This window comes from Ovis aries, chromosome 21 (genome assembly GCF_016772045.2).
Source record: "Ovis aries strain OAR_USU_Benz2616 breed Rambouillet chromosome 21, ARS-UI_Ramb_v3.0, whole genome shotgun sequence".
In the NCBI taxonomy this organism is placed as follows: domain Eukaryota; kingdom Metazoa; phylum Chordata; class Mammalia; order Artiodactyla; family Bovidae; genus Ovis; species Ovis aries.
The window spans coordinates 41589280-41713066 of record NC_056074.1 but is presented as its reverse complement, the minus strand read 5'-3'; the positions used below and the strand labels follow the sequence as shown (position 1 = coordinate 41713066).

The 123787-nt window shown below is 57.4% G+C and overlaps 8 protein-coding genes and 3 long non-coding RNA genes across 34 annotated transcripts; 5 read left to right on the top strand and 6 right to left on the bottom strand.

The window, feature by feature from the left end:
* Positions 1-3615: 3615 nt before the first annotated feature.
* Positions 3616-9452, bottom strand: TBC1D10C (TBC1 domain family member 10C). 6 transcript variants are annotated; one of them, XM_042238181.2, is made up of 10 exons: positions 9389-9452; positions 8937-9115; positions 8122-8221; positions 7803-7910; positions 7610-7716; positions 7296-7410; positions 6526-6591; positions 6251-6440; positions 4586-4740; positions 3616-4305 (listed from the first exon to the last, which is right to left on the bottom strand). In XM_042238181.2, the coding sequence occupies exons 2-10, from the start codon at positions 9086-9088 to the stop codon at positions 3958-3960; spliced, it is 1341 nt and encodes a 446-aa protein (XP_042094115.1). In that variant the 5' UTR covers positions 9089-9115; positions 9389-9452; the 3' UTR covers positions 3616-3957. The 6 variants fall into 6 exon arrangements, with proteins under 6 accessions (XP_042094115.1, XP_042094114.1, XP_027815528.1 ...); XM_042238180.1 differs by having other exon boundaries at positions 9371-9402; XM_027959727.2 differs by having other exon boundaries at positions 8937-9402.
* A 960-nt stretch (positions 9453-10412) lies between these two features.
* Positions 10413-13846, top strand: PPP1CA (protein phosphatase 1 catalytic subunit alpha). The gene is made up of 7 exons (XM_012102181.5): positions 10413-10517; positions 11048-11179; positions 11325-11555; positions 12188-12292; positions 12880-13103; positions 13185-13319; positions 13399-13846. Exons 1-7 carry the CDS (start codon positions 10463-10465, stop codon positions 13507-13509), a joined length of 993 nt encoding a protein of 330 aa, XP_011957571.1. The 5' UTR covers positions 10413-10462; the 3' UTR covers positions 13510-13846.
* On the bottom strand, positions 13626-20109 carry RAD9A (RAD9 checkpoint clamp component A). 4 transcript variants are annotated; one of them, XM_042238182.2, is made up of 11 exons: positions 20067-20109; positions 19302-19372; positions 18693-18821; positions 18131-18245; positions 17944-18043; positions 16458-16567; positions 16232-16341; positions 16086-16150; positions 15854-15994; positions 14869-15082; positions 13626-14567 (listed from the first exon to the last, which is right to left on the bottom strand). In XM_042238182.2, exons 3-11 carry the CDS (start codon positions 18696-18698, stop codon positions 14472-14474), a joined length of 957 nt encoding a protein of 318 aa, XP_042094116.1. In that variant the 5' UTR covers positions 18699-18821; positions 19302-19372; positions 20067-20109; the 3' UTR covers positions 13626-14471. The 4 variants fall into 4 exon arrangements, with proteins under 4 accessions (XP_042094116.1, XP_027815103.1, XP_042094117.1 ...); XM_027959302.3 differs by lacking the exon at positions 20067-20109 and adding an exon at positions 19455-19606; XM_042238183.2 differs by lacking the exon at positions 20067-20109 and adding an exon at positions 19455-19585 and having other exon boundaries at positions 19289-19372.
* On the top strand, positions 19739-24501 carry LOC132658376 (uncharacterized). The gene is made up of 2 exons (XR_009597949.1): positions 19739-20579; positions 22047-24501. It is a non-coding gene; the product is annotated as an uncharacterized LOC132658376 (long non-coding RNA).
* A 7786-nt stretch (positions 24502-32287) lies between these two features.
* Positions 32288-41850, top strand: CLCF1 (cardiotrophin like cytokine factor 1). 6 transcript variants are annotated; one of them, XM_042238271.2, is made up of 4 exons: positions 32288-32399; positions 33582-33680; positions 38420-38586; positions 40410-41850. In XM_042238271.2, the coding sequence occupies exons 1-4, from the start codon at positions 32384-32386 to the stop codon at positions 40902-40904; spliced, it is 777 nt and encodes a 258-aa protein (XP_042094205.1). In that variant the 5' UTR covers positions 32288-32383; the 3' UTR covers positions 40905-41850. The 6 variants fall into 6 exon arrangements, with proteins under 6 accessions (XP_042094205.1, XP_014958697.3, XP_042094207.1 ...); XM_042238273.2 differs by lacking the exon at positions 32288-32399 and adding an exon at positions 32970-33079; XM_015103211.4 differs by lacking the exon at positions 33582-33680.
* LOC132658375 (uncharacterized) lies at positions 41748-72069 on the bottom strand. 2 transcript variants are annotated; one of them, XR_009597948.1, is made up of 3 exons: positions 71724-72069; positions 64366-64536; positions 41748-42692 (listed from the first exon to the last, which is right to left on the bottom strand). It is a non-coding gene; the product is annotated as an uncharacterized LOC132658375 (long non-coding RNA). The 2 variants fall into 2 exon arrangements; XR_009597947.1 differs by lacking the exon at positions 41748-42692 and having other exon boundaries at positions 59380-64536.
* On the top strand, positions 50328-52049 carry POLD4 (DNA polymerase delta 4, accessory subunit). Of its 2 annotated transcripts, XM_004019714.5 has the most exons (4): positions 50328-50585; positions 50799-50888; positions 51105-51216; positions 51578-52049. In XM_004019714.5, the coding sequence occupies exons 1-4, from the start codon at positions 50489-50491 to the stop codon at positions 51600-51602; spliced, it is 324 nt and encodes a 107-aa protein (XP_004019763.1). In that variant the 5' UTR covers positions 50328-50488; the 3' UTR covers positions 51603-52049. The 2 variants fall into 2 exon arrangements, with proteins under 2 accessions (XP_004019763.1, XP_042094204.1); XM_042238270.2 differs by having other exon boundaries at positions 50527-51012.
* Positions 72070-74842: 2773 nt separating the features above from the next.
* On the bottom strand, positions 74843-82622 carry SSH3 (slingshot protein phosphatase 3). Of its 4 annotated transcripts, none has more exons than XM_042238222.1 (14): positions 82456-82622; positions 81897-81937; positions 81147-81378; positions 80081-80199; positions 79928-79999; positions 79525-79590; positions 79251-79439; positions 79076-79169; positions 78701-78829; positions 78575-78621; positions 77641-77865; positions 77233-77433; positions 76851-77142; positions 74843-75785 (listed from the first exon to the last, which is right to left on the bottom strand). In XM_042238222.1, the coding sequence occupies exons 1-14, from the start codon at positions 82519-82521 to the stop codon at positions 75513-75515; spliced, it is 2046 nt and encodes a 681-aa protein (XP_042094156.1). In that variant the 5' UTR covers positions 82522-82622; the 3' UTR covers positions 74843-75512. The 4 variants fall into 4 exon arrangements, with proteins under 4 accessions (XP_042094156.1, XP_027815100.1, XP_042094157.1 ...); XM_027959299.2 differs by having other exon boundaries at positions 77641-77787; XM_042238223.1 differs by having other exon boundaries at positions 81897-81934.
* A 242-nt stretch (positions 82623-82864) lies between these two features.
* On the top strand, positions 82865-91575 carry LOC121817557 (uncharacterized). Its single transcript, XR_006057523.2, has 2 exons — positions 82865-83005; positions 86911-91575. It is a non-coding gene; the product is annotated as an uncharacterized LOC121817557 (long non-coding RNA).
* ANKRD13D (ankyrin repeat domain 13D) lies at positions 83583-94816 on the bottom strand. 4 transcript variants are annotated; one of them, XM_027959298.2, is made up of 16 exons: positions 94568-94816; positions 94194-94291; positions 93891-94026; positions 93648-93772; positions 92671-92716; positions 92439-92582; positions 92016-92205; positions 86873-86939; positions 86425-86506; positions 86144-86205; positions 85905-86035; positions 84961-85118; positions 84725-84841; positions 84470-84633; positions 84303-84391; positions 83583-83952 (listed from the first exon to the last, which is right to left on the bottom strand). In XM_027959298.2, exons 4-16 carry the CDS (start codon positions 93735-93737, stop codon positions 83739-83741), a joined length of 1554 nt encoding a protein of 517 aa, XP_027815099.1. In that variant the 5' UTR covers positions 93738-93772; positions 93891-94026; positions 94194-94291; positions 94568-94816; the 3' UTR covers positions 83583-83738. The 4 variants fall into 4 exon arrangements, with proteins under 4 accessions (XP_027815099.1, XP_042094160.1, XP_027815098.1 ...); XM_042238226.2 differs by lacking the exon at positions 94194-94291 and having other exon boundaries at positions 93891-94149; XM_027959297.2 differs by lacking the exon at positions 94194-94291.
* A 3252-nt stretch (positions 94817-98068) lies between these two features.
* GRK2 (G protein-coupled receptor kinase 2) lies at positions 98069-117191 on the bottom strand. 3 transcript variants are annotated; one of them, XM_060404322.1, is made up of 22 exons: positions 111089-112867; positions 107389-110289; positions 106982-107058; positions 105166-105239; positions 104936-105037; positions 104770-104844; positions 104583-104644; positions 103759-103810; positions 103398-103489; positions 103139-103238; positions 102977-103055; positions 102757-102887; positions 102358-102452; positions 102138-102245; positions 101589-101655; positions 101196-101296; positions 100535-100601; positions 100358-100453; positions 99968-100130; positions 99676-99812; positions 99468-99581; positions 98069-99371 (listed from the first exon to the last, which is right to left on the bottom strand). In XM_060404322.1, the coding sequence occupies exons 3-22, from the start codon at positions 107043-107045 to the stop codon at positions 99207-99209; spliced, it is 1944 nt and encodes a 647-aa protein (XP_060260305.1). In that variant the 5' UTR covers positions 107046-107058; positions 107389-110289; positions 111089-112867; the 3' UTR covers positions 98069-99206. The 3 variants fall into 3 exon arrangements, with proteins under 3 accessions (XP_060260305.1, XP_027815153.1, XP_027815154.1); XM_027959352.3 differs by lacking the exons at positions 107389-110289; positions 111089-112867 and adding an exon at positions 116767-117191; XM_027959353.3 differs by lacking the exons at positions 107389-110289; positions 111089-112867 and adding an exon at positions 116767-117191 and having other exon boundaries at positions 99468-99578.
* Positions 117192-123787: the final 6596 nt, after the last annotated feature.

Genomic DNA, 123787 nt, shown 5'->3' with positions numbered 1-123787 from the left:
CCTGGGACTCGGCGGGGGTGGGGGCAAGCAGGCTGGCAGGGCAGTCTTGCTCTGTCTACGCCAGGAGAGCCTGGAGGTCACCCGAGGCGGAGCAGAGCCAGGTAGGGGCGAGGTGAGGAGAGGCCATGCCTGAGCTACTGCCCAGCTCCACTAGGCAGTAATCCCCGTAAAGATGACCCTGGCGGAGCGCTCTCGGGGCTGGGGTGGGAGCTGCTGTTATCCCACTATTTGTAGGAGCAAACGGAGGCTCAGAGAGAGTGAGGCTTTCCTATGTGTTGAGGCAGCCCGAACACGGGCTGGAAAAGAATTTCCAGACACAGAGCGTTTCAGAAGGGAGTGAGTCTATTAAGAACAAAGAGCAGAGAGAAAGTGGGCACTGTGAGCGCAGTGGGCCGACCTCCTGACAGAGCAGAGAACGCCGACAGGTTTTGTGGGTTAATAGCCAATTTTTATAGCCTCAAGACAAAGAAAATTCCTGCCAGAAGGTGGGTGTTAGGTTGGGGCATCATAGGGTGTGTACTGGAGTGGGCATCTTTGCCAAATTAGGAGACAGGAAGCTTCTTAGCGATGATCAGGGGCGCTTTTGGCAATGGCTACAAAGGGGCCCAGTCAGCTTCAGAGGTGACCTTTGTTCTGGGCTCCGCTTCTGTGGCCTGGGGACAGGACTCCACACTGAGCAGGACTTTACAGGAAGCGCAAGCTTGGCCTCTGGACAGTGTGGGGATAGGGGGACGTTTGGGGTGGGTGGCGGTCGAGATGAGACCATGTCCCCCCAACCACGAGGGGTCCGTCTGCCTCTCCACTTCTTTGCTTGCCCCTACATTCCTGTCCCTGTCCCCTGGGCTGATGCCAGCCCAGCTTTGCTTCCCACAGGCTGAGTGCTCTCGGGTGGGTCCCGAGAAGGCAGGGGACCTTCTTGGAGCCCCTTTCCGGGCAGGGGTGTAGGGAACTGGGGCTGCATGCGGTGGTGCAGGTTGCTCACTGCACAAAGTTGCTCTGCTGAGTGGTCACTTCCCTGCGGTCCTGAAGGGCTGCATGTACCTGGAGGGGGACATCTTTTCCTAACTGGCACCCAGGGGCCATAAGGGCAACGCAGCCCTGTGGGAATAGCGTGTGTAAAGTGTTCACGCAAGGAGGGAGTGGTCCTCTTCTGGCCTGACCCCTTGGCCCAGGCTTCCCAGGTTGATAACAAGACCTGCAGGAGGACTGCCCAGAAAACGCTTCTCCGAGTAGATAAGGCCGTGGCTCAGCCCCGGCTCGAGGGGCCCTGCTGGAGGCCGCCTTGCCAGGGCCTGGATCTGTGGGAATGCCTCGTGGCCTCCCCTCCAGCCTCAGGGTGGGTTCTCAGCCCAGGACCAAGGCTGTTATTCCTGCTCCCCTAACCTCTCGGCAGAAGAGCTGAGTGGCGGGAGGCAGGGAGTTCAGGGCGGACCCCATAAACTCCCTGCAGGCCCCCACCTGCCTGCTTCCCTGCCTGAGAGTCCATCAGACTCTGGCTCTAAGCCTAAGGCACGGTCTAGCCGGCCCTGCCTCTCTCTGTGATCCTGGGCTGGACACTCAACCTCGCCGGGTCCCCCTTTCTCTACAGAGGCTCTCAGTGCCACCTGCAGAGACAGGGTGTGTGGGTGGATGGTGGGGCTGAGAAAGTGGTCTGTGAACTGCAGGGGAGGATGTTATTAAGCTTCAAGTACCCTGGTAGGGTGCTTCCCAGGTGGCGCTAGTGGTAAAGAACCCGCCTGCCACTGCAGGAGACATCAGAGATGCAGGTTCGATCCCTGGGTCAGGAAGACCCCCTGGAGGAGGGCATGGCAACCCACTCCAGGACCGCTGCCTGGAGAATCCCATGGACGGAGGAGTCTGGTGGGCCACAGTCCATGAAGTCAGAAAGGGTCCAAAGAGTCGGACACGACTGGAGGGACTGAGCACCCTGGTGGGGGCTTGGGAGAGAAGAGGGGCTCAGAAATTTTTCTTTAACTCACAGGGGCCCAGCTGCCGCCCCACACTCAGAACCAGGGCTGGAGTGAAACTGGGGGAGTGGGCGGGAACAGGAGGGGAGAGAGCACCCCCGGAGGGCGGCCAGGTTCATGGTGGCTGACTGCGGGAGCGGGGTGAGCCTAGGGTCTGCCATAGGCAGCAAAAGAAAGAAAGTTAGTTGCTCAGTTGTATCTGACTCTTTGTGACCCCTGGACTGTAACCCACCAGGCATCTCTGTCCATGGGATTTTCCAGGCAAGAATACTGGAGTGGGTTGCCATAGGCAGCAAAGCTCGGGCCCAACTGCCTCTCCTCCTGGCAAACTCAGTTTCCACAGGCAAACTTTAGCTCTGTGTCTGGACCTCCACGTGAGTCCCTCCTCCAGACCAAAGGCTCCTTGAAAGTAGAATGGTCAGCCCCTGGACCCGGGACTGGGCCAGTCACATAGTAAGCGCTGTAAGAGTATATACTCAGAGACTTCCCTGTGGGCCCAGCGGCTAAGGCCCTGCGCTCCCAATGCTGAGGGCCCAGGCTTGATCCCCGGTCAGGAAACTAGATCCCACATGTTGCAACTAGAGATCCCTTGTACTGCAAGTAAGACCTGATCCCGCCAAATAAATAAATATTAAAAGCAGGAAAGTATATATAGATCCTGACGCTGGGACGACAAAGGATGAGATGGTTGGATGGCATCACTGACTCAATGGACATGAGCTTGAGCAAACTCCGGGAGATGGTGAAGGACAGGGAGGCCTGGCGTGCTGCAGTCACGGGGTTGGGTTGCAGAGTCCGACACGACTTAGCAACTGAACAACAATAACAACACAGAGTGAGTGTCTTCCTGCGGCCGTGTACTTGTCACCAGCCCATTTGGAATCAGGGGTCTGAGGGTGCCAATGTGTTCCAGCACAGCCATTGAGAAAGGCGGATGGAACACTCCACCATTTAAACAAGACTACAGTCACTTTCTCCGGGAACTCCGACCATGCCCCCACCCTCCACCCTCCACCCTCAGGGGAGGGCACCCAAGGAGGCGGAGCACTGAGACGGCCCTGCAGGGACATGAGCCTGCCTCGGAAACAGCCCTGTTGTCCTGGCAATGGCTCATGTCCCAGGCACCTCGGGCACCCACGGGGGCAATTAGCAAGTGTGGGAGGGGGTTTCCATGGTGGCAGTCCCCAGGGGTTGCGGCTGGGGTTTCAGGAGGGGGCAAGGGCCGGCGGGGCCTTTCTCCTTTGTCCGGGCACACTAGGCCTTTGTTCTCAGCCGGCTCTCTCTGAGGACGGGACTAGGACCCGGGGTGGGGTGGGGGGGCAGACTTGGGATAGAGTGCTCCCACTGCTGGGTGTGCTCCTGAAATCAGCAAGGGGAGGGAGCAGAAGAGGAGACAGAGTCCCACATGTGGGCCCAGCGTCCACTGGGGGAGCCCTCCTCCCCCAGGCACAGGAGCCTCACCTGGCCCCAAGAGGCTGAGTGCTGCAGCTTGCCATTGGTCCCTGTAGCTGGTAAACACCTTCCAGCACCCAACGGGCAGCCTCCATGTGCCCTGGGGAGCTGGGGCGGGACTAGGAGGGGCGGGGCCGTAACAGGAGGGGGCAGCTGGTGGAAGGTTTCGGGTAGAGGGCATTGATCTGACCCCATGCAGGCTTCTGTTCAGACTTTATTCCAGGGCCCTCATGAGCCTTTTGGGGTCCCTGTGGCCCAGCCCATGCCCTTTCTTGCATACTCCTCCAGTGCAAGCTTGATGTGTGCAAGGGCCCAGGCACTGGGGCAGCCCTGTGGGTGGGGGATGGCCTGGGTCCCCCAAACCCCACTCTGCACCCTTCCGTCCTCCTCAGGCCTGAGGCAGTCCATGGGAAAGGAATGAGGCATCCAACCCCAGCTGTAAAGTGCGGTGCCCACTTCAAGGCTGGCATCCACTGTTCAGGCAGTTGGGATCAGGGGGACCCTGAGTCCGTGGTACCCTCAGAAGTGGGACCTACCCTCAGAATCGGGTGTCCAGGAAGGAGGTGGAGCTTCTGTGGGACCTGGCGGGGCTCTCGATAGGGGGGCCCCTGGACCGGGTCAGCAGCCCGTGGAAAGTCTTGCCTCGGGTCTGGGGCTTGCGCCGGGGCGGCCGGGGCTCCTCTGGGGGCTGTACCACGATGCGAGGCACCTCGGGCCGGGGGTTCCCCTGGGTTCCTGCCAGCTGCTGGGCCTCAAAGATGGCTGGGGCCCCCGGCAGGCGGGCCTGTGGCCTCGGGGGTGGCTCGGATGCTGATGCGGGCAGCTGGGCCAGCTGGGCCTTGATCTCCCGCTGCAGGTCCTGTTCGGACAGGGCCACGCCATGCACCTGCGGGGAGCAGTTGATACTGAGCCTGGGGGAGGGCAGGAAATGATGAGATCCCCGCAGGGCAGGCAGCACACAGCCCCAGGAAGTGGCTGAGGGCTGAGGGCCTGACAGACAAAGAGGCAGACTAAAAGGCACTTGAGGCCTGGGGTTTCCACCTTCTCTGCTGCTCAGAGGACAAGAATGGAGCCCCGTGCTTACTGTGACTACTCCTCCAGGCCTGTTTCCCCAGCTGTGCAGGGGGCTGCTGGGCCACTGCAGGGGGCGCGCAAGGGGCACCCACCTGGGGCATGAAGACCTCTTCTTGCAACTGGGCAGGGGGGATGGATCGAAGGGCGCCGAGCGTCTCCAGGAGCCCCGGGCAGGCCAGGCGCTGTTCAGTGGTGCCCAGCGCCAGGCGTACCAGGGTCAGCCCCACGCGGAACAGCACCTTCACACCTGCAGGCCAGTGGGGCTCGCTCAGTGCGGGGCCGGCTCTCAGCCCGGGCCCGAACCTGTCCTCGGCCAGACTCCTTCCACCCTCCTGCAGCTCTGCTGCCTGGACTGAGCAGGTCGGCCATCCAGGGACACCAGCCAGCGGGTCCCAGCAGCCACTGATGCTCATGGGCAGCACAGCCTGCCAGGAGCCAAGGGCTACTGACAGCCTCACACGGGCTTTCTCATTCTGGGCCTCAGCTCCGTGCCCCATCCAGTGAAGGGCTGGGTGGTAACAAGACAGCCTTTCTAGCTCAGATCTGTGAGCTTCTGATTCTAGAAAGATTCAAGCCAGAACTCCTCACCCCTAAGCTAAGAGCACATGCAGGCACGCACACGCACGTGACTTTGGCCTGCTCCTGGAGCCTCAGGGCCCCTCCCTGGCAGCCTCGGGTCTGCTGAGAAAGGCAGTCGGGGGACCAGTGAGGCCTGGTGACCACTGTGCCGTGTGAAGAGACAACAGGACTACTAAGGTCGTCACCGTTATCAACGGGCAAGGGCACCTCCACGGGGCCCTGCCTGTGCCACCCTCGAGGCCCGAGTGCAGGGGAGGACAAGCAGACAGTGACTTGGACGTCCGTGGTTAGAATGCTAACCCACTCTGAAGCCAACTGGGCATACAGCGGGTGCTCAGTAGATGTACTGGTGGATTTCTACCACGCAACCGCTGGACAACCCGCATAGAACAGAAAGCAGCTGTGCCACTGATGGGGGTACCAGGCAGGGCCCCAGAGATCCAGAGTCCAGCTCAGCTTTGCCCCGACTGCCCCCCGCTCTTGGCCTGGCACCTCTCCCCATGCCCGCACCCCTCAAGTCATCCGTGGCTGGGACCCTGCGGATAGGGCCCTGCCTGCCTCTCCTTCTCCACCCGGCTCCACGTATCTGCCTCTTTCAAGGAGTGGCCGCCAGCGTATTTAAACAGCCCTCTCCTGCCATTCCCCTACACTCTGGTATGTCCTTTGTTTTATTTTCTTCATGGAACTTAAGACAATCTATAAATATCTTGTTAATTTGGTACCACCGCCTCCCATCCCCACCCCCACCAGAATGTAGGTCTCACTTACTCAAGTGGCCTTGGCTCCCAGAGGCGTGCCTGGCCTCTGAGGGCTCGCAATGAGGGCCCAGGGGCTCCATCTGCTGTGCCCCCACAGTGCCCAGTCCCCGAGCTGTGCCACTGCTGTGGTCTCTCCAGCTCCTGCCCCATCGACCTTGGGGAAGCCTCCCTGACTCCAGCCCTCCCCCCACGTGGATGCTGTGCCCTCCCTGTGGTGATCTCACTGATTGTGGCAGGGGCTGCTGTTCCTCCCACTGGTGATACATGGCTAACAGCGACTACCCTCAGCACACCCCAGCACCCAGGCCCCAGATCAGGGTCGGCAGTGGCGGTGGGGCAGAGCGAAGCTGGCACCTCCACCTTCCGTGCCCACCAGGCACCCCCTCCTGCCCCCGCCCACCTGGTCGGCCCCTCACTCACCCTCGCTAAGAAAAGCGTCCCAGACACGCAGCACCGTTGGGAAGGGCAGGGAGCGGGCGAAGAGGCACAGGAACCACTCGGGCAGGTAGAGCAGGGGCCCGACGCCCACCTTCTGCAGATGCTTGTGCACGCGAGGGAGCAGCCGTCGCAGCAGGGCCGTGAACACCTCAGCGTCCAGCCGCACAGCCTCCTGCGGCCACGCCCATCAGCACCGGCGGCTGGCGTCCCCAGGCGCCCACTCCCCCCCAGCCCTCCCCCCCGTCCCTGCCTCTCACCATGTGGGGCCCGTAGTAGCCAGGAAGGTAAACCTCGCAGATCTGGACCAGGCACCAGAAGGCCTCCTGGGGGTGGGCACAGGCCTTGAGTGCCTGCCGCAGAGGGGACCGCAGGGTGGGGGAAGGGGGGCAACAGGGGAGGGCCTAGACAACATCTGGGGTGACTCTAGAGCCAGGAGCCTGGTCTCAGTGCTGCCAGTGGGGTTGGGGCAGGGGGTGGGTCTTACCTAAAAGCTTCCCGTTGCCTAGAAAGAGGCCTACCAAGGGGTGTAGGGGTCGGCAATCACAGGGCTCAGAGGGCTGAATTTGAGGGTCGCAGGGTGGGGGCTCACTGGTCAAGGCAGTGGAGGTCCAAAAGTTCAAGTCTTGGGTTCTTGGGGTCATTGGGGTCAGGGATCATGGTCACAGGGTTCAGAATCAGGGGTCATAAGGACAAGGTGATACCATCCAGACTTTTAGATCATTGGGCCAAAGGTCAGGGGTCAGGGTTCGATGTTCCTGGAATCAAGGTCATTGGGCTTGACGGTTACTGAGATTGGCAGGCATGAGGCCCTGGCTCACTAGGACAGGTTTGCGCGGGACTTGAGGATCCTAGGTCCCGGAGGCCAGGGCTCCAGAGGATGGGAGGGCGGTCACGGTCCAGGGCACAGGATGCCTTGGTCCTTAGGTCCCTAGCGTTGGGGGTCCAGGATCTCAGGTAACTGAAGTCAGAGTTCCTGGGGGTGGGCGTCCGGGTCTGGGGCCCCTGCAGCAGGGCTGTGGGCACTCACCTCCGGGGGCAGGTGCATGAGCAGCACGGCGGCCACAGGGCCCTGGGCCTGGCAGTAGCCCTGCTCCGGCCGGTACAGGGTGTAGGCCTTCAGGACCTGCAGGAGGCCCTGCTGCCTGTGCCAGAAGACCCCATCAGGGCCAGTCCTCCGGGCATCCCTCCCGCACCCTCTGGCAAGCCCTGCCCAGGCCTTGGCCCCTCAGGGGCCTTGCTGGGTCCTCTGAGATGCAAAGACATAAACCCAGGGTCGGGGACTCGGCCAAAGCACCTGGGGGTTTGGGGGTTAGGGGTCCCTGGGCATCCCCACCCTCGTACCCGTGACCCTGGGGCGACACAAACATCTCATGCAGAGGGAACTGGCGGTGCAGGTCCCTGCCGATGGTTTCCATCCACTGTGGGTCTCCCGGGGCCTCAGCCAGTTTCTGCATGTGGGCAAGAAGGTGGAGGTGAAGGCCCAGAGGGGTGAAGGGCTAGGGGAGGGGGCTGGGACCCCTGAGGTTCCCCTCACCTGGTAAGTGCCGGGGCTGTTCTTCTGACACACGTGAGCCCCGCACAGAAGGGGCCAGCACCGGGCCCGCAGGGCCGAGGGGATGCCTTTCCGGCACTGCATCTTCACCTGCGGGTGAGGCCAGGGCACCCTGTTAGGCCAGTTGTGCCAGATACCCCTGCCGCTCTCAGCTGGCCTCAGGCACAATCTGCCATCGGGCAAGAGTCTCGGCGAGGAGCAGGGAGTGAAGCCAGGAGGTGCTGGGACACAGGAGGCTGAATTTTGCCAGGTAAAGGGGGGGCAAGCCAAGGGGGCCCGTGTGGGGCCACTCTCCCCGCACCTTCTTGTACCGCCGAGACATGGTTTTCTCCCAGTGTGAAGTCATCTCCACCCACTTCATCTCCCGCTGGCGGATGAGGTCTGCAGGAGGGTGACCCGGCCTGGGGGCACACGGCACAAATGTCCAGACATAGGATGGCCACATCCTCGGCCTTTCCCACCACCTGGGTGAGCCCAACCCTTGGCCCTGGAGATCTCTGGGAATCTCTGGGGTGGGGAGTGACCTGTCACCCAGGAGTTGCCAGTGGTTGTCATGGGGACAGGAAAGGATGTGGCTCTGATGTGGGCGGAAGCAGGAGATACTGAAGAGGGTGTGTAGGTGTGTGTTGGGGGAGGGGCTGGTAGACTGTCCCCCGGGACGGGGACACAGACAACTCTTCGGGGAAGTTGAGTAGACAGAGCCCAAGAGCTAGAAACCAGGAGTCTTCTCTGAGCCTGATTCTGCCTCTGATGGCGGTATGACCTCCCTATCTATCTCGGATCTCGTCTTCCTGTCAGCACCTGGGGAAGGGGGGGACTGGTAGGGGAAGAAGTGTGGGTTCTATGATCTTGGGATTCCTGGGCCAGATTGAACGGAGAAGCAGGTTCAGCCCCTCTGGGAACCCTCAGAGACTGGGAGGAAGAGACACACAGGTACTCACTCCCCATAGCCCTGCTAATCTTAAGATTCCATCTAGAACCTGAGAACAGGTGATGCTAGCTGAGTCCCCAGACCCTTCCAGGACCTTCGAGGTTGGGCCTCACTCTAGAATTCAGCTCTCAGCCTCCAGCATTAGGCCCAGCACCCCGTACCCCCCTCATCCCTTCTCCACTTACCCTGGCTCTGCTGCGCTGCCCCCAATGAAGCCGTAGCGGTCAGCCTGGCGATACGGGCCGGGCCCGCTCAGCTCTGAGTCGGACCCCAAGGAGCTGGAGTCATCCTGCAGCTCACTGGGCTGCGCCAGGTCCTCGCCCAGGGCCTGGGCCATGGCGCCACCGACCCCCCGTGCGGCAGGCTGCAAGATGTGGGCACAGCCAGTGTGAGCAGGGGCTCCCGGCCAGCCGGGGCCGGGGCGCCTCTGCAGCCAGGCCTCAGCCCCAGGACCTGCCCGCCTGGTCAAAGAGGACAGGTTGCAGGGCATCGCACCATACCCCTCTGGTACCCTCTCCTCTTGTGGGGTGGGGGTGGGGCACAGGCCCAGAGGGGCAGAAAGGCCAGGCCCCCTACCGGAGACCCAGGCCCAGCCCCTGTCCCAAGGGGCCCAGCTTACCTCCCTGCTGCACCTCACCTCCTCCTCTCACTTCCTCCTCAGCCACAGCTTCAGCAACCCGCTGAGGGCCCCTCCCAAGTGCGTGGTGGGGGGGGTTACCCCTTCCTCTCCAGGGCTCTTCCGGCCTGCCCCAGTAGCCCTGGGCCATGGGCTCCTCCCACCACCCCGGTGGGCTAGGTGGGTGCAGGCCTGGGTTCTTGTGCTGGGTGTGATGCAGCCAGGGCCTGCCAGAGGTAGAGAGGCCACGCTGCCTCCAGATGTGAGGTCACAGGCAAATAAAACACTCAATTCAGGGTTCCAGTGAGTATTACACTTTATTTAACGTGACTTCTTTTGTTAACGCTTTCGACAAGTCAAACAGTAAGTCATTACTGCGCTACTCAAAACACAACGACGAGACATTAAAAAATAGTAGTAATGGTGTAGCATGCGCCACGGGCAGGGGGACCAAAATGAGCTCGGCGTTCAGCGACAGGTGTCTGGGTATGGTCAGCCGCCCGCAGGCCACAGGGACCCTAGAGGTGAGAGCTCCTCCGTCAGTCTGAAGCCAACCCTTGCTATCTTTGAACCTGTTTCCTTTCCTGCACTTCGTGGATTTAATCTGCACTCTCTGGGGAGACCCAATGAGATATCAATGAGGTCACACCACCTTCTAGCCCGGGACAGAAATGGGAAGGACTATTGGGCCCTTGAAAGAGAAAAACAACTCCACACTACTTCCGGCCGCACATCCTCGGTGCAAGGGTGGGTAACTCCTCAAGGGCGGAACTAGAGTCGACCTCGCCCCGTGAAGCCCCGCCCCCAGTGTAGGCTCCGCCCCCGCAACCAGGTCAGCCCGAGCCCCGCCTCCCGAGCCGCCGCGGGCCCCGGGCCTGGCGTCCAGTGGAGGCGCTAGAGCGCAGGGGCGGCGGGCGACCGGGCGGGCCGGGGCGGGGCCGGGTGCGGCGGGGCGGGGCTGCCGGCAGAGGAGGCGGGGCGGCGGGCCGGGGCGGGCCCGGGCGGGCGGAAGGAGCACCAGGCCGGAAGGAGGCCGCGGGAGGGCGGGAGGCAGGATAGGGCCCGGAGGTGCTGGGCCAGAGCGGCGGCGCCGCCATGTCCGACAGCGAGAAGCTCAACCTGGACTCTATAATCGGACGCCTGCTGGAAGGTTGGCCGGGGAGGCGAGGGAGGTGGGCGCCCGCCGCGCCCTGGTCCCCTGCCCGGCCCGGAAGTGGCGCGCGGGTGGACCTGCCCCTCCCAGGGCCAGCTTTGACTGGGCGGGGACGGGCCGCGAGGTCCCGTGGCCACATCGTGCCCCCACCCCACCCCAGTCGTGGCGCGCTGGGAGGTCTGGGGTTGCTCCCCTTGCCAGAGCAGAACCGGGGTTGGCGGTGGCGGGGGTGGGCGCGCAAGGATTGGCCTGGGCTCTTGGCTGAGGGAGAAACCTGAGAAGCCTAGTCCCCCAGGAAGGGGTCCTGTGCTGAGGTTTTGGATGGCCTCTGCGCACAGCAGTCCCCTCGCGAGCGCCTTGAGGGCAGTTGGGGGTCCCAGGAGGCTCAGCAGCAACAGCTGCCCCTGGGCAAGGCGGGGCCGGGAGGCCCAGGAGCCCCTACCCAGAAGTGCCTTTGGGGCCACCAGTGACATTCACCCTCTTCTTGCCTGAGGAACCAGGGTCCTGACGCCTCTTTCCGCCCCCAGTGCAGGGCTCCAGGCCTGGAAAGAATGTACAGCTGACGGAGAACGAGATCCGTGGTCTGTGCCTCAAATCCCGGGAGATTTTCCTGAGCCAGCCCATTCTTCTGGAGCTGGAGGCACCCCTCAAGATCTGCGGTGAGCCCCCAGCCCAGGTCCCCGTGGCCTCCTGAAAGCGGCCTTGCCCCCCACCCCTCCCAAGTTTCTCCTCCCTTGGGCCCAACCCTGACCCTGGGTTCACGTTTAGGCTGCCCTAGTGCTGACCTGGTTCCCTGGGTCACAGGTGACATTCACGGCCAGTACTATGACCTTCTGCGGCTGTTTGAGTACGGCGGCTTCCCTCCAGAAAGTAACTACCTGTTCCTGGGGGACTACGTGGACAGGGGCAAGCAGTCTTTGGAGACCATCTGCCTGCTGCTGGCCTATAAGATCAAGTACCCGGAGAACTTCTTCCTGCTCCGTGGGAACCACGAGTGTGCCAGTATCAACCGCATCTACGGCTTCTATGATGAGTGTGAGTGGGCAGAGCATCTGGGCTGCCCTGGTCCTAAAGGGCTCTCCTTGCCATTCAGTGCGACCCTCGTGTTGACCTGGTGGCTGGGGTGTCAGCGTCTGACAAACACCTGCTAAGCTGAGTGCCGTGAAGGTAGCACCAGCCCATGCCACCCTCCCCGACCCTCCTAGAGCAGATCCTGGCACTCAGGAGGGACCTAGCCAGTGGCTGCTGGCTGAAGGGCTGCCAGGATTCTAAGGCAGGGCCTCACCTGCTGACACTCCCCTCCAGCGCATCCGATACTTAAGCACTTAGGATGCCTGTTGGGACTGGACTCTGTTAGACAGAAGCCAAGATGAACCAGACCCTGTCTCGACCTGGCCCTGCTCTTGTGCTGGGGGTGGATGCCAACCTTGAGGTCGTGCCAGAAGTGGAACTCTGGGGTTCCCGTGGACTTGGCTGCTTTAGAATTCTGTCTGGGAGGCAGTGGGGTAGTAGGGGTAGGGGGCGGGGGTTCGGTTTCCTTTTTTGCCTTCCATTCTCTCCTCCTAGCTGTGTCTGAACAACACACAATGTGTCCTGGAAGGCCTGGAGACCTGGGCTGAGGGTGGAGCAGAGGCCCTCTGGTGAGCTGTCTCCTTCCCCCTGGGCAGGCAAGAGACGCTACAACATCAAACTGTGGAAGACCTTCACTGATTGCTTCAACTGCCTGCCCATCGCTGCCATCGTGGACGAGAAGATCTTCTGTTGCCATGGAGGTGAGCACAGCTCTGGGCATGTGAATTCTTGAGCAGGATGAGCCTCCCAGGGTGAGCACCCCTGGGGACCTTGGGACAGAAGCGTCGGCTGGAAGATGTGTTCCCAGTCGCCAGGAACAGCTCTCCCTGGAGTCCTGGTATGGGTAGTACTTCTTCCATGACGTGCCCCCGCACTGCAGCATTAGGCTGCACCCACTGTTGTGTCATGGCCTCGCCTTCTTGCATGGAGTTTGCTTGTCCCCTTTCTCCAGGGCTTCCCTAGTGGCTCAGATGGTAAAGAATCTGCCTGCAATGCGGGAGACCCAGGTTTGATCCCTGGGTTGGGACGATCCCCTGAAGAAAGGAATGGCTACTCGCTCCAGCTTTCTTGCCTGGACAGTCCATGGGGTTGCAAAGAGTCGGACACGACTGAGCGAAAACACTTTCTCCAGGGAGCTCTGTGCTCCTTGAAGGGACAGGGACTTGGAAGAGGCAGAAGGTGATGAGTTCTGCCTTTGTAGGCTCCCAGGAATCCTGGAGAGGTGGGGGGCAGAGGCTGATTGGCAAAGGCTGCCTGGAGGAGGTGACCTGCCCCCTGTGCCCTCCAGGCCTGTCCCCAGACCTACAGTCCATGGAGCAGATCCGGCGCATCATGCGGCCCACAGATGTGCCTGACCAGGGCCTGCTCTGTGACCTGCTGTGGTCTGACCCTGACAAGGACGTGCAGGGCTGGGGCGAGAATGACCGCGGCGTCTCCTTTACCTTTGGAGCTGAGGTGGTGGCCAAGTTCCTGCACAAGCATGACCTGGACCTCATCTGCCGGGCACACCAGGTGGGCTGGCAGCCCCCATCTGGGTTAGAGCAGGGCTGGCAGCCAGCTCCTGCTGAACTAACCGCCTCCACCCTCGTCCAGGTAGTAGAAGACGGCTACGAGTTCTTTGCCAAGCGGCAGCTGGTGACACTCTTCTCAGCCCCCAACTACTGCGGCGAGTTTGACAATGCAGGTGCCATGATGAGCGTGGACGAGACGCTCATGTGCTCCTTCCAGGTGGGGGTCGGGCCGGGGGCAGGCAGGCCCAGGGACTTACGGCTTGACCCCTTAAGCCTGACCAGTTTTTCTCTTCTAGATCCTCAAGCCCGCCGACAAGAACAAGGGGAAATATGGGCAGTTCAGTGGCCTGAACCCTGGAGGCCGGCCCATCACCCCACCCCGCAACTCCGCCAAAGCCAAGAAATAGCCTCCGTGTGCCCGCCCTCTGCCCCAGATGGTGGATTGTACAGAAATCATGTGGCTACAGGGGGCTCGTGCTGGCCCCCCAGGCCCACCCATCACGGGGAACATGGAGGCTTGGTGTATTTTTCTCTTTTTTTTTTATGAATCAATAGCAGCATCCAGTCCCCCAGGGGTCTTCCCGCTTGTACCTACAGCGGCTGCAGGCAGGATCCTGGGGCTAAGGCTGCAGCTCAGGGCAAAGCAGGGCCAGATTGGGGATCTCCAGCCTTGCTTGGCCTCAGGGCTGGCAGCCGGATCCTGGGGCAACCCATCTGGTCTCTTGAATAAAGGTCAAAGCTGGATTCTTGCCATAGCCTGTCTCCCTTGTCCCAAACACTGGGCCTGGCAACTCTTCCGCCCAGAGCCACTTGGGAGGCTTGCTGGGCTTCGGGCCCCAGCCAGGAAAACCCCAGCCACGTGCCCAGGTCCGCAGGGGCTCTTGGAATTTCCAAGCCAGGGCCAGAGAGTTCAGGGAAAGCAAGCAGTGTGTGCCAGTCACAGGGGATCCCAGTGGTGTGCTCAGGATTTGAGGGAGGGACAGGTCATGATTGGCAGAAGGTGGATCAGCAGGGGCAGAAGCCCTACAATGATTTCTTTGTTTCTTAGGGAGGTGGGCTTAGAGAAGGCAGTCCTCCAGTTCTGGCCACAGAACTGGATTAAGAGGTGAGGGAACTCCCTGCAGAGGGCAGCTCAGCACCGAGACTGGGAACAGACATGATAGATTGAGGGTTGAATGAAAGATTTGAGGGTTGAAGGGAAACAACAAGACCCAGGCCAGTCAAGGCCCTGGGGGAGGTGGTGGGACCAGTCAGCTAAGCTCCAGCAGGGCGCATCTCTACCACCCACCAAGGAGGAGAGCGGACCTGCCGTGGCTGGCCTTGGGAGAGGGGTGGGGTGGGGCTTCATCGGGCCCCTTCTTGGCTCGGCTTAGCCTTCGCCCTCACTGTCCTCAGCCAGCACAGGGCTGGGGCCCTGGGGAGAGTGTGCAGGGGCCAGGATGGAGCCAAAGAACAGCGAGCGGAACTGGCGAGAGAACAGAGGAAGCCTGGTGAGTTTGGAGGCTGCTCCCGCCCTCCGCCTCTCATCCCAGCCTCTGCCTCCTGCTTAGTCGCTTGTGGTGTCTGACTTTGCAACCGCATGGACTGTAGCCCACCAGGCTTCTCTTTGTCCATGGGGATTCTCCAGGCCAGAATCCTGGAGTGGGTTGCCATGCCCTCCTCCAGGGGATCTTCCCCACCCAGGGAGTGAACCCAGGTCTCCCACGTGGCTGACAGAGTCTTTCCATCGGAGCCACCAGGGAAGCCCTTCCGCCTCTCGCCCCTACCTTCTTAGGTGGGGGAGTCCCAGGCACTGTGCTGGGCTCCATGTCGTCATCTTCCTCTGAGTGGGGGCTGGAGCTACAGGGGCGCTGGAGGCCAGGTGAAAGGGAGATGGAGGGCAGTGCCCGAGAGCCCTCACTGCCCATGGTGGTTTCCATGGCGATCATGTAAGAGTCCATGTCATCGACAGCAAAGTCATCCAGGTCTACGTGGGGCGTGCTACAGGCAGACACGGTATCAGCGGTGGGGACACAGTTAGGGCCCCCACCTGGAGGGCTCAGCCAGGGCCTGCAGGAGCCTAGTAACCATTAGTGACCTCTTGGTTTTATTACTTCCTGATTTGGTGGGAGGGGAAAGGATGGGGGGCGGTGTTTTAAGTGGCCCCTTCCGGGAGGGGGTCGACCCGAGAATTCTTTTATCAGAGTTCAGGTAGAGGCCTGAGGGAGGCATACTGGGGGCCGCTTCAGCTCGGCTGGGGGAGGGGAGCGGCAAGTCCAGTGAGCTGGGCCACCTGGGGCCCAAGCCCCCACATTCCCAGAGGACAGGAACTGGAGAGCGCTGGGGCCCAGGGACATGCTGGGCAGAGGGCCAGGCCAAACTTCCTCCACTTAAACTACGCTGGGCCCATCCTCCCCAACCCACCTGCCCTTTCAGCCACCTGCTTTCCCCATCCCAGGCAGCCCCCTGCCTCTCGGCAGCCCTTTTCCCTCCTTGGCTTGGGAGGAGGCCTCAGCCAGAGAAGGAAGCCAGCCCGACCTTGGGGACACTTCCCTGGGTTGGGGGATCTCTGAATACAGCTGACTGGTTAGGCTCAGCCTGCAGGGCTGGAAGCAGTGAGCACTGTAGGGGCTGGGGCTCAATAGGAAGTGGAGATGGGAGGCGCATGGGGTGGGGGCTGCAGACTAGAAGCGGGGGGCTGCAGACTAGAAGCGGCAGGCTGCAGCCTGGGTGCACAGGGTGAGAAGGGGGGTGGGCGGGCGGAGCTCTCACCTGTGAGCCTGAAGCTGGGGCTCTGGCCGCTGGAGCTCCTCTTGGGCATGCAGGGTCTGGGGGTGCGAGTCCAGCTCTGAGAGTGTGGCCAGGACAAAGTGGCCGTCCAGCAGAGAGTCCTCGATGGCAAAGATGGCTGGCCTGGGCAGGTGACAGGTCCAGGCGTGGTCAAGGCCCTTTGGCTTTTGGCACCCCAGAGCCCTCCCCTCCCTATCCCAAGGCTGGACCTTACCTGCCTGGGGCATCAAAGTGAATGCTGAGGGACAAGTTGGCTGACTCTGCAAAGCTCAGGAGCCCCTGGGAAGGGAGAAGCAGAGCATGGAGGCTGGGCAGGGAGGAGAGGTGGACGGGGCGGTGAGCGCACGGCAGGAACCTCACCCGGAATTCCTTGAGGCAGAAAGTGATGGCCACCCCTTCCTGGGCCTGCAACTGCTGGAAATCCTCCTCTCCGATGCTCATCTCTGTCACCATGGCTTTGATGGCGCTGTCTTGGGGGGCAGTGACAGGAGGAAGCTGGGCTCTGCCCCAGCCAGCCTGTCTCTGCTCTCTGCACCCTCCCCACCCAGTCTCTGCTCTCTGCCCCAAGCCCCATCGGTCCCCTCACCTGCCTCCTCCTCTTGGTAGCTACGCAGGATGACCCTGCGGCCACGGCCGATGCCCAGCGTCACTTCAGCCAGTGCAGGGGGGAAAGGCAGAACAGCCTCCACCAGGACCCTGTGAGGGGGCATAGTATCTCACCCGAGGCTCAGTCCTGCCCAGTGGCTTGCTCTCAGAGAACTGGAGGCGGGACAGCGAGGCACACCAACGTCCAAAGAGAACCAGGCCAGGCCTAGCATGGCCCCAGGGTGGAGCACGGGGGCAGCAGGACACAGTCTCTGCCTCACCCAAGGTTCCCAGGATGTTGTAGGAGAGCAGTCCTCTTGCAAGAGATGGAGGCAGACAAGAACAGGCCCACAGAAGGCAGCAGGAAGTTCAGGCGGTTTGTGCTGAACCGAACCAGGCAGGTGGCACCTGCCCATCCAGGATTGGGAGACCAGACCCACATTGTCCGCATGAACACCGCCTTACAAAGAGTCCTCAGGTCCCTGTCTAGTAGAGACAGGCTAGTAAATAGTTTCAGGTGAAATAATACCTGGAATTTGCCTCAAGACAACTGGGACAAAGCTGGTTATCATCTGCTTTTATATGAATTTGAAATTGTCCATAAGATAAAGAGAAACAATCACTCGTTTTAAAAAAAAGAAAAATTCTCAAAACCCAGACCATGGATTGATTCTTTCTCTACCCAAAGGGATCCTAGGTAGTGCTATTTCAACAAAACTCAGAAAAACAAAGTCAGGGCTCAAAGGGACCTTCAGGTTACCAGGTCCTGCGGCTACCAAAAGCAAAGAAACGTGAGACCTTGGGTTACTTGAGTGCAAGGTGCACCCTGCACGTGGGCAGGTGGGAGGGGACCCAAGCCTCTGGTCTTCTCTAGGGACCTTGGCGTCTGCTGGGCTCCCCATCTCCCAGGTCTTGTACGGCCCCTGTGACTGCCCAGAATGGCTCCTCTCCTATAGCTGATTATTCAGGCAGCCCTCCAGGACCGTGACCTCCCTGTCCAGCCGTGGCCTGAGAACCCCTCAGGGATAGAACCCAGCCAGGTAGGAAGAGAGGCTGCCCTTGAATGGGACTCATCCCAGAAGGATGACCAGGTCAGAGAAAGGTCACAAGTCCCGGAGCCACAAAAATTAACGGACCTTCAAAGGCCAGAGGAGATGTGAGGGCAAGCCGGAGACCTGTTCTTTGAAAGAGGAGTCAGAGTGGGGCTGAGTGGTCAGAAAGCCAAGTCAGACTTTGAGGTGGAGAATACAGACTCAGGAGACAGAGAGGAACATGGGATAAGGGAGCATCTGGCCCCTCCTCACTCCAGCCTCTGCCCTTAAAGGGCCAGGCAAGGCCCTGAAAGCAAACTGGGTTGGATGAACGCTTTGAGGTTCACAGATACCCTGCAGGAAAAACGGAGGAGGTGCCTCCTTAAACTGACTCCTGAGGCTGAAAGAAGGAAGAGAAAAGCCTAGGGCTCAGCGTGCAACCAGGGGCGTGCTCACCTGGCTGGGGCACGGAGCACATGGGGACACAAGGCTGGGTCGAAGATGGCCTGCAGGGACTCGCAGTCCTGGAAGGACAGGTTGTGAGTCTTCCTCACCCCTGGATGGGCAGACAGGGTCTCAGCGGGCTCACCAACCTCTAATCCCACACCGCAAGGACCCCTGGATCAGCCAGCTGCTCACTCACCATATTTGCAGTGCAGCTGAACTACCAGGCGGCTGCTCCTGTCATTCAGGGAAATGCAGCATTTCTCCACAGTCTTTTCCAGCATTGCCAGCGAGCGGAAGACAGACAGGAAGGACTAGGCGAGGGAAACACATCCGCTCAGCACTGCGCCTCCGCCAACTGGCTCTCATGTCCAGTCGCCTTGGGCTCTGGCCCATCATGGGCTCAACACTGTCACACCAGGAAAGGACCCCTCACACATGCAGATATCTGCACCCTTCCAGGCCTTCATTTGTGCTCTTATCCTGGTCTGGAATGCCTTCAAAAGACCTGCGTATCTTTCAAGGACCAACCTGAGAGTCATTTACTCCCTGCAGGTTCCTGGCAGATTCAGCTACCCTCTCCATATGGCCCGTTACCCCCATGGATGTCTCTACTTGGCCAGGCTCTGCGTTCTGCACCGGACTGCTCCAGTATACATCTCTCCTCCTGCAGGCACCTGCTCTGTGCTCCAGAGCAAACTGCACTGCCAAGAGGGGTTCCTGGGGGGAGTGCCCTGCCACTGCTGAGGGACCCACCTCACCTTCATCAGGATCTTACAGCGCAGCTGGTCCTGCCCAGGGGTGGCAGCCTGGTACTGCTGGAAGAAGAGGGGGGCAAAGAGGAAGCAGGCGTAGGCCGAGCGGGAGGAGTTCACGGTCCGGAGGGAGAGCTGGGGCCAGGAAAAGTGGGGAGAAAGATGTGGTCACCAGCAGTGCTGGGCCCAGCCCTCAAGCCAGCTTTGCCCAGGCACTTGCCCCAAAGGCTTCTGTTCCACCATCACCTGCAGAAGCCCGCCCTTTCCTTTCAGTCATTAGGGGTGTCCTCCATGAAGCCTTCCCCGAGTCCCGAGTGGGCGTCAGCCCCGCCGTTTCCACAGCAAGGGCGCGACCCAGCCTTCAGCACCCACGCCTTTTACCTAATCACCCCCATCCACCACTGGGCATTTGAGGGAGGGCAAGGGCTCTCGATTCAGACACCGGCCTAGGAAGATGACAGGGCCCAAAGGGACACCCCAGCAACAGGGGAGGCCCCTGTTAAACTCAGCAAACGTGCCCACCGGGCACCCTGCCTGATGGGGGCGAGACTCGAGCCCCGATCAGGGCTCCCTGTTGGGACTTTCACGCCATTCCCCCATACCCGGTCTCCTCACCCCGTCTTCCAGGGGCTCCAGGTAGAGTTCGTCCCCGATGCGGGACAGGGAGTGGACGGCCTTGCCGAGCACTGCGGGGAGGAGAGAGACAGCGGTTTGCGGGCGCCTCGGGCCATCCCACGTGGTTCCAGCCCCCGGCCGGCCCCGACTCACCCTTCACGTTGCTGCCCGTGACAAGACACTTCATGCTGCCCGCAGTGACCGGGATGGGGCGGGCGGGGGGCTTTGGGCCGGACCCCAGCTCAACGATCCGCTCCGGGTCTCTCCCGCGGCTCCGGGCGGTTGGGGTTCCCTTCCCGCGCACCGCCCCCGGCAGCCCCGCCCCCGCCCTCTGATTGGGCCGCAAGCCGGCAGCTCCGTCACGTGAGAAAGACGCTCGCCGGCTGCGCCGTCACGTGACGGAGGCTGCGCCCTGGGCGGGCCCTGTCACGTGACCCGGGAGCGCCGGGTTCCTCCGTGCGGTCTAGGCCCACTCTCGGCCCTCGAGCGCCCCTGTGAAGCACGGCGGGCAGCCGGCCCCACCGCGGCCCCTCACCCGAACGCGAGACGCCCAGAGGGTGTCGGGGAGCGAACAGTGAGCTCGGAATCCGGAGATGTGCGGGCGGGCCCGGCCCGGGTCACTAATTTAGTACGGATTTCCTGGACGTTTGTCGGGCGCCGGCGGGGTGCGTACGGGGTCGATGCAAGACCGTCTCACCCCGTCCGGGCGGGCCGGGGACGCGGACAGAAGCAGCAACTGCCAGCTCCGAAAAGATAGTAACGCACCTTGCTACAGGATCCCGGGGTGGGAAGTGGCTGCTCGCCGTGGCTTCTACGATCCTTCTTTGATCCCAAAGAACAGAAGCTTCCCCGGACGAAAAGGGGTAGAAAGATTTGGCCAGCAGGAGAAGGCGAGAGTCAAGACTCAGCAGCACGTGGGGGCTCTTCCCTCCGTTGGGAGGGAAGTGGGTTTGTGAGAGGAGGGCTGCTGAATGATGAAGGTCACTGATGGAAAGCACTGGAAACATTTTATGAGGATAGACTCCTGCGTCTCTGGCCGTTGGAAAATGACCAAGAGAGGGTGCCAAAAGAGGGGCTTAGTTAATCCCTGGGTCGGGAAGATCCCCTGGAAGAGGAAATGGCAACGCACCCCAGTGTTCTTGCCCAGAAAATCCCATGGACCGAGGAGTCTGGCGGGCTACAGTCCATGGGGTCACAAAGGGTGCGACACGACTGGCGCCGGTGGGACACAGCAGTCAGCCTGGCAGGTCTTCCCTCGTCCGCAGCCTCGGTCCGCAGGTGTGCGAAGAGGAGGGCAAGTCACGGAGGGGCTCCTGGCCTCTGGTTTCTTGCAGCACCTGGTGTGCTTTGAGGGACCCTTGGGCACCCCTGCGTTCCTTTAGGGCCTTGCTCCTCTGGCAGTGTTGCCAGTGAGGAAGCCACGTTTGTGGGACCGTTACCCTCCTGCTCCTGGTCTGCAATTCTGGACTCCACTTCCTCTCCTTACGTCAGGTTTCCTCCCTTATCAGGTTTCCCTGGATTACTGGGGGAGATTATTCTTGCCTTTTAAGGGGGTCAGTGTAAATGGTACCACTTCTACGCAGGCATTTAGGTCAGTAAACTGGGACTCATCCTTGACTCCATCCTGACCCACCTCTTACATACTGCAATCCTTCAGCAAGCCTGAGCGCTCTGCCTCCTAAACAGATGGCAACTTGGTCCTCCTCTCCCATGCCCACAGCCATCATTCTGGCTCAGGCCACCATCATCTCTCACTTGAGTGTTGATGGGAGCACTCTGAGTGGTCCCCTGCCCCTCCACTGCACTCTCCATACAGCACCAAAGTGACCTTCTTAAGATGTCAATCATGTCACACCTTTCCCCGGTTTAGATCCTGCAGTGGTTTCCAACTACTGCACTTGGCAGCAGATCTAAACCCCTTGGGAATTCCCTGAGGATCCACTGGTAAGGAGTCTGAGCTTTCACTGCCTAGGGTGCAAGTTCAACCCCTGGTTAGGGAACGAACCATGGCCAAAATAAATAAGCCACCAAAAACTAAACCCCTTACCCCAAACCTGCAGGAAGGACCTGGCCCTGCCCATCTCTTCACCTGTCTCTGCCCTCTCTCTGCAGCTGCGCTGGCCCTATCCATTTCCTGAATCAACCACATCCTTCTCCACCTTGGGCTCTCCACATAAGCTGTTCCCACCACTTGGAATGCTCTTCCCCCCCTTCTCACACGGAGGCACCTTCTCTTCCTAGGGCTCAGCTTCAGGTGCCCATCCTCAAATAGGCCTTCTCTGCCTCCCCGCTCCAGGCCCCCTCCCCGCAGCTAATCCCTTGCTCTCTGAGTCATCTACAGCGCTTAACACAAGTCAGCGTTATTTCGCACGTGTCTACTGTGCTGCCTCTAGTATGTCAGCCCTGTGAGGCCAGGACTGAGTCCGTTTGCGCCACCCTACCTCCCCGGGTGGGTGCCTGCACCCAGGGGAGGGCCCAGCCCTCAGCAGGTGATTAGTAAGTACGCCTTCAGTGAATAGGTGTGTGATCCAAGTGAAACTGAATTGACTCCGGTTGCCTCTTAGCACAGTGCTGTGATTAAATAAAGAAAATTTCCAAGCCCTGCCCACAGTCCTACCCTTCTGTGGATGATAGCTGTCACCCCACATTCTGTCCAGTCCACACCTTGCCCACAAAGAACCTAGCAGTCGTTATTCCCCTCCTTTGCTCCTCCTCCCTGGATCTCACCCTCTCTTTTTATTCCAGCGAGAATCAGCCAAGCCTTCATGGCTTCTCCACTGTTCCCCCAGCCATTGCCTGAGCAGCCCAGTTGGAACAGGAGATATATCCAACACTCCCTGGAAGGCAGGGAGGGGAGCTGTGACTCATCGAACAGCCGGGTCTCTGCGCCTGACTCTTACGGGACTGTAGGGACCTGCAGCCTCCAGGCTTTGGAACAAGGCTCTGCGGGGAGGAAGTTGTCTAGTTGCTCAGTCGTTTCTGACTCTTTGTGGCTCCATGGACTGCAGCACGCCAGGCTTCCCTGTCCTTCACCATCTCCTGGAGTTTGCTCAAACTCATGTGCATTGAGTCAGTGATGCCATCCAGCTATCTCATCCTCTGTTGCCCCCTTCTCCTTTTGCCTTCAATCTTTCCCAGCATCAGAATCTTTTCAAATGAGTTGACTCTTCACTTCAGATGGCCAAAGTTTTGGAGCTTCAGCTTTAGCATCAGTCCTTCCAATGAATATTCAGGGTTGATTTCCTTTAGGATTAACTGGTTTGATCTCCTTGCTGCCCAAGGGACTCTCAAGAGTCTTCTTCAACACCATAGTTCGAAAGCATCAGTTCTTCAGTGCTCAGTCTTCTTTATGGTCCAACTCTCACATCCGTACATGATGACTGGAAAAACCATAGCTTTTACTGTACAGAGGGAGGAGACAGAAATGCTTTTGGGCTTCTGATGCGTCTTTCCTAAGCTATGTGTGTGTATGTGTGTGTGCGTGCAGCCACACACACCTGCCAAAGCCAGGAAACTTGACCCTTCTGAAGGGCTCAGAGCTGGGAATCTGAAGTCCTGGGTCTCTGGTCTGTCCTCAGCACGGACTCTGCTGTGACTGGGTGAGTCCCTCCCGTGTCTGCAACTGTGCAATGTGGTTGATGGCATGAGATGCCTCTTCCCAGCTTGATGTGCTGAGATCGCAAGGGGCCCTCCGACTGCCCTGAGCCCCTCTTCTAGCCACCCCTGCTCTGGGGAAGAGCTGGAACTGGCAGGCCTGCTGCCCCAGGCTGTGGGGCTGGAAGGGAGCTCTCCCATTGGAGGTCAGGCAGCCTCTCCAGGATGGCAGTTGGTGCAGCCAAGAAGGCCTTCCAGGTCCAAAAGAGAGGAGGCACAGGAGACTCCAGCCCTGCTCACAGATGGCCTCAGGCAAGTCAAGGCCCTTTGGGTATGTTTCCTCCTTGATAAAGTGAGTGGGTTGAATGAGATGCTGTCTCAAGAGTTTTAAAACCCCACATTCTTACAGTCTTCGCCATACCCCACGTTAGAGATGGCCTCCTGCAAGTACACAGTATGTGATTATGTGGGAGTGTGTGTGTGTGCGCGTGTGTGTGTGTGTGAGTGTCTCAGGGGCAGATATGAAATGGAGGAAGGTGGTTACCATTTCAAACTTAAAATAATAATCTGTCTGGAAATTTCAACCGCCGCTTCTCCCCCAGTGTGTTAGGTTTGAAATCACAGAATCCTCAGAGCTCAGTAATTCATTCATCTAACACACATTAGGACTTCCCCTAGTGGTACGGTGGATGAGAATCCACCTGCCAGTGCAGGGGACACAGGTTCGATCCCTGGTCCAGGAAGATCCCACACTGTCGGGGGGCAGCTAAGCCCTTGCACCACGACTCCTGGAGCCTGCCGGCCCTGGAGCCCACGCTCCACAAGGGAAGCCACCAGGATGAGAAGCCCGCACACAACCAAGAGTAGCCAGCGTGCATCGAAACTAGAGAAAGCCCTGGAACAGCAAGAAGACCCAGCGCCACTGTCAATAAGTAATTTTTAAAACGTACATTTCTAATAGGGTCAATCTGATTACACACTAAGAAACAAACAAACTAACGTGTTAGACACACTTTTCTAGCTGCGGGAAAGAGAGCCCAGGACAAAAATCCCTTCCAGAGGGCCTGATGCTGCCAAAGCTGGGCTGTGCACACACGGGGAATGGGCTGTGCGTGGTGACGCTGGGGTTTCCCAGCGTGTGAGGGAGTTCTGAGCTGACGGCACTGAGCTGGTGGGGCTCTACTTGCCCACATGCAATGGGTTTGTGGCACACCGGGTGCCTCCAGCCCTCGGAGGCAAGCCCGGCCTGGGCCTTTTTTGTTCCCTGGCATTTCTCCCAGCAACCAGAACAAGCTTGGCACATAGCAGTGGTTTAATGAACGTGGGTCGGATGACCGAAGAGTATCGGATTCTGAAAGTTCCCAAGACTTGAAGCCACGTTGTCTGTTGGGATGGACCATGGGGTTCTAGGCCCTTGTGTGCCTAAGTCTGAATCCTGGCTTCATCACTTTCAGGTTCTGTGCAAATGAACACTTTGCTTTTATATTCTCTGAACCTCAGTTTTCTCTTCTGTAAATTGGGGGAGGAACAGCTAACAGTCCTTATCTTAGAGGGCCACGAAGATGAACTTTCTCAGTGTTTATAAAGCCCTTCATTTGCGCGGTCAGTATTGCTGTTACTCTGGTCACGGTGTCCTGGCTTCTCTGCCTTTCAAGTGGCCCCTCATGGTATTCTGGGGTCAGGACCAGGGACAGAATAAATCATCGACACAGATGAGGCCAGGGTGAATCCACCCTAGGAACGGGGAGGGACCGCCCCCACAGTAACTTTACAGAGGAAAGGTCTGGAAGCCAGGAACCAGAGAGTGCTCAGGAAGAGCTCGAGGAGGGGCAGGAGTTGGCCAGCCTGGGAAAAGGCACAGGGCTGCAGCCGGCTGTGTGCCCACTGGATCCTGGGCCCCTGGCACGCCCTCTGCCCCCCACCCCCCCACCCCATAGGGAGAAGATGAGCCCTCGCCATCTTGGCCAGCTGCTAGGGGCTGGCACTGCCAGGCTCCGAGCACAGCTGACATACCAGGTCCCTTCCGTCTTCAGGGCTAGAGGTGAACGGGAGATGAGACGGAAATTTTTAAGGCCGCAAGTGGGAAGGGGAAGCTCAGGCTTGTTCACCAGAACCTGGCATGCTGGAGTTACAGGGCCCCCTTGGAGCGCAAGTGAGGTAAGTTCAGGACAAATCAAAGGCAGAGTGCTTCCCCCAGCAGGGGAGGACTCGATGGAACTCATTACCCCAAGATGTGGTCTCGGCTGGAAATAGAAATAGCTTCACAAAAGGTTTAGAAAAATCTGCGGATGACAGCTCCATTCATGGCTTAGAAGGGAAGGAAGCTGTTTGGGGCCTGCTGGCCCGTGAAGACATCAGGGAGACAACCTGGCCTCCCTAAGACCCCCCCCGGGCCCCTGTTGGAGGCAGGCTTCGGGCACCAGGGACCCGGGAGGCAGCGTCCGTATTCCTATAGCCTGGGGCCCAGTCTGACTCCCAGGCCCTTGCCTCAGTGTCCCCAACGCTTGCCGTCGGCTGTCTGGGGTGCCGTGGGCACTGCCAGCTCTGGGAAAGCGGCCCCGCCTGGCTGTGCCCTCAGGGACCAGCAGAGGGAGACAGACACCGTGTCCAGTTCCTGCTTCCAGCTCAGAGACCAGGCAGCCCTGGGGAGGACAAGTGGGCGCCCAAGGGTCCCAGATGGGTGTCCAACACTACGCTAAGCACCCAAGGGAGAGGGCCCCAAGAGCCATCTTCCTTGGCTGACGTGGGCTTACTACAGTGCAACGGGGAGGAGAGACTTCAGAGAGCTTAGGGCAGGGCAGGGAGGAGACCACTCATTAAGAGCAGGGTGGCTCTGCAGCCATCTTCCCTCTGTCCCCACAGACCCCAGCCCCTGGCGGGAAGGGTGCGGGTCTCCATAGGACCACGCTGCCTGCAGGCACATATAGGAGGTGCTTCAGACAGCCTTGGGGGTGACTGGGCCCCAAAGACCTGAGCACCAGCTCCTCCCGGCCTGGGAGCCTGTTCTAGGCCAAGTGTGGTTCTCCAACTGCTTGGCTTTCCCCAGCCATCCTCAGTTTCCCTTGACATCTTCCTGACCTCCCTGCCTTCTGGGCACCACAGCCCTTCTCGCACCTGTCCGAGCTCTTGAGCCCCGGTTTCACTGAACAAGTTTCAAAGCAGTCAGCAGCTGAAGTGGACATGTTCTGGGGGCTCTGCTGGGGACCATGAGGTGGGCCCCGGAAAGGTGTCTGTTGGGGCCAGGGAGAGGGGAGCCCCTCACAGACAGAAGGGGGCTGGCACCCGGGATGGCTTGTGGAGGGGCGGGTGGCTCCTTTCCTCACCTCCGAGCTCACTATGCCTGTGTCCATCTTCCAGCACGCTGACTGCCTACGAGGAGGCTGTGCGGGAGGCCGAGGCCGATGCTCAGGACCTGCTGGAGGAAAGTTGAGCAGCGGCCCAGCTCTATAACTTTACAGGGTTCCGTGTCTGTGCCTGGTGTGGGGTGTCAGAGTGGGGGTGCTGGGGACGGGGCTCAGGAAGAAGGCCAAAGGGAAAGAACAGAAGGTGCAGGCAGATTAACATGGGGCTTGCAGGGGTCAGGGGTCAGAGCAGCACCATAACCAGAGACAGGAGGACAGAGCGAGAAAATAATAATGTGTAACATTGTCGCACATTAAGTGCCAGAGGTTTGACTTGTATGAAGTACTGCATGGGTGCTAAGTCACTTCCGACGTGCGACCCCATGGACTGTAGCCTGCCCGGTTCCATGGGATTCTCCAGGAAAGAATACTGGAGTGGGTTGCCGTGCCCAGTCAATTATCCCTTATTCTGAGGAGGATACCATTATCCTCACCCTGTTTTATGCAAGAGAAGACAGAGTGTGGAGGGGTCAAGTGACTCGCCCAAGGTCATGCAGCTGGTGAAGGCAGCTCCCAGCCGTGCTGGGATGGCCCCAAGGAGGTGGCAGCTTCTGGCTGTCCTCTGACCCCCCCCCCCCCCAGGGGCCCCTGTGCAACCCAGACAGTCTGGAGAAAGACTGAAGGAAGAAGGCTGGTGGGAGGGAGGGGACCGGCAGTGACTCAGCAGGGCAGGATAAGGATCTTCCAGCCCAGGAAGAGGTAACCCCACTCCTCTGCCAGGGGAGACGGAGTCACAGAGCCCGCGGCATGGGCTGGCCAGGGCAGCGGAACACCCCGGAGAATGGTGGGGAAAGCTCCTGGCGGACAGACGGAGGGGAGCCGCTGGGGATGTCCCTTCTGCCCTGTCCTCCTCACACATCCATCACCCTGACATCCTTGCAGATGGGGTTGGGGGAGAGCGAGCCACCCCCACCCCGAACCCGCCCCCGCCCCCCCCCCCCCGCCCTGGCCCCATAGGGCAGGGTAGAGGCAGGAAGCAGCAGGGTTCCTCTCCTAGTAGGGGGCAAGGGGCTGGGGGTGAGGCTGGTCCAGGCGCGGGTGGGGGATACGGGGCAGGGCAGGGCCATTGCTAAGGTAGGAGCAGGCCTTGGTCCTGGGGTTTCCGCTGGCATCACAGCCAGCTCAGGGTGAGGCAGGGCCCCTCTGGGCTCCTGCCCTTGGAGGAAAAGGGGAAGTGCACGCTGCCTTTCCTCCCCTTCCGCCCTCTGAGGCCCCTGTGCCTCCTGGGATGTTGCAGACGCAGAGTCGCAGAGTCAGGGCCCTCGGGAGAGAGGCAGGCGGAAGCCCTTGTCCTGGTTCTGTTGGCAGGCCACCATCTGACTCCCAGCTCAATGCTCATTCCATGGTTCTAACTCCATGCTCTGCTCATGGAATCTACTGAAGGGACGCAAGTGCTCCCGGCTGGTGGGGCGCCTGGCCCATCAGTCGTGGGTGGGGGCTGTGGGCAGGAGAGCCCGGGCCTGCTGCTCCAGGCACACAAGACTCTCTGTCCCAGAGGGGTTGCTAGCGTCGGATGCCTCCGAGCCACTGACTTCGATGGACGTGAGTTTGTGCAAGCTCCGGGGGTCGATGATGGACAGGGAGGCCTGGGGTACTGCAGTCCATGGGGTCTCAAAGAGTTGGACACGACGGAGAGACTGGACTGAACTGAACTGACTGAGCCAGGCGGTGCTCAGCACATGCTGTTGTCTCTGCATCCAACCTCTTCTCTTCTCAAGGGTCCCTGCACGGTGGGTGTGGTGAAGAGGGAGCCGTGCTCAAGGCCAACGGCCCTCAGATCCAGCCCTGGTTCTACCTCCTGGCATGACCTCAGCCAAGTGGCTTCATCTTACCAAGCCTCAGTCCCCTCGTGTATCACATGGGCAAACACCAGTTCTTATTATCTAGGGTTATTGTAAGAATGGAATGAAATCATTCACGTAAGCCTTAGCACAGGACCTGACTCGTGGTGAGAGCTCAGTGTGTCTTAACACTTGTCGTGAGTTAAGCCCGAGAGGTGCGAAAGAGTAGCGCATCACTGAGGAACGCAGGGCATCGCAGCAGCCTCGGGAGCGGGATCTCCACCCCCTGACCCCAGGGCCTCTTAGGGTTCCTGTCCTCTTCGGGCTCTGTGTCCCTGGTGCCTAGCATGGAGCAGGAACTCGTGAAGGTTTGGTGAACAAATAGATGAATGGATGGATGTCCTCACTCACTTCCGTGTCTTCTCAGTATTGCACCCCTGTTCACCCACCCAGAGGGCACTGACCAGAGCCTTCCCCGGACACCCCAGTGGCCACGCTGCCTTCAGTGCCAATTCTGCAGCTGTGTGGGACATGGTGTCTTTCAGGCATATAGACAGCCTTCCCTGGGGGTGCCAGTTATGGGGGGAGGTGGGGAAGCAAGAGGGAGGGGTGGAACCCTAGCCCATCCCTGAGTCAACACTGACTCACCCTCACCCCCTTGGAGGGCAGCTCAGTCATCTCTGGGTGCCAGCCCTGCCCCCTACCCAGACACACCCTTTGAGGTCTGACTGGCTAACCCCTGCGGATGGTAAGGAGTGAAGTCTGGAAGAAGGCCAGAGAGGGCATCAGAACAACATCCTCTCATCGGCTCACGGATACTCCCACCATGCCCTGGGGAGGTGGTCATATCCCATTCCACGGAGAGGTGACAGGCTTGCTTGTCCCAAGGCCACGCCAGCCAGCTGGAAGCCCAGCATCCTGACTCCCCGTCTTGCCCTCCACCTGCCTGCATCAGGCAGCCCTTGGGACCTCAGGGCTTCAGCCAGCGGTTGTAGCCACCCCTCCTACCATCCAGCCACACGTCCACCCAAAAGCTCCGCCTCCTCCCAGAGCTGGCCTTCCCTCTGATCTCAGTTTAATGAGTGTCCTTTGTCACCAGACTCTGAAATTCTTGAAAGCAAAGGTGGGTTTTCCTCTGTCCTTTACAAGACCTGGCACCCAGCTGGGGCTCAGGAAATGCCTGTAGGAGCCATCTGGGACAGATGTACCTGCCCCCGCCCCTCTGCATCCCCTCATCTCCCCTCTGCCCTGCCCCCACCAGGAATCTCTGGAAGGGCCCCTGGCAAACCTCCCTGTCTGAGAACCACGGGGGAACAGGAACTTCCCCCAAGGTCTCCACCTGGAAATCAGAGGGCAGCCACCTGTGCCTAGGCCACCCCACAGAAACCCTGCAGGGGCTTCCATTTTCCACCCCTCCCTCTTTCTTCCCCACCCCCACCCCCACCAGCCCACCCCCTTGGGGATTTGGCAGAATAAAGGCACTGTCTTTATTCCAGCCCCCACCCCGGCCCAACTGGCAGCTCGTCGCCGGCATGCTGCCTTTGCCCAGACATGGCAGAGGGGCACTGGCAGCTTGGAGATGGAGACGATTTTCCCTTGGGCAGTGGGGAAGATGGGGAGGGGAGCGGCTTGCTCCCCCGCCCCCACCCCCCAGGTGAGGGGAGAGGGCAGGGCTGCAAGTCCAGACCCAGGCAGAGGGAGAACAGGGCTTCCCCAGCTCATGGGGTGGGGGGCCTGGGGCGGGAGGCGGGGGAGGGGTGGCTGTGTGGAAAGCCACTTGTCCCTGCACCAGCTGGCCTGGGTCCCCATTCCAGAGCTGCAACCCTCAGTTCCTGCAAACCAATGATTTCTAGACTCCCGAGGTGAATATTTGCCGGGGTGGGGGTGGGGGGCGTGGACGCGTCCCTCCCCTTCCACTAAACCAGACCAGGTTCCTCTTCCTCCTTCAGGTCACCTCCCCTCCTTCCCGCTCCCACTCCCACCTACCGATTTGCCTCTTTGTGCCTCCTCTTTCCTGCCCTGTCCCTTCTCTCTTCTCCCTCCTCTTCCCTCAGCGGCCCCCTCCTTAGCTCCCCTCTCCCTCCTTCCCCTTTCTCTCCTGGCCCCCTCCTTCTCTCCAGTGTTGGGGCTGCTTTCTCCCTGACTCAGCAAGGTGCTTTATAAGGTGCTGAGGGGCTCAGCCAAATCCAAACCACATTGTCTGTGCAGACACTCTCTGCAAGGAGCAGGCTGCAAACCGGGGGAGAAGGGCTCGAGCAGCTCCCCTCTCCCCCTCCCCGCCCCTTCCCTCCAAAAGGGTAGCTGCTAGGAGACCTCCTGGCCTGTCTCAGTGCCTGTCACCCACTGGGCATCTGCCTCCTTGACCTTGGCATGGGCATCAAAAGATGCTCGGGCTAGCCTGCCAAGAATGTCATTGAAACTCCAGCATTCTGGCTGGGGGAGGGGCGGGAGGAGGCCCCCCCCCAAGCACTTCTCCAAGGGCCCCCCCAAGGCAGGTTTCATCGGAGCTGCTCCTGACTCCCAAGAAAAGCCCCTGCCCCCCACCGCAGGCCAGCTCCCCTTTCCCAGCTCTTTTTCTCCTCGTTTAGGGAAAAAAAGAAAGAGGGAGAAAAAAAAAAAAACCAACAACAAAGTCTGTCCCACTCCAGTGAGGTAATTGAAAACAAACTTCTCCCCCCCGACCCCCCCACCTCAGTTCTGGAAGTGCAGAAAAGGGAAGAGCTGCCCTGGGAACCCGGCTCTGGGCAGGACTGTGCCTCCTTCTCTGACCCGCAGCCTCGAGGGGCGAGAGCAGGGCCAGCAGGGCACCCTTCTTTCTCTGGGGGCACCAGGGCGGGCGTGGTGGGCACAGGCTCTGATGCCGTTCTCCAGAGGAGTCACTGTGCAGGTCTGGCCCACCACCACCTTTCCCTCCTTGGGGCGGCAAACAGACTACAACAAAAGCAACTTATTACCAAGTGATTTAATTGGTGGTCTGGCCCTCCAGAGCATTCAAGCCTTGGAGACCAAATGACCGAAGAAAAGTCGTGGAGTGGGGATGTCTGCACGCCCCAGAGGAGAGCGTTTCCTCTGTGCTCTCCTTGGCAGTCCTCTGCGCAGGGAGAGAGGGAGACCCTCCAGGGAGGGTCTGGGCTTATGGGTTCCCTAGGGATCCCGCCTGGCGAGTCCCTGTCCAGTCCCAAGGGAAGGATGGACAGAGGGCACTTCACAGCCCAGGCACCCCTACCCCACCACCTGGAAAGCCCACAGCCCCAATTCCAAAGGCAAGAGAAAGCAGAGTCTTCATGGGAAAGCATTTCACAAGTGGGGACTCTGGGTCTCTCCATCGCCTTGCACCCAAGCGGTCTCGCTGAGTCACCCCTGAAACCTCTGGTGTTGAAACTGGTCTGGTGCCTCGTGCTGATTAATGAATTACGAGTCCCCCACCCATAAGCACTCTCCTGGCCAGGGGCAGGAAGAATGCAGAACCCTATGAACTGGAGGGAAGAACCATCTGCCAAGTGCCCTCTTCCCTCCGCACTGGGCAGTGGGCCTGTGGTGCCCTCTGCCCGCCACCCCCCCACCGGGGAGGGGCATTGTGAGCCGGTTAGTCACCTGCCCCAGCCCGGGCGCCTCGCTTAGCCTCGGCGTTTGGAAATGGGACAGGCGGCGGGACAATAGGCAAGGGGGGCGGTCAGCCCAGACAAAGGGCAGCAGGAAAAACACCATCACTTGCTTCGAAGCCAGCTCGCTGGCATTTGGGAGAATGTGTCATTGCGTTTACTCGGGGTGGGGGGTGGGGAGGGAGGGGTGGGGAGGTTAGAGATGCTGAGGCAGAGGTAGGGTGAGAGCGGGACCCCGCCGGGGCGGGGGGCCGGCGCCCCAGGCCGACACCCAGGGAGAAGAAAAGGGGCGGCCAGCTCACTCCCCTGCCTCTGGGGAGTTTGCCGACGGACGGATGCCCTCCTGCCCCCTCCCCCAGGAGGCCCGGGGTGGTACCGCCGCAGCCTCGCCTCACCTCACCCCCCCTCGGTGTTGTGGGAGGGAGAGGAGCCCCAGAAGCCCTCCCTTCCCTCCTCCCCCCTCCTCCCCCCACCCCGGGGAGGGCCGCTACAATTTGTGGTTACAGCTTTACACGTCAGAAAAAAAAAGTTTGCAGAATGTCCCACACCGAAAAAAAAAAAAAAATCCGAAACCGAGCGAAAAAAACCTGCGAGTGGGCCTGGCGGATGGGATTATTAAAGCTTCGCCGGAGCCGCGGCTCGCCCTCCCACTCCGCCAGCCTCCGGGAGAGGAGCCGCGCCCGGCCCGCCCGGCCCCCAGCCCCATGGACCTCCGAGCAGGTAGGAGCCAGGCGTCCGAGGCCCCGGCCCCCGCCCCCGCCCGGGAGCCGCCAGATCCGGTTCCCGTCCTTCCCCCAGGGAGTCTCGAGCCGGGGCCAGGCCGGGGAGCCTGGCGCTGCCCCCGCCTGCGGGGCTCGGGCCGGGGCGGGGGGGCACGGGCCGGGCGCCCTCGAGAGGGGCCGAGCGGGGACGCGGCATTCCTGGAGTCCGCTCGGCGGGGCCAGGAGGTGGCCGGAGCGCGGCGGGCAGCCCGGGCGACCCGCAGACCTGGGAGGCGGCCACCTGGAGCGCGGCGAGGCGGGGTCCCGGGACCCCGGAGGACCGAGCCCCGCGCCAAAGTCGGGAGAGCAAGTCCGAGGAGGGAGCGGGTCTGCGGGAGGAGACGGCGCGCGCGGAGAAGGAGGGGGCCGGGAGAGGAAGCGGGCGGGAGGGAGGGGGGCTCGGGGGAGCCCGAGGCCGGGCCGGCGGGAGGCGAGGGGAGGCCGACACCTCGGGCCGCGCCGCTCTCCCTCCCCGGCCCGCCGGGAGGGGAGGGCGGGAAGGAGGGCGGGCGAGAGGAGGGAGGAGGGCAGAGCCGCGCCGGGCTGGTCCGGGCCGGGCCGCGGGAGTCGCGGCTTCCTCGCTGCGCGCCGCGCGGCCGGAGCCCACCATGCTGCCCGTGGCGGGCGAGCCGGCGGCAGGTAGGGGCCGGGCGGCGGCCGCGAGCCCCCCGGGCCGGCCCGCAGTGGCCTGGGAGTGATTAGTGCGGGCGGGCTTGGCGGGGGGGCGCGGTGGCGGGCGCAGCCCGTCCGGACCGGGCAGCAAAGTCTGTCACCGGCAGGGGAGCGGCGGCGCCGGCCGCTCGGCCCCGGCGGCCCGCGGGAGGGCGGGCAGGGAGTGGACGGCGCGGAAAAGGGCAGCGGCCCGGCCGAGCCCGGAGCCCCGGCGTCCCCGGACCCCGCCCCCGCCCCCGCCGCCGGGAAGGGAGCGACCGGGCGGGAGCGGGCCGGGGGCGGGGCCGGGGGCGCCGGGGCCACACAGGGGGAAGGCGCCGCCGCCGCCGCCGCAGGGAGGGGGCCGGGGGCCAGAGGTCACCGCCGAGGGGGCAGGGCGGGCGAGCGGGCCGAGCCCCTCGGGGGAACCCCCAGGCCCCGGGCCTCGCCAGAGTCCCCTCATCCCGGTTCTCCCCACCTTCCTTCCCAGCGACTCCGCTCTGCGCTCCAGATGCCCTCCCCAGACTCCCACCTCCCAGAGGACGCGTCCCCGCTTCCTCCTGCGCCCGGCCCGGCCCGCCCCTCTGGGGTAGGAGGGGGCTGCCGGGAGGGGAGGGGCGGCTGGAGGTCCGGCTTGGCCGGGGCAGTCCGAGCCTCGGAGAGCGGCTGTGGGGCGCGGGGGGGGGCGGGGGGGCCGGGGTGCACTGGACGCGCTCCTCGGTCGGGCGCTCTCTGACTCCTCCAGGCTGACACCTCTGTGCTTTCCCTGTCCCCACGGAGCCCTCCCCGGATGCGGGAGCACATGTCTGCCCTTCCCGCGGGACAGGGGGATACACCACCACCGCCCCCCCCCCACCCACCCAACAGAGCAGACCCGGTGCCCTCACTGGCTCAGACACCCTCGCTGCCCTGGAGCCAACCGGGGGGAAGAAACAGGCGCCAGGCAGAGGTGGCAGCGACTGTCCCGCAGCAGCCCTGAGAGGCCTCGCCTCCCAGCTGGTGTGATGTCTCCCCCTCCGCCGGCAGAGCCCTGCGCGGGCCGCTCACGCTTTTGCACACTCCCTCGGCACTAGCTACTCTGTTAGTGACACTTCACATTCCTCCCCACAATCCCACCTGTCTATTCACACTCGGCTCTTGTGTGCTCCCTGAGCCCCTCCCACACTCTCTGGATAAAAACACCCTTTCAAGCACACCCGCACAATTGCTGGACTATTTCCTTCATTTTGCGCTCCCTGCGCCCCCCGCCCCATGCCTGCTTTCTGCCCGGCTCCACCCAGGGTCCTCTTGTGGCACAACCCCGACCGACCCTGGACTCCAAGGAAAGCCTGACTCCTGGTTGGGAATGGACTCCTCAAGGCTGGAAGGCGGGCTGCCCATCTGCTTCTTTCCCTGGGCCTCAGTTTCCTCTTGTATCATTTAGGCTGGAAGAGAAGGGCAGGGGGGCCGCTGCTGAAGAGGTCGGCAGAGCAGGAGTGCCACGTGGTTTGAAATTTAGCTGCACAGTGCAGCCCCATCACACAAGCCCAGCCACTGGATGGACTGGTGACAGAGAGGTCTCTTGACTTCTGGGCCCACCCGTTACCCACTCCTAAGCCTCTTCTCAGTTGCCTGGGGGATAGGGAACCAAGGAGAGAATGATGGAAGGGAGAGAAGGAAGACAAGGGAGGTGCAACCAGCCCAGAAGACCAGGAAAGCTGGGCTGTTCCTTTGGGCTCCCTGAAAAGAGGGTCTGAGGGGTGGCCCCTGGGGCCGTTCCCTGGCTCTCCTGCCACCGTGGACCCAGCACGCCTTCAGTGGCTGCGTTCCTGTGGTGCTCCCCCGCTAAGCCCTCCGAGGTCACCAGGGTGCTGGGCCTGGCCTGGCCTCCAGGCAGGGCCTTCACTCTTCCTTGCACCCTCAGCCCAGCACCTCTGGGCAGTGCCTCCCAGCTCCTACCTGTCGGGCTGATGGCTCTGAGCCACCAGTCCAAGGTGCAGAGTCTCCTGGCTGACCGGTCCTCCCCACTGTGACTACCCTGGCTCATGTGCACTGCTGAGCCCCCTATCTTTCCTGACTGAGGTCAGACTGGGGGAGACGGGCTGAGGGGGGCAGCTGCCTAGAGACACGCATCCATGGGGTCTGCCTGCCTACGCAGCCGTGTCAGGGTGGCCATGCGCGTGCGTGGGCTGAGAGTGTGTTGTGTGTGTGTGTGTGTGTGTGTGTGTGTTCATGAGGGGGGCCTTGGTTCCCAGGGCCCAGGGATCTGGATGGAATTAGGGGCTGGCCGGGGCGGGGGCCAGGATGGGGGGTGGCGGGGGGCCCCCACAGCAGGAAATGTGAGCTGCTCTCATTAGCTCCTCACGTGCTCAGCCGGATTTATAAACACAGGGGAAGACGGGATGTAAACAATCAGTGGGCAGCAGCCAGAGGCAGAGTTGGGGCGGGGGCCGGGCTGGGGGCCAGGGCTGGGGGAGGGGGCCCAGGACACAGCCCCCAGTGGCCGGCCCACCTGCACACCCTGCGCCTGCAGAGGAGGGGGAGTGTGAGGACTCCAGGGTGCCCCCAGCACTTGCCCTCCGCAGGCTCAGGCAGGCTGCGCCGAGTCCAGGGCCCGCGGCTGACCCACAGGTGTGCTCTGCTCGGACAGCTCTCAGTTTTGCTGCCTGAGAGGTGGGACATCTTGCCCATCCCGTCAGAGGAGAGCCCTTTGGCCTTCTACTCCCCTGCTGCCTCTTCTCCCTCTGGATTTCTGAGGCTCCTTCCCTCTTGATCCCTCAGATCCTTCAGCTCTCTCCCCCCACCCTCCACCCCCCCAGCCTTCAATGACACAGTTACCTCAGAACTGAAATATTCCTGGAAACACCGGCCTTGTCTGGTTAATTTCATGAGCCGTTTTTCTGCCCAGATGACTTCGCTCTTGTTTTTCCAGAGGCTTCTCCCCATGCTGTCCCTGTGTAGGGAGCCAGTCCTCCCCAGGGATGTCCCACAGGACCCAGAGGGGGAGGGAAGAACAAGGCCCAGAACTGGGTTCCTGACCTCCTGCCCCCACCCTCTGTGCGCCAGGCAGCACCCAGTCCTAGAACTCTGGCTGGCAGGGCTGCCCAGAGCAGGGTGGGGTAAAGAGCCGAGCCTAGCTCCCAACTGCCAATTCTGCTGGGACCCTCGGCGTCATCACTAACTTCGAGAAGAGACCGGACTCAGTCCCAGAAGGGCTGCTCCCTGCTCAGCAGGTCTGCAACCCCTGAAACTAACCCCTCACTGTGCCCATGGGATCCTGGGCACTCAGCCAGACAGCCAGGCTGAGGGCAGCAGAGAAGGGCCTGGAGTTGTCTGGGATGTGAAGAACAGGGAATAGAAAGGGGGGCTTCCTTGGTGGTCCAGTGGTTAAGACTCAACGTGTGTACTTCAGGGGGCACGGGTTTGATCCCTGCCTGGGGAACTAAGATGCCCCCACATGCTGCTCACCGCAGCCAAAAAAAAGAGAGGGGTGGGGAGGAAAAAGAAGGGAACTCAGAGTCAGCAAGAGTTAGGGGTGGAAAGGAATGGATGAAGAGAGGACCATTTGGGAGGGAAGCCCCAGGCTACAGATGGAGAAGAGGAAAAGGGGAGCCTGTCTCCCCAGGCAGCAGCTATGGGTCTGGCCCTGCCTTCTGTCCTGAAACACACATGGGTGGGGCACGCACGCACGCACACACACATCCTCAAACAAGAGCCCTTCACTCAAGACAGCAGAATCCCTGAGACTAGAGGCACCCTGTTACCCTACCCCATCAGTGCAGCCAGCCAGTAAAGCATCTGAAACAGTCAGACCGACCAGCGGGCCACTGCAGAAGGTCGCACCTGAGCCCTGCCCTCCACAGAGACCTTCCAGACCGCGTGAATCCTAAACCCTCCGAGGCTGCAACCCTCTCTAAACCCCTGACCCAGCATATGACTAAGTCTAAACATACCTGATCTTAATTCTAACTCCACACTTACCATAACTCTAAGTACAATCAACTTGTTAAACTCATATCCAACTTATTTTTATCAAAGCAACATATGTCATTGTAGAAAATTTGACAGGATATAATTTATAAAATAAGGAAACCACTCTTGACCTCACACCTCTCCAAGCTTAAAACCCAAACTAGCCCTACTCCGAGTGACACACCATGTATCGCCCCATCAGACAGCGACATCAACAGATGCACAAACTTCAGCCCCAGCCAACCCTCTGCCTGCCCAGACCTAACCACATCCCCCAGCTGGACTCAAACCTCAACCACACTCAGTCAGCCAGATCCCAATATACTAACCTGAAACTTTGAAAGGAACCCAGTCCTTAAACCTAATCTAGCCCAGTGCCAATTACAGCCTTAGTCTCTCCTAACCCTCATTGCCACTGCCAATCCCAAGGCCCACTGAATCCTGGTCTAGTGCTCTTGACCTTGAACCTCACCTAAAAGCTGGGAACATCATGTTTCCCAATGGTCGAGTCTTTCCTCACAGCTCTGACCCCTGGCCTCTGGTATCCTGCGGGGCCCAAACTCTCCAGCACCACCAGCGGACAAGCTGTCCCCGGCCTGTCTTCATGGCAGACCAATCCACCAGTCTCATTCAGGTCTAACTTTCCCGATCCAATACCCTAGAGGAGCATGGGGCAGATCTCACTGCAGCCAGCCTCTCAGAGCGAACACATTTCCTTCAGTCTAACTCGATCCTACACTTTTCACGCACCGGAATCAAATCCCAGAATGTAGCCCCCGCCACCCACCCGAGCCAGCCCCATGTCCTTCAGCCCGCCCGGCCCTGGTGTCCACAGCTACACCTTGCCTCTGACCCTGGTGGTCTGACCCTGTGTCCTGCCTCTGGCTCAATTCCCACTCGTGGCTGCCTCTCGCGCGTCCCTCTCAGGGCTGACTTCTCTCAACTTGAATCTCTGACACGTGCTGTTTCCCAACCCCTGGGCTCCCCCTAAGCTGCAGAGGGTGGGAGAGAAAGCCGAGGTACAGCTGGAACCTGGGAATACTGATTCTGATTCGCAGTCTCTCTGCCTGTCCCCCCACATACACACACACACACACACACACACACACACGGCGACTCTTAGCTGACACACAAATGCTCTCCAGTACCTCCTGGTAGACACACAGGCCAAGCCCTCGTCCTCAAACACAAATATGCCTCCAGGAACACACTCTCTCAGGCCAGCGCCTCTCAGGGAGCGCCCCTCCTCCACTCCGCCTGCTCCCATCTGGTGTCCCACCCTGGCCACGCTCCCGCCCAAGGTGGGGACAGACACCTGCCAGCTGCCTCCTGGGCCAGGCCTGGCCACCCTCACGCTCCTTGCTGCCCTGTCCACAGGGGATTCGTGGGGGATGCTCGCGTGCCTGTGCACCGTGCTCTGGCAGCTCCCTGCAGTGCCAGCCCTCAACCGCACGGGAGACCCGGGGCCCGGCCCCTCCATCCAGAAAACCTATGACCTCACCCGCTACCTGGAGCACCAGCTCCGCAGCTTGGCTGGGACCTATGTGAGTATCTGGGGCTGCTCAGGGGCTGGGAGCCGGGTGGAGAACGGGGGTGAGGGAAGAGAGAACACCAAGAGAGTGGGGGTCCTGGTGAATGACCGGGTGATGGGGAGGGGCTTGGGCTCTCAGGAGTCCTCCTGGCTGGCCCATCTCCTGCCCTCCCTCTTGGGGAAGGTGCCCCCTCCTCCCCATCCCTGGCCCCAGGTCTAGGCATGTGGGCAGGCCTCGCACCCGCCTTGGCCCATTGCCGCACTGGCTGCCGGCCCAGCCGCCCGCCTCCCCCTGAGGGCCAGGGAAGTCTCCTCTGTTTACACCGTGTTGTGGTGTCTCTCGCCCGCCCGGGTGGGGCTGGGTGGGGCTGGAGGGCCCCACCCCCCATGCCTGTGTTCCAGCTCGTCTCTGCCCCAGACCTGGGGCCCTGCTGCTCTGGACCCATGGGCCTCCCTTCTGTCTGCCTCTCCCATCCTAGCTGGGCCTCCTAAGGGGGACTTGGGGAGAAAAGGGGACTGTAGGGAACCCCGGCCAGGAGGGGCAGGGGGTTCAGGGTGCGGATGGAAGCTATGCCATAAGGATCTGGGTGCGGTCTGGAGGTGCTCAGAGAGCCCAGGAGAGAATGGAGGAGGGTCAGGGTTGCCGAGGACCATGGGGAACTGGCCCCTCTTCCCGTGTTCCTCCTCCACATCCCAGACCCTACTCTGGAGCCAGGGAAAGAAGGGGGAGGAGGGTGGCGGGGGAGCTGGCTCCAGCCCCAGGATACACCGAGGAAATTAGTTTGTCTCTGAGCTTGTCAGCGTGTGAACCTCCCCCTGGGCTTGCCTATCCCAGGCCTCGCCTCTTGCTTCTCCCTCTCTCTCCCAGCTGAGCGGGCTCCCTCGCCCTCTCCCTGGGCCCCAGGCCTCTCCCCTGAGGGTTGGCAAGGCTCTGTCCTGTCCCTAGACTGTCTTCACACCCTTCCTCCTGCCCAGCGCTTGAGATGGCCTGTTTCTGCCTCCAGCAGCCCTGCGCCTCTGAGCCCTTCTCTAGGGGCCTCAGTGAGGACTGTGTCCCCTGCCCTCCAGCGAGTGGCCCAGGCTCATCAGGGGCAGGCGTAGCTTGGGTGCCCCCGGGCCCTCTGCCTTCCCACCCGCTCTCCTCTTTGCCTTCCCGTCCAGGAAACCTCTGCTTGACTCTGCTACCCGCTCCAGCTCCCGACCCTTTTGCTTCCCCGGGCTTTCCCTGCCAAATTTCTTGAAGGAGTGGTCTACACCCTCTGCCTCCACTTCCTCTCCACCCACTCACTCCTTAACCCCTGCAATCTGGCTTCCAGGCCACGGGAACCGTTCTTTCCGAGGTCGTCAGGCACCTCGTTCTTGCCAAGCCCAACGGTGTTCCTGAGACTCACTCTCCTCGCTCTCTGTTTTACAGCCCCGCTGCTGAGCCCTGCTGCCTTCTCGAGCTCCTCTTCTTGGCTCTGCACTCTCCTGGTCCACCTTCACCTCTGTGGCCTGGCCTCCTGGGTCCTCAGGGCTCCTCTCCTGCTCTGCCCTGCCCCCGCGGGGTGCTCTCCCAAGGCTGGTGCTCTCAGCCGGTCAGCACGTCCTTCCTGAGTTTCTCCTGCGTGTTTTTCTCTTTCTGCACTTCTCCATAGGGGAGCTCATCGCCCTCGTTGCTTCAACTGTCACCTCCATGCCAATGACATCCCCGGAGAAACTTAGGGGAGGCCTAGCATGGAGATGGGGCCAGTGTCAGGGGACGCAGGAAATAGAAGCTTTGGGGGCGAGCATCTCCCAGCAGGCCAGCCGGCTCCTCCGCCCCCCTCCTTCCCCATCGTCCTCTCCTTTTCACAGCTGAACTACCTGGGCCCCCCTTTCAACGAGCCTGACTTCAACCCCCCTCGGCTGGGGGTGGAGACTCTGCCCAAGGCCACTGTCAACCTGGAGGTGTGGCGAAGCCTCAACGACAAACTGCGGCTGACCCAGAACTACGAGGCCTACAGCCACCTCTTGTGCTACCTGCGGGGTCTCAACCGCCAGGCCGCCACGGCCGAGCTGCGCCGCAGCCTGGCCCACTTCTGCACCAGCCTCCAGGGCCTGCTGGGCAGCATCGCGGGCGTCATGGCAGCTCTGGGCTACCCGCTGCCCCAGCCTCTGCCCGGGACTGAGCCCACCTGGGCCCCTGGCCCTGCCCACAGTGACTTCCTCCAGAAGATGGACGACTTCTGGCTGCTGAAGGAGCTGCAGACCTGGCTGTGGCGCTCAGCCAAGGACTTCAACCGACTCAAGAAGAAGATGCAGCCTCCGGCCACCGCGGTCACCCTGCACCTGGAGGCCCGTGGCTTCTGATCTCCGACCACCCTCTCCTTCCCCTGCTCCTTCCAGCCCTGCTCCCACTCTAGGAGGGAGAAACGTGTACACCAACACTTGTTGAGCCAGGAGACTGAAGCCGTGAGCCTCTAGCCTCCCTGTGCTTGGAGGAGGGTGTGATGCAATGAGGCCCATCCCCTCCTGGCCTCCCTAAGTCCTACGGGTCTGAGGAAGAGGTGCAATAGGCCCCATCCCATTTCCACAGGACGTCATGGTCAAGGGCACCCAGAGTGGCTGCAGTCGGTGTGAGGCTCTTGCAGCTTCCTGCTTCCTGCCCACCACTTGCCAGCGCCCACCCAGCCCCTCGAGTGGCACTTCCAGGAAGCGTGCCTGTGGGGCAGGGAGAGGGGGCACCATCACATGTGCCTTTCTGGGGTGAAACCCTTTGGCTGCCCTGCTCTCCTTAGATGGGTGTTGCTCCCCCACCCCTCAAACAACTCAATACATCCAGTTCAGGAAGCACACAGTAGCCAAGTCCAGACGGAAGAGATGGGATGAAAAACGGAAGAGGTGGGGTCTGCAGTGGAGGTAATACTGAAAGCAGAGGGGCAGGGACAGACTGGACCCAGGGGTCACCAAGGTGATCCGTGGCACAGGGTGTCATCCAGAAGGACATGGCCTTGAATTTTCTTGCCAGCTACAGGGTGCCTCCCTTCTGCCCCCTTTCCCAGGGTATCTGTGGGTTGCCCGGGCTGGGGAGGGCAACCATAGCCACAGCCACAGAATTTCCTGAAAGTTTACATTGCGGTAGCATTTCGGGGTACGGGGGCAGCTCCCCTAGGCCCTGCCCCCCAGCCCCACCCAACTCATGACTCTTTTAAGTTTGTTGTATTAATATTTATTTATTTGGAGATGTTATTTATTAGATGATATTTATTGCAGAATTTCTATTCTTGTATTAACAAATAAAATGCTTGCCCCAGAATGTCATCTCTTTGCTTGACCTTGCCCCACCCCTGGCTCTCATCCGTGTTCTCCTGGCCTTTCTTCTGCCCACCCCCAGCCCTAGGCTCCCACACCTGCTGGTGGAGGGCCAGAAGCGCAAGAGTTAGCCAAGAGCCGGGGAAGAGGCTCTCTCCTATGTGTCCACCGGGAAGACGCTCTTGCCCCTCACCCACCCTCTCCGCTTATTGTTCAGTCCCTCAGTCGACTGATTCTGTGACCCCGGGGATTGCAGCACGCCAGGCTTCTCTGTCCTTCACTATCTCCCAGAGTTTGCTCAAGACTCATGCCCATTGAGTCAGTGGACTCAACCATCTCATCCTCTTTTGCCCCTTCTCCTTTTGCTTGCAGTCTTTCCCAGCATCAGGGTCTTTTCCAGTGAGTTGGTCCTTCGAATCAGGTGGCCAAAATACTGGAGCTTCAGCATCTGTCCTTCCAATGAGTTTTCAGGGTTGATTTCCTTTAGGATTGACTGGTTTGATCTCCTTGCTGTCCAAGAAGTCCTCTCAAATGTCTTCCCGTCTGTCGCTTCCCTTCCTTCTCCCAGCCTTTGCTAATCCACCTTACTCCTCTGGCTCACTTTAGTGGTCCCATAGGTCTGTCCCTGTGCAAAGCTGCCTGTCTGCCCTCTGGCTCTCTTTTCAAGCCCCTCAGCTTCCCCAGGACCCCCACCTGAGGCTGCCTGTCTGAGCCCCCAGCAGTAACCCTCACCTTCTAGACACTTTCCATCTCCCAGGGAGCACGACAGACTGAGGCCAAGTCACAAGCTTCAGCTGTGATTCTTTGCTCTTCCACATAAAATTAATAGAGGAGAGAGAACTCACACTGCAATGCAAGCAAATAAGACAGATGCTGTTCAGGGATGTTGTTGTTTAGTCGCTCAGTCATGTCTGGTTCTTTGCAACTCCATGGACTGTAGCCCACCATGCTCCTCTCTCCATGGGATTTTTCAGGCAAGAATACGGGAGAGGGTTGCCACTACCTTCTCCAGGGATCTTCCTGACTCAGGGATCGAAGCCTCGTCATCTGCTTGGCAGCCAGATTCTTTACCGCTGAGCCACCTGGGAAACCCCAATCAAGGATGACCTAAGCTCAAATTCCAGGTCCATAACCTACCTGCTGTGTGACATTGGACAAATGATTTACAGCTCCCTATTGTCCAGTTTCCCCATATGTAAAATGGGTAAAATTAACACCCTTAGAAGAATGTTGGAAGGGATAAGAGACACAGTGATAGTAAGATGCTTGGCTGAGGCACCAAGGATCCATAATCACAGATGACTGATATCAGCATATCAGGATGCTCTGGTGAAGAGCTGCTGGGGGGATCAATGCGCTAATTGTTCCCAGGTAATATGGGGATATTTTACCAGGGCCTCTTGCAGACAGTGCCCTAAGTGAAGGGAGTAACAAATGAGGGTGATGTCAACCAGTTGACAGATATTTTAAAGGCCTAATTACCTGCCCATCACTGTGCTCACTGGTGTAGGAGAGCCAAAAGAAGGCCAGGACCTGACCTGGGTGCTGCCCTTACAGAGCCTGAAGTCTCTCTGGGAAGAAACTGGGCTCCTGAACTGATAAGAAACAAAAGCACAAAAGCCTGCTCTTGCCGACAGACCCTGGGAGGCGGTGACAAGTGCAGCGTCACCGGAAGTGGGAGATCTGGGCGTATAGGTGCAGGAGCCCTGAACCTGCTTGCGGGTGGGGCAAGCCGGGCTCTGTCAAAGGCCCCTGAGTCACCTGACCCAAGTGGGGAGAACACACCCACCCTGAGGGGTCCAGGCGTGGCCAGGGACATCTGCAGGTCCCACCACCCGCCAGCCTAAGGAAACAGAAAAGGGCATCTGGGCTGCCTCCATGTAGTGGTTGTTCTGTGAGGCACCAGGCAAGGGGCTAAACAGGATGCAGGCTGAAGGAAGGTACTTCCCGCCTACTGTGTGCTTCCTGGGGGCAGATTCTGAGTCTTCCCCATTTTCCTCTCCAGCACACAGCTCAGGCTCAAGCTCAAGCCCAAAGAAGGTGTTCAATTGGCGTGTGGAATGAAACGATCCAGGAAAAAGCGACCAGCCCCCGCCCCATCCCCACCCCCTGCCAAATGCTAGAATCCAAGGCAGAATTTGATTAAGTGCAGAAAGACGCAGGCGAAATACTATCTGAAGGAAGGAGTGATGGCGTCCAGGCGGGTGAGGGCCCTGCTGGTCTGCAAGCTCCACTGGGGAGCAAGTGGCGTCTGCAATCCCCGCTGCTGTATTTCCAGCACCCAGGACACAGTGGGCGCTCCTGAGGGGGATTTGACACCGTTCCTGGAGGGTGGGCAGGACCAGGGCTGGTTGTGTCCACCTCTTTTTTAACCAGGTAGCATCCTGAGGGCAGGCTCCACCGTGTGCTCATTGTTGCATCCTTGAAGCATTTCCCCACAATAATAAAGTACTCAATGATCTGATTTGAAGAGCGTAGAGACAACAGTATGTGAAAAGCCAAGGGAAGAGCATTTCAAAGAGGCAGCCCCAGGAGACTGGAGAGGAGAAGGGGGGAGAAACTGCATTGGCTTTGGTCACCAGGGAGTCATAGGCCACCTTTGCAAGAGCGGTTGAGAGACACTGAATTGTGAGATTAAAAGAGGAGGTGGTAAGAAGGAAGGTAGAAGAATAGACCTATTCCCTCCGGAGTTTACTGGCAAAGGGAATCTCTAGAGCGAGCAGCAGGATCACGGGAGGGGTTTTGCTTGGGTGGTTTGCTGTGGGTGTTTTTACCTGCAGGAGGTCAGAACACGTTGTTGCCGTGTGAGGGGTGGCAGGGGAGAAGGACTGAGAGGTTTGGGGGTGGAATCAGGGACAGGCAGAGGAGAATCAAAGGGACTGCTGGGGCACCAGTGACATCAGCAGACACTTCTCTGCTGTGGACTCATCAGCAGGATTGTGACATTCTCTGACATTTCCTAGCGAGCCAGGGTGGACAGAGTGAAGAGAGGCTATTTCCCAAGGTTGAGAACTGGCAAGGCAGGGATGGCAGAGAATCAAGGGGTGAGAGGCTCTAGAGGGCTAGAGAGTGCATATTGAGTGGCTATGAGCTGTTGTGTGCAGGGGTGCTGGGCGGGGAGCAGAGGGAAATGGCGGGGGGCGGGGCCAGGCAGTGGACACAGAGGAGAACCCAGCCGGAAAGGTCATTTTCCCCCAAACAGTTCCTTACCATGACATCAGTGCTGAGTCCTTCTTTGGGGTTTGGCCCTGTGGACCATGGGGCAAGCAGCTCCTGACAAACCACAGCTCATCAGGCTTTTCTGTGAATGGGTTTGTCATGGGTTCTCCATCCATAGATGCTTCAGGAGAGATGACGAGTTTTTCACTGGTTATCTTCATTAGTTAGTGTCTTTGGTTATCTCATGTTCCACCTCTTAAGTATGATCTTATAGCCAGAGAGGGAAACAGTGGAAACAGTGACAGACTTTATTTTTGTGGGCTCCAAAATCACTGCAGATGGTGACTGCAGCCATGAAATTAAAAGACACTTGCTCCTTGGAAGAAAAGTTATGACCAACCTAAACAGCATATTAAAAAGCAGAGATATTACTTTGCCAACAAAGGTCCATCTAGTCAAAGCTATGGTTTTTCCGGTAATCAGGTATGGATGCGAGAGTTGGACTGTGAAGAAATCTGAGAGCTGAAGAATTGATGCTTTTGAACTGTGGTGTTGGAGAAGACTCTTGAGAGTCACTTGGACTGCAAGGAGATCCAACCAGTCCATCCTAAAGGAAATCAGTCCTGAATATTCATTGGAAGGACTGATGCTGAAGCTGAAACTCCAACACTTTGGCCACCTGATGCAAAGAACTAACTCACTGGAGAAGACCCTGATGCTGGGAAAGATTGAAGGCAGGAGGAGAAGGGGAAGACAGAGGATGAGATGGGTGGATGGCATCACCGACTCGATGGACGTGAGTTTGAGTAAACTCCAAGAGTTGGTGATGGACAGGGAGGCCTGGTGTGCTGCAGTCCAGGGGGTCGCAAAAAGTCGGACATGACTAAGCAACTGAGCTGAACTGATAGCCAGAGGCCCAGGGAGGCAGAGGTCAATTTAAGAACCTGAAACACAGAGCCCTGCAGTCACCACAGCTGGGGGGTTGGGGGGGAAGGGCATTACCTCTGGACCTCCTTCTGTCCCCAGGAAGGCTAGGGAGGGTGGGAGGGAAGGAGAGAAGGCCCTCCTCCCTGTCGCTCCCCACCCCACCCCCCACCCCGCCAACAGCGCATGAAGAAGAAATCTCACCCCCATGTTGCGATGCCTACCAGATGGAGAACTGTGAGTTGGGTGAGGCAACGTTCGGGGTGGGGGGGCGGGTACAGTAGACTCTCCTGGGAGGCGGCAGGACAGCAGTCATGCTTTGCCAGCTTCCTGCTTTTGCAAAGACTGACCCATATCTAGGACTTCGGTCCCCCCTTGGTGTGTGGGGAGATTCATTCAAGCACTCGCTCTCACACAAACACATATTCTTCACCCACTTGCCACAGTGGAGAGGGCCAAGGGAGGCCCTTGTTCCTCTTAACCTAGAGGGCAAGGGTGATGATCCAGGCCTGGTTGAGCACTCTGACGGGTGGCTCCCTCTCAGCTCCCCCTTATTCTCTGGAGCCACAACTGTCCCTGCCTTTGTCCCTTCAAGTCTTGAGCTCCCTGACTCAGCCTGTTTCCCCAGTTTCCCAGCAGTGGACAAAGCCCTCATCAGTGGGGTGGGGGTGAGGGTGGGGGCAGTGAGGGAGTCACTGTGAGCTTTAGAACCAGAGCTGCAGCCCTCTCCCCAGCCTTCAGTGTGTCTCAGCCTTCCTAGTTCAGAGGCCACCTCTAGGCCCCTCCCCACCTGGCCCTCATCTCCACAAGGCCAGGCCGATGGGGTGGACGTGAAGGAGGACCCTCCTCCCAGCTGGACAAAGTCTGACACCTGGTGGCCAAGGTGAGGAATGGCCAGAAGGGCCCCTTTTCAAAGTTCCCTAGGACTTCTTTAAAGCCGGCAAGGCCAAGGTGAAATGGGAGGTGATGGGAGGGAGGTTTGAATGGGGTAGTGGAGACAGGGCAGAAGAGACATCCAGTGGCAGAAACCCAGACCCAGGGGAACTTCTGCCTACTCCCAGGCTCCTGAAAGCCCACGAGGCCCGGGAAGCTGGAGGAGGAGGAAGGAGGATGTCTGAGGGGGTCAGCAGGGACCAGGAGGAGCTGCCTGAAAGAATTCTGGCCCCACAGGGTGGGAAACGGGGCTCAGGGTTGTGAGTCTGGTGCCGAGAATCTCCAGCTCAGGGTGGGTGGCAGGGCCTGAGGGCCTGAGGAAGGGGGATGTTGGGGAGGGAAGGAGAGTGGCTGCGCCCCACCGCCTGCTGGGCCCCAGGCAGCTGCTCCCCTCTCTCCACCTGCCCCCTCCTCTGAGCTCTGACAGGCCCTCCCCGCAGGCCCCACTGTTGGGGGGGAGGGAAGGGGCTCTTAGGGTGCATGTGCAGTGCTGAAGCACCGCCCCCCCCCCATCCTGCCGCATTGTCTGAGCTAAGCCAGGCCTAATCCCCCTTCCCCTCGGAGCAGTCAATGGCAGGCCTCAGCCCTCAGGAAGGTGGTGGGATCCTATTCCAAGTCTTTTCTCTCCTTTTCTCTTGGGTTCCCCCAAGATTTTGGACTTGGCTGTGAGGCAAGGGCCTTGAGTGTTCCAAGGTCATTCCTGCTAGTGTCATCACCAGCCTCTGGGGATCAGGGCTGACAAGGAACCTACATCTGGGTCTCAGGAAAATCCCTGAAAGAGAGAAAGTTTAGCCCCCAAGCCAGACCTCTGGCCTGGCCTTCCAGCCTGAAGCCTGAACCACGACAGGCCCCAGGACAGCGGTTTTGGGGCTAGGCCAGGAGGTTGCCTGAGTAGGGATAGGGGTTCCAGGAAGGAAGAGCAAAAGAGGCAGACAGGGTTGGAGAGCAAAGAAGGAAAACACCTGAGGATGGACAGGCGGATGTCTAGCCTAGTTGCCAGCACAGCTTAGGAATCCAGATGCCAAGTTGGGCAAAGATCCCCAGCTGGACAGGGATGGCCCCAAAACCCCTGAGTGCCAACTCCTTCAGGCCCTGGGGCTTGAGCCGACCTCTGTGTGACTAGGAGAGGGGGCCATGCTGCCTGCGGAGACTTTGCTCAACTCCAGGCCAGAAAACCCATGCTAGGGTGCTGGCACTTGAACTGAGAACCTGGACTAGGAGAAGCCAAAGGCCGAGGGAGACATCTTCCAGGCTGAGCAGGGCAGGCTAGCAGGGCCTGGACCAGGCAGGGCTGGGGGCAGCTGGCAGGGATTGCCCAGACAGTGCCCATAGAGCCAGCCAGGGTGCCAGAGGGGAGAGGGACTAGCTCAGGCAGCGGTGGGTAGGAGCCACGGTGGCCGCCCAGCCGCATACCCCATTTCACGCTCCCTGGGCGGTGGCAGGGCCCCACGGCTATCAGCTTTCAGGGGTGGGAGGGACCAGGAATGAGGAGGGGTCTGCCCCACCCATGGCTCCCTACTCCCTTAGGGCTTTGTGGGCTCAGAAGCTGGGTGCCACACACCTCCAGACACACCCTCTGGGGAGGGGTGGTCAGACTCACAGAGCCTGAGCACCATCCCTCCCTGGAGTACTCCCTGCCTGACTGGACCCAGCACCGAAGCCCTTCACAGCCTGGTGGAGAGGGCCTCCCTGTCTCCCTCCCTGTCACAGCAGGGCCCCTGTCTCCCTCCCTGTGGGCCCCACTTAGTCCAGGAGGCAGATGGGGGGATTAGACTTGGCCCAGCCCAAACAATAAAGCAGGGAAGGGCCCTCCAGCTCTGTGCAGTGCACCCAGGAGCTCTCACTCCTCCACTCTGCTCTCCTCCAGGAAGGGATGGGGAGAGCCAGGTGGGAGGAGGCCCCTGCAGACACGGCCTGTTCCTGCTCCTGCGCCTCCTCTTTGGTGGTCTTTCTCCAGAGCATTCTCCTCCCTTTTGCCCACACTCCTCCTGAAACAGGGAGCCCAGACCCCAGAGCAGTGGGAGAGGGGGAAGCAGAAGCCCCTGAGCAGGCCCTTGTGCCCTGGGAGGAAGAACCGGATGGGATCTGTAGAGGGCGATTAGCACTGGGCTGGGCCCTGCAATGATTCCCAGACTCCCACTGGCCAGCACTTTTGCCTGCTGCCAGGAAGTTGGTGAGGAGGAGGCGGGTACAGGGGTGAGTCAGCGATGACAGGAGCCCAAGGGACAAAGGTCATGGGTGGAGAATTGAGAGACACTGTTTACAGCAGCCCACCTCCTCCAGGAGGACTTCCAGTGCTAAGCCAGCCTCACAGTACAACTCATTTCTGACCCTGTCGTCCTCTTCTAGTTTGTTAGGAATTTTATCCTTGCACTGCCATTTGTGTGTCTGTCTGCTTGCCTATTGGCCTGTGAGCTCCTGGGGGACACAGAGGGACGATGGTTTCACCAGGGCCCCACCGTGCCTGACTTCCTACTTCCTGTTATTTTATTTTGGCTGCGCTGGTATGCTTGTGGGATCTTAATTCCCAGAACAGGGACCGAATCCGTTCACCCTACAGTGTAAGCACTGGGTCCTAATCACTGGACTGCCCAAGGAAGTCAGTACTTCCTACTTTCAAGAACCATTTCTGTCTATTTTAGTTGAGAGAGTATGTGGGAAAGTGCTCAGGACAGAACTTGGCACACCGTGTAAGTGTCAGGTTTACTGTCGGTATTTTCTACTCATACTCTCACATTGGGACAGATTTTACTGATGAAGGACTAGGGGTCCAACACACTCTGGCCTCCTGCACCGTGTGGAAGTGTGGAATCTTCCTGAACAGAGGGCAGTGCCAGGCTGTGGGACCCCGGGGCAGTGGAAGAGGCAAGCGCTCGCCTGGACTAAGAGTGGGCAATATCTCTGGGCGCAGACTGTGAGAAAGGAGCTTTCAGAACCCCTGGGCTTCTCCAGCCAGCCAGGTCTCCTGGGGCCGGTGGGGGCGGGGTGGGAGCAGGGAAGGGGTATGGATTAGCCCAAACTCTCTCCGGACCTCCAGACCTGCCCCCACAACGCTCTTTGGGCCAAGGGGCGGGAGTGGAAGTCTCCGGCTGGGCTCTGGGGAGTTACAGACCGGCTACGGGGATTAGTGAGGCTGAAAAGAACATTTGCCTAGGAAGGGAAAACGGGAAGTGAGAGGCCAAGGATAACGCTCTGTAAGTCCCCCGAGACCCACTGCAGACCAGTGTGGGGTGGCCGGAGGAGGTGGTGCCGTCTGGGGCATCTTGACAGGTCCCCCACTCAGCCTCACCCCCCTCCCCCAGAGCACAGCTGCATCAACTGCCCCGCCCCTGCCTGCACCACCTGCCATTGGCTGGGACCAGGCCCCGCCCCACACAGGCAGCCTCTCATTGGCTTAGGTCTGCTGTTTGCATGCTTGCGGGGGTGGGGGAGACGCGTCATTCCCTGGAACCCTCCGACTTCCTTGCTGTTTGTCTGGGTCGTCCGTCTGCCCATCGCTGGCCCCAGGCTCGCTCTCTGGCCCCAGCCCTCTCTCGCTCTCTCTCAGCAGCTGTCTCTCTCGTGCCCGCTGGCCTGCTTCTCCTTCCCGGCAGTGGCCTCCTCCTCTGCCTGCCTGGGTGGCCGCCATGGGCCGGAAACGGCTCATCACTGACTCCTACCCTGTAGTGAAGAGGAGGGAGGGCTCCGCTGGGCACAGCAAGGGGGAGCTGGCACCAGAGCTAGGTCTCTGAGATGTGGGAGGGCGGGAGGAGTGGACGTGAGGGACATGAAAGGACATGGGCTGTGGAAGGGGAAGTGGAGTATGTCCTCTACTTCCGATAGCAGTGGATAACAGAGGCAGAGGGGTGGTGAGAGCTGGGGAACAGTGGGGTCAGTTGTGAGGCAAGGGGCAGGGCACAGGCCTGGGCAGGCCTGAGGAACAGCATATCATTGCAGGGGAAGAGCCCCTAACCCTGAGCGTGGATGAAGCGGAGCTGGAGCTGCTGAGGCAGTTTGACCTGGCCTGGCAGTATGGGCCCTGCACAGGTGAGAGCCCCTCAGGCCCGAGAGCACATCCAGGAGCCAGTCTTGCCACCCACACGTCTCTCAAGCAACCCCAGCCCCTGCCTGACCCTCTGGACACCGTCTCCTGAGACGGGGACTCATGCAGGTCCTGACACACCCCTCCAAACATACTCTCTAGCCTGGACTTTCCCCTGCCCCCTTGAGGCCTCCCTCACTGTCTCCTTTCCACTCCTGCAGGGATCACACGGTTGCAGCGCTGGCATCGGGCAGAGCAGATGGGCTTGAAGCCTCCCCCAGAAGTGCGTCAGGTGCTGCAGAGCCACCCCGGGGATCCCCGCTTCCAGTGCAGGTCAGAGACAAGCCAGGGAGAGCTCTGGGGGGTGGGGCAGGGACTTCAGGTACCACCAGCCTGCTGGCCCAGGATGGGGGCTGTCCTGACCTTCGGGATAAGTAGGTGCAGCCTTGGGGATTGTCACTGGGCAGGCAAGAAGGTTCTACAAGGTGCTGAGCTCAGGAGGCAGAAGCTTGCCTTCGTAATTCTTATCTCTGAGCTAACGGTGGAGAAAGAGTACACCTGGGGCCCAAGGGACTATTTCATGCTCAAAGGTTGGCCAAGGGCTTTAGGCCATGGCCGAGAGCTGGGGCTGGTGAGAGCAAGTGGAGAGACTTCACTGATTCAGGTTTCCCTCCATCCCGACCCCCCTGCACAGCCTCTGGCATTTCTATCCCCTCTGACGCTCCGCCGAAGACCTCCTGCCTGCTACTTGAGAACCGGACACAAGTGAGAGCCAGTTGCTGCCCCGCGGCTCAGCCCTGCTGTGGAGAACATTTGGCAGGAAAGAGGCAGGCAGGGAAGGAAAGAGGCTGAATCTGGAGGTCTAACCAGCCGGGTTCTAGCGCCTCCTCTGAGAACCGACACAGAGGAAGCCAGGTGACCCCTACAGGGAGAGTGATCTCTGGAGGGCCTGGCCGTGACCCTTCTGAAGCCTGCCACACCCCTGTCCTGGACCCCGTGGTCCCTGGCAGCAGCTTTGGGCAGAACCAGACTCCGGCAGAAGGCAGATGACCTCAGAGGCCAAGATGCACCCGCTCCTCAGGCTGGGAACCCGAGGGCAGAACGGCTGAGCTCACAGGGCAAGGGGTTCACTAGTGCTTATCAATAAAGAACTCTGAGCCTGGAAACCTGACCAGTCTCTTTATGTGGGCCTGCCTGGGCTGTTGATAGGTGGCTGAGAACCAGCACCATGCTTTCCTGCAAGGTGTTTGTGTCTCTTCCTCTCCTAACCCTAGACCGGGGAGGAAGGAGAGACACCTTCAAAAAAAAACAACGGTCAGTACTCACAAGCGCTGGGCAACCTCTGGCGCCCCCTGGTGGTTCACAGGAAAACGACTCTAGCCACCTTCCCCGACCAGCCAGGAAAAAACCACTGAACCCATCACCTAGCCTGCCCAGTGCTGCCCAACTCACAAAAATGGGTCCTTTGTCAGAGAAGGACCCATGGGCGCACTTATAAGGTCCAGACAGACATCACATTCCCAGAAAGCACCTCCATTTGCCACTGGGGGCCACCTGGCTCCAAAGCACGGTTGGGGGAGAGTTTCAACCCACAGGACCTGCTCAGAGATGGCCATCATCTGAGGAGCTTCGGTAGGGAACTGACAGGTCCTAGAGATGGAGAAGAACTGGCTGTAATCGACAAACAATGCTTAGGGGACCCTGGGACACGGAGAATGGAATCAGTACTTACGATGCCTCAGCTCTCTGTCCTGCGACAGCTAGAGACAGAACTACTAATTCTCTGGAAGCAGGCCCAGAGGGCAGCAAAGTAGTCTTTTTATTGAGCGCTGACCATGCCTCAAGTACTTTGAATGTATTATCTCTAAGTTTCTGAAAACATCTTCACAGTAGGTTTTACGTAGAAGGACATTGAAGCCTAGACTGCTGTACAGAGTCGTCCAGAAGCACCAGCAGGCACGTGGTGGCGCAGAGACTAGGGGCCAGGTGCACTAGGCTCTTCCGTCTCCCCCTGCCCCGCCTGGCTGCTGAGCACCTGCTGCATGCCGGACTCGGAGGTCCTCTGGGGGTATCAGTGGGAGGAGATGGACAAAAACGAACACATAAAAGTATTATGTCAGGCAGTGGTCAGTGCTGGGCAAAATGAGGGTGAGAGGACAGAGTGCCAAGGGTGCTAGAGAGGCTGTGAGGGGAGACTCTCTGGCATCCACCCTCCCCAGGCAGGCGTGCTCCCAGCTCGGTCAAGAAGCAGCACAGAGACCAGGGTGGGGCAGAGGGAGCCAGGGGAGGGTGAGGGGAAATGGGGACAGAGGGGTAACCAGGTTGGTCCCAGGGCTCCTTGCAGACCAGGGTGAGGAATCTGGATTTCATTCTGAGTAAGAGAGGAAGTTGTCAATGGGTTTTAAGCCAACAAATGACAAACTGATGGCTGTTGGTAGAAAACACAATGGGGGGCTGGGGGCAGGAGGCTGCTGGAGGTGATGGTGATGCCTCACCATGAGGTGAGGGGTAGGAGATAGAGGTAGGAGGTGGCCAGACTCTTTCTGTATTTTGAAGGAAGAACTAACTGACAAGACTTGCTGATGGGTTGGCTGTGGGGTTTAAGAAAGAGGAGCCAAGGATAACTCCAAAGGGTTTGGCTTGCACAACTGGAAGAACAGAGTTCCCATTACTAAGATGGGAAAGATTGCGGGAAGGGGAGGGTGGGGCGGGGAATGAAGAGTTCAGTTTGAGGTCTGTGACACAGCCAAGCTGGGGAGTCGGCAGTGGTGGATACGTAAGTCTGGAATTCCAGGAAAAGCTCTCGAATTGAGATAGAAATTTGGGCATCCTTTAGGTGGCAATGAAAGCCATGTGTGGGCATGAGATTACCTGAGTGAGTATAGACAGAGGCAAGGGCCTGAGCAAGGAGACTGAGGAGGGGCACGACTGGAGGAAGTCAGGAGAGAGGAGGGCCTGGGAGGCCTGGGCAGAGGGTGTTTCAAAGTCTCAGATGCTTCTGACAGGCTGGTAAAATAAACCTGAGACGTGCACGCTGGACTTGGCCACGTGGAGGTCACTGGCGACAGGCAGTTCCCCTGGACTGGTGGTATAGGACTGGGCCTAGAGTGGGCGCAGAGGGAGCGGCGGTGGAAGTGGAGACAAGGATCAGGCCAGGCCTTCCAGGGACCTTTTATTGTGAAAGAAGCAGAGAAGTGAGTGGCAACTAGAGAGGATATGGGGTCAAGGAATGGCGCTTACTCTGTGCTGCCCCGTTCCATCTTTCGTGTTAGAGTGACACACAGCGTAATGGCCCGGCGCAGGGAGAGACCAGGGGGTGGGGCACTGAGGGCCGGGAGACAGTGGAGGCAGGTGATGAGTGGGGTCTCTGTGAAGGTGAGGAGGGCCAGGACTAGAGCACAGGGAAGAGTGTGGCCTTAGACCAGAGCATCCAGTGGCCTGAAGGGAGCCACAGGGAGTGGGGCAGATGCAGGGGAGGGGACATTCAAGAATCAGACGTTTGCTGACAGCTTGGTGCGCTGGGAGGGAGCAGATGTTTACCAAGCACTGACCCGTGCCATCTGCTGCGCTTCACGCCACCTAGCTGGCTGCTCAGAACAATCTCGTCAGGTGAGTATCAGCCACTGTCACAGATGAGGACACCGAGGCTGAGAGGAAAAGTGCCCTGCTTCATCAGTGGACACCAGGGCCCAACTCCCACCCAGGTCTGCCTTCCCACTCTGAGGCCCCACACCCGCATTCCCACCCACACCTGCTCCAGGTGTCTAGTGTAGCATCGGAAAGACCTGCCCATGTGGAAAGTGTGCTACCCTGGGGCGGGCAGGAAGGCATCGACAGAGTGCTCAGGGAGGACCGAGCACAGCGTGTTCCGGGGAACCTCACTGCAAGGGCCCTGAGCCCAAGCCTGCCACATCCTGCTGCCTGACCCCGGCGCATCTTACCACACATGGCCCCTCATCCGGCCCCTGCTTCTCAGACCTTTCCACTGCAGAATGAGTGCACGCTCGCCCCTGGGACCACTCTGAATATTCTTAGTAATTGTGTGTTTTATCTTTGGCAAATTTTGTATTCTATTCCACGGTATGTCTGAAGTAGCTGCTGTAACATAAAAATGGCTGAACCTGGGGCATCTCTGGTGGTCCAGCAGTTAAGACTCCCAGCTTCCACTGCAGGGGATGTGGGTTCAATCCTGGTTGGGGAATGAAAATCCCCCATCATGCATTGCACAGCCAAAAGCAAAACAAAAACGGCTGAACTTACTTATCAAGTAAAATGAACCCCAGGAAGACGCATTCATGTGTGGCCTATGGCTGGTTTCAAATACCACGACACACCCACTACCACCAGCGGAGGCTGAGCAGCGCAGCAAAAAGCACCCAGCGAGTGTGTATTGGGAGGAAATGGGAGGTCAGTGGCCCTTGACGGGTGAGTAAGAGTCAGCAGACAGAGGAAAACATTCTAGACTGAGGGAGTGGGCTAAGCAAAGGCCGTGAGGAGGGGTGGCTGTGTGCACCCAGGGGAAACGTGTGGGACAGCAGCACGCGCATCAGCACAGCCCGAAGCTAGCGTTTCAGTGCTTGCTACGGACCCAGCGCTGTCCTAAGCGACCTTTATCCTCACAGAAACCCTAGAAACGATTATAAACATTTTGTAAGGCAATCTAAAGAGGACACTCAGGCACAGAAAGGTTAAGTGCTTGCCCAGGATCACACAGCACGTGACTGTGAGGGACAGGATTTGATCCCAGAGTCCAGCTGCACAGCCTGCATTCATATCACGTGGGATGACACTAGTGAGGTGGCTGGGACTGACCGATACAGGGGCTTGAGCCTGGGGCCTTTGCAGGTGGACTCCTCGATGGTGATGACAGTGCCTAAGGGTTCTGAGCAGGAAAGGACGGGATAAAAGTAATCATTCTGGAGAATCTGTCTGCCCAGGTATGAGAGACTAGATGGGGGGCAAACTGCAGGCAGGAGGGCCAAGCAGGAAGCTCTAAAATATTCAAAACATGGGTGCTGAGACCCAGATGAGCAGACAAGGCAGAGGACAAAGTAAGAGAAGTCACAAAGGAAGCTGGCAAGACTTGCCTTTGGGAAGGCAAGGATGGGGAGGAGAGGTCAAACATGACTCAGGTTTTGAGCGTGGATGGATGAGAGAATGCTGGTGCCATGGGCAGAAAAGAAGTGGAAACTGGGAGGGGAGGACAGGCTTGATTTCATGCATGTTTAGTTTGAGATGACAACAGGACGCCTGAATGGAAACATCTATTAGGCAATGGGAAGCCAGAGGTCAAGTGCCGAAGCAAGGACAGAGAGCGTGTGGAATCCAGGGGACTGAGGGGAACCGCATGCCTGGAACCAACCTTCGAGCCCATGAGCACGGATGAGTTCTCAGAGAGAGGAAAGGGAGACAGGACCAAAGATCACACTTGGGAAAAGTCTCTCTAGAAAGTAGAAGAAGACTAGCAAAGAGGAGGGGACAGTGTCAGAGTGGCAGGAGAGGTCATGTCGTGTCCGGGAGGTTCCCGAGAACTCCACACGCGGTAGCACCTGTGTGATGATGCCGGGGTATCAGGGAAGATCTCGTTAGGAGGAGATGGAGCAGGATGGCTCACCGTAATTTGGCCCCCACATTCCCTGCTTCCTTCTGTCCCAGATTTGCAGTTCTCACTGGCAGCTCAGCTGTCATAGTAACCACCATGCCACACCCATCAATGAGGGGCACACTGATTCATTCTGTATTGACTCAGGTGTGGCAGCATTTATCCACCTTCAAACTCAGACAAACTCGCTGGTAGCGTGAGGGCTTAGGGAGCTAATTTACCGAGAAACTTGAGTAAACAGGGAAAGGAAGATGTTTCTGAATTAGTCCAGGAGTAGATGGAAGCCACACCAGTGCCAGCTTGAGTGGGGCTGACACCACCTCGAGGACTTAGGGGATCTGGAACACGACTGCCAGTTTCCTCAGCAGGTAGGCCGGCCTCCAGTCCATCCACCTGAGCCCTAAGTTAGCAAACAGCTTTGTGCTGGCCTCGTGCTGGTTGTGGCAGATCAGAACCCTAGCCCCTAAGCTCCAAGAGCTTACTGCAGTGGGAGACAGAGAAGAGCTGTGCCAAAGAACTGTAGCCACTGCCGCAAGATGGGTGTAAACTGAACTCGGGGAACTTAGACTTCCAAAAAACGGCCCTTTAGCTCAGCATTCAAGGATGAGTAGGGGCTTCCACATGGTGGACAAATCCCGGGTAATTCTTGAGCCCTACTTCGGTCCTTTCTCTTCTGAAGGGACAGGCATTTCCTAGAGACCTCCTATGAGGAGGAAGCCTCTCACCGCAGCAGGAGGTTCCCTTGGCTCCTCCTCCTGTGAGCCCCACCTTGACTGCATGCTCTTCTCTCCAGGCACTTTCCCTGAGAAGAATTAAGGGTTCCACTTCCTCCCATGAAAGTATTAGTCACTCAGTCGTGTCCTACTCTTCGTGACCCCATGGACTATAGCCCGCCAAGCTCCTCTGTCCATGGGATTCTCCAGGCAAGAATACTGGAGTGGGTTGCCATTTCCTTCTCCAGGGGATCTTCTTGACCAAGGGATAGAACCCAGGTCTCCTGCATTACAGGTGGATTCTTTACCATCTGAGCCACCAGGGAAGCTCATATTTTATTGTGACATTTCAGCATTTCCACTGCTGGAGAGTATTTTATCCTTGTCACCAGAGTAATCAGCACAGGCACTGCTGCATAGTAACCAGTCAATCTTAAGGGAGAGCAACCCTGAATATTCACTGGAAGGACTGATCCTGAAGCTGAAGCTCCAGTATTTTGGTCAGAGGATGAGATGGCTGGATGGCATCAGTGATGCAATGAACGTGAACTGCATCAACAACAAAGCACTCAGAGGATGCTTCAGACCTGCCTTCAGAACTGGGACCTAAATGATTCTCACAGGCTGGATAGGACCAGCAGATCAAATAGAAGGTGTGAGTGAAGTGGGAGGGTTCTTTCAGCTGAGTGCTTTGTTGTTGATGTTGTTCAGGCTCCCACTCGTGTCTGACTCTTTGCAACCCCCTGGACTGCAGCACACCAGGCCTCCCTGTCCCTCACCATCTCCCAGAGTTTGCCCAAGTTCACGTTCATTGCATCACTGATGCCATCCAGCCATCTCATCCTCTGACCAAAATACTGGAGCTTCAGCTTCAGGATCAGTCCTTTCAGTGAATATTCAGGGTTGCTCTCCCTTAAGATTGACTGGTTACTATGCAGCAGTGCCTGTGCTGATTACTCTGGTGACAAGGATAAAATACTCTCCAGCAGTGGAAATGCTGAAATGTCATAATAAAATATGAGCTTCCCTGGTGGCTCAGATGGTAAAGAATCCACCTGTAATGCAGGAGACCTGGGTTCTATCCCTTGGTCAAGCAGATCCCCTGGAGAAGGAAATGGCAACCCACTCTAGTATTCTTGCCTGGAGAGTCCCATGGGCAGAGGAGCCTGGCAGGCTACAGTCCATGGGGTCACAAGAGTCGGACACGACTTAGTGACTAAATCACCACCACCACCTCTCCATGGAGTGGAGACAACATCCAGCCAACGTCTCTACATGCTCTCAAGAGCACAGCTGCCCAGGATCCTTTTCACCCCCACAGTGCTGGTGTGTAAACTGGGACAACCCCAAAGACACCAATTTGGCCTTGTTTATCACAATTACCGGTATACAGATCCCTTTCAGTTCATATGTAGAAATGTATCTTACAGATACTCTTGTATGTATAAAATAACATTATAGCACTGTTTGTAATAGCAAAGACTATGCTGCTGCTGCTGCTCGGTCGCTTCAGTCGTGTCCGACTCTGTGTGACCCCAGAGACGGCAGCCCACCAGGCTCCCCCATCCCTGGGATTCTCCAGGCAAGAACACTGGAGTAGGTTGCCATTTCCTTCTCCAATGCATGAAAGTGAAAAGTGAAAGTGAAGTCGCTCAGTGGTATCCGACTCGTAGCGACCCCATGAACTGTAGCCTGCCAGGCTCCTCCATCCATGGGATTTTCCAGGCAAGAGTACTGGAGTGGGATGCCATTCATTGCCTTCTCCATTTTATTGCAAAGACTATAAACAGCCTAAACACCTATCAATAAGGCAACCAGAAAGTAAGTAGTAGTATATGATGGATACCGTACTGTGAAAAAGTTTGAGGAAACTCCTTATGTATTGGTACAGGATAGGATAATCTCTGAAATAAACAGTTAAATGGGAAAAAAGGATTTACAGAACAGTGCACACAGTATGCTACAGTTTGGGTTAGAATGTGTGTATTTGCTTCTTTCATGCATATAATATCTCTGAAAGGATAACCATGAACTTGATACCATCAGTTGTCTTTGAAAGGAAGGTAACTTGGTGACTTGGAAATAGGAATGAAGGGAAATTTTTCATTAAATGAGACTTTTGAACCTTGAATTTATATTATTACCTATTTGATCAATCAGTAAGAAAAAAGTCTCACCACATCCATGTTGATGTATTTATTTAACAAGCACTTCAGGGAACGAAGATCCCACATGCTACTGAGCATGGACAAATAATAATAATAATAATAATAGCAACAATCCCACTAGGATACAGGGTTTTGTGTCACGTACTGCAATGGTTTTGTGCATATTCTGCACTCGTGGTGCCACACTCTTTTAAGTATATTCCACTGGGGGAATATAGGGAGAAAAGGGGCTTCTACCGGTCCACATGGTGAGGGCTTGGCAGTGGGAAGGTCCAGGACTCACTCCTTCTGGCTGGCCCATCTCCTTGTTCACTAGACCTCTGCCAAGCACTTGGCACTGCCCTATGCTGGACAAGAGGCAACCTGTCATGGGAACAGGTTCCACAAGAGTGCACACATGATGAGTTGTGTGGAGTATGTGGCTTGGGTCCCAAGCCTGAAAGAGTTTCCCGTCTACTCTTAAATACATCAAAAGGTGTGCCGCTTCGTTCCAAATGAGACTAGCCAAAGGGCTTCCCTACTGGCTCAGTGGTAAATCGGCCCGCCTGGCCAATACAGGAGACACGGGTTCCATCTCTGGTTTGGGAGGATCCGACACGCCTTGGAGCTGCTAAGCCCGTGCATCACAGTACTGAGCTCACGTGCCATACTGCTGAAGCCCACACACCCTAGAGCCCGTGCCCCATGACGTGAGAGGCCACCACAGTGAGAAGCCCGAGCACCGCAACAAGAGTCGCCCCCACCTGACCCGAGCAGAGCAAAGCCTGCACAGCGATGAAGACATGGCCCAGCCAAAAATATACAAATAAACAAAAAAGAAAAAGACTGGTAAAAGCTGGAACATTTGGCCAGTGTACTCTGTTGACAAGGCTTGGGGGAAACACACAGGAGCAGAAAACATCACAGCCTCCATGGAGGGGAATCTGGGAGCACTGACAAGATGACACGGCATTTACCTTTGACCCAGCAACCCCACTTCTAGGAACTGACCCTCAAGAGTCACTTCGACAAACACGAAACAACATACGCAAAAGCGTATTTGCTGGCATTACTCGTGAAAGCAGAATATTGGAAACCCCCTAAATTCTGGTCCAGGGATTAAACAAACCCTCCTGATGGAATACTGTGTATCCATTTTGAAAAATGAGGAAGATTTCCATTAGCTGATATGGAGTGATTACCAGGACAAACTGTCAAATATATAGTATACTACCTTTGGGTAAGAAAGAATGGGAAATGAGATATATATCTGAAAAAAGAAACACTCGAACAGTAAACTAGAAACAAACAAAATGGTTAGTGTTTGGGGTAGGTAAGAAGAGAGTGGATGAGACAGGATGGGAATGAGATTTCTCTAAATATACTTTCTTATATGATTTCAGCTCTTGAACCACATAAACATTTTGCATATTTAAAAATGTATCAAAAGAGATTGTCAAAAATCCTAAAGTTGAATATAAATGGTAGCAAATGAATCCAACTATATGTTAAATTAATAATATAACCTCACAGAAAAAGAATATAAGAATTGTAAATTTTGAACACAATTCATGGACTTTGTAAGAACAAAAGAACCACACACAAAAGAAATATGGAGCTTTACTTAGTAGATTTGTTGCTGATAAATGGTATTGGTATATAAATTCTAAAACTGTTTCTGTTTTTGTATTAAAAATAGAAACAAATGAATAACTATATAGATGTTGGGAACCAGAGACTTGACTGTGAAAAAAGGGAGATAAAATATGGAATTGAGGGATACTTCCCCGACAGTATAGTGGTTAGGACTCTGTACTTCCACTGCGGGGGGCGTGGGTTTGATCCCTGGTCAGGGAACGAAGATCCCACAAGCCATGTAGAGGGGGAAAAAATTGGAATGGGGGAAGGTGGGGAAGAGTCCTGAAGTGTTGGAGTTGAATTGGAGGTATCAGTATGTTCATTTTTTAAAAATTAACTTTACTGAGGTATCATTTATCTACAACAAAACTACATAGATTTTTTTTTTTTTTAATTTTGGCTGCATCACCAAGATAACAGTTATGCACCAGTGTAACTGCCAATCCAACCCAATTAAGATCTAGGACATTTTCATCAGCCCAGAAAATTCCCCCACTCTCCTTTGCACCTAGTCTCTCTCTCTTCTCCTATCTTAGACAATTTGATTCCTATAATCTAAGATTTGTTTTGCTGTTTCTGGAACTCATATAAATGCCACCATTCAGCATAGCTGGCTACATCAATTCAATATAGTATCTGTGAGATCCACTCCCATTATTGTATACCAGTACTTCACTCATCTTTGCTGCTGAGTAATGTTCCATTGTACAAATATATTAAAATGTAGTTATCCATTCATCAGTTGATGAACATTTGGGTTATTTCTAGTTTGGGACTCTAAGAATCAAGCTGTTATAATATTTAGGTACAAGTCTTTGTATAGGCACATATTTTCATTTCTCTCAGGTAGATGTCAGTCAGTCAAATTGCTGGGAGGTGTAACATAATATACGCTCAATTCTATAAGAAGCTGCCCATCTGTTTTCCAAAGTGGTTCTACTTTTTATATTATTTTTTAATTAATTAAATATTTTTTTGCTGCACTAACTTTCTCTGTTCTTTGGATATTTCCTATTTCATTAGTTTCTGCCCTTCACTGTTCTTCCCTTTGGGTTTAACTTGTTCATTTTTAAACTTTTATTCCTTTTTTGAGATAGTATTCATACAACTGCCATTATAAAAGTGTATAATCTGGGCTTCCTGGTGGCTCGGTGGTAAAGAAGCCACCTGCCAGTGTGGGAGACACACGTTTAATCCCTGGTCCAGCAAGAGCCCTCATGCCGCAGAGCAGCTAAGCCTGTCTGCCGCAACTATTGAGCCCGTGCTCTGCAGCCTGCCCACCACGACCACTGAAGCCTGTGCACCTAGAACTAGCGCTCTGCAATGAGAAGCCACCGCAGTGAGAAGCCCACGCACTGCAGCTGAAGAGTAGCGCCCGCTGACCGCGACTAGAGGAAGCCCGCACAGCAGTGAAGACCCAGCACAGCTGAAAATAAACAATTACTAAAAAAAATTGTGTACAAGTCAATGGTTTTTAGTCTATTTGCTACGTTGTGCAATAATCACCATCATCTAATTCCAGAACACTTTCATTACTCTACTAGCAGGCAGTCCTAGTTCTCCCCTGCCAACCACTAGTCCGCTATCTCTATGGACCTGCCTGTTCTGAGTATTTCATGTAAGTGGACTCACACAATATGCAGCCTTTTGTGTCTGACTTCTTTCACTTAGCATAAGGTACTCAAGACTCATACATGTTCTAACATGTAACTACTTTATTTATTTTTATGGCTGAATAGTATTCCATAGGGCCGATACATCATATTTTGTTTATCCATTCAATAGCTGATGGACATTTGAGTTGTTCCTACCTTTCCGCTAAATGACTAATGTGGCTATGAACACCTATGTACAAGTTTTTATATGAATGTATGTTGGGTATATTTTTAGAAGTAGAACTGCTGGATCCTATGGTAATTCTGTTAAACTTTTTGAGAAACCACCAAACTTTTTCTGGCTTCTGAAGGTAGAAACATAGAATACTGACTTTAAAATTTTCTCTTTTTTTTCTGATATAGGCATTTAAAGTTAAATATTTTCCTCTAAGACCTTCTTTAGCTGCACTGTACAAATTTTGATACGTTGTGCTTTCATTATGATTCAGCTTTAAATATTTTCTAATTTCATTTGTTTTCTTGACTCATTAGTTATAAAGAAACACAGTCTTTAATTTCTAAACATCTATGGATTTTCTAGCTATATTATGTATTCATATCTAACTTAATTCCACCATGATTAGAGAGCATATTCTATGAGATTTTAATCTTCTGAAATTTATTGAGATTTATTTTATGGCCAAGGATATAATCTAGCTTAGTGAATACTCCATATGTACTTGAAAAAAAAAAGTGCATTCTGCATTTATGGGGTGGAGTTTCTTTAATGCCAATTATATCAGGTTGGTTGATTGTATTGTTTAGATTTTCTAAATCCCACTGCTCTCTTGCCCATCAGTCATCAGCAGAGGGCTTTTCCAATCTCTGACTGTAGTTATCCTTCTGTCTGGTTCTCCCTTTAGTTCTCTCAATTCTTGTTTCATTTTTTGTAGCTCTGCTATTAGGTGTATGTATTTAGGGTTCAGGTTGCGCTAGCGGTGAAGACTCTGCCTGCCAATGTGGGAGACATGAGACGCAGGTTTGATCCCTGGGTCTGGAAGATCCCCTGGTGCAGGGGCAAGGTAACCCACTCCAGTATTCTTCCCTGGAGAATCCCCATGGACAGAGGAGCCTGGTGGGCTAGAATTCATGGGATCGCAGAGAGTCGGGCAGGACTGAAGCGACCACGCATGCACACACGTTTAGGATTATATCCTCCTGTCCAACTGACCCTTTTTTGATTATGAAATGCCTTTTTCTCTGCTAATTCTCCTTGTCTCGACATTTACTTTATCTGATACTAATGCAGTCATACCAGCTTTTTATGTACATAGTATATCTTTTTTTCATCTTTTATGGTCTGTATCTGTATATTAAAATTATATCTTAGATATATGTAGTCAACCCTTGAACAACACATATTTGAACTGCAGGGCCCACTTATATATAGATTTCTTTTCAATAAATACGTACAACAGTACTAAACTGTCAGCGGTTGGCTGAATCTGTGAATGAAGAACTGCAGGTAGGGAGGGCCGACTGCAAAGTTATTCTCAAATTTTCCACTGCTGGGTGGGTTGGTGCCCCTCACCTCTGCACTGTTCAAGGCTCAACTATAGCTGGGTCTTCATTTTTCAATCTGACCAGCTCTGTTTTTTTCACCAAAGCATTTATATTTAGTGGAATTATTAATACAGTTGGGTTTAAGTCTGTGTTAGTTTGCAAGGGCTGTCATAACAAAGTGCCATGGACTGGGGGCCTCAAACAATAGAAATTTATTTACTCACAGCTCTGAAGCAAGAAGTCTGAGATCATGGTGTTGGCAGGGTTGGTTCTTTCCGAGGTGGGTGGGAAAGGATCTGTTCCAGGCTCCAGTCTTCGGCTTGTAGACAACCATTGTCCCCCGTGTCTCCACGTTGTCTTCTCTCTGAACATGTCTGTGTCCAGATTCCCTCTTCCTATAAGGAAACCCGTCATATTGGATTAGGGTCTACCCTAATGACCTCATTTTAACGTAATACCTCTATAAAGATTCCACCTCCAAAATATTTAAAAAATTTTAAGAGACAAAAAAAGAAGATACTACCAAGAAATTATAATATGCATCACTAATTTATCACAGTGTAACTGAACATATTTCATGAAAGAAGCTTTAATTTCATTTATTATCCCATCCTTTGTATTATTATCATATATTTTATTCTTACATATATCATAAACTGCATATCAAATTGCCAACATCTGCTGGATCATGGAAAAAGCAAGAGAGTTCCAGAAAAACATCTATTTCTGCTTTATTGACTATGCCAAAGCCTTTGACTGTGTGGATCACAATGAACTGTGGAAAATTCTGAAAGGGATGGGAATACCAGACCACCTGACCTGCCTCTTGAGAAACCTATATGCAGGTCAAGAAGCAACAGTTAGAACTGGACATGGAACAACAACAGACTGGTTCCAAATAGGAAAAGGAGTACGTAAGGCTGTATATTGTCACCCTGCTTATTTAACTTATATGCAGAGTACATCATGAGAAACACTGGGCTGGAAGAAGCACAAGCTGGAATCAAGATTGCCAGGAGAAATATCAATAACCTCAGATATGCAGATGACACCACCCTTATGGCAGAAAACGAAGAGGCAAAAAGCCTCTTGATGAAAGTGAAAGTGGAAGTGGAGAGTGAAAAAGTTGGCTTAAAGCTCAACATTCAGAAAACGAAGATCATGGTATCTGGTCTCATCACTTCATGGGAAATAGATGGGAAACAGTGGAAACAGTGTCAGACTTTATTTGGGGGGGGCTCCAAAATCACTGCAGATGGTGACTGCAGCCATGAAATTAAAAGACGCTTACTCCTTGGAAGGAAAGTTATGACCAACCTAGATAGCATATTCAAAAGCAGAGACCTTGCTTTGCCAACTAAGGTCCAACTAGTCAAGGCTATGGTTTTCCAGTGGTCATGTATGGATGTGAGAGTTGGACTGTGAAGAAAGCTAAGCACCAAAGAATTGATGCTTTTGAACTGTGGTGTTGTAGAAGACTCTTGAGAGTCCCTTGGACTGCAAGGAGATCAGCCCTGGGATTTCTTTGGAGGGAATGATGCTGAAGCTGAAACTCCAGTACTTTGGCCAACTGACGCGAAGAGTTGACTCTTTGGAAAGACTCAGATGCTGGGAGGGATTGGGAGCAGGAGGAGAAGGGGACTTCAGAGGATGAGATGGCTGGATGGCCTCACTGACTCGACGGACGTGAGTCTGAGTGAACTCTGGGAGTTGATGATGGACAACGAGGCCTGGCGTGCTGCGATTCATGGGGTCGCAAAGAGTCAGACACGACTGAGTGACTGAACTGAACTGAACACTTATATTGCTTTTGCTGTAAACAATTATTTGTCTTTTATGGCAATTAAGAGAAGAAAAAAATTTTATAATTACCCAGAATTATCAATTCTGTGGCTCTTCATTCCTTCCTATAGATCCAAGTTCCCAAATTTTTCCTTTCAACCTGAATAATTTCATAGTATTTCTCATAGTGTAGGTCTGCAGACAATAAATTTTCTTATCTCTCATTTTTCTGCAAATGTTTTTATTTCTCTTTCATTTTAAAGGATATTTTCAATGGATATAGAACTCTAGACTGAAATTCTCCCTTTGTCAGCAATTTAAAAGTGTGATTCATTGACTCCGCTCTGTCTTTTCTTCCTTCCATAGTACCTCTGTATGTAATGAGTCTTGGTTCAGCATCAACATTAATGAGATAAACCAACATTAAATGACCAAAACAATGCAACAGAGAGAATATGTCCCTCATGTGGTATTCTTGCAAAACGCTTTAACTTGAATTTAGTTGTGAAGAAACAGTCAAAGAAAATTTAAATCAAGAGATATTTTACCAGAAAACTAGCTTAGATCCTTCAAAAATATCAATGTCGTGAAAAACAAGAAGGCAGGAGAACTAGATTTTAGGGATATCTGGAGAAAGCTTTTATGGCCTAATTAGCCTAGATAATAATACTGCATGGTGAAATTTCTTGGTCGCTATGGTAAACAGTTCCACAGATCCTCATAAAGTTGAACATAGACTTACCATATGACCCAGGAATTCCACTTCTAGATATATACCTGAAAGAACTGAAAGCAGGGACTCAAACAGATGCTTGTACACCTGTGTTCATAGCAGCATTATTCACAGCAGCCAAAAAGTGGAACAAGCCAGCTGTCCCTCAACAGATGAGTAGCTAAACAGCATGTGATCTATACAGACAATAGAATATTGCTTAGGAATGAAATTCTGATAATGCTTCATGGGTGAACCTCGAAGACATTATGCTAAGTGAAATAAGCCAGACACAAAAGGACAAATATTGCATGGTTCCACTTACTGAGAACAGACAAATTCATAGAGACATAAAGTAGGATAGAGGTTGCCAGGGGAGAATGGAATATTTACTGGGTACAGTTTCCTTTCAGGATGATGGAAAAGTTCAGGAAGTGGATAATGATGATGGTTGCACAGCATTGTGAAGAAACTTAATGCCACAATTATATACTTAAAATGGTTAAAATAGTAAATTTCATGTTATGTATATTTTACCACAATTTTTAAAAAGGATATTGTGATTATGTGAGAAAATATCCTATTTTTAGGAGATATGGGCCAAAATGTTTAGGGGTGAAGTCTCTTAATGCCTGAAACTTATTTTTAGTGAATCTAGGGGGAAAAAAAAGAAAGAAATATGGCAGAAGATTAACAACTGGTGAAGTTAGACATGTGTTCATTGTACTACCTCTTTCAACTAAATCTGAAAAATAAATAAAAAGGTGTTCAATATATATATAAACTCTTACTTATGTGGCTGCACTGGGTCTTGGTTGTGGCATGTGGGATCTAGTTCCCTGACTAGGGATCAAACCCAAGCCCTCTGCATTGGGAGCGCAGTCTTAGCCACTGGACCACCAGGGAAGGCCCTTAATAAATATTTTAAAATGAATAAATGAATGTGACAGAGGACACTTCTAGATAGAAAGAACAGCAGGAACAAGGGTTAACGGGAGGAAAAGTTGTTTTCAAAAAACAGTGAGTAATCTAGTTTGATTTGAGTCAAAGGTGCATACTAGGACGTTCTGGGAGATAAGTCAGAAAGGTAGGTAGGCTGTGTGCCAAACTGGGAAAAGCCTTGAACAAAAGAACAGAGAGTGTGTACTGTACTTGGCAAGCAACAGCAGCACCATAGAAGGCAATAAACATGGGAGTAACATGTGAAGTGATGTAATTCTCCTGAAAGATTAATCTAGTCAGGACACTGGACAGACCAAAGGGCATCACAGTTAGGAGGCTATTACAGTCGTCTAGGAGTGGGAGCAGGAGCTTGGGTTAGGTAGAGGAAGTGGGAATAAAAGGCAACTGTTTTGTGGAGGACCCACAGAATTTGATAACTGATTAAATGTGAAAAGTAAGGGTTATCACCCTGAGATTTACACCTGGGTGTAAATAGAGGAGGTGGGAAAGTCGACAGGAGAGAAAAGTTTGAAGCTCAAGGCTTGAAGAAAAGAATTATAAGAAAAAGGAATAGGGTTTAGTTTTATGCCTGTCTTCCTGTCAAATGAATCCTTCACAGACCCCCAGGCTGTCAAGCGGTCCAACTTGAAACAGAGTTCTCCATTAGACCAGCCTCACCTGGCCCCACAACCCATCCCCGAGTCCAGCAGGCCCTTAGAACTGACTGGTACCCCGAGTTCTTCTCAGGTAGTTCTGTCCGCTTGCTCTAACTTCCTTTCTTTTCGGAGTCCTTTTTCCTTTGTAAGAGGAGAGGAATCAAGTATCTGCCTGAGAGCACCTGTCCTCCAGCATGCAGGCCAAGCTCAGCCCTCCTAAGCAGCTCAGGCATGAGTGGGCCAGGGGTGGAGGGAGGAGAGGGAAGAGAGACCATAGTAGGGCTGAGGTGAGGGGGAGGCTGCAGCAGGATGGTGGGTGGGGCATCAGGGACCACCCGAAGCATATCTGGCTGCAGGGAGAGCCTGTAGGCCTTGCTCCAGCCAGCCACACCTGCCACACAGGGCACCTAGCAGTACTGGGGTTTGGGGGGATCTCTGCTGACAAGATCAGTCATCCCACTGACCCTCAAATAATTATATTTGTTGCCTCAAAACCATTTACTCTATCCCCATGGCACTCAGCCTCCCAGTTTCCCCAACGTCCCATTTCTGTTTAGGAAATAAGAGCCTGGGGTCGGCAGGAGAGCGGACATTCTCACGAGGCAGAGTTCAGTCTAGTGCAGGAACATTTGGGACACAGAGACAATCAGACTGTGCCCAGAACTGGACAAGGCATTGAGCTGAGCCACCAGTGAGAGTGGAAGCCATGGAGAAAGTCAGAGGTCTCAGAGCCAGTTCTCCAAACCAAGAGATGAGCTGTACAGCAGAGTGCGGCCTGTGGAGACAGCTGGCGTGAAGACAGGCCCAGCTTCACGCTGTCTCAGGCTGTGTGAAGATCAATAATGTAGGGTGCATACAATCAGCTCTTTTTCCCCATGCCAGCTTCCAGGGCAGCCTTCTTCACCCAAACTGTTTCCCAACCTCCACAATTATGTCTGGCCTGAGTTAGGCCAGCATGTGGGGCCTTGCTTTAGCCAGGGTTTGCTCTGTATGCCCCATCCCTGCCACTCTTGCCTCCCCAACTTTACCTCCAAGGCTCACTGAGGGGTGCCAGTGGGGTGGGGAGTGACATCACTGCCCAGACTAGGGAATCCCACTGGGCAGATGTTACCAACGTGCCTCCCTACCCATTGGGAAGACAGCTTTCGTATTCTTGGTCTTCAAGCCCAGATACAGAATTCCCTAAAATGTCCTAACCCTCCAAGGCCACTGCTTGGGAACCAGCAAGCCTGGCAGAGAAAGGAGAGGAATTGCCAGCACTGGTACGACCTGCTGCCATGGAAACACGTCAGCAACTTGCAAGGATGTGAGAGTGAGAGGCTCTGGTCAAATATGCTCAATGACAGAGAAGCTGGGCTGGAAAACTGGGGAAAATGGATTGGGAATTCTGGCTGAAATGGGAGGAAGGAGAGCTCTGGTTTAACTGCAGGTTAACCTCGGACTGTGGCCTTATCAAGAGGCAGATGGCACGCCTTCAGAGACAGCCAAGGCTGTAGAAAGAGCCCTGGTCTTGGTGCTACCACTGGCTCTGTGACCTAAACCTGCTGCTGCTGCTGCTAAGTCGCTTCAGTCGTGTCCGACTCTGTGTGACCCCAGAGACGGCAGCCCACCAGGCTCCCCCGTCCCTGGGATTCTCCAGGCAAGAACACTGGAGTGGGTTGCCATTTCCTTCTCCAATGCATGAAAGTGAAAAGTGAAAGTGAAGTCGTTCAGTCGTGTCTGACTCTTCGAGATCCCATGGACTGCAGCCTACCAGGCTCCTCCATCCATGGGATTTTCCAGGCAAGAGTACTGGAGTGGGGTGCCATTGCCTTCTCCGGACCTAAACCTAAAAACTCAATATCCCTCAGATGGGAAAGTGAAAGTCCTAAGACTTTTCAGCTGTTGTAAATTGCAATAGATCACCATGACCCTGCAGTAGGTTGACGTAGGCCGGCCCTGAGCTGCACCAGGTCTGGAGTAATTAAGGCTTCCTGGAGCTTCACTACACGGGAATCCTAACACACCCAGAAGGCGCTTAGCTGCAGCCAGGGCAGTACAGCAAACTGCAGAAGCAGGAAGGAGGGGACATGCAGGATCCCAGGGTGGGCGCACACGTTACCAGGAAGATGGCGTGACAGCTCACTTTGGGTCACATCTCCAGGAAAAGGAGCACTTGTGGCCCCCAGACGTCCTGCACCACCTCACATCTAGTGAGAAAACGGAGTCTCAGCTGTGGTCCATCCTTTCCTAGGTTGTACCCACTTAACCTCTCCCCAGCTTCCTTGTTCAGAGGATGACCACATCCTCTGTGAGCAACAGAAGATCCTAGGGGACCTCTAAATAAGACTTGGAAGGGTTTGCCCTGTTCTCAAGCCATTCTCCCTTCAATCTTCTCTGTTCTGCCTTCCTCAAGTAACAGCTCCATCTCAGATCCTTAAGAAGTTCTCCACTCCCCAGGTCACTGGACATCTGTTCTGAGTGGTCCGCTTCAGCATCAGCGCAGCATCAGCTCCTGGCACATGTTCAGCCCTAGGCAGGCCTGTGGAAGGGCAGGGCCTAGAAGCCAGCCTGAAGATGGTGCTGCTGAGCCAGCCTCATTCCTTTGCAGCAGCTGTTGGTCTCAACAGTCTGTTGGTGTGGTACGCAGTTTCCCACTCCCAGGTGGGTCAGAGCTGGGAGAGAAATATCTCTGGGGAAGAGTGGGCCATTGAAAAAAAACAGCCAAGAATGACACAAAAGCCCCAAGAGCCAAAGGAGTGTCCATCACTGGTCCTCAAGATTGCTTCCTAATCCTGTGCTGTACTGAGGCTAAAGGGAAGAAATACACCAGCCCTGAGTAACACCCAGCCTTGACTAAGAAGGCCTAGGTTTTCCCATCTGGATCAGCCTGGGAGGAAGTGACTCCTAAAATTAAGTTTTCACAATGGCTAAGGAATATTTTTGAAAATATCAGAACTGATGGCTGGGATGGGGTACAGCAATTATTACAGGTAGGCTAAAAACTCACTTCCATTTAACCATCAAAAATCTGAGATGGTTCTATCATTACCCCTAGTTTTGCAAATCAGGAAACTGAGCCTCAAGAGATGTAGCCACTTTGCCCAAAGTCACATACCCAAGTGTCTCTGGCTCTTCTTGGCCACACCATACAGGTTCCTTTTTTTTTTTTTTTTCCTTTTTGCATTTGGTCTGCAATGAGGGACAATGACCCCATACATGCTTGACGAGACCTTAGGGATCATCTGCTTCATTCTCCTTACTTTAGAGAGAGGAAACGGGCCCAGAGAGAGAAAGGGACATGTTCCTTGGGTCTCACAGAGCCAGGAACTGCTTTGCAACGGAATGGCAATGTGCACAAGAGTACCAGTCGAAACTCCATTTTACAGAGGGGGACATGAGCGCAGGTCCCTGATCCATCACAGGCAGAGCGGGATCCAACTCCCGGCGCGTCAGTTATCCTGCCGGATGCTACCGGCACCTTCACCTGGAGCGCCAATCATCAACTCACCTGCCCGCGCCCCGGGAATACCTGTCGGCGGCTCGCAGGCTCTTGGCAGGGGATGTCAAAGTGCTGAGTGGGACCAGCAGGGCCGCGCAGACCAGTGCTCGACTTGGTCTCGCCAACCCAGGCTCCTTCGCCTCAGAACGCCGAGGCCCCAGGACGCCTGGACGCTGAGGAGAATTGGAAAGCGCTGGCCCCAGCCCGGAGGCAGGGCCACCCGGTCTCCTTTCCTCGGGCTCTTACTTTGCCCCTCAACAGTCTATAGACCCGGTCCTGGCGTCGGGGCACCACAGAGAGACCGACAACTGACTTTCAGAGTCTAGCCACCGGGACCCGGGAGGGTGAGGTTCCTATGGAAACGGGGGCAGGCCTTTGCGCCTGCGCGAAGGCGCTAGGCACACTGGGAAGTGTGGTTTCCAGACTGTCACCCGGCGGCCAGAAGGACAGACGCAAGATGGCGCCCCAGCGTCGCAGTGCGTTCTGAGCCGCCAGGTTCCCCGGCCGGCCTGGGCCCTTTCTGGGTGCTGCCGGCGTAGGAGAGGCCGTGGAGGTCGAAAGGTAGTTTCTCTTGGGTGAAGAGGTGAAGAGGTGGGCTCGCGGTCTTCGGAGCGTTTCGTCTTATCCAATTGAAAACTTGCCCTGAGGAGGGGATGCCCTGCCTGGTGACTCGTCTCAGGCCGGGCCGAGCCGCGCCCGCCGGAGGAAGAACGATGTGGAGGTGGGAGCTGGCCCAGGAGCTACCTGAGCTACCTCGGTTTCCTTATTTCTAAAATCGGTGATAATTGTAATGGTTCCCATTTCTCCTCTGAGAGTGTTGCAAGGTTTATATGAGATGATTGCTGTGCAGATAACAGGCATTCCCATTCTCTGTAAATTAGTGCAATTTCTGGTAAGGAAATTAGGTAGCGCTTTTTAGAATTAAAAATGCACGTAGTGGGACTTCCCTAGCAGTCCAGCGGTTAGGACTCTGCGCTTCGGACTCTGCGCTTCCAGTGCAGGGGGCGTGGGTTCCATCCTTGCTCGGTAAATTAGGATCCCACATGCCAGGCGGAGCAGCCAAAAATAAATAAAAATTTTTAAAAAGAAAAATAAAATTTTATAAATGGAAGCAATTAAAACAAATGCAGATAGCCTCTGCTTCAGCGATTCTAGAAATACTTACTATGAAATTAGTGGTCATGTGTGCACAAGAAAGTATATACAAGGGTAATTAAGCATTACTTGAAATGGAAACGAAACAACAAATCACCATTGATAGATGACCATTTAAATAATGATGGATACCATTAAAGAGGATATGTGTGGCTATTTTTAAAATTAGAGCTTACTGCATTGATGTGCAACTCTGTGATATGAAAAAAATTGTCAAAATGCAGGATGTTAATAATTATTTAATTTATATTTTAAAAAGAATATACAAATATATTTGATGACTTAGGCGTGGAATGTTTTTGGAGGGATTCAAGCTGGTAACAGTGGTTGCCTGTGAAGGACTGGAGGGCAAGATCAGATGGAGACACTATTTTCATTTTATATCTTTTTTTTAAGATACTGTATTTTTTGCCCCTTTAGCAATTTGTGTGATCTTTATGTATACATATAGTGCTTTTTTTTGGCGCAGGTGGTGCGGGTGCCACCTGGCTTGAGGCATCTCAGCTCCCCAACCAGGGATTGAACCCAGGCCCCAGCAATGAAAGCCTGGAATCCTAACCACTTGGCCACCAGGAAGCTCCCAGTATACATATAGTTCTTAATCATTTATCTGCATTTTTGATGCAGATAATTGCCCTTCCAATTTTTGTTTCTCCACGTGGTGAATTCTTACTTCTCAGAGTCCTCAGTAGATTATGGTGGGCCCCGTAGCTCTGAGTTCCTGATTGGATCTTGCCTTCCCAGCTGCAGACTTCAGGAGGGCAGGGAGTTGTCACCCCCACTTCCCCCCAGCCTAGGCCTTAGACTGCTGAAAGGGAAGCCTGGGTGGGAACCATGGTTGCCTGTAGACGGCAGGCCACCCTCTCTTGGCTCAGCTCAGTAGGGTGGATCAGCCTAGTGGCTCAAGAGTCAGATCTAGCTTTTCTGAACCTCACTTTGTGATCCTGAACCTGCTACCCACAGAAAAATGATTCCTCTTCTAGAGGGCACGTTGAGGCTGAATTCTGTCAATGTACAGGTGACGTGTATTGTTAAAATATCAAGGCAGGAAGGGGAGACCTAGGGATTTCCTGGTTTAATCCTTTAGTTTTACAGAAAGAAACAGAGACTTAAGGTGAAGTAACATGCAAGTGATAAAGCTAGGGCTAGAACCCAAGTCTCTGTCCACCAGGGTTACAGCAGTGCTGGGGGTCCAACCAGGGTCTGGGTGAGAGAGTCACTCCTAGAGCTGAGCATGGAGTCTCCATTAACGAGAACATTTGCCACCAGCTCCCATCTGTGAGGTCTGCTCTGAGGGAAGGAGTTCACCCGCCCACTCCCCGCCCCCAACCAGACTAGAGTTATAGGGCACCGTGTTGCATCATCTTGGGAAGCCAGGAAAGGAGTGCCAGCGGTGGGCCTGCCTACTCTTTCTTGAACACTGCCACTGAACAGAAAGAACCCCTTGGCAGAGGAAAGGGCCATTGTGCCTCCTTCCCTGACAGTGGTGGGCTGGCTTGGAAAATGAGGCTCTCTTGCACTGTAGCAGGAAGATTCTTGGGACCCAAAGTGTGCTCAGGAACTAGCAGCAAGTGTCCAAAAGGAACCTTAGTTTCTGGGACAGGCTTGGTCCTGTCCAGATAGGCACTGGCAGCTTCCATTTCCTCGTAGGTAACTCCCTTCCGCTGCCCCAACAGCGTCAGCATCTCCTGCCCAGTGTAGACTTGTTCCCCTGCTGACCTGCCTGAGGGGGTGTGTGGAGCCAGCATTTACCCAGGCCCTGCCCTGGGAGATGAGGGAGATAGCTCCGGCCTCCTCTCTTCTCTTCCCCATTCTTCCTCCCACCCACCCCACCCCAAACACACCACTGCCCACATGGGCCTGTCATGAGATACCTGGGAACTGTGAGGAGACTGGAAGGGGTAATACGAGGCCAGACTCCTCGTGTAACCAGAGAAAGAGTGGACTGACAGGCTTTATCATCAAATTGAAAATGGTATGAAAATGTTTTTTATTTCTGAGTACAAAGCGAGACACTATTAAGACTATGAAAAACGGGCCAGAGGCTGTGAAGCACAGAGAAGACTCTCTCTGGCCTGGTGCCCGGGGCTCCAGTGCAGTGCTGGTGAGGCGCCGGGGCTGCAGCAGGCTCAGGCTGCTTACAGGGCGCGTGAGGCCGGCCGACTGCCAGCCCCATCGGGGGGGTCTGGGCACCAAGGACTGAGTCTACTCCCGGCCTTTGGGGCAGGCGGGCCCACTGGTTCTCTGGAGGGCCTCAGGAATGAAATGGCGGGGCTGGGGGGATGAGGCAGACGGGAGTGCGAGAGGGAGGGAGCCTGAGCCTTTCTGCACTGGGAAACTCTGTTTTTTACATCTGTGGCTTCAAGTGTGTGTTTCAGGCAGCAGTTGCGAATGAAGCTAGGGTACTGTTGCCCGCAAAGGCACCTTCAGTCTCTACCATATCCCCAAATATGGAGAAAATCTTGAGCCCTTGGAGAGGTGGACATGGGTCGGAGACTTAAGGCTGTAGGTGCTGAGGCTGTAGTGACAGGAGCCTGCGGCCTCCTCCTAAGAGGACTGTGAACAGATTGACAGGACTGAGGGGTGCTCGCCCCGGGAGGCGCCTCTGCTTGTGTCTAAGGGGGCAGGGGCACGCTTTGGGGCTCATGCCTCGCCCTCCTCCCCACTGCTGTCCACGCTGGCCTGCCTCACAATCTTCTGGTGCCTGGGTGTGGACACACAGCCAGCCTCCCCCTGCTCCTGGAAGGCCCGGGTCCGGCTGGCCACCAGGGCGGCGCTGTTGAGGGCCACCACAGACTGGCGGGACTTCAGGGCAGGCCAAGGCCCCCTGCGGACCTGCCGGCCTCCCTTGGTGCTTGAGGGTTGAGGGAAGGGCTGGGGAGGGTCCTCATCTGAAGATTCTTTTGAAGAGAAAACCTGGAAGAGTGAGACTATAGAGTCAGGGAGGTCTTTCCAGGGCAGGGCTGTGAAAAGGGTAGATGCAGAATGTCTGTTGAGTGAATTCAGAAACACTGAGCTACTCACAGGTCAGATTTCCCTAGGCACCCCAGGCCTCCTGCCCCTGCTCCTCACCTGCCCCTATGTGGCCCCCAGAAGCCCTTTTTAGCCCGCCTCTCCTCCTCTTGCCCCCACTGCTTTGTACAGTCTGTCCCGTATGCCACAAGGGCTTCCATGCCAGGCCCTGAGCTGGGTGCTGAGTGAGAACACCCTGCCTTTAGAAACGCTGACACCCCCCATCAACCATCTATCCCCCCAGCCTTCCACACCCAGCACCGCCTCCTCCAGGAAGCCTCTTCCAAATGTCCCCGTCCTCTGTGAGACGAGCCGTCTTTCTTTTTTTCCTCTGGGTTAGCCACCTTGGCCACAAGTCACATGGCGGGGGGAGGGGGTGACTTCGCAAGGCAGGGGCCAGCTTCTGGTCTTAGACTTGTGCCCTGCAGCTCTCAGCAGAGGGAGAGTGCTCAGCTATCCAGCCACAACTTTGGTTGTGTGACTGCTGTGACCGCTCTGTACGCCCACCCTTCGATGGGTTGCCCCTCTGCTTTGGGAATGGGTGCTGAGGTCGTCCACACCCATCTGGGTTCAGCAGTTGGTTGCGCAGCTCCTGGCCTGGGGAGGATGCTCCCCCAAGTCTGGGCAGCCTTGAGCCTCAGGAGGCAAGTCCCTTCTTCAGGCTGAGAGCTGCCTGCAGCCACCAGCCTAGGGCTGTTCGGCCGTGGAGCCAGCCAGATGGCCCTGTCCCAAGGCTGTGCTCCCGCTCCCGTGGAGAACGGGGTCACCTGTCCTCCCTGTGTCTCCTCCACTGCTCTGAGCAGATGAAAAGGAGCAGACCAGGGCATGGCCCGCATGCTCAGGAGCCCCCTGGTCAGGGCCAAGCCAAGCCTCAGTCCTGGACTCTCTTGTCTTCCCGCCATCTGCCCCCTCCTCCTCTCGGGCCCCCACCCTGCCTCAGCCTGGCTCCTCCCATGGCCGCAGCCTCACCTCTGGCAGGTCAGCATCGCCGGAGGGGCTGTCCAGCTCGGAGGGTGGCTCCAGGAGGCTGATGGACCTCATGACCCCACGGAGGTTGATACGGGGCCGTGACCCAGGCGCTTCTCTTGGGGCTGCCTGGCTGTCCTCTGACCCCACGACACTCAGCTCCCCACTGCCCCCCGGTTGTGGCTGAAGAGGTGGGAATGGTGTAGACACCTCGGGGGCCAGGGGCTCCTCGGGGGCCAGGGGCTCCTCTGGGGAGGCCCCACCCACTTTCTGCTCCCAGATGTGGCTCTGCCGGCTGTGAGGGGGGCCCTGAGTCAGCTTCCTGACCCAGCGGCCACCCCCAGCGTCCACCGCACGCCCCCTTCCCTGACCCCCCACCGCATACCTAGCAGTCAGGATGCCCTGGTAGGTCTGCAGCTGGCGCAGGAAGCCAGGGTTAGGGCGGGCGATGGGCCGGAGCTCCTGCACGTGGCGCAGAGCCTGCTCCAGGCTCCAGCCGTACTGCTTCATGGCATAGGCGATCACTGTGGCAGCTGAGCGGCTGACTCCCATCTTGCAGTGGACGAGCACACGGGTGCCCTGCGCCCTGTGGAGCCACACGCGGTCAGCTTCCCCTTCCCCACCCTTCACTGTGCCGTGTGGGGGCGGGGTAGCTTGCGGGCTAGCCTCCCAGAGCAGAGGGGAAGGAGGTGAGGGCCCTGAGGGCCAGCAAAGCGGAGGGCAGGGCGGCTGGCATGGGCCGCAGAGGGCAGGCGGCTGAGGTGGGGCGGGCGGCAGGGTGTAATGGCCCCACCTGGCGGCCTCCACGAAGCGATGGGTCTCCTTCCAGTGGGGCAGCAGCTGAGCCGACTCCTCATCCCAGAGGCGCACGTTGTGGTAGGTAAAGCGCTCGGGGTAGAAGTTGTCGATCTCACGGGCCATGTTCAAGATGTGGCTCACCCTGCAGCCCAGGCATGAGCCAGGCTGACCTGGAGCCAGCGCGCCCTGAGGGCGTCGGTGCTGAGGGTCAGGGTCGGGGCTGGGGGTGGTACAGTTGCAGTGGGAAGAGGAGGTGACTGTGACCTTGAGCAAATCGGTTTACCCCACTGGGCTTGAGTACTGTCCTCCCCTCCCCGCCCCTGCCTCGCTTCCAGGTAGCTGCAGGCTACGAGTCCTTATCTTATCATCAGAAGTCAGTTAGAGAGGGCTTTTGTGGCGGGGGTGGGGGGAGTGGTATGGGGCTGTAGTGTGCAGCATGTGGGATCTTAGTTCCCCGACCAGGGCTCAAACCCACACCCCCTGCATTGGAAGTGCAGAGGCTTAACACTGAACCTCCAGGGAAGTCCCCGGAGAAGGGCTTTTGAGCTCAGCTGAGCCTGGAGGGATGTGCAAGAGCTAAAACCTATGACCCTTGTCATAGGTTTCCCAAAAGCCCATGGTGGACAAGGGACTGAAATGTCGGGAGCAGGCAGCCGGAGAGGGGCCCTTCCTTCTCCAAGAGACGTGGTCAGGCAGAGAGGGGCTTTTCTGCTTTACAGCTAGGGAGAGGGTAGAGGGGACCAGGGAGCTGCCAGCAGACCAGCAAGGTAGCTATTCCCTTGTCCCAGCCTGAGCCCATAGGAGGGGAATAGCCCCAGGGCAGAGCTGGAAGCAGAGTTAGCTGCCGAGAGGATTCTGGGAGTTTCTGGCCAGGTCTCCCCTTGGGGAAGAGGGAGGGTGGGCAGTCCTGAGAGGGCTCGAAACCCTACCTATTTCTCTGCAGCTCCTCCAGATTGGCTGCGTTCCACTCTGAGCCCTGGGAACGGGGAGAGCTCATCATTCGGTCTCTGCTGGCTCTGGCTGTCCCCACCTCCCACCCCTAGCCTGCAGCTCACCAGGTAGAGGTGGGGGAAGATGCGGGACGCCCGGTCTTGCTGGGCCATGAGCAGCAGCATCTGGTTGTCGATGAAGTCGCGGTACTGCTGGAGAGGGCATCCCAGACGCAGCTCCAGGGCCTGGCGGATCTGCAGACAGGCCAGTGAGGCGAGGCTGGGGTGCCTTGCACGGTTCCTTCGCCCCACCCTCCCCTCTGGGGCCTCTGAAGTCAGTACTGCGTCCCATCACAGCAGAGAAGCTGAGGCCAAGCATGTGGGAACAGCTCAGACAGGAGGAGCGCTAAAGGGAAGGCTCCATGAGGGACCATTCTGGCACCCAGCCGGAGGGCCCCCACCCAGGGCCCAGCTCCCCCCTCATCCCCACACCCGGCCCACCTCTTTGGAAGTGACGTTGTCCAGGTCACTGGTGTCCAGCACCTCCCACAGCTCGGCCCGGATCGCCTGCTCCATCTGCTCCTGCTCTGAGGGCCTGGGACCCAAGCCTATCAGTGCAGGGCTCCTTCCCCTCTCTGCTGCGGCACCTCCCCCCAAGCCCCCTCCCCGGACTGACCGGCTGGGCTCCACACAGGGAGGCCGCAGAGACTCCAGGTCGGCCATGGCCATCCACTCGTTGAGGCAGCTCTGGTCAGAGCTCAGTCTGTCCTGGTAGTGGCTGGCCCAGGCAAGGGCACTGCCCCCTGGCACAAGACCACTGCTGAGAGCCGCCTCACATGCCTGGTGCAACACCTGGAGCGTGGCCCTGGGACAGAGGGGAGGCTGGGTCACACCGTCCTCCCAGAGGCCCTCCCCAGACCCTGCGGCCACGGTGGAGCCACATCCCTTACCACATGGTCTGAATGGAGACAGGCTTGAAGATCCGACTCTGGCCCCCGGACGTCACGCTGAAGCCCCTGTGGGAGACCCGGCGCGGTGGGACCTGGCTCTAGAACAGCGCCTCTGAGAGGGCTACCCACTAGCCACCTCACCAGGCTGGTCCTCAGAATATACACACATCATCTGAGCTTCAAAATAAGCCCTGTTTGCAGACGTCGGGCAGCTGAGGCCCAGAGAAGCTAGGTGACTCGCCCAGGCTCACACGGTGGATCTCAGGTGGAGCCGAGAGTAGGCCCAGCCTGGAGTTCTGCAGGCGCTCCCAAGTACCAACCCCCCGGGCAGACATCACACTTGGTTATTTCACCCTCTGGCCCCTCTCTCTCCTGTCCCTTTCCTCCGGGTGCTACCTCTTACCCGTCTCCATCTAGGTACACCTGGGTGTCACTCCAGAGAGGCAGGACCAGGCCCAGGGTGCAGCTGGGGGAGCTGGCGGGGACAGAGGGCGAGGTCCATCAGCACCAGCGCCTCCCCACCAGGCCCTCCTGTTCCTCCTCCCCCTGCTCCCACCTGCTGTCAGGGAAGTCCACGCCCAGAAGGACTGTCTCATCCTGGCTCAGGCTTTCTCTGGTGGAAACGACCAGCAGGTAGCGGAGCCGGGGGGCCCGAGCCGCCTCCAGCTGGGCTGCCTGGGGAAGATGGGAAGGAAGAAGCCTGGGGTCACAGTGGCCCAGGGGCCTTGTTCTCCCCACCCCCACCCGACACATATCCGGGTCGGGAACAGATCTCCACCTGCTCCCCCTGCATCCATGCCTCCCTCCCCAGACACCAGATCAGTGGTTACAGTCTAGTAGTTCCCAGCTTTGGGATTTCGTGGTCCATTAAAATGTTTAAAAAGAGTTTTCTCAAAGGGAATATATATGGGGGAAAAAAGGGGAGCGTGGGCATGACATCACCCCTGTTTTTTTTCCTGCTAGGAAGGAAGTGTAAAAAACACCTTTCCAGTTGCCATTACCATAATTTGATTCGAGAAATGTTTGTTACCAAAGAAATATTAGGGACCCAATCTCACAATAAAGGGTGGTGCTTCCTTGGAATTAATTCTGCCTTATAAGACTGACTGTGTCTTGTTTTTCCCATCTTGCTGTAGACAGTGAGATATTCCACAGGCATCCAGGAATTGGTTCTCACTCTGTCGCCTGTGTCCCATCCTCACGGGGGCCCTTCCGGGACACCAGCCCCCGGTGGGTGCTCAGCAGGCCCCTCTGAGTACCAGTCCCTTTGTGGGCACCTCACACGGTCAGGAAGGTCTTGTGCTGGCTGAACAGAAACCCGCCTCTGGGTAATTCCCTGCTCTTGGTCCTAATCTTGCCCTATAGGATCAGGTGGGACAAACCTCCCCATCCTTTACCAGCTCTCTCCAGAGACCTGAAGACACCACCTCGGCCTGTTCAAACAACTCTAGCTGAAACAGCAGAGTCGTGGTGGTTTGGGTAACCTCTACGCTCCCCAGGGTGCCCCCTGCCCTCACATCACTGCTCTCCAAACACACACGGGCTCTGCTCCACTCTCCCTTCCCACCTGAGGAGTGGCTCTCCCCTTTCAGGTGACCAGAGGGCTCTGGACAGGGCCTCACCAGGCGGATGTCATCCTGTGGCCTCAGCAGCTCCACCATGAGGTGCACGTGTTGACTCTGCTCCTGCTTGCCAGGACTCGCGGGCCCATGCCCATTGTCTGTCTGGTCCCCGTGGGGCTGCCCTTCCCCGGGGGGCTCCTCCGCTGGCTCTGGGCTGGGCCTGGAGGCATCTCCATCATCCCCTCCATCCTGCAGTCCCAGGACAGCCCCTCGGAGTACTGCAAAGCTCTGCCTGGAAGGGGAGCAGGGGAAAAGTGACACCGTGATGGCCCATCCCACCTCTCAGGACAGGGGAGTCAACCCCCCAGAACCACCTGGAGGATTTGTTAAATCAGGTGTTGGTCCCCATCCCCAAAGAGTCAGTGGGCCAGGAGAGGAGGCCTGAGAAGGTGCATCCCTACCCAGTTGCCAGGTGATGCCACCTCAGTGCTTTGGGAACCACTGCCTTGGCGGCTCTCAAGCCTCGAGCCAACTTTCCCTTCCCATCTGCCTAACTCAATAAATAACTGTGAACTTGGTGGGGCCCCAGGGGTCCTCAGGCCCTGCCATTGGCCAGAGCCAGGGCCAGGATAGTGGATGAAGGAGCTTCAACTGACTGGGGGGAAGATGGAAGCAAAGGCAGCCAGCTGTGCCCACTAGCAACTCTGTCCCCACATACTAAGTAGCTGGCTTTGGCTGCAAGTCCTCCCAGAGGGCAGTGGCCAAGCCTGGTGGCTGGATGGAGGTGTGTGTGTAGGGAGAGGCGCTCACCTTCGCTGGAGCCGGCTTCTGCGCTGGGACACCTGGTCCTGCTGAGAAGGCAGCCCCCAGGGCAGAGTGAAGCGGTGGGAAAGGACTCCTCCCCAGGTTCAGGGTGCTGGGGTTGGGGGTGCAGGGATCCGCCCCCCTCCCTCGTCCCCCCTCCCCCAGCCCCGCCCACGCAGTGGGGAAAGGAACCAGAAAGGGTGTCAGATCCTTTTCTGTTCCAGTCCACTTTCCACGTGGAGACACTGGCGGAGCCGGGCCCAGGTCCAGGCCGGCAGCCAGAGGTAAGGGAGGGGGAGCGCTGCTGGAGATGCCTGAGGGTTTGGCCCAGGTCTGGGCCCAGAGCAGGGTAGGGCCTCCGCAGGCGCTCGGGGCTCCGGATCTTGCCTTGGTCCGAGTTCCCGGTTGCCTCAAGATCTCCCCCAAGCCGCTCCAGCCTGAGGCGTGAAGGCCCCCTCCGCACACCCCTAGGCTTGAGGGGAGGCTGCCCGTGGGCAGCAAGCACTCCTCCAGGCCCAACTGGCAGCCAACTGCGTGGGCAGGACCACAGCCAAGCCAGACTCACCGTGGGCCCCACAGGCGTGGAGTGGCCGCTGGCCGGGGGCGAGCGGCTTACTGTGACCAGGGCCATAGGGCCAGGCCGGGGGCCCCTGGGCCGGTACGGCGCGGCGCCCTCCCTCCTCGCCCCGCGGACAGACGGTCCCTGCCCCTCAGGACCAGGAAGGAGAGTCCGGCGCCACCAGGGCCTGGCACCTCCTCGGGGCGGACCTTAAAGGGCCAGACACCCGTCCAGCCCGGCCTGCGGAGCCGGCACTCAGTGGCCACCGCCCCTCCCTCCGCGTCTCCGCCTCGCCCCCGCCCTCAAAGCACGTTGGGGGCGGGGCCGGGGGCGGGGCGCAGGTGAGGCTCCGGGCCCCAGCGGCGGGAAAAGGCAGCCTACGCAGCGCTCCAGGATTCGGTCCCTCCTCCCAGGAGGCGCCCCAGCCCCAGTCCTCGGCTCCGCCCGGCTGGGTCACCTGAGCTGTGCTCTGGGCCTCAACCATCCTGTTACCCCGTAGAGGTGGAGCCCAGGGAAGCAGGGGTGAGGACCCAGGTCTTGGAGAGGACCAGACACGGTGGGTCTTAAGTGGAGGCACCCCAGACTTATTTCTTTTTGCTGGTTGGTCTTGGCACTTCCACGCGGCTTCAGGGGATGTCAGGCTGGATTTAGAACGAACCCACAGGCTCACAAGGGGTCCTCGGGGCCACCTTGGAGGTAGGCTGGGCGGGGCTGAGCAGGTTCAGGGCCGCGGAAGAGGGAAGTGACTTGTCTAATGTCACTGCAGTCGAACCTGCCAGGGTAGGTAGGGGCAGGAACCCAGGCCTGGGCACCACCTCCGAGCCACCTGGAGAACCAGCCTCTGCCCTTTCCGAATTCCAGGAAAGCCCGGGTCTCCAGCAGGTGGGATGGGGCTCAGGGGAAGTGATGTTCACGGAGCACCTACCCAGAGGGTGCTTGACACCTGTCGGCTCATCTTACCCTCCCAGCAGCCCTGAGTGTTGGAGGGGGTCTCATTTAAAGCTGAGGAAACAGGCCAAGGGGGCCACGGTCAGGATTCAAATCCAAGTCCTAAGGCCATTACCCACAGTGTCTCACCTTGGTACCCCTCACCAGGCCCCCCCACCCCCACCCCACACTGAGCAGAGCAAGCCTGCTGCTGAGGGTCTCTTTATTTCCATCTCGGTCTCAAGGCCAGCTCCCCTCTCTAGGGCTCCAGGCCCCTGAGCCCAGCAGCTGAGTGTTTATAAATAAATAAATTACAAAAGTGGGTGGGGGAGCAGCCCAGACGCCCTCCCGAGGGCAGGGGCTCAGTGCTCAGTGAGTGAGAGCTGCAGGATCCGCTGTAGGTCTTCCTCCTCCTGCTGCCCCCGGCGCTCCCGCTCCTCCTGCTCCCGCGAGGACAGCTCCAGGGCCAGGCGAAGCTGCTCCTCAAAGCTGGGGGGGGCCGGAGTTGGGGGCGTCCTGTGTGGGGAGCCCAGACCCCCGGGCTCTGTGGACATCCTCAGGCTTTCCTGGAGGGCCCTTCCAGGCCAGGCATAAGAGGGGAGAGCAGACCCGTGAGCGCTAAGGCTGGGGAGGGGACCAAGGGCTGGGCCACGGCTGTGGAGGGCACACATAAGGGCAGGGAGGCTGGGACGGGAAGACCGGAGAGAAGAGACATGGCAGGGTCCTGTCTCCCCAGGCTTCATGCCTGCCACCCTCCCTGGTGGGCAGCCCTGAGGATGGAGCGTGGCCTCAGAGAGGGTGTGGGGTCCTGGGGCCAGCACCTCCCCACTCCCTACTCCCCACCAGCCAAGAGCCCCCAGGGCTGGCAGGACCCGTGAGCCAGGGCAGGGCTGAGACCTGGCCCTGGTCGGTCCCAGCGAGCTCACCGCTCCAGCTGAAGCTGCTCTTCGTAGGCTGTGGCCTGGGCATGGTGGACACCAGGCCGGGTGTTGGTTAGGGCTTCCCAGACAGTCACCTGCAGCAGCCAGAGCCCCGAGCTGTCACCTCTGCCACCCAGGCCCACGCCCAGGGCCCAGCCCGGCCCACACCCCACCTGCTCTGCCTCCGTGCCCGCCTCCAGGAGGCTCTGCTGGATGGCAAACTGCAGCAGGTCATCATCCTCGTCACGCAGGGGCTCGCTGCGCTCCGCACCCAGCACGCTGTACCCCTCGGGCACCTCGAACACAGCGGGGTCCACCTCACAGGGGAAGGGGCTCCCTGGGCGCAGCAGAGGGGTCGTGCTCAGCCCCCCTCCCTGGCACACAGAGGCGGGCAAACCTCACGGCCCCAGGCCCGCCCTCAGCGGTACCTGAAGTTGCGACAGCAGAGCCGGGCGCCGGCACCCACACCGAGCTCAGGGGCTCATCGCAGCCACACAGGTTGCTGAAGGTGATGCGGGCGTTGAGCACGTGGAAGAGGGGGATCTCTGTGAGGAGACCGGCAGCCTGAGCCAGCCCTGCTGCCACTCCCCTGGGCGGGGGGGTGGGGGGGGCGGCGGCGGCGGTGCTGCCTGGGACCCTCCTGCTGCCCCAACCACCCTCTCACCAATCTTGACTGGGAAGCCAGGCGGAAGGCGCAAGGTGATGAAGTCACGCAGCTTGGCAAAGTGAGCGTTGCTGATGGCCATCAGGTCAATGATGGGCGTCACCTGGTCCCCCAGGGACAGCGGGTGCTCCTCGCTCAGCCACAGCGTCGCCTTGAACCTGCCCGGCCAGCCGCAGGATGTGGGTCAAGGACCCTCTGGTGGCCCCTCTGCTGAGGCCCACCTACTCTGCCTCTGCGCATGCTGTCTGCTGTGCCTGGGGGGCCCTCTCTGCATAGCGGCCTCTGCCTGCTTACCCTGGGAGCTTATGTCCTTCTGGACCTACAGCCCAGGCTGTCCCCAGGCCCCAGGCTCAGCCTGGCCCATCCTCCTCCTCAGCCCACAGCCAGCACCTCATCCCCCCCTCACCCCCCCCACACACAGTTTAGGACTGTACCACTAGGGACACATCCCAGCCCCTGCCTGAGGGAGCCCACGTGAAGCTCCAGGTAGAGCGCAGGGCCCATGGGAAATTCTAGAACTCACAGCTTATCAGGGCCTCCCAGCACCTCGTGAGCGGATGGTCAAATGCGACTGTTCTCATTTTACCGAGGGGGGTCTAGACTCTCAGAGGGGAAGATGATTCCTCAGGCCCCAAAGCCAGGAGGTGTGAGAGCCTCGTGCCTTTCCCCTCTGCCACAAGCTGGCCCCCAGCAGGTACTTATTTAATTGAACAGAAAGCCATCCATTCATTCACCAGGAAGAGTGACCAGGCCTCTAAGCAAAGCCCCAAGCTGGATGCTGAGGACCATCGTAGCCAAAGCCAGACCTCTGCCCCCAGGGAATAGTCTAGAAGGCAGCTGGCTGGGTGAATGGTCCCTCCACTCCAGGGGGCCCCGTGTGTGAGGGGAATCTACAAGGGCTTGGGGACACACAGGGAAGCCTGCAACCAGCCCTCAGACCTCACCTCTGTACTTTGCTGGACATCTCAATGGGGCGGCCGATGTTCCTCGACTCCAGGCTGAAGTTGGGGTCAAAGTATTCATCGGGGGAAATGGCTGTGGGGTTTGTAGGGCTGGCTGCCTGCTGCACAGGAGCCTGCATGGGCCCCAGGACTAGGCTTAGTGCTCCGGAGGCACTGGCCTGGCCCTGCTCAGTGGCCCCTGCCAGCCAGCCCCCAGCACCCACCCCCCAGCCCTGGCTCACCCCATTGTGGGAGGAGTGCTGCTGGGCAATGCCAAGGAAGGACTGGAATGGAGTCTTCCCCCCTAAGGAGAAGGGGTGGAGCCCATCAGGGGACCTGGGGCCATGCCCCCAGACAGCCCACACCCACCTTCCACCCTGGGAGCCTCCTGGGTACTGGGAGGCAGAGTAGACGGGAATGGGGATGCCTCCCAGCTTGGCCCAGACACTGGCCCTGATCCCACACAAGGGTGATCCCCCCCATACGGTGTGACTGGGCAGCGGGTAGGCGCACCTGGGTTTACCTTTGATCCTCGCCTTGTCCTGATCAGAGAGGTGCTCCGTGCGTGTGCGTGTCACCAGCTCCACGTTGGTGGCACTGTACACCTGGGGAGCAGGGGGGACACGGGGAGCTGGGGGCTCGGAGCCTGTTCCCCACATTTAGCCTCACTAGCACAGGACCCAAGGCCTCTTGTCTCCAGGGACAGGTGAGATCTCGCTCCCTGCAGTGGAGGTGGTGGGGTTTGAACCCCAGGGTGTCACTAATGAGGGGAAACGCTCCTCGCTTCATCTTGGTGATCCAGGTGGGGGTCTGTGCTGTGGGTGATCCCTGTGGGCTCAGCAGGGGCCACACGGGGCTTCTGGAGCCCGGGGACTGCTCAGTCTGTCCCTCCACATGGGGTGGATGCGGAGAAGGGGCAGAGTTCCTGGGCCTTGTCTCCTACCCCAGCCCCTACCACTAGGCTCTCCTGCCTTGGCCTCGTAGCCGCTAACGGTTTCCATCTTCTCAGACCGCCAGCCCCAGATACCACATTTGTTCCTGAAACAGACCAAAGAAGAGCTCATGAGGACTCACACCCCCTCAACTCTGGCCAAAGTCGTCCCTTCCAAAGACCCCCTCCAATTAGCCTTCCCGCCGGGAAACACACAAGAACCTTGAAGAGGCTGCCTGGACAGCTCAGACAAATGAACAGAGGATTGAGAACAAGGAAGTACTGGGGAATTGTCCACTTTTGCTAACAGTGTTGGGGCTCAGTTTAAAAACATCTTTATCTGTTACAGTCATGTACAGATGCATGTACTGTTGATAAGGCATCTGGGATGTGCTTTAAAGGAAAAGAAAAAAGGAAAAAAGTGTGGAAGAGTAGAGTCAACAAGATTGGCAAAATGTTGGGAATTCCCTGGTGGTCCGGTGGTTAGGACTCAGTGCTTCCACTGCAGGGGGCATGGGTTCGATCCCTGGTCAAGGAACTAAGATCTTGCGTGCCACAGCACAGCCAAAAAAAAAAAAAAAGCAAAATGTTGATACATGTTAAAGTTTGAGTGATGAGTACATTATACTAGTCTGTGTGCTTTAAATTTTCCACAATAAAAATTTAAAAATATGTCTGACTCAATACTAGTTGAAGACTTTATAACCCCACCTTCAAGAAGGGAAAGAACAAGTAGACAGATCAACAAGGAAACGGAAGACTTGACCACGCTATAAACTAGACTTGATAGACGTCCTTGGGACACTTCACCCAACAGCAACAGAATACACATCCTTCAGGACAGACTATATGCTCGGCCATGAAAGAAACCTCAACAAAACTGAAAGGAAAGCAATTATACAAAGTATGTTCTCCAACTCCAGGAGTTGGTGGTGGACAGGGAAGCCTGGCATGCTGCGGTCCATGAGGACGCAAAGAGTAGCACCCAACTGAGCAACTGAACTGGCAGACTGATGTTTTCCAGTCACGACTGAATGAAATTAGAATTAAAAACAGAGAAAAAAAAATTGGGAACTCATGAACATGTGAAAAGTAACTCACTCCTGAAGGACCAATGCATCAAACAATAAATCAAAAGTAAGATCAGAAAATACTTTGAGATGAATGGAAATGAATATACAACATATCAAAACTTGTGGGACACAACTACAGCAATGCTCACAGGGAGATGTGTAGCTGTGACCTAATCTTCCACAGTAAGACACTGGGAAAATAGCAAACTAAACCCACAGCAAGCAGAAGGAAGTAAATAACAAATATCAGAGCGAAAAATAATGAAGGATAGGAAAACAATAGAGAAAACTGATTCAACCAAAAGCTGGTTCTCTGAAAAGATCAATGGAATCGACAGGAAAAGAGAGAAGACTCAAATTACCAGAATCAGAAAGAGAGGGCATTACCACTGACATTACAGAAATAAAAAGGATTATTAATTAATTAATTATTGCTCAGTCGTGTCCACCTCTTTGCAACCCCATGGACTGTAGCCTATCAGGCTCCTCCGTCCCTGGGATTTTCCAGGCAAGAGTGCTGGAGTGGATAGAACAATATGTTGAAAAATTGTACCCCAACAAATTAGATAATTTAGATGAAATGAACAAATCCTAGAGACACCTAGAGCTTTCCTGGTGGCTTAGATGGTAAAGAGTCTGCCTGCAGCATGGGAAACCTAGATTCGATTCCTGGGTCAGGAAGATCCCCTGGAGAAGGAAACGGCAAACCTCTTCAGTATTCTTGCCTGGAAAAATTCCATGGACAGAGGAGCCTGGCAGTCTATAGCGCATGGGGTCCTAAAGGGTTGGACATGACTGAGTGACTTCACTTTCACTTTCAGAGAGACCCAAACTACCAATACTAACCTAAGAAACAGATGCTCTAATAGATTTGTAATGGGAAAGGGGATTGAAGTAGTAAAAATAAAAATAAACAAAAAAACTACCCAGAGTAAAGCCCAGCCCAGACAGTTTCACCAAAGAATCCCACCACACTTTTAAAGAAGAATTAACACCAATTATTCACAAACTTTTACAAAAAAATAGACTAGGAGGTGACATGCCTAACTCATTCTGAGGCATTGCCCAGATACTAAAGCCAGACAAAGCTGGTACCAAAAAACTATAAAACATTGTCTCTTACGAACATGGACACAAAATACTAGCCAACCAAATCTAGCAATATATGAAAAGAATTATACACCATGACAAAGCTAAATTTATCCCAGAGATACAGCATTGGTTCAACATCAGATTGAGGGCAGGAGGAGAAGGGGGCGACAGAGGATGAGATGGTTGGATGGCATCATCGACTCAATGGACATGAGTTTGAGCAAACTCTGGAGACAGTGAAGGACAGGAAAGCCTGGTGTGTTCCAATACATGGAGTCACAAAGAGTGGGCACGACTGAGTGACTAAACAACAACACAAACCAATAGAATAAAAATAAAAGTCGTACGGTCACATCAATAGACACAGAAAAAGCATTTGACAAACCTCAAACCCTTTCGTGACAAAAACACTCAACAAACTAGGAACAGAAGGGAACTTCCTCCACCTGATAAAGGGAAGCCTACAACTAACCTCACACTAAATGATGAAAGACTGACCTTTCCCCCTAAGCTCAGAAACAAGATAAAGATGTCTGCTCTTACCACTCCCATTCAACATTCTACTGGTAGTTCCAGACAAGGCAATTAGACAAGAAAAAGAAATAAAAGGGATTTGGGTTGGAAAGGAAGTAGTAAAACTATTAACAGATGACATGATCTTACATATAAAAAATCATGAGGAATCCACTAAAAACCCTTTAGAACTAAAAAAGTGAGTCTGACAAGGTTGCAGGATATAAGATCAGTATACAAAACTCCATTATGTTTTTATAGATTTGCAATGACCAATTGAAAATGTAATTAAGAAAATAATCTATAGTAGCATCAAAAAGAATAAATTAGAATAAATTTATTTACTCTAAGTGCAAAACACTCTGAAAACTACAAAACATCACTGAAAAAAAAAATTAAAGATCTAAAATGAGAAAATAACCTATGTCCATGGCAGAAGTCTTAACATTATTAAAATGGCACTATTCTTCAGACTATTTTACAGATTCAACACAAACACTATCCCACCTGACTTCTTTGTAGAAACAGATAAATTGAGCCTGGAATCCATATGAAATTGCAAGGGACCCACCCAGAATACTTAAAATAATTCTGAGAAAGAAGAACAAAGTCGGAAAACTCATATGTTCTGATTTCAAAAACTTATTACAAAGCAATGTGTGATTAATAAGATAGTGTGGTACTGGCATAAACAGAGTCATACAGATCAGTGGAATAGAATTGCGAATATAGAAACAAACCCATTTGTCTCTGGTCAACTGATTTTCCCACAAGGGTGCCAAGACCATTTAATGGGAATTAATAGTCTTTTGAACAAAGAGTGCAGGGAGAAGTAGACAGTCACATACACAAGAATGACGCTGAACCCTCACCTCTCACCATATACAAATATTAATTCAAAATATATCAAAGAGCTAAGTGTGAGAGCTAAAACCAGAAAACTTTCAGAACAAAACATAAGGGAAAATCTTCATGACTTTGGATTTGACAACAAAGTATTGTTAGATATAAAACTAAAAGCACAAGCAACCAAAGGAAAAATAGATAAACTGGACTTCAGGAAAATTAAAAACTTGTGCTTCAAAGGACACCCTCAAGAAAGTGAAAAGACAACCCACAGAATGGGAGAAAAATGTTTGCAAATCAGGTACTTAATAAGGGATTTATATCCAGAATACCTGAAGAACTCTTGTACATCAATATAAGATTACCTGATTTGTAAAGTGGGCAAAGGATCTGAATAGACACTTCTCCAAAGAAGATACACAAATGGCCAACAAGCACAGGAAAAGTTGCTCAGTATCATTAGTCATTAAGGAAATGTAAATCAAAACCACAACGAATAGCACTTCGTACCCACCAGGATGGTGATAACCCCCAAATAAATAAATGAGTGGTAAGTGATGGTGAGGAGAAACTGAAACCCTCATATACTGCTGATGGGGATGTAAAATGCCACAGCCCCTTCAGTGAATAGTCTGGCAGCTCTTCAAACAACTGAACATCTGTGTTTAATTAGCACATGACCTAGCAATTCCACTCCTAGGTAAATACCCAAGAGAAATGAAAACATACGTCCACACAAAAACTTGTACACTCACGTTGAGGGCAGCACTATTCAGAGTCTAATATCAACAGTCAAAGGGGGAAATAATCCTTAGGACCGTCAATGGACGAATGAATAAACAAAATGTGGGGTATTCATACAATGGATCTGGCCGTGAAAAGGAATGAAGTCATTACATGCTACAGCTTGGATGAGGCTTGAAACCATTATGCTAAGCCAGAGAGGCCAGTGACAAAAGACTGCACATATTGTCTTATTCTATTCATCTGAAGATCCAGAACAGGGAAATTTATGGAGACAGAACGTAGATTAGCTGGGGGCAGGGATGAGGGGATGGGAGTCAATGAAAGGGGACAGGGTTTCTTTTTCGAGGTGACAAAAATGTTCTAAAGTTGGATGGTGGTGCTGGTTACATACCTGTGAATATACTAAAGACCAATGAATTGTACACTTAAAACAGGTAAACTGTATGGAATATAAACTTATTATCTCAAGAAAGCTGTTTTTTTCTTTTTTTTTTTTCAAGTGTTTCTGAAGTCTGCTTTGGAACTGGGGTATGTGTTGTTGTGATAGGCTCCTCGCCCACTCACAAAGGACCCTGGCCTAGACACACCTGCACCCCTGAGAAGCCAGCTCTGGTACAAACAGCTGCCCTGGACCACAGCCTCAATCCTTGTCTCATGGGAAAGCATGTGAGGTCAGATGTCAGGAAACTGGGGACACCCTGACCTAGCCTCCTCCCCTGGAGACAGCTGCCAGTACAGACAGGCGTGCAGGGGCTTGAAGGTGTCACAGGTCCCAGACCAGCAGGTGGTCCAGGAGTCACTGGGCCTGCAGTGACCCACCCCGCCCCATCCAAGTGGCCTTTGCCGGTGGCTCAGCCTCCCAGAGGCCTGAACCAGAGCCCTGCCCGCAGCGTGGCCAGGGCCCCAACTGACCTCTCGAAGGCCACGTTTCGAGTGTCCAGGTGGGTGGAGACGATGGGAGAGGTGAGGCGACTGGCCACGTGCTCCTCGCTGGGCCGCATGGCGGCCAGCAGCACTTCGGGCTCGTGCAGCGCGAGCCCTAGAGTCTCCGTGTGCACCACCTGCCGGTCGTGGTCGACCTCCATCACCAAGGCTCCGGCCTCTGCGCGCCAGCATGGGGGTGTGAGGGTGACCGATTAGTGTGAGGCCCAGATGGCAGCCGCAGGGCCCACCCTGGGACCCCTCAGCCGCCCACTGCTGCCAGCTGTGGCCTCAGGCTCCGGGTCCCCCCACCCCACCTCCATCAGACAAAGGGCGGCACTGTCCTCACAGGAAGGCCCGGGACCCTGGTCTGCCGCAGGCTGGCGGGGACCGCCCCCCGCCCCCTGAGCTCACCCTGGCCCTTGAAGATGAAGCTCCTCCGGCCACGCTGCCAAGTCATGTGCTCAAAGCCCAGGAGGCTGGTGTCCACCCGCAGGCTCTCACCCCGCTTCCACACACGGTACACGTCACTCGGGCACATCTTGGACACCAGGGGCACTGCGGGGGGTCACAGAGGTCACTGGTGCTCTTTCCCCCAGGCCCCACCCCGGGCCCCCTGGGAGCCAAGAGGTAGGTCCCCACTCACCCCAGCTGGTGAACTCCCACTTCATCTCCACGTAGAAGTCGGGGGCCTGGGAGAGACCAGAGTGGCAGTCAGGGCCCTCCCTGCCTGCAGCAGGGCCAGCCCCCGCAGGGCGCCCAGCCCCTCGGCGGGTCTCGATGTATCTCTGTGGTCCAGCTCACCCCCCACCCCAGCCAAAGGCTGCCCAGCAAAGGGTGGGCCACGTGCGGCCTAAACAGGTCCTCAGGCTATCAGCATCTGCAGGCCTGGGGGCCAGGCTCAAGCCCACCATTTGCCTGCTGAGGGGCCTGAGGGCGCTTCTGCCCCCTCTGGGTCCCAGAGTCTTCATCTGAAAAGGGGACACAGTGACTCCCTCTGGGCCTAACCCATGGGGTGGAGGGTACAAGGCAGCGAACTCTCCCAGTGGGGCACCCCTCCCCCCACCCACCGTGTGCTTTGAGAAGGGGGGTCGGGGGTCCAGGCCACATCCGCTAAATTGGATGAAATCCTCCTTCCAGGAAATGTGCGTGAACTGGGAGACCCACCACCTAAAGCTCTGTTGAAATTTCTGGCACATCAGCAGGCTAGTGGTAGGGTTGAGCCTGGTCTCTTGGCCTGCAGATGGTTATAGCCTGAGGACTCGCAGACCTATTTGAAGGCCCACCCTTTCTTGGGCAGGGTTTGGCTGGGGTGGGGGATGAGCTGGACCACAGAGACACATCCAGAGGACACATCAGAGAGGAACTTCTACATTGGCAAAGGCTTTCCTCCCCAAGGGCCTGCTCTCAGCCACGGGGGCCGGGATGCCCCTCTTTCCTGTCTGACCCTGGGCTGGGGTCCAGAGGGAGGGACCCCACTGACAGGGGTCAGGAAAGCTTGCTGCACAGGCTAGGTGCCCTTCCACGGCCGGGCCTGTGGGGTGACCCCGCAGAGTTTGTCATGGCCCCCTCCATGGCACCCCACGCTCCCCGCCCAGGCCACACCCCCACGCCCTGCTGCACCTGGCGGAGTTTGTTGAGCAGTTCCGGAATGCCGGCCAGCCTCTGCGTGGCCCTCTGGTAGTCCCGATACTGGAGCACCAGCTGCACCATCTCAGGGTCCCCAGTGCTGACGGCCTCCTGCAGGACTGGGGGCACTTGGCAGCTGAGGGGTGTCCCCTAGACGGCCCCAGGCTGGGCCACTCACTCCCCCACACCACCCCCTGCTGCCAGCCTCAAGGAAGCCCCTCTTTGCTTCTGCAGTACCTGCCCAGCCCTGACAGCTCTCTTTGCCCACGTTGGCATTGTGTCGAAGGAGGACTCTCACGGACTCCAGGTTCCCTAGGGACACGGCCAGCTCCAGCGGGGTTCGCCCCCGGGGGTCTTCCTGTTCAATGTCATGCTGGGGGAGATGGGACACAGCAGGGCAAGTAAGGAGAGGCCAGAGCAAGGAGGCCGCGGGGATGAACAGGGGCGGGAGTCACTGCAGACAGGCGGTGGAAATGGCACCAGCGGCCTGAGTGTCCTGGCAAGGGAAGAGAGGGGGGCAGGTGGGAAGGGCTTGCCCACCTCTCCTGCCCTCTGCCAGGGTCAGAGCTGGGGCCCGGTGGAGGGGTGCGTCTGGTCAGGTAGAGATGTAGCCGCTGACGTCAAGAATCAGGACTGGCCTGGGGACCAGGACCAAGCAGCTTTTCTCAGCCTGGGCTCAGGGGTGATGCAGCGCGAGTTCGGAGGCTGGATGCAGTGCGAAGTGGGGAGATCGGCAGGCCCAGGCCCAGCGCTGGGAGCCCAGAGGCCAGGAGCACAAGCTCAAGGGGCAGGTGACCTGGACTTCTGGACCTCCGGGGAGAGGGAGCCGGGCGGGCGGCCTCCGGGATGGAGAGCACAGATTTGGGGGTGGGGAGGACAGGAGGCCCGCCCCGGGACCCGGTGGACCTCCTCACCTGGCGGCTGTGCAGCGCGGCCTCCAGTTCGCGGTGTCGGTTCGCCCAGACGAGCCGATGCAGCGGGAAGGTGGGACCCGGGCCTGCCATGCTGGGCCTCAGCGCCGCATCCCGGGAGGACCGGCGGGCGGGCGCGGCGGGGGCGGCCCGGTACCCCCTCGGCTTGGGGACCTGGCGCGGCCCCCTCTTCTCCAGTCCGCGCCGCGCCGGAGCTGCGCCCACCGCAGCCCCCGCGCCCCCGGCGGCAGTGGCGGCGGCGGCGGCGGCGGCGCAGGCGGCGGGGAGGGGGGGCCCGGCGGGCGGGGCGGCGCCGGGGCGGGGCGGGGCGTCGGGCGTGGTGCCCACCGTGCTTCACAGCCATCGAAACCTCGGAGAAGCTGGCACGCGCCGGGGACGGGCGAGGGGCGCTGCCAAGCAGCGCTGCCGGCCACGGGCGCCAGGGCAGAAGCCAGGCCTCGGGTCTCAGCCCCGGGTCTCGGCCGGGAAGGGTCTGCGGAGGGCGTTCCGGGGGGCGGGGCCAGGCTGCAGCTCAGCCCGCGCCCTGCAGGGGGCGACCCAGGCACGGCGCAGACCGGTCCTCGCGGGTCCGGAAGGGGAAGAAGCGAGGCCAGGGGCCCGGCGGCCCGGAGAGCGGACGTGCGCGCGCGCGTGCGCGCCTGCGTGCTCGGCGGGCCGCGGTCCCGCGGCTGTAGGGTCGCCAGCGGTCCCGCGGCTGTTGGGTCACCAGCGTTCCCCCGGCAGCTCCCCTCCTTGACCATGCGCCCGATCTTCCTACCCCAGGCCCCGCGGGTACCCGAACATGCCTGACTGCGCGGGTTGGATGCGAGCTGCTGGTTTACCTCAACCCCATCACTTCTGAGATTCCCCTAAAAGCTGACCAGCTTTGCTTAAGGCCCCCTTCCTGGGCTGGACTGTGCCCTGGGGGATGGGAGTGGGGCGCACGGGAGGCAGGAATGGGAGTATGGGGAGGAGTGGGGAGCCGGCCTGGCTAGCTCTAGACCTTCCGGAGGGCCCTTCACTGCGAGGTGGCTGCTTTCAGCCGCCGCATGCACCGCTTTTGCAGAGGCTGCACTTTGCTGCCAGTGTCAGGAGAGGAAGGAGAGTTTCGAAATCAGAGCCAGCCTCCTCTGCCCGCACCGGAACCAGGGTGCAGGCCTTGCTGAGCTCTGGTGTATTACCCTAGCCTTAGCCTGGGTTTTGGCCCCAGACTTGGTGAGGCAGTGGCCGGGTTTGGCCAAGGCTGACCCTCAGGTTTCCATTTCTGTTTATAAAAAGGTCGTGCCATTTGATCTAGATGTTTAAGGTCTGTCTGCGGGCTGGGAGGCCCTAGTTAACGTTCTCACCTTACCCTCTCTTTGTGGCCAAGTGATTCCTGTGCTATCTAGGATGACTTAGCACTGTGGTGCCATCAAGTCATTATAATGTCCTTGGGCCTACGACAGCAGAGGCCTCTGAGTGTCTAGAACTCTAAAATCAGGCCCTACCAGACATGGAATGAATAAAGAAGATGTGGTACAGATATACAGTGGAATATTACTCAGCCATTAAAAAGAATGAAATAATGCCATTTGCAGCAACCTGGGTGGACCTAAGAGTGTCATACTGAGTGAAGTTAAGTGAGACAGAGAAGGAGAAATATCATATGACACCCTTTATATATGGAGTCTAAAAAGAAATGATACAAATGAACTTACCGAACAGAAAGAGACTCACAGATTTAGAAGACAAACTTATGGTGGCTGGGGGGAAGGGATACTTAGGGACTTTGGGAAGGTCATGTACACCTGCTATATTGAAAATGGATAACCGACAAAGACACTGCATAGCATCTGGAACTCTGTTCAGTGTTATGTGTAAGCCTGGATTGGGGAGGGTTTGGGAGAGCATGGATACATACATGTGTATGTATGGCTGAGGCCCTTTGCTGTTCACCTGAAGCTACCACGACATTGTTAATTGGCTATACCCCAATACAAGTGGTTTTGGTGATAAAAAAATTTTTTTTTAATAAAAATAAAATGCTGTAGCTCTTTCTAGCCTCCACCTTCCTTGAAAAGTGCTACCCGGTCCCCAAGCCCTCTTCACCCCAAATAGAACTGGACTGTCTCAGGCCCAGCCTGTCCTGATTTCTGCAGTCGTGAACACGACTCCCTACCGGTCCTTGACTCCTAATGCTGTTGTCGTCTCAAACCTTTTCCAGGACTCTTCCTGACTCCCAAATCAGGCTTCTCCCAGCTGAAAGCCTATCTGTTCCAACGTCACCCTGGTGCCACCTCTAGGACCACATTTCAGCTCCTTCTGGGACCCCTCTGTGCCCAAAGGCCCATGCAGTCCATCAGCAGGTCCCAAGCCACATGCAGCCACGTCCTCCCTCCTCCCTTCCAGCCAGCTCTGCTTCCTATCGTGGCTCTGAGTGACAGCTGGGCCCTCCTGGTGTATCATCATGGGCTCCAACCTCTTGTCCTCAAGTCCTGCCCATTCCCGCTGGGCCACGTTCTTTCCATCCGGCCTCTTTGCATCTCTTCCTCTACTACCACCATCATTATGACATCTCTTCCCTGGACAGAATGACGGGCCCATCCCCTGTCTCCCTGACTCGTCTCCTTCTGCACACTCTGCACGTGTAACCAGCATCTAGTTCTGCAGTCAGCTATCCAGTCACCACCCAGCCCTTGTCCAGAACCTTCAAGGACTCCCGAGAGCCTATCCAGGTTCAGATTCCATCTCCATTCCCATCTTTGTGCTGCAGTCACTAAGTGCCCCTGGACTCTGGGTTGGCTTTAGCCTGGCATTCAGGGCCTCCCAGGCCTGCTTCCTTCCCACAGTACTGCTGCTAACCTGAGCCACTCCTGAGCCTTCCCTTCCTCAGAAATGTCCTCCCCACCTCGTCCACCCCAGTGCTGGAGGCCCAGCTCAAAAGCCATTTCCTCTGGGACTCCTTGGGGCCCTGATCCGTGACAGCAGAGCCCTGCATGGAAAGGGCAGCAGCGGCATCACCCGTGGGGGCCTAGATGGCAGAGCCGGAGAAGAAAGTTGAACATTGCCTCTGGGTACATGAAGCCTGGTGCTGGGGGATCACTCAGGCTTCAAGGACCTCTACTGGAGGCTGAGCTGCAAGGCCAGAGGTTAGGCTGAAGCCAGAGGCTGAGACCGGAGGATGTGTGTGTGGCCCCCAGGGCAGAGGTGCTCATCTGTCCACAGCAGTGCCCTCAGTGTGGGCCCCGGCGGGCTAGATGCCCGGCCAGTCCAAACAGGACAGTAAGCACGAACCTGCAGGCACCTCCTCCTGCTTCCCAGGCAGTGGGCAGAAGACTCCCTTCTGCTCCCCCAGGATGGGACAGGCAGGGTGTGAGCCACCCCCACCCCTCCCCAGGCTGTGAGTGCCTGCCCTGGAGGCAGAGGAGATCTGGGGTCACCAAGACCTTCCCTCCTCAGGCCCCACCCCGGGGGGAGGCTGAAAATGACCCTCAGGCACAAAAACAGTCTGACATAGCCAAGGAGTCAGGCACTATTTTTTATAAAAACGCATAGTATCATTTTTCACTCTTTAAAATCACATTCAAAAATCGGCAAAGGAACGCCCCGGAGAGTGTAGATGGGAGGGGAGGGCCCGCCGACCCAACCCCGGGGGAGGGCGCGACACCACATGGCAGCGACTGGCACAAGGGGGCATGCTGCGGGCGAGGTGGCACCCTGGGGGCGGTGGCACTGACAGGATGTGGGGCTGGACAGCGAGGGGCGCGCTGAGCGACCTGGAGTGGGGAGGGCTGCCCCACCCGCCCCTCGCACTGTGCCGTCCGGCCGGCCCAGGCCAGCCCCCAATGGTTCTGAGCAGAAGAGGCCCTGCCCAGCCCAGAAGAAGGGGGCTCGGGGCCAGGCGAGGCCAGTGTGGCACAGCCCCGAAGGTGCCTTTCTGTGGTCCCTGAGCCTGGGCGCTTGGGTGGGAAGAAGAGGGGGCTGGGGTGGGGGCAGCAGCAGCCACTGCCAATGCCACCCTCCTGGCCAGGTCCCACTGTATCCAGGGAAGGTGCAAGTGGAGGCAGTCAGTGACACGGGGGCTCTTCCCAAGAAAGGGTGCAGGAGCCTAAGTCACGTGGGAGGCGCTGGGGTCAGCGAGTCCACAGGCTCCCTTATCTACCAACTGACTGGCTGGAGGGCAGGTCAGTGCAGGCCTGTGTGCCAGTCGATGCAGGAGGGGCTGCGGTGGGAGCTTCAAGTAGCCTCCTTGTGCCGCGGCCTCCCTGGGTGGGGCCGCCGGGCCACCCAGCTGTGCTGTGGGCACAGAGCTGGGGAGGAGGGACAGCAGGCCCAATTCCAGGCGACCATCCCTGGGGAAGCGTGGCGTGGGAGGGCGCTGGGGGCTGCTGCCCTCCCCGTGTGGGGGAGACACCAGGAGCGGAGGCCCCTGGGGGCAGGGTGAGGTGGCTGGACAGTGGCTGAGTGGGTGGCAGCAGGAGCCAAGGCAAGCGGGCCCCTCCCTGGGGGCTGGTCCAGGCTGGGGCCACAGAAAATCACAATAATTACAAAATAAAACCTTTTCCGCTTGGCGGGAAAACAAATAATAAAAATTCAACAAAATAAATTAGAGGTTTATAAAAGGCGGGCGGGCAGGAGGGCGGCCGGGCGAGCGGGCGGCAGGTCAGAGGCCGTTGGCGCTGCCGCGCTGGATCAGTGGCACCTTGCTCAGCTCCACGACGGGCGAGCGCGGCTTGTTCTTCATCTTGGGCACCCGCTGCACCAGCTGCTGGGCTTCGCGGTAGGCGTCTCGCAACTCCTTCTTCCACTGCACCAGCTCTGGGTCACTCTGCACACACACTGGCTGTTAGGCGGGGCCCGGCCCCTCTGGCCCCGCCCCAGCCATTCTGGCCCCGCCCCGGCCCCACCCCGGGCCCCCACTCACGTCACACTGCAGGACAAACTGCTTGCCACCTCGGATCTTGAGGAGGAGGCACTTTCGCTCCTTGATCTGCGTCTCCTCCACCGACTGGATCTCCTCCATGGTCAGCAGGCTCTGCTGCAGGGCGGGGAGCGGGCGGTGAGGGCCTGGCCCCCCCCACCCCCTGGCCGGCCTGCCCACCCCAGGGGTTCCCGGCCGGGCTGCTCCTTACCGGGGCCTCGCCCTCGCCCCGCCACTCGAGCCGGTTGGGGAACAGGTAGAAGTACCGCCGCTGCCACTGGGTCAGGAAGGGGTTGCCCATCTTGGACATGTAGCCATGCATGATGCAGTCCTTGCCCAGGGCGTAGTCTGACGCGGGGAGAGCGAGAGAGAACTCAGCCGGCCGCCGAGCCGGTGAGAGTGCCGGGTCAGCTGCTCTCTGGGAGGGACCCCGGCTGACACCTGAGCCTGCTTCCCATCTCTAGAGCGGGCAGTGGGTGCCCACGGCAGCTGCTGACCCTCACCTTCCTCGTGGCCCAACTGCTTGTTTTTGGTTTTCTTGCGGGCCTCCAGCCGGTCTGTCTCAGCATTGATGGTGTCAAAGACAGTCTCTGCTACCTCCTGCTGCCACCGCTCCGAGATGGTCAGGGGGAAGTTGCGGTAGAGCTCCTGGTCACTGTCCAGTAGCTTCACCAAGAGGGTGCAGAAGGGACGGCTGTCAGCCACAGGCCGGCCTGGCTGCAGGGCCCAGAACATGGTGGTCTGGTCCAACGGCCACCCCCCGGGGACGTGTGGGGAGAAGGAGCCCAAGGCCCACCAGACAGATGGGGCTGGCACGGGGATCTCATAGGGCCAGAGGACAGAGGACACTGCCAGCCGTGCTCAGGGCTGGGAGGCCAGGCCAGGCCCCATACCTTGATTCCTTTTGTGTCCTCCTCATCAAAGGAGCCAATGTCGAAGGCGTCGGCTGCGTTCACCTCCCCTCGTGGGGGGATCAATGGGGGAGGGTACTGCGGTGGAACAGGGGCTAGGCATCAGCACCGAGGAGGAGCTCCCGAGCACCCTGCCCGGCCCCGGCTCTGGGCTGTTACCTTTTGCAAGAAGACCATCTGCCAGTCCAGGGAACGGAAGAAGGGGCTCTCCTTTACCTCCTGGGCCCTGTAGGAAGAGAGGGTCAGTGGGGCTTGGCACCACCCAGGTTGGGGGGGGGGTGAGATCTGGGCTGTGGGACAGGTGACCTAGGTTTAACTGCTGGTTTAGCCACACTCTAGCTCTGCAACCTTGGGCAAGTTCCTTAAACCTCAGCCTGTTTCCTCATCTTTAAAATGGGGAGAAAGAACAGCAGTTTCCACGGCATAGGGCTGTGGTGAGTTTAATACTGGGAATCTTGCAACATCACGCCCAGTGCTTAGTAAATGTTTAATAAACATAAAAAGCTGCTGTCATCATCATTAGCAACATCATCTTTGTTCGGTCTGCGCCCACCCCCAGCAGCCGTACAGCACACACCCTCCACCTGGGAACAATGGGCAGGGCTGCCCTAGCCCCAACTTGTGAACTCTGCCAAGGAGGCTGGGACCACGGAGTGGGGGGCTCCAGTGACAAAACACAGCCCTTATCCTCAGAGGAACATGAGCGGAGGCTCGGGCAGGCGGCCCCAGCAACCCCTGCAGAAGCCTAGACACCGTAGTGTGGACATCACCCAGCAGGGCGGGAAGGCCTGGGGTAATGGCTGGGGTCCCAAGCACTCACCCTCGGCCCAGGCAGCCTAGCCTCCGGTTGACATCCCTCTGCAGCAGCCCCTCCAGCAAGGAGCGGAGCTCAGGGGAGAAGGAGTCAGGCAGCTCCACAGCCTGCAGGGAGGAGGAGGGGACGTTGGCAGAGGGCCCCCCCGCTCCCCCCCTGGTCTCCATCACAGCTCTGGGCCTCGTGAGGCTGCATGAGGCAAGGGCAGACGGAGAGCTTCCATACGCCCCTAGCAGGCATGTTTACTCTGACAATGTGGGGAAGGGAGAGCCAATGGGGCTGGAGGCCAGAGGGTGGGCTGCTGGTGGCTGAGACCCTGATGCCCACAGGAGACCCTAGCCACACTACGGCCCCTCATGAGCTCCACCCAGCCTCCCCAGGTTGGGACCCTCCACTCACCATTGTCAATGTCATTCTGTCGATCTCATGCTTGTCTTTGGTCTTGTGCTGCCGGAAAGGGCTATGCCTGGGGAAGAAGGGCCAAAGTCCAAGGTCAGAGAACGGGAATGTGCAAACTGAGGCAGGTTGCATGAGTGCCTGCTGCTAAGTCACCGCAGTTGTGTCTGACTCTGTGCGACCCTATAGACTGTAGCCCACCAGGCTCCTCTGTCCTTGGGGATTCTCCAGGCAAGAATACTGGAGTGGTTTGCAAAGAGTCGGACACGACTGAGTGACTGAACTGAACTTGCCATGTCCTCCTCCAGGGGATCTTCCTGACCTGGGAATCGAACCCGCATCTCTTATATCTCCTGCACTGACAGGCGGGTTCTCTACCACTAGTGCTACCTGGGAAGCCCATGAATGATCCTTGCCAAAGCCAGGGATGGTGCCACCCCTGACAGCCACGTGGCAGAGCCTCCCCCCCCTACCACCACCCGCAGCCTCCTTCCTGGCCTGGGGGAGAGCCTGTTTCTGTCCTGTGCACCCACCCTGGGGTGGCCTGCTCACCCTCGCAGCAGCTTGAAGAGCATGCAGCCCAGGGAGAACCAGTCGGCGCTGCTGTCATAGGCCACGCCCTTCTGTAGAACCTCGGGAGCCATGTACCCGTGGGTGCCCCTGGCGGAGTAAGGAGGCCATGAGCGGGTGGTCGGAGGGTGTGGGAAGAGGGCGTGGGGCTGGGGCACTCACACACTGGCGTGGGAAGAGGGCGTGGGGCTGGGGCACTCACACACTGGCGTGAGGCTTCTTCTTGGAGAAGTCACAGGCCAGGCCCAGGTCTGAGATGCGCACGTGCCCGTGCTCGTCCAGCAGGATGTTGGCCGGCTGTGGAGGAGGCTCAGTGAGCAGCTCAGGACAGGACCCGGCGAGGCAACACGCCAGCCGGGTGGCTGTCTAGAGGTAAGGGTGTCCAGAGACAGGGCCCTGGGTCGGGGGCGGTGGGGGGGTTTGCTGAGGGGAGGAGCCAGGCCAGGAAGAGGGCGGGGCACGAAGAGGGGAGGAGCCAGGCCAGGAGGAGGGCGGGGCGCGCCACACAGGGGCGGGGACACGGCGGGAGGGGGAGGGGAGGGGCGGCGCCACGGCGGGAGGGGCGGGGACACGGCGGGAGGAGGCCAGGGCGGCACCTCACCTTCAGGTCCCGGTAGACCACGAAGCGGTTGTGCATGTGCTCCAGGCCCAGGATGATCTCCGCGGCGTAGAAGCGCATGTCGGCCTCAGAGAAGACCCCGTGCTGGGACAGGTGGTAGTGCAGGTCCCCGCCTGAGGGAGGCAGCCCGCAGGGGGCGGCGCTCAGCTCCCACCCCAGCCCCCAGCCCCGAGGTCCACCTGGGGCCAGGCCAGGCACTCACCGTTCATGAGATCCAGGATGAAGCTGAGCTTGTCCGGTGTGTGGAAGGCGTATGACATGCAGACGATGAACGGGCAGTCCTAGGAGCGGATGAAAGAAGAGGTCAGCGCAGGCTGCACTTGGTTCGGAGCCAGGGGCTGAGGTGGGGCGGGCTGCCACTCACCCCGGTGCTGACGAGCGACAGCATGATGCGCTCATTCAGGGCCAGAGTCTCCCCTTGCTTCATCTTGATGCGCTTCTTGTCCAGACACTTCATGGCATACCTGTGGAAAAGGAGCCAGTCCCTCAGTCGGTCCGCTGGCACCTTCAGTGCAGGGCCCCAGGGGCGCGGTGCGGTGTCGGCGGTCCTCAGGGCACCCCGGGGGGGGGGGGCCCTCCTCCTCCTCAGGCATCCCACCCGAGGCAGCGGACCCGATGCTCACATCTTGCCCGTGTCGGCCTTCCGGCAGCCGTAGACCTCGCCGAAGCCACCTCGCCCGATGATGCGGTGCACACTGAAGTCGTTCATGGTCAGCTGCAGGGGTGGCAGCGGGGGTGGGGGGAGGGGGGTCACTGCAGGCTGCCCCGGCCCCACCCCGGAGCAGTAGGGGGTTACCCCAAGGCCCGACCCAGGGCCACCCTCACCCTTCCCAAGTGCCGCCCTGCCTGGAGCCATCCGCATTGGGGTCCCAGCACCAACCCCACAGCCGCCCCTGGGGGTTGAAGGTAGATTTCCCCCGCTGCCCGAGGGCCTGGGGAGGAGCAGCAGGGAGAGGGTTCTGCACGCCCACCCAGCCCACTTACATGGATGTTGAGCTCTACATTCTTCCACTGGCAAAATCGTGTGAATTTATCACTGCAAGAGAAGAAAGAACCCAAGCTCAGATGAGCCTTAGAAAGTGAGTGAAATTGATGCTGGGGGCAAGCTGGCCCCACCCACTGCTACTGCCTGGGCCCCCAGGCCTCAGGGTCCTCTTCCGGGCCTGCCAGGAAGAATGCCAGCCCGGGCTGCCCCACCCCCGTCCCAGCAATGCCAGCACTGTTATCGGTCTTTGGGTTTCTGCTTGGATCAGATAAACTTAGAGGTGAGATCTTCCCATCTGACCCCGACTTCCTGCTACCACATCCACAACAAGGCTCATCTCATTTCCCTCCTTGCACACATCCAGTGACACACCACTCACTCCTGGTGAAGCCCCTACGCCATGGCTGGGCAGCTGGGACACATCAAGGAATACCCCCCAGGCTGGCTCTGGCCATGAAGGCCACAGGGGGCAGAGGGGTGGGCAGTGTGTCCTCCTGTGCCCATCCTTACCACCAGCCTGATACTTCTCATTCCCAGTAGGCCCAGCAAGGGGCTAGACAGTCCATGGGGAGAAAGACACGTGGGTGGTCCCTCGCTCCCTTTAAACAGGGATGGACTTTGAGGTGCCTAGTGCTGAGAAGGGTGGGGCAGGAGAGTGGGAGAGTGGTGACCTCTCAGGAGTCCCGGCACTGGGGTATAGACAGGTCCAGGTGCCCACACGCTGGGCACTGAAGCAGGCTGGCTGCTCTCCTCCAGGACATCTGTACTCCTTCTCAGAGCGACCTATTCCCACTTTCTGCTCCTGCACGTGCCCCGCTCTCACCTCTCGATGAATTTCTGGAACACGTCTCCTCGGAGGTTCTGGCAAATTTCTTCAATATATGGCTAAGAGAGGGAGTGGGAGGTGGGTGACTGAGCCACAGCAGGAGCCGACCAGGCTCCAGGACCCGTGCCGCCTGCGGGGGACCCCCGCTTGGCTGGTCGGGAGCGAGGACAAGCCCAGCACACACCTGGAAGAGATCCGGAGGCACCTGCTTCTTCACCAGATGGCCCTGGACGTGCTCGATGGCGCTTTTTGAGAAAGGCTGGGGAAGGAGGGAGAGGTGAGTGACTTCTCCACGGGGCCAGCCCTCCAGTCCCCACGCCCAGGCTGGCACGTGGGCCCCGGGCACTCACATGTGAGCAGGCCAGCAGCTCCTTCATGATGTACTTGTCGAAGATGTCTCGGCTGCAGGCCAGGCGCTCCTCCTCTGTCTCCAGCTTCTCATAGTTCTTGATCTAGAGGACAAGATCCCCACAGGTGAGCCCCGGCCCAGCGGGGCACAGGACTGTCTTACAGGTTCAATAAGCAGCCCAAGCCCCTTCCTTTCCCCACGTGCACCAGGGCCAGGCCAATCCGGCCTCACCTCCTCGTAGAACTCCACCAAGGGCTTGGCCTGCTCCAGGTGCTTCAGGCAGAAATCTCGGAAGAGCAAGTACCCTGAAAGCAAGTGTTTTGCGTCAGGCTGAGTCATAGCCCTACAGAGGCTGTCCCATCATGGTGGGGGGTGTGGGCTTAGGGCTTCCTGGGCAGAACTGGCCAACGAGGTGGCAGAGGTGGTCCCTGTGCCGGACAGAGGCTGGGCAAGGTGGCCTTGGAGGTCACCACCAACCAGAGTCTCAGATTCAGGGTCGGGGCGCCTGAGTTCCCACCCCTCTCAGAATCTGCTTCTTCTGGTGGTGGCTGGAAAGTGGCAGGCACCCTGGTGAGGCAGAGTGTGGGGCTGACTCTGGCACCTGAACCCCCTGCCCTCTCCCTGCAATCTGGGGCCTGCATCTCCCCCAGAAGGGGGACACACCCAGCGGGCAGCTGGGCTGCGTAGGTGCAGTGAGATTTGCCTGGGCCAGGCCAGGGCTGCTACGTGGGGGCTGGGGGTGCCCTGTCCTTGGACCTTATATCCCTCCTCCATCATCAGGCTGACTCTCACAACTGCCACTCAAAACAGGTGGACAGGGGCGTCAGGTCCAGTAGGGGAAACCGAGGCTCAGGGAGACCTGGCAGGCAGGTGGTACGTGGCAGCCTGAGTAGAACTCAGGGCTCTTCTGCCCAGCGCCGGGTCCTGGGAAGGAAGGCCAGAGGGTGAGAGCAGAGGGCCCCAGAGAGCACAGCCTCTGGGGACGGGAGCGGATGAGGCGGGCTGCAGGAAGGGTGGGCAGGAGACCCTGGAGGGCGTGGGCCAGGGGCGGGGCCCCAAAGCAGTCCTGCAGGGCCAGCAGAAGCAGAACTCCCTGTAGCCCGATGTGGGTGCCCAGGGTCAAGCTGGGTGACTCTGCACACCTCTGGGGGCCCTATCCCCTCTACCAGAGCTCTCAGCTACGACTTCTGGTAAGGGCAGACGGGCCTTTCAACGCTGGACCTTGAGGAACGAGAGCCCTCAGCTTCCCAGTGGGCGAGGGGCTTTTCATTGCCACCACCGCACCTGGGCTTCCAAGTCTTGCACAGTGGGGATCCAGAATGCTAGCTCTCAGGTGAGGCTCAGAGAGGGGCAGCGATGTGCCCAAGGTCACACAGCCCAGGCAGGGGACCCACGCTGAAGGCTTCCTTGACACACAGACTCCCTAAGCGTGACCTCCGGGCCAGGCCACTCCCATTTCAGAGCGGAGGTCCCTTCTCCCGGAAAGGCCGAGTCAGAGCTGTCTGCGGCCCGAGCCTGCTTCCCTGCGCTCCGCCTCCCCCTTCCCCGGGTGCCCGCCTCTAAGGCCGGGCCCTGGAGGAGGCGGCCGAGGGGCCTGCCGCCGCAGGTTGCTCACAAAGAGGGCCGTGGGGGCGGGGGCGACCGCAGCGCGGCAGGCGCCACAGGAAGGGCCCCGCCCCTTCCTGTCAGTTCCACCAACGGCCCCAGCAGCTGTGCCTGCGCCAAGGGGAAGCTGCAACTCTCGAAAACAAAAACCCCAAAGGAGGAACTTCCCTGGCGGCCCTGGAAGACTGCTGGGCCCCCACCCCGCTTCAGGGGCCTCCCGGGGCGACAGGCAGGGGCTGGGAGACGCTGGGTCCCGGCCCTGCCGCCAGCAGCGGGGCTCACTGCCCTGTGCTTCCCCCACGGTGGACGCGAGATCTCTTGGCAGAGAGGGGGGCACATAAAGGCGGCCCCAGGGGCCTCCTGCCCCCACCCCCAGGCCTGGCAGCCGGACCGGGAGGTGGGGCGGATGCCCTGGGGTTGGCAGAGCCCCCGCCATACTCACCCAGCTTCTGGGAGAAGATCTTCTCAAAGGTCACCTCACCCCGGTCCTCCAGGTACTTCTGCATGACGCTGCGGATGCTGGAAGACAGGGGGGCGGTGGTGACCCGGAGCCCCCAGGCTCCTGCCAGGCCTGCTGGCCCTGCTCCCCTGGAGGGTTGCTGCTTCCTTCCCTGGAATCCGGAGTGGAGAGCACTGCCGGTGGGTGTCAAGCCCCCTTCCAGGAAGGCAGCCACCACGTTGGACCTGACCGTGGGTCACACCAGTGGGACCCGAGGGAGCCTGTCTGCCCACCAAAGCTCTGTCTTCCAAAGCTAAAGTGACCAGCAGGTGGCTGCTCAGAAGTCTGGTCCCAGCCCTGCCTTGTGCTAGCTTCAGGGAGTTAGCCGAACCTCATAAGCCAGGCCTCACCCATCGGAAGATGATGGATCACGAAAATACAGCCCATCCTCACAATGGGATGCTGCTTGACCATGAAACGGAGTGAAAGGCTGGTGTACATGTGCCCCACAGTACGGACCGACCTGACAGAGTTCCACCAAGTAACAGTCACTAAAGCCCACACATTATATGAATCCATTTATACCACAAGTCCAGCAGGGGCAAATCTACAGACAGAAAGCTATGAGTGGGTGTCAAAAGCTGGAGAAGAAAAGAGGAGTAACCTCTAATGGGCCAGGGTCTCTTTATACGGTGATGGAAATGTTCTAGAGTTAGGCGGTGATGAGGGCTGCACCGCACAGTAAATGTACTGAAATCCACTGACGTCAGCACTTCAACATGATGAGTTTTCTGTCACATGGATTATATTTCAATATTGGGGAAAAAAAAAAAAGTCAAGCCTCAGCTCCCTTGTCCCTGATATCTAAAGACCCTTGGCCCTGAGCTGCCTCCAGGGCAGCAGAGGGGCGGGGGCTGCCCCTGTGACCTCGGAAGCCCAGGTTATCACACTCCCCGCCCCTGGTTATCTCACCCCCAACACCGAGTGCTCTGGGAAAGTCACACCTGGCCAGGCTTCATGCCTCAGTGGCAGCTTGGTCTCCCCTCCTCTCCTTTCCTGGGCCACCTGCCGTCCCACTCAGCCACCGGCTGTGGTCCCACCTGGCTCTCGAGATGCTCACAGGGCCTCAGGATATGGGGGGCCGCCAGCAGGTCACGGGTGAAAAGGATGCCGTGTGCCCACCTCTTCATATCCCTACCCGTCTCGTGGAGCCCAGCACAGGGCCCTGCTGCCCACCACCTGCTGGAAGGCGCCATGCAGCCCTGCCCCCCTGGGGAGGCCCACCCAGGGCACCGGTCCTGCATCTGCCATTCCGTGACATTAGACAACATGAGACAAACTGCGTGGGGCCCAGTCGATTGGAGGAGACTCAGGGAGGAAAGAACGTTCTAGGCCATTGGAGAGGTCGCGTGGAGGAGGCGGAACCTCACTGGGTTCCTCAAATGCAAACAGGATGTCGACAGGTGGCGAAGCCCAGGGCAGGTGGTGGATGTGGGGACAGGCACGGGAGGCCTGGCCTGGGATGAGCCACTGGGCAGGGAGGAGGCTCGACAGACCACACTTGGGAAGCTCAGTTGGGCGGCGGGTGAGTGGACGGGCTCTGTTGGAGGCACCACGGGGGGAAGCCTAGGTATCTGATGACGCGGAGCCAGGAAGGAGGGTTGAAACCAGGTTGGGTAGGGGCAGGCTGGGGCTGGCAGATGGACGGACGGACAGAACTGACAAGGCCAGCTGGGGTTTTCGAGGCCCCATCAGAGAGGGGCCTGAGGTCAGAAGGCCAGCATAACCAGCAGACCTTGCCCAGCCCCTAGCCCTAACCTAGGTTCGCAGGTGGGGTAACTCCTGCCCTTCCCTTCTGAGGGGTTAGGGTGGAGGTCCAGCCCTGACCTGGCCAGGCCCTCGCCTGCGCTCGAGCCACACAAGGCAAGGGGGGTGCACACAGACCCACTGTGAGCACAGACCTGGAGCCTCGATCCCAGGAGCTCAGAGGCCCTGTGACCCTCCCTGAGAACTGTCTCCAACAGGAGAGCAGGGAGCCGATGACCCAGACGGCCCTCTGTGTCCCCATCTTGTACTCCGGCCAACAAGAGCCCCAGCTGAGGGCCAGGGGCCCGGTGGCCCTGAGCTACCACTTCAGAGCTGGTTCTGTCCCGGAAAGCGAGGACGCCCTCCACGGCCATGGGGACTCCAAGGCTGGGCAGTGGCCCTGAGCCAGGCTGGCACAGCCTCCCTCCTGGGGGCCACATACCTACTCTCAGTCACCACCAGCCTCCGCCAAGGGCATGGCTCCCTGGCCCTGTGGGACTTGCAGGGACTCAGGAGGTGAGACCCAACCCCAAGGCCACCCAAGCACTTAACATACATCAGGAGTTTAAAAATCTGTGACACTGAGCAAGATCCAGCCCCTGCCCTGCAGACTAGAGATGGGAGCCCAGGGAGGCTGCGGGCCGCAGTGTGCGCCCATCCCTTCCAGCCCCCAGCCTGGCGGAGGGCAGCTCAGGGCCTCCCGTTTGGACGAGGACACAGGCTGGGCGGTGTGCTGGGTGGACCACAGCAGGGGGACCCAGTCCAAGGTAATGGAGGCTCAGCAGGTCCACAAGACCAAGCAGCCGGGAGGTAGGGGTGTGTGGCCCTGGGGACCCCACGGGGGCCAGATTTCTCCTGGGAGGCAGACAGGAGGCTGGGCCCTCAACCGCTCTGCGGTTCGGCTCCTGGGTCTCTGTGTCCACATCCCGTTCCTGGGTTTCAGGACCTCTTGGTCTATGGAAGGGGATGGTAATGAGCAAGAAAGAGAGACGAAGTATCACAGAATGTTGATCCTCCACGGAGGGGGACGGTCAGAGGGGTGGTCAGGGGCACATCCAGAGACAGGTAGGTGTGGGTGACAGGCAGAGCAACACCAGCCTATCAGATGAGCCCGTGGGGCAGCTGGGTATGGCCTCTGCAACAGTCACAGAGAAGTTCCTCCCCACCCCCCGGGAACCAGCAGGACTGGCCCAGGCTCAGCAACGGTGGCACACGATGGGAATGCCCAGCTGGGAGCAGGGCCTCCACTTCCCTCTGCAGGGCCCCATAAGCTGGACACCAAGACCAGGGAAACGGGCTCTCCAAGGGCCTGCCCGAGAGCCAGCGGAGCCAGCAGCTCTTCTCTGGGCACCACACTGGGCACAGGCCTCCTCCTCCTTCCCAGGGGCTCTGCCTGCTGCCGGCTGGGCCCTGGGCACAGCAAGCTAGACCCCGCCTCCCTCGGAAGACCGCACGGGGTGGATGGCCACAGCATTCTTCCCAGCCCGCAGCACTTCACTTTCTTCCTTAAAAAGAAAAAAATATTTTCTAAATAAAATAAACAACCCCCCCAACCCCAACCCGAACCAAACACGAGGTCAACCTCGGCAGTCCTTGAAGGGGAAGCCTCCAGGCAGCAATGTTAGGGTTTCCTGTCTGTTCCCACGGGGCTGGGGCCCAGGGAGCTGGCAGGTTAGGAAAGCGTGTCGTGGGGGACGCTCCTGCCAGGGTGGCAAGTACAGGCTGGCACGGGAGGTGGTGGCGGCCTCCTGGGCTGGGTCACCTTTGTCTCCTACCCCCGCGCCCTGATACTGGTGGAGTCTGAGTGGCGATGGGCCCACAGCAGCATTCCTGACCCCACCCAGGTCAATGACTCTGATATCCAAGAGCGTGCAGGCCCCCAGATGGACGTCGGGCTATCGGAGGAGCCCTGTGCCTGCATCATTCCTCCGTCCCTGCCTCTGAAGGACCATCCGCCTCCCAGCCTCTCGGGGGAAGGGGCTCAGCCGCCCTGGTTCCTGCAGTTGCCCGGTGTCCAGGCTTGGGCTCCAAATGGCTCTTCCCTCCTCCCTCCCAGAGGCCAGGCCAAGTTACAGACTTTAAATGTCCAGCTTCCCCCATTGTAAAATGAGGATGTCAACAAACGCTGAATCGCCAGCACTGAGCTGACTGCTGAGAAAGGCAGAGAGCGCACGGCGATAGAAGAATGCAGCCTGTCGCATCAGGCCTCCTTCTCCTGGCGGAAGCCCCCCTTCTAGAATCTGATCACACCTGCCACGTCCTCAGAGAGTGGGGCTACGATGGGACCCTTCCCCAGGGCTGCACCTGTGAGCCTCTCCCCGAGCCTGAAGGGCTGGAACTCCACTCTGCTCACAGACCAGCCTGGGGAGCCCCACGGCAGAGCCCAATACCTGCCCTGCCAGGAGCAAGGGCCCCCGGGTAGGAGCTGCCTGGCGGCCGGGGAGACAGCACTTCCGGCCCCCCACCCCAGCATGGGCTGGGGTGATGGGGCGGCAGGGTGAAGGCTGAGGGGGGAGAGCTTCCGGCACTTTCTGGCACCACGTGGTTCAAGGGGAGAGCTAAGTCCCTCACTCTGTGGCACAGTGGCCTCCCAGGTGACGCCCACTCAGAGTCATAGACCACAGCCTGTGTGGATGGGGAGGGACCTCAGGGTCGAGAGCAAACATGCTCATCTTGATGGTGAGGAAATCGAGGACAGAAGAAGCTGAGAAGCAGCATGCCCTGAGTCCCAACCAAGCCAGCGGCAAGAAAATGTCCAGTCCCCGCCTGAGAAAGGGCCCCCCACCAGGCGGGGGCCTCCCCCAGCCTCTTTGGGAGAGCTGGGTGCAGGGTCCCAGGGGACCCTGGACTTGTACCCTGGCTGTGGACGCCGATCAGGCTGGGGCAGCCCCAGCTGGCACGTGGCAGGGCCAGGGGCCATGGTTCCTGTGCTCCTGGGTGACAGCATGCTAAAGCCACAGTGCAAGCTGGCCTGGGGGCTCTGCACTCGGGGGCAGCCACCCCAGGAAGCGACACGCTCTGGGAGAGACGGCGGGCAAGCCAGCAGACCAGAGGCTGTCGCCACGGCCGGGGCACTCCTCTGGGGCATTTCCAGGAAACCTGGCACCATGGTGCCAAGTGGTATGAGGAAGTCCTCAGGGGCTTCTGATGAATATCGCTCAATGACTCTCCTCGGGGCTGACAGCATCCTCAGAGCTCGAGGAAGGACCGCATACCAAATGGGAAAAAGCGACCAAATCGGCCAGCTCTGGAGCAAGTCCGGGGCCAGGGAAGAGAAATGACACCATGGGGCACCGCACCCATGAGCTCACCGAGGCAAGGCGGCCACAAACTGACAGCTCGCGGGAAAAGACACTCCAGTGGCCTTGTCGCACCCCGCCGCTCACTGCTCTCAGACCATGAGGACAAACCTGGAACAATTTCCAGGGCTCCCTGCCCTGCACTCCCAGGAAGAGAGCTATCCTGAACCCCAAACACAGAATGGCCTCCCTGCTCAGAAAACAGAGCAGCAGACACGTCAGCATCAGAAAACCCACTTCGGAAACCCTGCTCTTCAGCCAGTCAAGACACTACCCTGCCTGTTAGCAGCAATGCAGAGGGCAGGTTACTGTCTTAGAAAAGTCTGTGGCCAAACGTCTCATTTTTTAGTATCTCCTGTTTGAAACAGATGAGGGATAACTTGAGTATAACTGTTTTCTATGATCAGCAGAGGACATTGGTCCCTTGGGGCCAAGGGGGGAAAAGAAGGGCAGGTGTGGGACTTCCCCAGTGGCCCAGCAGTTGAGATTCTGCACTCTCAATGCAGGGGGGCCTGGGTTCGATCCCTGGTCAGGGAACTAGATCTCACATGCAGCAACAAAGATTCCTCGTGTGCCAACTAAGACCCAGTGCAGCCAAAAAAATAATAATAATAAATAAGGGCAGGTGTGATGGAGGCTGTGTGTTCTTCAAAGGCTCTCAGGTCTTCTTGGCTTCTGCTGCTTGTTCCGAGGCAGGAATAATATCCTGGAGGCTCCAGCTGTGTGCACACAGCCCAGCCCCTCTGCACAGCTTCCCCAGGTGCCCGCGGCGGGCAGGAAACGCCGCCCCAGACTGTGCCTACACCTGACGTCACCGGGAGTTTACTACTAAGGACTGATCGTGCATTAATAGGGCACGTTATTCCTGGCTTGACAGAGCCCAGATTCCCTGCACAGATTCCAACCTGTCAAGCTCACGCTCCCTTCGAATCCATTTACTGAGAGATGGCAGGCAGGCGAGCAACTTAATGGCAAAAATGTGAAACCCTATGATCTGGAAAGGAGAACAGATGGGGAAAGAGGTCCTGGAGACCCACTCCTGGGGAGAGCGGGGGTGGGGGTGGGGGGGAGCTTCAAAGACCCAGAGGGGATGAGTGCCCTAAAAGATAATCTTGTTTTCGGAGGCGGGGGATGGCGGGAGGCGGTGGGATAGGGTGGGAAAATGCTGCTACTGGAGCGGAACGTTCTGGGTAAGGGATAAAGGCTGCAAGCAGCAGGGTTTCTGCTGGTGATGGAGAAGCGGAGGGAGGAGGAAGCAAGAAAACCACCGCCTGCGCGTCTTCCCTCTGCAGACCAAGGGCAGGAAGTCCTGGGAGCAAAGAGTTAACAGGAACGAAGAAGAAGCCGTGGAGGAAGAGCGGCGGGTCTGGGAGTCAGGGAAGCCAGAGAAGGGCAGGAAGAAGGAAATTCATGGCGGGGGGGAGGGACCAGGAAAGAAAGAGGCGAGAGGAGAGGCTGCAAGAGGCACCCGGCTCTGACATCTGCCACTGGGGCTGCTGCAGTCACCAGGGAGAGCTGGGCATCTCCCGGGACCACCCAGGCTGGTCTCCTCTGCCAGGAGCCCAGAGATTAATTACATGAGGCCTCTGTGGTATTAAGCAAATGACGATCATTACGGGACCGTGGCCGCTGCTGGGAAAGACAGACAGCAGCTTCTCGGGAGAGCGGCACTGACCAGACCCCGAGAGCCGAAGGAGCACGGGGGTGTGTGTGTCGGGGGGGTCCATCGGTCGAGGGCAGCCCCCTCATTGGACCGAGGTGGAAACTGAGGCAGGCTCGGCCAGGATAAGGGTTATCCCTAGGGCCCAGGTGAGCTGGCACTGCAGCGGGATTGGAAGCCGGGTCTCGGGACTCCTGCCACACAGCTGCCTCCCTCTGCCAGAAGGGCGAGAAATGAGTCTGTCTCCTCTGGATTCTATAGGGGGACAGAAGGGGAGGCCCCTGTGCCAACTCGAAGTGGCCCTGTGCCCAACAGCTCCTGTTCCCCAGCCCCAAGAAGTCAGAGCTGTGAGCCAGCCCAGCTCCCAGCCAAGCCACAACCCAGGCACCAGTCGCAGGGAGGCTGCCAAGATGGACCACCCCAAGGTGGAAACTGCTCCAAATGGCACCTTGTCCTAGGCAAACCATGGCCTTCCTCCCTGACCCCTACGTCGTGGCTGAGGGGAAGATGTGACCCCAGGCGGGGAGGGGGCTGGGTCCTGTGAACCAAGACAGCTGATGGAGCAGGGTCTGCCCTGTGGCTTCCAGGCCACCCTCCCTGGGCATGGGGGGCCAGCTGGCACACATTCCTCAAGAGAAGGACCAGGGTAAGTGCAGAGGTCTGGAAAGGCGTGTGGAAGACAGGAAGCACAGTGGGGAAAGAGCACCTGGGAGCCCAGAGACCCCAAATTCAAACACCACCTCGCCTCTGTGACCAAGTCTCTTCCCCTCTCCAAGCCTCAGGTGCTTTGACTTATTGTGGGGAAATACCACCTGCCGTGCCCGTTTCCTATGGTTGTGAAAAGGATAAAATGGGGTACAAAGCACTTTGCAAACTGGCAACTGTAAGATACACTAGTAACAGTCTTCAGGGCAAGAGGCATCAGCCCCAGGGGGTGTGCAGAGCATAAGGCCAAGGGCAGCGTACCCTCCGAGGTGGAAGGTGTGGATTCCAAGCCCCTGCCCAGCCTCAGCTCACGGCGAGGGCCCCGAGTGCACCTCTCAGGTGCTGGCCATCCGCCCAAGGTCGCACCGCCAGGTGGCGAGCCTACCTGAGGACCCCTGACCCCTGGCTCTCAGCCTCTTGCTACTCCCCTCAACCTCACAGCCCCCCTGCTTTCAGACACCAGGCGGTCCTGCTATTTCTTGAGCAACTACTACGTGTAAGACATGGCCTTGCCAACCTCTCGGGCTGGTTTTTTGGATCGGCTGAGATGACAGATGTCAGAAATAAATAAATTATCATGATTTCCACCACTATTCCTTTCAACACAGTCGATATGAAGGGTGTAATGGGGACAGAAAAAGAGGAACATCTTGTTTCTCAGGGTTCTAACACCTGCAGAGCCAAGCCGAGGCGGGGCCCCACCGCCAGCAATGCATTCTGGGGCGAGATTACCCAAACGCAGAGAGTTCCAGAAAGAGCCCCGCCTCACGCTTTGCTGAAGTCCGACCTGCTGGAGGGTCTCGAGGCCGTGGCCACCAAGGAGAGCCGCTGTGCACCCCAGAGGCCGACTCCCCCATTTCCTCCCTCGTGGCTTTGTCATTTCTGAACTCATTTTTGTTCTAACTGTCGCTGCTCCCCGGACAGCCCCCGGCTGGCAGTCAGTCTGGTTCCTGTTTTGAGAAATCTGATTGCAAATGTCTTAGAAAAAAAGGGCCCTAACGGCCTTTGCAAAACGCAGACCAATTTTCCTCTCCCAGGCCTGGTGCTCAGTCAATCTGAAACCCAGTGAGCAGGCAGGAGAAAGGCACTAGAGACGTCTGCACGGTACCCACCACCCCCCAAGCCCGTTTGGGCCCCGCTTCACTCAGGATGCCACAGAGTCACAGCCGTTATTTCACACCGTCCACATTTCACAGATGAGAAAACTGAGGCCCAGAAATGGGAAGGGACTTGCCCAAAGTCACATGATAAGACCAGGACGGCTAGGATGGGCCCAGGGTCCTCCTAGCTGGCGGGGCATGTGGCTCTTCAGGCAGAATGGCCAGGCCCGGGCTCAGGCTACAGTGATGCACCCAACGTGGAACCACAGCCAGAAGCCCTGATTCTGGTGGCCCAGCATCACCCTGGCTTACCTGTGACACTGGGCAGGCCACTCATGTCTGGGCCTTCAGCTTCCCTATCTGTTCCACGGAGACAAAACCACACCTGACCGACTGGCCCCCTGGGTTGCTGCAAGGCTCAAGGGATGGGAAAATACTCTCGAAGCCATAACGTGCTGGACAGCCTCAGCTAGCGTTCCTATGCTGTCCACTCCTGCGCCTAAACCCTGAGCAGGTGAAACTTGGGTATCAGGTCAGTTATCTCACAGAGAGGAGGCAGCTGTGATCCAGCTGCTGCAGGCACGCTGGGACATCCCCTGGCAAGCAGCACAGGCAGGACTCTCGCCAGAGGATGAATTCCAGGGGAGAGGGACAGAGGCCATGGGGTGCACACCAGACCCTGCTCCCCACCGCTCCCCCAGCCCCCAGAGTACTCTCAATTTCCACCCCAAGCCCGCGGGAAGACCGGGGAAGATCCCCGAAGACTGGTCTGCCCCGAACCTCACAGAAGGGCCCACCCGAGGGGGCCAGGGTGGGGACCGGTGGAACCCCAAAGGGGGTGGTGCTGGGAGTCGGGCCCCGGGAGATGGGCAGGCAGAGGCGGGGGACTCCGCGGTGGGAAGGGGGTACCCTGGGCTATCCGGAGGAGGATGAAGGGGGTGCACGGCGCAAGCGAGAGGGCTGACGGAGAAGGGGGCCAGGCGGAGTGTGTGAAGCGAAAGGGAGGCAGGCAGAGCCGGCCCGGGGGCACCGGGCGGGTCGGGGAGCCCGCGCAGCCGGAAAGCCCCCGCGCTGGGGCGCCCCGGGAGTTCAGGTGCACAGGGCCGGGGGCGCCGGGGACCGGCCAGGGCTGCCGGACGCCGGCGCTGAGCGGGGCTGAGGGGATCGCGGGGCCAGTGCCCGGGCGGCCGGGGCGCGGGGCTGCGGCGCCCGCCTCACCTGGGCTCGGGCAGCAGGATCTTCTTGCTGGCGCGCGCCGCCGGCGTGGCCTTGCTCTTCTCCATGGCCATCAGGTAGCTCACGTCGGCCAGCACCGCCTCCAGGTCCGCCATCTTGGCGGCGGCGGCGGCCTCTCCCGCCGTTCGGCTCCGCTCCGCTCCGCTCGGCGCGCTCGGCCCGGCCCGGCCGCTCCGTCGGCCTCGGGCGCCGCCGCCCGCCCGGCCCCGCTCGGCGCCCGCGGCTCCGCTCGGCGCGGCTCACAGGCGGCGCCGCCCCATGGCGCCGGCTCGGGCCCGGCCCCGGCTCGCTCGGCTCCCGCCGGGACTGCAGTCGGGCCGCCGCCGCCGCCGCCGCCGCCCGCCGCCGCCCGCGCCCCGGAGCCGCCGCCGCCGCCGCCGCCGCCTCCGGCCCCGCCTGCCGCGCACAGCGCCAGCGAGCCCGCGAGGGGCCGGGCGGCGGGCGGCGGCGCCCCCTGGAGGCAGCGGGGCTGGACCGAGCCTGACCCCCGCGGCCACCCGGCCTCGACTCTCCGCCCATGGCCCCCACCGGCCATGACCTGTCCCCTGACCTGGGACACGACAGGGCCCCTCGCCTGCAGAAGACCCTAGACCCAGACATTGACCACGACTCGGGGCACAATTCGGGTCCCAGACGCCACTATAGACCACGGCCGAGACCCCAGACTTGGCATTGCAGAATGTGACCCCAGGGGCCACCATAGACCACGGCCGGGAACCCCGACTGGCATTGCAGAATGTGTTCCCAGGGACATGGATCTCAGACTTTAGCTATAACCCCTGATCCCTGACCTTGGACACAGTCAGAAACCTGACACCAGACCTGATCACATTCCTGACCCCAGACTCCAAACAGGACCCCCAGAACTAGACCTTGGATCATCATCTCAGACTGACCATGACCTTAGGTCACCGTTCTGGACCCAACCCCCTTCACACCCAGACCCTGACGCTGACCCTTGACCCCCTACAGGTCCCCAGATCCAGATTTGGGGCCAGGACCTCAAACACTGATCCTAACCACAGACCATGATCTTGATCCCAGCTTGGTTGCTGAGCCCAACCTTGATTCCACTCCCTGACTCAGACCACTATCATGACTTCAAACCCTGGACTTGGGGGCAGAGCCTGGGCCTGGACTTGGACCAGACCAGGGTTCTGGACCGAAAAATTTGGGACATGGACCTAGGACCAAGACATCCAACCATGACTCAAACTGGACCTAGAGCCCTTAACGGGTTGTCATGGACCTGGGACCTGATGACTGGCATCAGACTCCAGACTTACCCCAGTCCCAATCCTCACTCCTGCTCCAGACCCAGTCCAGGACTCCCACTCAGGACTGAGGACCGTGTACCAAAAACCCCCTCCCTAGCTCAGAATCATGATTCCACAAAGCGGGATCCAACTTCTCTCAGCCTTGAGGGGAGGGGAGCTGGTCATGGGGGTCACTGGACTGCCTGGCAAGGGAAATTTACTCTGATGAGATTGCGTGGTGGAGGTGGAGGGGATCCATGTATCACAAAGAAGCACCCTTATCTCAGTGTGCTGCTCTTAAGAGCATCTCTGTGTTTTCCAAGGTGACGAGATTCCCTCCCAGACCTGGGCCCATGGAGCCAAAGCCTCATGCCAGTTTGTGGATCAGTAACCAGGACCTTTTTGCAAAGCCTAGGATTCTCCACCACCTTTGTCATAGGCACTTCTCAGGCTATCTTTTGAGATCAGCCTTGGCAGAGCCTGGAACCAGAGGGCATCAATCAGGATGGTGAGCTCCCCTTCTCAGTGGGTGACACCACCATCCACCCAGACACTCAAGTCAGAACTCCAGATATCACCCTTGGCTCCTCTGTCTCCCCATGCCCTAATCTATCACCATCCCCTCTCATCTGGCCTCCTGAGAATTTTATTAAACCTGTCTGCTTCTGAGGATCCCCAGGGATCCTAATACAGGCCCTGACCAGAGATGCCTCCCTCAAATCTTGATCTGATAGATTTACTGTCTACTTAGCACTGCGAAGCAGTGCTCCAGGGCTTCTGGGGATGCTGGGAGTGGGGAATTCGGAGAGGGGGCTCCAGGCCCCCACCCCACTCTGCTGAAAGCAAATCATGTGAGCAAGTTCGTTAACCTGCAAGTCAAAGTCTTGGATGACTGAGTCCTGCTCCCCTCTCAGGCCGGGGTTGCCATCATCCCCTAAGCCCGAGGTAGACCCCACCACCAGCCGATCCATCAGCTTTTACCCCTGTGCCTTTGTCCCTCCCTCTGTCTCGAAGCCCTCTGCATCTCCTCTTCCCTGGCTAACTCCGGCTCACCCTTTAAGACCCACCTACTCCAGACCACCCTCCCCAATCCCCTTGCTCCCAATTGTGTACATCTCCACTTCTGCACTTAGTACCTGCTTCCTTGATTTGAAAACATCATCAATTGCAAGATGCACGTCATTTCAAGTTTTTGATGGGGAGGGGTGGGATGTGTGTGTATATTGTTGTTCAGTTGCTCAGTCATGTCCAACTCTTTGTGACCCCATGGACTGCAGCACGCCAGGCTTCCCTGTTCTTCAACGTCTCTCGGAGCTTGCTCAACACTCAGGTCCAATGAATCAGTCCATGAAGCTTTATTCAATGTTTGCATCCACTGGAAAATGCCTCCTGACGTTCACACCTCCTCTCACTGAAACCAGTGCTCCCAGTTTACTTCTTGCCCCCCAGAGCCCACCATGAGACCTGACACAGAAAGATATAGTCAGCATTTGATGGGTGAATGAGTGACTGAGTGAAGGAGCCCCACAGCCCAAGGTGGCACATGGTGTCTGGGGTGGAAGATGGCCAGAGTAATAGGAGGATGTGACGGAAGGCCTCCGACTTCCTTTCCTCCTGCCTCTCCGAATCTCTTCAGCACCCTAACTACAGTCACTCACTGGCCTGGGGTTTTTGGAACAGCTCCTGTTCTAAAACTTCTGTCCAGTGAACTCATTAGGCCAGAGTCCCTGTGAATTTTGAAAAGCCCCCCATCCTGCTCCCAGAGGAGCCCCAACCTCCTCCACACCACCTGCAAACCCAGAAAGCCCTTCCCACCCACTGCCCAACCTGCAACCCAGGCAGGGCTGAAGCCAGGACTGAGAGAGAGAGCCGCCAGGGCTCTCTCCTCACTGATTCCTGGGACCCTGGAAAGCAGCTCCTGGAAGTCTTGGCCTGGGGAGGCTGTGTTTTGGATGGTGCTGCCCTCTGGTGGTTGAGGGGAGGTCGATTGTCAACTTGGCTTTTCAGGCTGGCTTCAGTCTTTCTCAACCGGCCTTTGTCTGGTGCCTGGACGGTGCCAGCCTCTGGCTAAGGTGCTGGGAGTGAAGGAGGAGTGGAATCCCATCTCCACCCAGCTGGCAGGCCTGCAGATACAGCCATACCTGGCATCTCCCCTGGATGACTAATGTCTGTTGCAAACTTAACATGCCCCATGCTGAGCTCTCACTCCCACCACCCTGCCCAGCCCAACCTGCTCCTTTCCCGCCTCCCCTTCTCAGCCGTGGCTCCTTCACTTTTCAAAAGCCCAGGAGTCATCCTCCATTCCTCTCTTCCCTCACCTACTCCTGTGCCCCCTCTCCCGGCTGTCATCCAGCTTGTTCCGTTGACTACTGGTGTGTCTGTCTCCAAAGTATTGTTGTTGTTCAGTTGCTGAGTTGTGTCTGACTCTTTGTGACCCCATGGACTGCAGCACGCCAGGCTCCCCTGTCCTCTATCTCCCAGAGTTTGCTCAGACTCATGTCCTTTGAGTTGGTGATGCCATCCAACCATCTAGTCCTCTGTTGCTCCCATCTCCTCTTGCCTTCAGTCTTTCCCAGCATCAGGGTCTTTTTTCAGTGAGTCAGCTCTTCCCATCAGGTGGTCAAAGTATTGGAGCTCCAGCTTCAGCATCGGTCCTTCCAATGAATATTCAGGGTTGATCTCCTTTAGGATTGACTGGTTTGATCTTCTTGCTGTCCAAGGGACTCTCAAGAGTCTTCTCCACCACCAAGGTATTGATACATCCCAAATCCTTCCACTGTGCCCTGGTAAACCGGATCTGAGTCCCATCACCTCCTGCCTGGCATTGATGCCTGCACCAGCCTCCACCCTGCCGCTCCTCTAGCCAGAGTCTTTTACAGAGTATTCACAGGCTGAAATGTAACCCCATCTCCAATGACCACCCCTGTGGCCTGTGAGACTTGCAGTCTGGCCCCTGCCCATCGCTCTAACTCAATCCTCCTGCCCCTCCCTGTGCCCTTTAGTCTCCAGTCTCTCTGATCTTCCTTCTGTCACTACAACTAGCCAAGTTCATTTCTACCTCTGGGGTGCTGACCTTCTAATTCCTCTTGCCTGGAATGACTTCCCTTTCACTTCCTTCCCATAAGGCAGATTCCTGCTCACCCTGCATCCCATGGGTGGAAAGGTTCCTGTTCGGAGGACTCTCCTTGGTGCCCCTGTTTGGTGTGGTCACTGCTGCATTCCTCACACTGGGTGCCAAGTTAGGGCCACAGAAACAGAACTCAGGTCTGGTGAGGAAGAAGGCCCCCTCCAATGAACCTGGCAAGAGGATATGTGAGGAGGTGGCAGGCTCAGGAAAAGAGAGGAAGAGTTGGCGAAGGTCTTGAACTTGACATTGTCTGCACATGAGCAGAAGTGAGGTCAGGGGTGAGGACTGGCATGTGCCAAGGCCCAGGAGCACAGATTTCCTCTTGCTGGGGCTTCACCTCTGTCTCCATCCTGGGCTTTGAAGAGCCAGGAGGATGAACTTGAGGGTGTCCCAATCCATACAGCTCAGCGGGGGTGAGCAGACTGACTGGGAGAAACTCCTGCTTAATGTGGGCAGCCACCTCCCTGATGTCCGGGGCCCACATGGTGCCAGGCTCTGGGTGGGACGCTGGGACTTCACCTCGTTTACTCACTCACTCGTCCAACAGTGTACCTGAGGTCCTACTACATGCCAGGCCCTGGTACTTGGCCTTGGGCATCCACCATAGGAGAGAGGGCGAATCTATGGGCAAACCATACATAATAATAAACACTGACGCTTCCTGGGTTCTCTCCATGTGCAGGCCACTGTTCCTAGAACTCAGATGATCTCATTTAATACTCGAAACATCCTTATGAGGCAAGTGACAAGTTATGGTTAGGGCTGGGAGCCTGCTCGGGTGAAGTCGGGGAAAACTTGAGGACTGTCACTTCCGCCAAGGACACAGGCCTTGTGCTCCTTCCTGCACAGTCCAAGGGCCTTTGATAGCCCATAACTCTGTGCCAGGCTTCCAGGCCGCTGCTCCGCCCGACCCGTCTCCCGGGAGCAGCGCTTCTCCCTGGAACCCTCCAGAACGTCACAAGTCTCAGCGCCGCCCGGGGCCACAGTCTCCCTTTTCCCCCTTTGAGCCTCAGCGAGACGTGGCCCCGCCTATGGGTCCGGCCCCGCCCCGCCTAGGCTCCGCCCCTCCAAGGCGCCCATCCCCGCCCCTTTCACAGGACTCTCTTGGAGCCTTCCCAATGCGCATGCGCCTCGTCTTCCGCGACTCAGGCTGAGTCGTGCTGAGCTCTTACCGCTTGTTTGTGCCTTGACCTTTGAGCGTCTCAGTCAAGGTCTTGGAGCCCCCGCCGGCCCCACTGTAGCCTCTGGTACTTGCCGTGTCAGGGAGAGGGAGGATGGGCGTGGAAAAGCCGCTCGCTGAGTGCTTTAGATCAAGTTACTTGACCTCTCTGAGCCCTGCCTTTCTCTTCTGTACCCCAGCCTGGCCTCACTGAATTGTTTTGAGGGTAAATGAAGATGTGTGTGCAGCGTTGGGCTGAGGGAGATGTCTTCCTGAACCGTCACTATTACACATCCTGAGGACCTTGGACCCCACTTGTGTGTCTCCCTCTCAGCGTCCTCCATGGTCTTTCTCTCCTTTCATTTCTCTTCTCCCCTCCCAGCTTCTTTGCCTCTTTCTCTGCCTTCCCTTTTCTGGGTCTTTCAGGGTGTTTCTCTCTGGGTCTGGGTCTCTCTGCCTCTCTACCAGTCTTGCCCTCCTGGCACTGCCATGGCGCAGTCTGAGGGCATAACAGCTGGGCTTTCTGCCCGCTGTGGCTCTCCGACGTAGGGCAGGTTTAGGAGACAGCAGGCTGGGCTGAGGGCAACTCTAGGTGCTCCCAGACCTTGGGTGTCTGCTCTCACTGTCTCCTACCTATACACTGGTGTCAGCGCTGAGGGTTCCTTTCTGGTCTGGGCCTCTGGAAGGGGGGAGGTAGGGTGACTCTCCGCAGCAAGTGCCAGGCCTGCTCTGCTGCTGGCCACCTGAATGGCACTTAGCACAGAGCTGACCTGGGAGGGCTGGAGGAGCTGGAATTGGCCTTCTCCCCAGGTCTAGCTACCTCATTTGTGGGGTCCACTGCAAATAAAGCGCACAGCCCCTTTTTCAAAAATTAAGAATTTCAGGGGACTTCCTTGGTGGCCCAACGGCTAAGACTTCGTGCTCCCAATGCAGGAGGCCCAGGTTTGATCCCTGGCCCGGGAACTAGATCCCACATGTGGCAACTAAGAAAGAGTTGACATGGGACAACTAAAAAAGATCTCACATGTTGCAACAAAGATCGAAGATCCTGAGTGCAGCTACTAAGACCAGTACAGCCAAACTAAAAAAAAGAAAGAATTTCAAGATGGTGACAACAGTGAAAACTAAGTGTGGGACCCATCTGAGGGCAGGGCCCCATGTGACTGCATGGATCACTCACCCATGCAATTGGTCCTGCTTCCCTTTCTTTCCTATAAATCCACCTTTCACTGTGCTCAGTAAATTTCCTTATCCCTCCACTCCTGGAGCAGATGGAGGGGAAGCCAAGCTAGCTAGGTCTAGCCCCACCCTCAAGGAGTCCAAAGTGCCATGGGAAGGGCTGTGGGCACACACCCAGCCTGCTTGCTCAGGAGGTATGAGAGACGGGGGCGGGAGGGGGGAAGGCCCAAGTTCTGGAGTCCTTGGCCCAGTGTTCATGTATGTCCCAGCTCTGCCTTCACT

Bases quoted from the DNA above. Each gene is read 5' to 3' on its own strand.
- RAD9A (XM_027959301.3), bottom strand. From the start codon at position 19,488: ATGAAGTGTCTTGTCACGGGCAGCAACGTGAAGG. The intron at 18,044-18,130 runs GTGAGTGAGCAG...CTGCCCATCCAG, and splicing joins TCAGCTGCACTGCAAATATG to GGGTGAGGAAGACTCACAAC. The intron at 16,568-17,943 runs GTGAGCACGCCC...GCCCCCTCACAG, and splicing joins GTGCTCCGTGCCCCAGCCAG to GGTCCTGGTGGAGGCTGTTC.
- ANKRD13D (XM_027959297.2), bottom strand. From the start codon at position 94,657: ATGGCAGGCCCGGGTCCCACCTTCCCGCTGCATCGGCTCGTCTGGGCG. The intron at 86,036-86,143 runs GTGAGCCAGGGC...GGGCCCATGCAG, and splicing joins AGCACTCCTCCCACAATGGG to GCTCCTGTGCAGCAGGCAGC. The intron at 83,953-84,302 runs GTGAGCTCGCTG...CTGGCCTGGAAG, and splicing joins GAGCAGCTTCAGCTGGAGCG to GGCCCTCCAGGAAAGCCTGA.
- PPP1CA (XM_012102181.5), top strand. From the start codon at position 10,463: ATGTCCGACAGCGAGAAGCTCAACCTGGACTCTATAATCGGACGCCTG. The intron at 11,556-12,187 runs GTGAGTGGGCAG...CCCCCTGGGCAG, and splicing joins CTACGGCTTCTATGATGAGT to GCAAGAGACGCTACAACATC. The intron at 12,293-12,879 runs GTGAGCACAGCT...TGTGCCCTCCAG, and splicing joins GATCTTCTGTTGCCATGGAG to GCCTGTCCCCAGACCTACAG.
- POLD4 (XM_004019714.5), top strand. From the start codon at position 50,489: ATGGGCCGGAAACGGCTCATCACTGACTCCTACCCTGTAGTGAAGAGG. The intron at 50,889-51,104 runs GTGAGAGCCCCT...CCACTCCTGCAG, and splicing joins GCAGTATGGGCCCTGCACAG to GGATCACACGGTTGCAGCGC. The intron at 51,217-51,577 runs GTCAGAGACAAG...CCCCCTGCACAG, and splicing joins GATCCCCGCTTCCAGTGCAG to CCTCTGGCATTTCTATCCCC.
- GRK2 (XM_027959352.3), bottom strand. From the start codon at position 116,879: ATGGCGGACCTGGAGGCGGTGCTGGCCGACGTGAGCTACCTGATGGCC. The intron at 103,056-103,138 runs GTGAGTGGCAGC...ATCCGCTCCTAG, and splicing joins TGTCGCTCGTCAGCACCGGG to GACTGCCCGTTCATCGTCTG. The intron at 102,453-102,756 runs GTGAGGTGCCGC...CCTCCTCCACAG, and splicing joins TGGTCTACCGGGACCTGAAG to CCGGCCAACATCCTGCTGGA.
- TBC1D10C (XM_027959727.2), bottom strand. From the start codon at position 9,241: ATGCCCTGCAACCTGTCCTCTTTGACCAGGCGGGCAGGTCCTGGGGCT. The intron at 7,911-8,121 runs GTGCGGGGAGAG...CCTCACCCGCAG, and splicing joins TGTCTCGGCGGTACAAGAAG to GTGAAGATGCAGTGCCGGAA. The intron at 6,592-7,295 runs GTGAGTGCCCAC...GCCCACCCCCAG, and splicing joins TCATGCACCTGCCCCCGGAG to GAGGCCTTCTGGTGCCTGGT.
- SSH3 (XM_042238222.1), bottom strand. From the start codon at position 82,521: ATGGCCCTGGTCACAGTAAGCCGCTCGCCCCCGGCCAGCGGCCACTCC. The intron at 81,379-81,896 runs GTGAGCGCCTCT...CTCCCCTTCCAG, and splicing joins AGAAGCCGGCTCCAGCGAAG to GCAGAGCTTTGCAGTACTCC. The intron at 78,830-79,075 runs GTGGGCCGGGTG...GCCTGTCTGCAG, and splicing joins ACAACGTCACTTCCAAAGAG to ATCCGCCAGGCCCTGGAGCT.
- CLCF1 (XM_042238272.2), top strand. From the start codon at position 38,236: ATGCCTCCAGGAACACACTCTCTCAGGCCAGCGCCTCTCAGGGAGCGC. The intron at 38,587-40,409 runs GTGAGTATCTGG...TCCTTTTCACAG, and splicing joins GCAGCTTGGCTGGGACCTAT to CTGAACTACCTGGGCCCCCC.